Source organism: Oncorhynchus tshawytscha, linkage group LG06, assembly GCF_018296145.1.
Source record: "Oncorhynchus tshawytscha isolate Ot180627B linkage group LG06, Otsh_v2.0, whole genome shotgun sequence".
NCBI lineage: Eukaryota > Metazoa > Chordata > Actinopteri > Salmoniformes > Salmonidae > Oncorhynchus > Oncorhynchus tshawytscha.
In genome coordinates, this window is record NC_056434.1 from 11,820,491 (window position 1) to 11,939,409 (window position 118,919).

The following is a 118,919-nucleotide window of genomic DNA, read 5'->3' on the forward strand; positions in this document are numbered from 1 at the left end:
CCTATCCTAGCCTTGGACAGCTCCTATCCTAGCCACCTCCACTATGAACGCCAAAGAGGGATCCGGATGGGCCAGCACGGGAGCAGAGGTAAACAAAGCCCTCAGGTGACTGAAAGCCCTGTCCGCCTCAGCTGTCCACTGCAAGTGCACCGGACCCCCCTTCAGCAGTGAAGTAATGGGAGCCGCTACCAGACCAAAACCCCTGATGAACCTCCAGTAGTAGTTGGCAAACCCTAAGAATCGCTGCACCTCCTTTACCGTAGTGGGAGTCAGCCAATTACGCACGGCTGCAATGCGGTCACTCTCCATCTCCATCCCAGATGTGTAAATGCGATACCCTCGGAAGGAGACAGACTGTTGGAAAGGGATTTCTCAGCCTTGACGTACAGGTCATGCTCCAACAGGCGACCAAGCACTTTGCGCACCAGGGACACATGCTCGGTATATCAGTATATCAAAATGTCATCAATATACACCACTACACCCTGCCTGTGCAGGTCCCTGAAAATCTCAGCTACAAAAGCTTGGAAGACTAATGGCGCATTCATCTACCCATTTGGCAAGACGAGGCACTCTTAGTGCCCAGAGGTGGTACTGAAAGCCGTCTTCCACTCGTCTCCCTCTCAGATACGCACCAGATTGTACGCACTCCTGAGATCTAGTTTGGTGAAGAAGCGCGCCCTGTGCATTGACTCTATCGCTGTGGCTATGAGCAGTAAAGGGTAACTATACCTCACTGTGATCTGATTTAGACCCCGGTAGTCAATACACGCACGCAGACCTCCCTCCTCCTTCTTCACAAAAAAGAAACCCGAGGAGGCAGGTGAAGTGGAGGACCGAATGTACCCCTGATGCAGGGATTCGGAGACATATGTTTTCATAGCCTCCGTCTCCGCCTGTGAGAGAGGATACACGTGACTCCTAGGAAGTGCAGCGTCTACCAGGAGATCTATCGCACAATCGCCCCGTCGAGGAGTTGGTAATTGAGTCGCCTTCTTTTTAGAGAAATCGGCATATTCAGGGGGAATACGCACGGTGGAGACCTGGTCTGGACTCTCCACCGTAGTAGCACCAACGGAAACCCCTAAACACCTACCTGAGAACTCTCACGACCACCCTAACGCTCTATCAATGAAATTCCCAGCCCCGCCTGAATCTACAAGCGCCTTATGCTGGGAATGTGGGGAAAACTCAGGAAAAGTGACAGACACAAACATATGTGCAACAGAGTGCTCTGGGTGAGAATGGTGCCATCTCACCTGGGGTGACGCCAGAGCGCCCTGCCTGCTGCCTCGATTCCCAGAGGAACCAACCCGGCACCGACCAGCAGTCTGACCTCTGTGGCCCTCTGGTCTCCCGGCGCACCGCCCCTCCCAGCTCCATGGGTATCGGAGAGGGGGTGCGGGAGGATGGAACCACTAGACCCTGATCTGGACATCCGCGAGTAGCCAGCAGGTTGTCCAGCCGGATGGACAGGTCCACCAGCTGGTCGAACGTGAGGGTAGTGTCTCTGCAGGCCAGCTCCCGACGGACTTCCTCGCGCAGACTGCAGCGGTAGTGGTCGATCAGGGCCCTGTTGTTCCATCCCGTGCCGGCAGCCAGGGTCCTAAACTCCAGGGCATACTCCTGTGCGCTCCTCGTCTCCTGCCTCAGATGGTAGAGGCACACGGTGTTGGCCCACTCCAGGGCTTTCCCTGTGAGGCACAAGATGAGGGCGGACACCTTCTCACGGTCCGATGGAGCTGGGTGGACCATGGCCAGATAGAGGTTTAGTTGGAGGAGGAAACCCTGGCAGTAGGCAGCACTCCCATCGTACTCCTGGGGTAAGGAGAGACGGATCCCACTGGGTTCAGGTGGGAAAGGGGCGCTCAAGAGAGACTCCGGTTGTGCTGGTAGAGGCGCTGTAAGAACTTGCTGTCTCCCCCACCGGTCCATAGTCTGGACAACGCGATCAATGGTGGTGCTAAGTTGGTAAAGTATTGCTGCATGCTCCTGGACACGCTCCTCCACCTCAATGGCCGGGGTACCTTCTCCTGCTGACTCCATAATAGGTTGGAGATTCTGTAATAGCGTGTGTGTAGATGGCAGGGATGTCAGGCACAGGAGAATCAAACTTGGTATAAATGGAGTCGTTTAATAGACTTTAAAAAACTTCATAACCAAAATTACAAGATAAATAAAAGTGGGTACAAGAACCTGTCACTCACCAGTACATAATACACGAACATACAAACAAACAATCTCTGACAAGGACATGAGGGGAAACAGAGAGTTAAATACACAACATGTAATTGATGGGATTGGAACCAGGTGACGTCGACCGCCGAACACCGCCCGACCATTGCCCAAACACCGCCCGAACAAGGAGAGCGACCGACTTCGGCGGAAGTCGTGACATAATGTTGTGAAATGTACCAGGTCATGTTCCCGCACCTGGAAAATATCATCTAGGTATCGTCTATAAAACATGGGACGCAATGGACATTTAGCCAAGGCTGTCAACTCCCGTCTGCCATATAAATATTAGCATAGGCCGGGGCAAACTTTTTACCTATCGCCGTCCCATTAATCTATAGGTAGTGTTTATTATTAAATGTGAAGTCATTTTTTCTTAAGCCAAGTTCTAGAAGCTGAAGGAGGTGTGAGTCTGGTCTATATGGATCTGGATATCTCCGGAGTACAGATTCCACTGCTGCTAAACCTGACAGTATATCTATGTTGGTGTAGAGAGAATCTACTGTATATCTATAGTGAATAGGTATGCATGTGCATACCCATTCTGGGATGTTGTGAAGTGTGTCTATGAAATGGTATGTGTCCTTAAGGTAGGGTGCCTTTGTGAGTAGGGATTGAGGAAGTAGTCAATGAATTCGGCTGTGTTCGAGGACGCCCTCCCACAGTCTGAATTTAAATAAATTCATTAGGCCCTAATCTATGGATTTCACATGACTGCGAATACAGAACTCCTGCAGAATTAAGCATTTATTGCAGTAAAATGATAGGCTTCCACCAAATGTAGGCTAGACTTGGGAACAGGAGTGGAGAAATGCAATTAATTGATTTGAACATCTTCAGAGAATGTGAATGTGCAGTTAGATAACCTCTATCAAGGTGCTGCTTTTATCAGCATCATAAAGCTGATAGTAGCCTATTTCAACCACATAAAATATGCATCCAGGCCAAACTAAAATCTGATCAGAAACATGTTGGGTCATTTTCAAAGCTCTCTATTTCCTTACAACCGGTCAAACCGATGCAATTTGGACATTTTGCCCAGAAAACCTTTTTAAAAAACTGTTATTGCGTTTAGTCTTAAACGTCTTTGCTCCAGACAGAGAAAAGTTTACAGATCTCAACTAGATTGAAGCATTCATTCTATCAATATATAACATTCTGTTGAGCAAATATTTATTTATTCTAGGGTGACATATAATGACAGAAGAGAAGCTGCATGAATCTAATTTTAGACAAGCTCCCCTGTCAAAACAATGGTTCTGCACCCCCCTGTCAAAACAATGGTTCTGCACCCCCCTGTCAAAACAATGGTTCTGCACCCCCTGTCAAAACAATGGTTCTGCACCCCCTGTCAAAACAATGGTTCTACACCCCCTGTCAAAACAATGGTTCTGCACCCCCTGTCAAAACAATGGTTCTGCACCCCCTGTCAAAACAATGGTTCTGCACCCCCTGTCAAAACAATGGTTCTGCACCCCCTGTCAAAACAATGGTTCTGCACCCCGTGTCAAAACAATGGTTCTGCACCCCCTGTCAAAACAATGGTTCTGCACCCCCTGTCAAAACAATGGTTCTGCATCCCCTGTCAAAACAATGGTTCTGCACCCACCTGTCAAAACAATGGTTCTGCACCCCCTGTCAAAACAATGGTTCTGCACCCACCTGTCAAAACAATGGTTCTACACCCCCTGTCAAAACAATGGTTCTGCACCCCCTGTCAAAACAATGGTTCTACACCCCCTGTCAAAACAATGGTTCTGCACCCCCTGTCAAAACAATGGTTCTGCACCCCCTGTCAAAACAATGGTTCTGAATCCCCTGTCAAAACAATGGTTCTGCACCCCCTGTCAAAACAATGGTTCTGCACCCCCTGTCAAAACAATGGTTCTGCACCCCCTGTCAAAACAATGGTTCTGCACCCCCTTGTCAAAACAATGGTTCTGCACCCCCTTGTCAAAACAATGGTTCTGCACCCCCCTGTGAAAACAATGGTCAGAGCGTGACTACGGGGGTGTTCTAGTCATTGATTTTCTATGTGGTTGGGTTGAATGTTTCCCAATTAGAGGCAGCTGGTAATCGTTGCCTCTAATTGGGGATCATATTTAGGAAGCCCTTTCTCCCACCTGCTTTGTGGGATATTGTTTTTGAGTGAGTGCACGTCACACTACGTAAAAGCAACAACGTGTTTCCACACCTCACAAGCTACAGACAACATGGAAAGCGGCAATAGACAGCTAGGGATTATGTTCACAAATCTGATTGATCTTTAGCCATGTATTCATACATTTTGTGAAAGTGTGATAGGTGGTGCAGTTATGTGTGTCTGATGGCAGTGTATTCCAGACATGGGAAGCTCTCACAGAGAAAGCGGATTTACTAAAGGTGCTTTTCCTTAAGGGAACTATACAGTCACCTCTCATGGCAGACTTTGTGGATCTACTGCCATATGTTTGGGTTTTCTGCTTAACAAAAATACTGAGTGGAGGAGGAGCCAGGCCATTTAGGATCTTGAATATAAGACATGCGTGTATTGCACAAGATTTTCCCAACGCAGGAGCTCATGCTTTCTGCAGATGTAACAGTGATGATGGCTATTGGGCTTCCTATCAAATACTTTGAGAGCCTGTTTGTAGACAGACTGAATAGGTTTTAATGTTGTGCAGCAAGCTTGGGCCCAACTAGTCAAGCAGTATGTTCAGTGGGGGAGTGTCATAGATTTGAAGTACAGTTTTGCTACCTCTGTAGTCAAACAATTTCGAATAAATCGGAAATTAGCTAGGTTGAATTTGGTTATCTGAATGACCCTTTCTCATGCTTTTTAAAAGAAAGGTTGGAATCAAGTATGATAACAAGGTACTTAAAATCAGATACCACCTGGAGCTTCTCCTCTGACACATAGACATCTGGTTCAGTAGCATCTGTTGCCCTGTTTGTGAAGAACATTGCAAACAGTTTTTTTCACATTGAGATGCAAACACGAGTCACTGAGCCACTTTGTAACCTGGACCATTACAGTAGTGAGTTCTTGTGCAGCTTGTTGTTTGCTCTTTGCATGCACATATATCACTGTATCATCTGCATACATTTGAACTTCAGACCCAGTACAGACAGAAGGTAGATCATTAATGTACAGGCTGAACAGGAGGGGCCCCAGTATTGACCCTTGGGGCATGCCCACATCATAGCTAAGAGTGGGCGACAGCTCATTGCTCACTCTGACACACTGAGTTCTGCCTTCAAGGTATGATTTCATCCATCTCAAGGCATCGGGGGAAAAGTTGAACTTGGATAATTTTGTGATGAGAATTGTCCAAGTTCAACTTTTCCCCCGATGCCTTGAGATGGATGAAATCATACCTTGAAGGCAGAACTCAGTGTGTCAGAGTGAGAAATGAGCTGTCGCCCACTCTTAGCTATGATGTGGGCCTTGTTAAAAGTTAATTTGCGGAATTTGTGTTGTGAGAAGGTAGGGGTGGTGTACAGAAGATAGTCCTATTTGGTAAAATACCAAGTCCATATTATGGCAAGAACAGCTAAAATAAGCAAATAAAAATTATAGTCCATCATTACTTTATTAAGACATGAAGGTCAGTCAATCCGGAAAATGTAAAGAACTTTTAAAGTTTCTTCAAGTGCAGTCGCAAAAACCATCAAGTGCTATGATGAAAGTGGCTCTCATGATGACCGCCACAGGAAAGGAAGACCCAGAGTTCCCTCTGCTGCGGAGGATAAGTTCATTAGAGTTACCAGCCTCAGAAATTTCAGCCCAAATAAATGCTTCACAGAGTTCAAGTAACGTACACATCTCAACATCAGCTGTTCAGAGGAGACTGCATGAATCAGGCCTTCATGGTCGAATTGCTGCAAAGAAACCACTACTAAAAGGACATCAGTAAGAAGAAGAAACTTGCTTGTGCCAAGAAACACGAGCAATGGACATTAGACCAGTGGAAATCTCTTCTTTGGTCTGATGAGTCCAAATTTGAGATTTTTGGTTCCAACCGCCATGTCTATGTGAGACGCAGAGTAGGTGAATGGATGATCTCCGCATGTGTGGTTCCCACCGTGATGCATGGAGGAGGAGGTGGGATGGTGTGGGGGTGCTTTGCTAGGGACACTGTGATTTGTTTAGTGGGACTATTATTTGTTTTTCAACAGGACAATGACCCAACACATCTCCAGGCTGTATAAGAGTTATTTGACCAAGAAGGAGCGTGATGGAGTGCTGCATTAGATGACCTGGCCTCCACAATCACCCGACCTCAACCCAATTGAGATGGTTTAGGATGAGTTGGACCGCAGAGTGAAGGAAATGCTGTCAAAGTGGGAATTTCTTCAATACTGTTGCAAAAGTATTGTACAGTAGGTGAAACTGGTTGAGAGAATGCCAAAGCTGTCATCAAGACAAAGGGTGGCTACTTTGAAGAATCTCAAATATAAAATATATTTTGATTTGATTAACACTTTTTTTGGTTATGACATGATTGCATATGTGTTATTTCATAGTTTTGACATCTTCGCTATTATTCTACAATTTAGAATATAGTAATAATTAAGAAAAACCCATGAATGAGTAGGTGTGTCCAAACCTTTGACTGGTACTGTATATATGTATATTTAGTGTATAATGTGTATATTTGTGTTGTATTATACAGGGCACATTTGAAAAATAGATCTCTATGTCATATTCTTGTTCTCCACTGTCAATTTCCAGTTTTGTGTGATTTAATGTGTAAATTGTTTTTAAAAAATACTATAAGTGATCATTTTATTCAGTGTGATGGTAATGACGGGGAACAACTGTATTTCATCAAAAATCTATTTTGTGCTCATGCAGAGTAAAGAGCTTCTTTATATATCTTCCATTTTGGCCCTTTCTTTCTAACCAAGTCTATTAACTATTTTCAAATTATCAAAATGTTTCTTGTGGAAATATATTGCAGAAGATCAAAGGTCAGGGTGTGGGACAACTGCTTTGCCAATGCAAAACAGTGAAATCAGAAATAACATGCTTTAGAAAACGAACAAAAAAACATACTTGAAAAATGACATTTTTATTTTAGCCTCAACTTAAAAATCTAAATTAGAATTATTTCTTAAAAATCTACTCCTGGGACACAAAAAAGCCTGTGGTTGCAAAATCACCCTAAAATGCTATTCAATCATGCAAGCACTGCAACCTATTATTTACAGTGTAATGTGATAATAGAATGATAGATATGGTTTTAATCAAATATGGCACAGAGATAATACAGATTAAAACGTATACCTTTATCCTCCTTATTATTTGCATTGATAAATGTATAGGATCTTTAAGTGACAGTTAGGTCATGGGTGTAAATTACATGGCAATGGAAAGTCATCTGTAAACAAAGGAATATATTGCACTGACCTTAACCCCTAACAGTTAAGGTAGCCTAATGGGTAAGATGTTCACACCTGTGAGTTCATGCCCCCAAATATTTGGCTTTTTGCTCAATGATAGTTGATGAGAAGACAAGAACATGATTAGTCTCCTACAGTACATGGCTTGTATCTAAAGCAACTCACAGTACAGGGAGTGCATACATTAAAGTTTGTGACCCCAGCAGGAATCGAATCCATGACTCTGGCAGTGTTAGATCCATGCTTACCTACTGAGCCGCACAGGACCACCTTTAGTACCCCATGTTGTGTTGGGCCCCCAGCCTGTAGGAGTGTGGGCCCTGAACCGGGAGCAAGCCATAAAGATCATCCAGGTGTTGGAGGGCCAAGTTCATGAGGGAGATCCAGCGGGATGAGGAGAGGCAAAGGAGGACCAAGTTCATGAGGGAGATCCAGAGGGATGAGGAGAGGCAAAGGAGGGCCAAGGACAGTGACCTGTGGGGCAGTTGCCATCATAGGCTTATCACACTCGCTAGGTGAATGAGACTGCTTTGTCCAGACTATACATCACTGGCATAGCCTGGGGATGGTGTGGAGCATATTGGGAGCATACTCTTTCAAAACGTCCTTTTCACCCCTACTCCCTTTTAGCTATGTACCATTTCACTTTTACCCATGGAATGTACATGACAGGGGCGTTAGGATTTTAATCATCTGTAGATATGCACTACTTTTACCTCCAAATGAAGGTATATTTCCTAACCTCTCCTTTCATACCAATTTCAAATTAACTGTGTTAAATCATTTTGTTCACATTTTGTACAGACTGCCATTAATCATAAGTGCGGTTATGTATTGTAGACAAGAGACTGAGCTTGATAAGTGTGCAAATACTGCCCTCACCTGGCTAGTGCTTGGCAAAAATAATATAGGATAAACTAATAGAGGGTAGAGGGTCTCACTAAAAAGAGAACATCCCTGGTCATCCCTACTGCCTCTGATCTGGTGGACTCACTAAACAGAGAACATCCCTGGTCATCCCTACTGCCTCTGATCTGGTGGACTCACTAAACAGAGAACATCCCTGGTCATCCCTACTGCCTCTGATCTGGTGGACTCACTAAACAGAGAACATCCCTGGTCATCCCTACTGCCTCTGATCTGGTGGAGTCACTATAATGCAGGTGTAAGCATCCCTGTTCCTGGAGTGCCACAGGTACTATTCATTCCGCCAATTCTGTATAAAAATAAAAAACGTTTCATAAAAGGAAGCAAATTAAATGAAACGAGATAAACATACCTGAATTTGTACAATATAAACTCTAATTTGCAACTGTTGGGCTAATGATAACACCCTATATCAGTTAGATGCAGGCAAGAGTGTGCAATGTGTCACTGTCTGTCACTGTCGCGACCTGTGTGCACCTACGTTGTAAACTTTAATTCATAGGCTAGGTTGTAGCGACCTCATGATGGGTACAGGGGAAATGTTAGTATCATGTTGTAGCCTAAACCGATCACAGTTACATTGAATTGGGTGAATGGAATATGGAAAGAAAAGGGAAATGGGGAAAACGGGTCAGTTTTCCAAATGAATTTATTCAAATGAAATGTGTCTTCCGCATTGAACCTAATCCCTCTGAATCAGTGAGGTGCGGGGGAATGCCTTAATCGACATCCACTTCTTTGGCGCTTGGGATTCGATCCAGCAACCTTTCGGTTACTGGCCCAATGCTCTAATATGAATGACAGCCATCCAATATGCTGTAATAGAAATAAGACCATGCTCATAAAAATAATAATTGTCCTCCCTCATCTTAAATGACACCGACTGCCACTGCTTTGAAGGCTCCCTAAATGTGCCTTTAATTTACCACTAAGCCTTTCAATCTGATCAAATGTATGATTTAGGTCACCTGCTAAAATAATACTTCCTAATATAGCTTGAATTCTATCTTCTCCAAGGTTCTAAAGGTTCTAGCCAAGTTCTGAATGTCGCTTGTAGGTCCTCAGGTGGTCCGTGAGAAGGCTCCTATGATCAAGGCCATCCTGCTGGCAGGGCCCGCAGGCATGGGAAAGAAGATGTCGGTCCATGCCATCTGCCAGGAGACGGGCACCAACCTGTTTGACCTGTCACCTTTGAACCTGGCAGGGAAATACTCAGGTAAGAGCGGCCTGGCCATGATGCTCCACATGGTGTTCAAAGTAACGCACAGTTCAAGGAATGTGTGTTATGTTACATGTTTTCAATACAATAAGAAATTATTCTCAATGGTTAAATAAAGGATACATAAAAACACAATATTTTGAAATATTGTAATAACTATAGTGATTAGAGGCGTATGTGTCCTTCTATAAATAATGGGGCCAATGTGTGACATTGGAATCAATCTGAGGGCCAGATTGGGAATTTAGGTGTTTAACACCCTTACATTTACAATAAGTGCCATGGGATCTTTAGTGACCGCAAAGAATCAGGACACCCATTTAATGTCCCATCAGAAAGACTGCACCCTACACAGGGCAATGTGTCCCCAATCACTGCCCTGGGGAAATGGGATAAGTTTTTTTAGACCAGAGATGTAACACCACTTCCAGCAGCATCTGGTCTCCCATCCAGGGACCAACCCTTCTTAGCTTCTGATGCAAGCCAGCAGTGGGATGTAGGGTGGTATGCTGCTGGAATCCAGAATTTTCTAGTGTCCAGAAAAATGTATTTGCGTGGTATGCAAACATGTGCATATTTAATGAGATGTTGCCTTATTTGCATATTTTAATAAATGTTTCAGAATAATTGTAATGCAAAAAAGTGTTTTATTTGTGTCTACATTCAAGTCACTGATAATTATAAAGGAGTAGGATAACATAAATTGGCTACGATAATTACAAGGGCTTTTTAAGCACCAAATTGAGGAAGTATGATTTTCAAGGTAAACCTATTCCAGTACTTGAATTTCTGGGTTCCATATTCAAGTTCAAGTAGGCTACTTCAAGCCTGTTGTAATGTTTAACATTGCAGGTGTAACATGGAAACCAACATGTCACGGTTGAAGTCGGAAGTTTACATATACTTAGGTTGGAGTCATTAAAACTTGTTTTTCAACCACTCCACAAATTTCTTGTTTTAACAAACTACAGTTTTGGCAAGTCGGTTAGGACATCTACTTTGTGCATGACACAAGTAATTTTTCCCACAATTGTTTACAGATTATTTCACTTATAATTCACAGTATCACAATTCCAGTGGGTCAGACATTTACATACACTAAGTTGACTGTGCCTTTAAACAGCTAGGAAATGATGTCATGGCTTTAGAAGCTTCTGATAGGCAAATTGACATAATTTGAGTCAATTGGAGGTGTACCTGTAGATGTAGTTCAAGGCCTACCTTCAAACTCAGTGACTCTTTGCTTGACATCATGGACAAATCAAAAGAAATCAGCCAAGACCTCAGAAAAACATTGTAGACCTCCACAAGTCTGGTTCATTCTTGTTAGCAGTTTCCAAATGCCTGAAGGTACCACGTTCATCTTTACAAACAATAGTACACACGTATAAACACCATGGGACCACGCAGCCATCATACCGCTCATACCACGCAGCCATCATACCATCATACCGCATTCTGTCTCCTGGAGATTAACGTATTTTGGTGCAAAAGTGCAAATCAATCCCAGAACAACAGCAAAGGACTTTGTGAAGATGCTGGAGGAAACAGGTACAAAAGTATCTATATCCACAGTAAAATGAGTCCTATATCGACCTAACCCGAAAGGCCGCTCAGGAAGAAGGAAGAAGCAACTGCTCCAAAACCGCCATAAAAAAGCCAGACTACAGTTTGCAACTGCACATGGGGACAAAGATCATACTTTTTGGAGAAATTTCCACTGGTCTGATGAAACAAAATAGAACTGTTTGGCCATAATGACCATCGTTATGTTTGGAGGAAAAAGAGGGAGGCTTGCAAGCCGAAGAACACCATCCCAACCATGAAGCATGGGGGTGGCAGCATCATGTTGTGTGGGTGCTTTGCTGCAGGAGGGACTGGTGCACTTCACAAAATAGATGGCATGATGAGGCGGGAAAGTTATGTGGATATATTGAAGCAACATCTCAGGACATCTGTCAGGAAGTTAAAGCTTGGTCGCAAATGGGTCTTCCAAATGGACAATGACACCAAGCATACAAGATGGCGTAGCAGTGCAGACGTGGTTTGTCGTCCTCTCGTTTACTTTTTGTATCTTTCGTCATTTTTGTATATATTTCAATGTATTTATTTTTCTCTTTTCTATTTTTAAATTAAATATACCTTCCGGTAACCCGCCTCACTCAATGTGACACGGATCCGCTATTTTTTTTAGACCTGCCAGTGACTGGAATGAATTGCAAAAATCGCTGAAGCTGGGGACTTTATAACATCAACTATCTGAGCAGCAAACCGATCGCTGCAGCTGTACATAGTCCATCTGTAAGTAGCCCACCCAATCTACCTACCTCATCCCCATATTGTTTTTATGTACTTTTCTGCTCTTTTACACACCAGTATCTCTACTTGCACATCATCATCTGCTCATTTATCACTCCATTGTTAATCTGCTAAATTGTAATTATTTTGCTTCTATGGCCTCTCTATTGCCTTACCTTCTCACGCCATTTGCACACACTGTATATAAACATTCTATTTTTCTATCATGTTCTCTATGCCCCATTGCAAAATGTGTAACATTTTTATTATCTTTATTTAACTAGGCAAGTCAGTTAAGAACATATTCTTATTTTCAATGATGGCCTAGGAACAGTGCCTGTTCAGGGGCAGAATGACAGATTTGTACCTTGTCAGCTCAGGGGTTTGAACTTGCAACCTTCCAGTTACTAGTTCAACACTCTAACCACGAGGCTACCCTGCCATCCCTACAATGGCAGGAAGATAACTCTAAAACTTGCCCCTTTTAAGGCTTGGGCTGGCTCTGACTGCATGTGTGGGTATGGATGTGGGTATGCAGGCCCACGAGCCACTGCGGCCCCTCAGGATGAGTTCAGATTTTTGTGGCTCCCACCCCTATCAAAGTTGCCCATCCCTGCTTAAAGTTGTATTTTAAGAAAAAAAAATGCATAATTTATTTAATTTCCTCTTAATGCTCTGTCATTTCCTGTTCATTACTGTGTCACATGGAGGGTTGCTTAACCCATTGAAAGCCAGGGGTGTCCATCTGAATAGCAAAATTAAAGCTAACCTACACTGTTCCTAGGTCAGCTCCACCAGTACTAAGAGAATCCTGCTGTTGCTATGGCGAAAAAACACTGATATAATGACCTAAGCATGACAATTCCATAATTGAACTCCAGAAGCAGAGACAGCTTTCACACTCAAATTAGTCTTTGGGCAGTCTATAAGGAAAGGTGCTAACTCCTGTCTCTGGACGGTCCTATTCTCCCCCAGCATTGAAGTTCTAAAGATCACCGGTGTCCCTTTCTTGGGAATGTTCTTTGTACAGTATTTCTATATTATTTACAAAACCCAAGCGCATTACTTATCACACACATTGGATGATAAGCAAGTAAGTATGTGTTATAAATTTCCAGCAGCATCCTATCACCACGTTCCTGGTTACAAAGCTTTGTGTAGGGTGAACACCTAAAAACCCTTCTACATTACTGATGGCCGTAGGAACGATATGTTCAGTAGATACACCTATGTTGCCAATGTGGTTTGTGTTCTGACAGTGGAGACTACCATGTTCTCTCCCCTGCAGTGTGTCCAAAGATTGCCAGTAGTCTGAATGCCAACCAAAAGAGGCTTCAGTGGCCTAGCCTGCCAGGCAGCCCCCCTCCCCCCTCAGTGTGCAGTTGTCAGCCCCAGACCATACATAGAGGTGTGAAGACTGTGTGTTCCACTCATTCCAGTCAAGGGCATCTAATGCGAGGGGGGGATTTCAGAGGCAGCAAGTGCAGACTGCAGTTATTCCAGGAGAGCTGGGTCTGGTCTTAAACCGAAGCTCTGACGTCTTCAAGACTCCTTAGGGAAAAAACAAGTGGACAATATCTTGCTCTGGTCCAGGGCGTTAGTCAAATCAAATCACGTTTTATTGGTTGAGTACTCCTAGCTCCACCAGAACAGTAATAGCTATAATTATATAAAATATATGCAGCGATTTACCAGCTAAAGGTTTCTGTGCCCATGCACCACACACAACCAATAAGCAACACTGATTACCAACTTCGAGCGCATCATCATGTTTTGCGTTTTCAACACCACAATCAAATAGAGTACGTCAATCTGGACAAACAGAAAAGACATCTCTCCCTACTCGGTATCGAAGCCTTGGCTTGACAATCTCCGAATTTCATTAAATGTTTGTGTTTTGTAACGGATGTCTCTTTCCATTCATTGAAGGACCAGTGTGCAGTTTGGATGCTGGAATGAAATTAGTGTGGCTGAACGTGCGCAGAAACCCTACACAAGACTTTTGAAATAGCCGAATTTGAACTAGATTTAAACATTGTGACTGGTTGTGTTCATTCCACACATGAAAGGTAATACATTTCAAAAGTGAAATTAGAAATATTTATGCTAATGTATATAGCGTTAGGTTCTAGGTCAAGGAATAGCTGCTCGGATCAGAAAGGAGGCAGAGCACATTAAGCCTTCCTGAATAACTGGGTCTGCTGGGAGCATAGGCCTATGTGGCTACATAGGATGACTTGGGAGAACGATGATGACAGCGCAATCACGGTAACAGATGTAAAAATACAGCCAGACTGTCCTGTACTGTGCCTTTCTATACCTTAAATCTGTCGAGAGTAGACCCAGTGGTAGATCCAAATGGAATGAGTTATTTTGTTATTTAAATGACTCTTTCAGTGCAGTTTACAGCCTAGAGTAGAATGGTACACTTGAAAACAATAATGCAAATAATCATTGCATTGTGGTTGTCACGTTAGCTAGGAGTGGTGGGTGTGGAGTCAGGCGCAGAGAGCAGAGGTTCCAAAAAGGACAGATTTATTCAAGCCAAAAACAACAGGCACAATGACCACAAAACGGGACACCAAACAATCCGTAATGGAACAAAACACAAACCTCCACTGACAGAAAAGAAAAGAAGCCCGCATAAAAGCAGAAGGGCCTTGAAGGCTTAAAAAGCCCCGAATTAACCACAAACAAGGTACAGGTGAAAACAATAAAGACAATACCAACAGAAAAGGGAAAAGGAATCGGTGGCAGCTAGTAGACCGGTGACGACGAGCGCCAAGCGCTGCCCGAACAGGGAGAGGAGCCACCTTCGGTGGTAGTCGTGACAGTGGTGTTATAGGCTTGTCAAGGCAGGATCACTTTATTGTCCCTTAGACCATACATATTTAATTAACTGGATAAAATAGCAAATATATAATAATAATTGTACCTCTTGTGATAATACTAAACAACTGTACTACACCTAGCGACCACACCAAGAGTTTTGAGCCTTTTGGTATGCTAGCGAACGGTGGGGCAGCGAATACAACTCGGTGGTGTGAAAGACAAACACCCTACGAATCGTGTCAATAGGGTTAACCCACTTGCTGGGAATTGTAACGTGGCTCATATAGCGAGGTTTGCTACACTGCCCCCTCCGTACTTGAAGGCACGTCCCTGTGCTTTGACTACTCAGCCCCCTAGCACATCCAAGCCTTGCATTCCGATGGAAGTACAGCCGCCATCCCACCTCTGACAACAATGTAGCAAAAGGAAGGAAAAGGAAGTGAATCCGGGTCACTAGTGTGAAAGGTAAACACTCTTTGCATATCATGCCAGTAGAGTTAACCCACTCGATAGAAATAGTATCATTAGATTCTAGCAAACACTCATATCCAGAACAACTTACAGGATAAATTAGGGCCTTGCTCAAGGGCACATCAACATTTTTTCACCTAGTCAGCTTGGGGATTTGAACCAGTAACCTTTCAGTTAGTGGCCCAATGGGCTTAACTGCTAAGCTACCTGTCCTCATCATTGCTGATATAGCAAGTTTTGTGACAGTATAAAGGTTTTGGAAGGATGGGACCAGGGTTTGAGTCCAAGTCAGGGTACCCCTCTAATCCACTATATTGGTGACCGGTGTTGGAGAGCACCATTGAAAGCATGTCCCAGCCGAGTTTTAGTCACAGTACATTTGTGTTAGGCTAGTAGTGTTTCTGCCAGGTTTCTGTACTGCATAAGATGGAGCCATACTGGATAGGTACTGTTTTGTAAGCTCCGACCCAGCTTTGCTATCGTGATTCATTTGTAGTTTATTTTTACTTTATTTTCTCAAAATGTATCCTCTTTAATTTCTTACAAGAAAGATGTTACTTTGTTACTCTACCCAAAAGAAGGCATACAAGGCCCTCCCTCGTCCACCATTTGGCAAATCAGATCATTACCATTCTCCTGCTTCCTGTTTACACACAGAAGCTCAAACAGGAATTACCCGTGACTTCTGGTGACCATGAAGAAATGGTCACCAGAATCAGAGATTATGCTACAGGTCTGCTTTGCTAGCACTGATTTGAATATGTTTCGGGACTCAGCCTATAATGTTGACGAGCTAACCACCTCCGTCATTGGTTTCATTAGGAAATGCTTCAGCGACGTTGTCCAATCAAAAGCCCAGGATTAACACCGAGGTTGGCTATAAACTAAAGGATAGGGCTACGGCACACAGGGCTATCACAGACAACCCTGAGGCTGTTTCTGAAAACAGGAACAAGTACAAGAAGTCCCACTATGACCTCTGTAGAGTCATCAAACTAGCAAAAGGACAATATAGGAATAAGGTGGAATAATATTACACAGGCTCTGATGCCCGCCGCATGTGGCTGGGGCTACAGTCTATTATAGATGACAAAGGAAGACCGAGCCGTGATCTGCCCAATGATGCCTCTCTACCAGGCGAACTCTTAGCATTTTGTGGGCCCGCTCTCTGAGGCCAAAGTGAGTCTTTAATCAGGTCAACACCTGGCCGGATGGTATTCCAGGGCTCGCTCTCAGAACATGTGCTGAACAGCTAGCTGGCATATTCACTGTCATTTTTCAACCTCTCCTTGTCCCAGTCTGTAATCCCCGCATGTTTTAAGATCACCACCATCATTCCTGTTCCCAAGAAATCTAATGCTTCATGCCACACTGACTACCGTCCTGTAGCACTCACTTCTGTAATCTTGAAGTGCTTTGAAAGTTTGGATATGGTACACATCAACTCTATTATACCAGTCACCCTTGACACACTCCAATTTGCATACTGCCCCAACAGATCCATAGACAACGCAATCTCAATTGCACTGCACACTGCCCTCACCCACCTGGACAAGAGGAATACCTATGTAAGAATACTGTTCATTAACTACAGCTCAGTGTTCAACACTATTGTTCCCTCCAAGCTTGTCACCAAGCTAAGGACTCTGGGACTGAACACCTTCCTCTGAAACTGGATCCTGGATTTCCTGACAGGCCGAGCCCAGGTGTTGAGGGTAGGCAACATCCCCTCTGATACGTGGACCCTCAACACGGGAGCCCCACAGGGGTGTGTGCTTAGTACCTTCCTGTACTCTGTTCACCAACTCTGTTCACCACAACAGTTCACCACTGTGTGGCCTCTCACAACTCCAACATCATCATCAAGTTTACTTATGATAAGATGGTAGTATGCCTGATCACCGGCGACGATGAGACAGCCTATAGGGAGGAGGTCAGTGACATGGCACCACAACCTCACAACATCCACATCGATGGGGCTGCAGTGGAGCGGGTCGAGAGCTTCAAGTTCCTGGGTGTCCAAATCCCTCGGAACTTAAAATGGCCCACACACAAGCGCACAGTCGTGAAGAAGGTCCAACAGTTCCTCTTCCCCCTTAGGAGGTAGAAAAGGTTTGGCATGGGCCCTTAAATCCTCAAAAAGTTATACAGCTGTACCACTGGCTACATCTCTGCTTGGTATGGCAATAGCACTGCATGGCGCTACAGAGGGTGAGGTGCGCAGCCCAGTAAATCACGAAAATCGTTAAAGACTCCAGCTACCCAAGCCATAGACTGTTCTCTCTGCTTCCGCACGGCAAGCTGTACCAGAGCAACAAGTCTGACAACAACAGGCTCCTGAACAGCTTCTATGGCCATGACATAAGACTGCTACTGTAAATAGCTAACCAAATAGCTAACAAAATAGCTACACAGACTATCTGAGTTGACCCTTGTATTTTATTCTTATTTTTGTCTCTATTCACACTCACATGGCCCCTACACACTACACACACTGACACTCCAACACACATACATACAAATACTCACTCCATCAATTCCATCAACACACAATATCCAAATACATTTATACTGACTCTACACACACACACACTCACGTACAATGATCATATACGCTCCTGCTACTCTGTTTGTCATATATCCTGATGCCCAGTCACCTTACCCCTATACACATCTACCTCTATCACTCCAGTATCCCTGCACATTGTTAATAAGGTACTGACCCTGTATATAGTCACCTTACCCCTATACATATTTACCTCTATCACTCCAGTATCCCTGCACATTGTTAATATGGTACTGACCCTGTATATAGTCACCTTACCCCTATACATATTTACCTCTATCACTCCAGTATCCCTGCACATTGTTAATATGGTACTGACCCTGTATATAGTCACATTACCCCTATACATATTTACCTCTATCACTCCAGTATCCCTGCACATTGTTAATATGGTACTGACCCTGTATATAGTATGCTGACTTACTTTGTAGTTTTCTTCTTATTTCTTATTTTTATATCTTGTGTGTTTTTTTCTACCTTGTTATTTGTAGTGCTACATTGATATTGATTACTGCATTGTTGGGTTTAGAGCATAGCAAGAAAGGTATTTCACTGTACTTCTGCATGTGACATTAAAAACTGTAAACATGAAACATGCCAAACAAATGTGCACGCCATTGATCCAAATCATCATGATATCATTCTGCCAGATAGTCCTATTTGCAGTCAACGTTTAATTGCATGGTGGATTGTATCAATCCGATAGGCTATACATTATATTTAACCTTTAGGAGTATTTTCTTGTCAGTAGACTGAAAAGATTTGTCTTGGGCCCTCAGATCCTCAAAATGTTCTACAGCTGCACCATCAAGAGCATCTTGAATGGCTGCATCACCACTTGGTATGGTAACTGCTTGGCATCCAACCGCAAGGCACTACAGAGGGCAGTGTGTACGGCCCAGTACATCACTGGGGCCAAGCTTCCTGCCATCCAGGACATTTATACCAGGCAGTGTCAGAGGAAAGGCCCTAAAAAGTGTCAACCACTCCAGTCAACCAAGTCATAGACTGTTCTCTCTGCTACCACACGACAAGTGGTACCGGAACGCTAAGTCTAAGATCAAATGTCTCCTGAACAGATTCTACCTCCAAGTCATTAGACTGCTGAACAGCTTCCACCTCCAAGTCATTAGACTGCTGAAAAGCTTCCACCGCCAATTCATTAGACTGCTGAACAGCTTCTACCTCCAAGTCATTAGACTGCTGAACAGATTCTACCTCCAAGTCATTAGACTGCTGAACAGATTCTACCTCCAAGTCATTAGACTGCTGAACAGATTCTACCCCCAAGTCATTAGACTGCTGAACAGCCTCTACCCCCAAGTCATTAGACTGCTGAACAGTCTTATAATCGAATATCTACCTGTACTATTTGCATTGACCTGGACTCAACCCATACACTCACTCATACTACACCGACACTCCAATACACACATACACACACACACACACACATACACACACACTACATACACTCACACACACAAAACACATTCATGCATATTGACGCCACACACACACTCGCACAGACACACTTCCACACTCTGTTAATTATCTATCCTGATTGTTTTGACTTTTTCCCTTACCCTTACCTACATGTACATATTACCTCAATTACCTAAACTAGCTCGTTCCTCCGCACATTGACGCTCTTACCTGTACACCTTGTATAAAGTCTCGTTATTGTTATTTTATTGTGTTACTATTTCCTTTTGGATTTAACTAATTGTTCTTACTTTTTAACTCTACATTGTTGGGAAAGGGCTCGTGAGTAAGCATTTCACGGTAAAGTTTACACCTGTTCTATTCTGCACGTGACAAATAAAATTACATTTTGATTGTATTCAATTTGATCTGTTTACTTCAAGCTGACTACTAGCATCTATTGAGTTGCAATGTCCCATACATTTATTAATGTCAAAATCATCTTAAAGTTTCTACAAAATGAGTTTTGCAGTGACACAATTCGAAAGGAAGGCTACAGCTAAACCTTTCCCTTTTACTGTTAGCGATTCCCAAATTATTATTTTGGTTCCAGTGATTCGATTCAATGCGATTTAACCAAACCCCACCTACAACATCATTCAATTCGTCAAAAAGAATTGTTTAAAAATTATAGTTCATGTGAATTAAATGAATCGCTATTTATTAATTTATTATTTAATATTTTGAGAAATGTGTTATAGTGTTATATAATAAATATAATAAATTATACTTGTATGGCCTAAACAAGATTAATAGGGGAGGTTTTTGTGCTGCGTGTCCTAAATCTCCTTTCATGTGCAATGATGCACCTGGCCTCTCTGCCGCACCTGGCCTCTCTGCCGCACCTGGCCTCTCTGCCGCACCTGGCCTCTCTGCCGCACCTGGCCTCTGCCGCACCTGGCCTCTCTGCCGCACCTGGCCTCTGCCGCACCTGGCCTCTCTGCCGCACCTGGCCTCTGCCGCACCTGGCCTCTCTGCACCTGGCCCTCTGCCGCACCTGGCCTCTCTGCCGCACCTGGCCTCTCCTCTGCACCTGGCCTTGCCGCTGCACCTGGCCCTCCGCTGCACCTGGCCTCTCCGCTGCACCTGGCCTCTCCGCTGCACCTGGCCTCCGCTGCACCTGGCCTCTCCGCTGCACCTCCGCTGCACCTGGCCTCTCCGCCGCACCTGGCCCTCCGCCGCACCTGGCCTCTCTGCTGCACCTGGCCTCTCCGCCGCACCTGGCCTCTCTGCCGCACCTGGCCTCTCTGCTGCCCATCAGCTATTCCTCCATGTTCTTGTGGATTAATATAGAATATTGGTGCAGATTTTAATTATTTTATGTGTAAAATGATTGTTAGTTAACCTATGGCAGATTATCCACCGACCACTATTGTCACTATGGATAGAGGGCAGTTCACTGTATAGTAAACACGCAGAAAAGCATAGTGCAAAAACACCTTGATATGTGATGCGCATACAAGCAGACAAGGACATTTGGTTATATGGAAGAAATTATATAGTAAAATCTGCAAATTTGGCAATGTAAACCCCTGGAAAAAATGCACTACCCTCCCTCATAAAAAAACTCCCACCCCATAAAAAGTTAGACAACCCTCCCTCATTTTGGACCAGCCCCCCCCCCACCCCAGTACATTTCAAACTGTCCCTCAGATCCACTGAGCAGACAACCCTAATACTAGGCAGTGACATTTGAGAGTAGATTTATGGGGTCCAATATTCCCTGCTGTCAGGTGAGTGAGGAGAGTCTGGACCAAAGGAAATGTGAGCCACACAGAGTGGGTTCCAAATGAGGACTCAGAGGCTTAGGTGAAGTGTTCAGCTGTTTTGTCAAGTTCTACATTCACTCAACACATCCTCACATTGCATTGATTCCCCTTATTATCCGGCTATATTTAACTTCTTTGCAACCGTCAATATTATCCCCCGCAAGTGAAGTTACTTCAGGAGCCGTGTCTTGAAAATGATCTGTTCTAGATACAGCAAACACAGGTGGTTGTTGGCACCTTAATTGGGGAGGACGAGCTCTGATGCCATTCCATTAGTTCTGTTCCGGCCATTATTATGAGCTGTCCTCCCCCAGCAGCCTCCACTGACAGCAAGGCATTTTTATCTTTCATTTGATGTCTTTCTCACCTGCACATGCTGAACTGGGTGTCAATCCAATACTCCCTCTGTCTCTTAACCTCTCCCTCTCTCTCTAAACACTGTCGCACACTCTGAAATACTCTATACTCCCCCCCTCTCTCAACTTCTCTGTCTCATAACCTCTCCTTCTCTCTCTAAACACTGTCGCACTCTCTGAAATACTCTATACTCCCCCTCTCTCAACTTCTCTGTCTCTTAACCTCTCCTTCTCTCTCTAAACACTGTCGCACTCTCTGAAATACTCTATACTCCCCCTCTCTCAACTTCTCTGTCTCTTAACCTCTCCTTCTCTCTCTAAACACTGTCGCACTCTCTGAAATACTCTATACACCCCCCCCTCTCTCAACTTCTCTGTCTCTCTAACTGTCACTCTCTCTCAAACCCTCTGTACCTCTCTCTCTCTCTCTCTCTCATGTTTTCTGTCTCTTGAACTGTCAATTATTATTATTTGACCCCCTGCTCGTCATCTATGAACTTTGAACATCTTGAAGAACGATCTGGCCTTAATGGCCATGTACTGTTATAATCTCCACCCAGCACAGCCAGAAGAGGACTGGCCACCCCTCAGAGCCTGGTTCCTCTCTAAATCAAATCAAATCAAATCAAATTTATATATATTGCCCTTCGTACATCAGCTGATATCTCAAAGTGCTGTACAGAAACCCAGCCTAAAACCCCAAACAGCAAGCAATGCAGGTGTAGAAGCACGGTGGCTAGGAAAAACTCCCTAGAAAGGCCAAAACCTAGGAAGAAACCTAGAGAGGAACCAGGCTATGTGGGGTGGCCAGTCCTCTTCTGGCTGTGCCGGGTGGAGATTATAACAGAACATGGCCAAGATGTTCAAATGTTCATAAATGACCAGCATGGTCGAATAATAATAAGGCAGAACAGTTGAAACTGGAGCAGCAGCACAGTCAGGTGGAAGTTGAAACTGGAGCAGCAGCATGGCCAGGTGGACTGGGGACAGCAAGGAGTCATCATGTCAGGTAGTCCTGGGGCATGGTCCTAGGGCTCAGGTCAGTTGAAACTGGAACAGCAGCATGGCCAGGTGGACTGGGGACAGCAAGGAGTCATCATGTCAGGTAGTCCTGGAGCTCAGGTCCTAGGGCTCAGGTCCTCCGAGAGAGAGAAAGAAAGAGAGAAGGAGAGAATTAGAGAACGCACACTTAGATTCACACAGGACACCGAATAGGACAGGAGAAGTACTCCAGATATAACAAACTGACCCCAGCCCCCGACACATAAACTACTGCAGCATAAATACTGGAGGCTGAGACAGGAGGGGTCAGGAGACACTGTGGCCCCATCCGAGGTCACCCCGGACAGGGCCAAACAGGCAGAATATAACCCCACCCACTTTGCCAAAGCACAGCCCCCACACCACTAGAGGGATATCTTCAACCACCAACTCTCTAGGTTTCTTCCTAGTTTCAAATCAAATCAAATCAAATTTTATTTGTCACATACACATGGTTAGCAGATGTTAATGCGAGTGTAGCGAAATGCTTGTGCTTCTAGTTCCGACAATGCAGTAATAACGAGCAAGTAATCTAACTAACAATTCCAAAAAAAAAAAAAACTACTGTCTTATACACAGTGTAAGGGGATAAAGAATATGTACATAAGGATATATGAATGAGTGATGGTACAGAGCAGCATAGGCAAGATACAGTAGATGATATCGAGTACAGTATATACATATGAGATAAGTATGTAAACCAAGTGGCATAGTTAAAGTGGCTAGTGATACATGTGTTACATAAGGATGCAGTCGATGATATAGAGTACAGTATCAACGTATGCATATGAGATGAACAATGTAGGGTAAGTAACATTATATAAGGTAGCATTGTTTAAAGTGGCTAGTGATATATTTACATAATTTCCCATCAATTCCCATGATTAAAGTGGCTGGAGTAGAGTCAGTGTCATTGACAGTGTGTTGGCAGTAGCCACTCAATGTTAGTGGTGGCTGTTTAACAGTCTGATGGCCTTGAGATAGAAGCTGTTTTTCAGTCTCTCGGTCCCAGCTTTGATGCACCTGTACTGACCTCGCCTTCTGGATGACAGCGGGGTGAACAGGCAGTGGCTCGGGTGGTTGATGTCCTTGATGATCTTTATGGCCTTCCTGTAGCATCGGGTGGTGTAGGTGTCCTGGAGGGCAGGTAGTTTGCCCCCGGTGATGCGTTGTGCAGACCTCACTACCCTCTGGAGAGCCTTACGGTTGAGGGCGGTGCAGTTGCCATACCAGGCGGTGATACAGCCCGCCAGGATGCTCTCGATTGTGCATCTGTAGAAGTTTGTGAGTGCTTTTGGTGACAAGCCGAATTTCTTCAGCCTCCTGAGGTTGAAGAGGCGCTGCTGCGCCTTCCTCACGATGCTGTCTGTGTGAGTGGACCAATTCAGTTTGTCTGTGATGTGTATGCCGAGGAACTTAAAACTTGCTACCCTCTCCACTACTGTTCCATCGATGTGGATGGGGGTGTTCCCTCTGCTGTTTCCTGAAGTCCACAATCATCTCCTTAGTTTTGTTGACGTTGAGTGTGAGGTTATTTTCCTGACACCACACTCCGAACAGGCCGTCTCGTCGTTGTTGGTAATCAAGCCTACCACTGTTGTGTCGTCCCAAACTTGATGATTGAGTTGGAGGCGTGCATGGCACGCAGTCGTGGGTGAACAGGGAGTACAGGAGGGGGCTCAGAACGCACCCTTGTGGGGCCCCAGTGTTGAGGATCAGCGGGGAGGAGATGTTGTTGCCTACCCTCACCACCTGGGGGCGGCCCGTCAGGAAGTCCAGTACCCAGTTGCACAGGGCGGGGTCGAGACCCAGGGTCTCGAACTTGATGACGAGCTTGGAGGGTACTATGGTGTTGAATGCCGAGCTGTAGTCGATGAACAGCATTCTCACATAGGTATTCCTCTTGTCCAGATGGGTTAGGGCAGTGTGCAGTGTGGTTGAGATTGCATCGTCTGTGGACCTATTTGGGCGGTAAGCAAATTGGAGTGGGTCAAGGGTGTCAGGTAGGGTGGAGGTGATATGGTCCTTGACTAGTCTCTCAAAGCACTTCATGATGACGGATGTGAGTGCTACGGGCGGTAGTCGTTTAGCTCAGTTACCTTAGCTTTCTTGGGAACAGGAACAATGGTGGCCCTCTTGAAGCATGTGGGAACAGCAGACTGGTATAGGGATTGGTTGAATATGTCCGTAAACACACCGGCCAGCTGGTCTGCGCATGCTCTGAGGGCGCGGCTGGGGATGCCGTCTGGGCCTGCAGCCTTGCGAGGGTTAACACGTTTAAATGTCTTACTCACTTCGGCTGCAGTGAAGGAGAGACCGCATGATTCCGTTGCAGGCCGTGTCAGTGGCACTGTATTGTCCTCAAAGCGGGCAAAAAAGTTATTTAGTCTGCCTGGGAGCAAGACATCCTGGTCCGTGACTGGGCTGGGTTTCTTCCTGTAGTCCGTGATTGACTGTAGACCCTGCCACATACCTCTTGTGTCTGAGCCGTTGCATTGAGATTCTACTTTGTCTCTGTACTGGCGCTTAGCTTGTTTGATAGCCTTGCGGAGGGAATAGCTGCACTGTTTGTATTCAGTCATGTTACCAGACACCTTGCCCTGATTAAAAGCAGTGGTTCGTGCCTTCAGTTTCACACGAATGCTGCCATCAATCCACGGTTTCTGGTTAGGGAATGTTTTAATCGTTGCTATGGGAACGACATCTTCAACGCACGTTCTAATGAACTCGCACACCGTATCAGCGTATTCGTCAATGTTGTTGTCTGACGCAATAACGAAACATCTCCCAGTCCACGTGATGGAAGCAGTCTTGGAGTGTGGAGTCAGCTTGGTCGGACCAGCGTTGGACAGACCTCAGCGTGGGAGCTTCTTGTTTTAGTTTCTGTCTGTAGGCAGGGATCAACAAAATGGAGTCGTGGTCAGCTTTTCCGAAAGGGGGCGGGGCAGGGCCTTATATGCGTCGCGGAAGTTAGAGTAACAATGATCCAGGGTCTTTCCACCCCTGGTTGCGCAATCAATATGCTGATAAAATTTAGGGAGTCTTGTTTTCAGATTAGCCTTGTTCCTGTCTTTCTAGGGAGTTTTTCCTAGCCACTATGATTCTACGTCTGCATTGCTTGCTCTTTAGGGTTTTAAGGCTTTGTTTCTGTATAAGCACTTTGTGATATCGGTGTATGTAAACATGGTTTTGTAAATACATTTGATTGACTAAATAATCTGTAATTGTGGTGAGCAAGAAGTAATGTCAATGCCTGGAAAAGAATGTGGCCTTAAAAAACGTCCGTTCTACATACTTCATTTCTATGTTCAACACTTCATAGAGTCTACATATAAAATGTGTATGTACAACAATGCATTGGCAAAAGGTAGGGAAGGCATGGGCACTAAAGATTATGGCCAGGATTTAATCCAATCGAGCTATGTTGGCAAAGTGCTATTTTAACATTTTAAGGTCATTTAGTATGAATGCAGTCTCCATGATTAAACAACCTGGCCTCAGGACAATTTGTAGGATAGTATACATCCTCCCTTTAATATGATATGTTACGTTGCGTTATGAACGGAATTGCAGTCAGAGGACGTATGGCATCATGTTTTACCCAGTGGTACCATATCATACAAATTGAATGAAGTATTTTACATCCTGAGGACAGTTGTATTGCTTCTTTAATCAGCACAACAGTTTCCAGCTGTGCTAACATAATTGCAAAAGGGTTTTCTAATGATCAATTAGCCTTTTAAAATTATAAACTTGGATTAGCTAACACAACGTGCCATTGGAACACAGGAGTGATGGTTGCTGATAATGGGCCTCTATGACCCCAAACTTTTGAACAGTAGTGTATACCGTACCAATCAAAATTTTAGACCCACCTACTCATTCAAGTGTTTTTCTTTATTTGTACTATTTTCTAAGTTGTAGAATAATGTTGAAGACATCAAAACTATGAAATAACACATATGGAATTATGTAGTGACCCAAAAAATGTTAAACAAATATATTTTATATTTGAGATTCTTCAAAGTAGGGTAGCGACAGGGTAGCCTAGTGGTTAGAGCGTTGGACTAGTAACTGAAAGGTTGCAAGTTTGAATCCCCGAGCTGACAAGGTACAAATCTGTTGTTCTGCCCCTGAACAGGCAGTTAACCCACTGTTCCTTGGCCGTCATTGAAAATAAGAATTTGTTCTTAACTGACTTGCCTAGTAAAATAAAGGTTAAAAGAAAGTAGCCACCCTTTGTCTTGATGACAGCTTTGCACACTCTTGGCATAATCTCAACCAGCTTCATGAGGTAGTCACCTGGAATGCATTGCAATTAACAGGTGTGCCTTGTTAAAAGTTAATTTAACAAGGCACATTGTTTAACACTTTTTTGGTTACTACATGATTCCTATGTGTTGTTTCATAGTTTTGATGTCTTCACTATTATTCTACATTGTAGAAAATAGTACAAATAAGAAAAACACTTGAATGAGTGGGTAATGGCAGAGAGTTTAGAGTACTGTTTTGCTTTGACCAGCTGTCTCAATGCTTTCCTCTAATGTGACAATCCAGCCAACATGTCGAGGTTGGCCCACCTGGGTTTTATTTGGACTTCATGGGTTTTAACTGGGCACGGGCTCTAAATGGATATCGTAGCTGGTACCCAGTTGGGTTAATTTTGGGCCAGACATGGACAAACCCATGTGGGTTATAGTGTCAGTCCCGAAATGACCTGAATAATTTTTTCATGGGCTGTGAGTGGTGGTGTAAACTGGTGTAATCTCTTTCAGAAATAATGATTGGGACCAAATCGGGTTAACCATTTGGGTCACAAATAGGCAAACCCATGTGGGCTATAAACAAATCAGATGTATTTGGTTTGAATATGGTCATGGACTGTCTATGGGAATCAATTGGGCATAACAACTGGGTCATAAATGGGAAAACCCATGTGGGCTAAAACACGGGTCCTAATTGGGTCCTTTACCAATTTGTAATGGGCTGTAAGTGGGCTGCCTGGTGTGAATATGGTCCGGAACTGTCTTATGTAACCATGCCAAATGTAACATATTATACTAATTTGAATGTCCCGGATTTGAGTTTATTATGTTATGTCTAGTATATGAGACCAGGCTGTTCCACCCTCCACTGCATACAGGTAGGCTGTATGATTCTGCTTGCTCTGGAGTCCAGAGAAGTGAAATGTGTCTCCAGTTTCTAAGAGTAGCAAATAGATTTTAAGACGTATCTGCATTGAGCTCTGGTGAGAAAACTACAGTGGCGAATTTAAGTTCTGTGCAATCATACAACAAAACAGCACATTAGACAGATTAAACATTCTATGAGCAAGAAACAGTGTGCTAACAACAAAACAGGACCAAACCAGTTAAGGGTGTACACATCGTTTCTACCAGAAAACAGAAAGTAGACAAACTGCATTGCATTGATGAGCAGGGACAAGGTATAACTTGCTGTAAGTGAAACTAAAGTTGAGCATTAAGTTTTGTAACTGAGAGCCCTAGCTTCTCTGAAACCTCACTATAGAACCCTGTGGGATAATCTAAGAACAGAAAGAACATTCAGAAAACAAAGCATTGGGTAAGTAGAGAGTGATATGGGTCCAGTTTTTCAAAAGTTATCTGATCGGATTTCGGGCAATCAGATAGGATTAAATGTTGGAATTGGGTTTTTCCAAAACTGTAAAAAAAGAGACCTCTGGATAGGGATTCGACTTTGGGTATCCAAATCTGACCTTGAATCAGGATTAAATGTCATTTCAAAACTCAAATGTAGTGATACGGATAGTTTTGATGCCAAAAATCTGGATTATCTTGGTCCCACTGGAAGGGTGGATTCAGGGTGGATTTAGACAGGTGGATTTAGACAGGTGGATTTAGACAGGTGGAAGGCACAACAACCAAGAACTGTCATTGTAACTAAGGTTTAAAAAACGTTCTTACAATTAAAAACCAAAGGTTCATTATGTTACATTGACCGCAGTATAAGTATTAGTTGTTATATTGAGAAGCGTTAAAAAAAAAATGCATCTAATTGCTTATAAGTGATATGCAGGCTATATTTTGAATCTAGGAACCTTTATTCATGTAATTTACTCATCTCTGTTTCCCTATGACAGTGGAGAAGTAGTACCACCACCTGTCCAGTAGATGGCAAGGTGTAGGCCTGTTCAAAGCACTGACAATCCGGATACTGTAATCTTGATATTGTGGGATCTGGATCAGAATGATTCTCTGATTATTTTCTGAAAAAATGGCTCAAAAACAACCACATTGATCTGATCCTGCGTAGGAAAAGAGAGGATTACATTTTGAAAAACTGGCCCCTGAGAAAGACAAATGTAATCTCAGCCCTATTTCGGTTCATTCAGTTATGATAATTTCCTTGTTTGATACGAGGCATACTTTCTATATGTAATTGTAAAGTTATTCTGTGTATTACTATCAATTGTCTGAAGCGTACTACTACTGTATTTATGTCAAAGTGACTAAATTAAAGCTGATAATATTTGTGATCAAGATCAATCCAATGATAGGAAATCCATCACAATTGTAAAACTGCTAAAACCATGTTTTAAGATTGGTTAAACTTGTATTTGTCTCATAACTTGAAAGTTTAAAGTATCGATAATTGACTAAACGCATTAAATGTTTTATAGTTTCACCTTTGGTCTCTGTCTAGATATGGCCACCCCCAGCAGTCTCCTGTCTGAAGATCAGTTACAGTGCTTTATCTGTTTGGATGTCTTCACTGAGCCAGTCACCACTTCATGTGGACACAACTTCTGCAAGGCCTGTATCAGCAGGTACTGGGATAGCGCTGGCCTCTGCCAGTGTCCAATGTGTAACGAGAAATTCAACAGGAGACCTGAGCTTCACATCAACACAACATTGAGAGAAGTTGTAGAGAATTTAAAAATAAAGAACATAGTTCAAAATGAGTCCCTTGCCATACCGGGAGAAGTATCCTGTGAAGTCTGCACTGGGAGGAAGTTCAAGGCCCTGAAATCCTGCTTAGAGTGCCTAGTCTCTTACTGTGAGACTCACCTGGAGCCTCATCAGAGAGTCCCGGCGTTAAGGAAACACAAGTTGATTGACCCTGTTGAGAACCTGGAAGACAGCACGAGAGACCTCTGGAACTGTTCTGTAGGACTGACCAGACGTGTGTTTGTCAATTCTGCACTGAAACAGACCACAAGGCTCATAATACTGTCCCTCTAGAGGAAGAGTGTGGAGAGAGGAAGGTTAAACTGGGGAAAACTGAGGCAGACGTGCAGCAGATGATCCAGGAGAGACTGCAGAAGGTTCAGGAGATCAAACACTCAGTTGAGCTCAGCAAGAAAGACACAAGGAGAGAGATATCAGACAGTGTACAGGTCTTCACTGATCTGGTGCGCTCCATTGAGAGAAGCCAGACTGAGCTCATTGAAGTGATTGAGGAGAAGCAGAAAGCAACAGAGAGGCGGGCTGAATGGCTCATTAAAGAGCTGGAGCAGGAAATCACTGAGCTAAAGGGGAGAAGCACTGACCTGGAGCAGCTCTTACACACTGAGGACCACCTCCACCTCCTCCAGAGCTTCCCAACCCTGTGCACCCCTCCACACACCCAGGACTGGTCTGAGATAAGTGTTCACAGTAATCTGTGTGTGGGGACCTTGATGAGAGCTGTGTTTCAGCTGGACGAAACACTGAATAAAGAGATGGAGAAGCTACCTGAAGTCAAACTGAAGAGGATGAAGAGGATGCAGCAGTATGAAGTGAATATAACTCTGGATCCTGATACAGCACATCCTGAACTTATCCTCTCTGAAGATGGGAAACAAGTGAGACATGGAGAGACACAAAGAAATCTCCCTGACAACCCAGAAAGGTTTGAAAGAGTTGTTAATGTCCTAGGAAAGGATGGCTTCTCGTCAGGGAGATTTTATTATGAGGTGACGGTCAAGGGGAAGATTGAGTGGGATTTAGGAGTGGCCAATGAGTCCATCAACAGGAAGGGTCCGATCACACTGAGCCCTAAGAATGGATACTGGGCTGTGTGGCTGAGGAATGGAAACGAGTACAAGGCTCTTGGTGACCCCCGTGTCTTGCTATCCCTGAAAGAGAAGCCCCAGAAGGTGGGGGTGTTTGTGGATTTTGAGGAGGGTCAAGTCTCCTTCTATGATGTAGAGGCCAGGTCTCATATCTACTCTTTCACTGGCTGCACCTTCACTGAGAAACTCTATCCATACTTTAGCCCCTGTTTTAATGATGGTGTTAACTCTGCCCCTCTGATCATCTCTCCTGTCAATAACACAGACTGATGAACAAGTCTCAGATGTGTTGTTGGAATGGGAACAAATCAGTAAATTAAAGGGACATTTAAAAAATAAAAATCAACTTCATACTCATCATCTCCAGCACCACCCCAACATCAACATATGTGAAAATGGCGCATTTCTATGTTTTGTCATAAAAAAAGATTGTCAACCAATTAGTAGACAGTTAGTAGGCAATGACTACTCCTAATTGGTTAAAATCACGATGCACAACAATGATGATGAATATGAAGTTGAACATTTTTTAAATGTCCCTTTTAAGTCAAGTTTCATAATACATGTTTCATTTCCATTAAACTATATCCTTGAGATCTTAGAATCTGAAAATTTAGGTTATTCAATTATATTGTATTCTCTGTCTCTGTATTCCTATTAATAGCAAATGTTTGTATTTACTGAAGGAAAACCATGAAATTAAATTATCTTAAATAAAAAGCAATTACGTCTACTGTAGATCACTTCGATTATTCTTACCTACCCAAAAAGCTGACAATTGACACTAAAAGCTTACCGTTGTGTGACATTTTGGTTCGACATATCATGAGATCGGCTTAGCTGAAATGTATCAACCTGTTGTATTGTGTAGGCCTATCCACAAGCTTAGTTCGTATGTGTCCTGGGGGAGTCAGGTGATTTATTAATACACCTCTTTATACAATCAGTTGCGCCAGTGTCAATCAGCTCATCAGCTGTTAGCCAGGAACTAGATCCCGCTTCAATGGATCACTCTTTAAAGGGACAGGGTAGCCTTTTTCTCTACCACTCCACAGAAAGAGTGCCTTGTTCTGCCCCCGAACAAGGCAGTTAACCCACTGTTCCTAGGCCGTCGTTGAAAATAAGAATTTGTTCTTAACTGACTTGCCTAGTTAAATAAAGGTAAAATAAAATAAATAAATAACCTGTCATAATATGGTCATAATACTGTTGTGACATAGAAAGAGCTGAGTGTGATATATCAGAATACTCTCTGATGCAGACAGGTCAAATTGGGGGCTGTTTTCCTACAACGACTGGATGACTTGGAGATTATCCTGTCGGTAGAGTTTCACTGGACTGGGAGGGGCTCTGGGACACATGGCACTGTCCATCAACGTGAGGGAGAAAACAATGCTAAAGAGATAGGGCTTGCTTTGTCCAGACTTCTGGACTAGGGAACCCCACAGATAAACACCACATGGATTGTCAAACGTACAATGTTATTCAGACATGTTTGCCATACCGGGTAGGGGTGGGAGTAGTGGGAGGAGCTAGGTGTGTGATGGAGAAGTGTGGGCGGGACTCATCCAGCTCTTTGTCCTCTAAGTAGATTTTATATTTGCGATGCTTGATTCCACTGTTATATTTTAAGAATTTTATGTTTAGCACCCTGTATCACCCTGAGCCATCCATCCTGCTATTCAGAGGTCATTGGGAAGTTTTTACCTAATGTGGTGTACTGGGGGATACAATAATTACAGATTTCTCCTCTCAATGACTAGGCCACAGACACTCCAATGGCAGTGTTCTCAGTGACAACAATACACACCTCACAGGAGAATGGAAACCAGTTATGCAGGAGGAAAATTGAGCTAACGAGTGATAGCCCATTGAAATGGGAGCTTAATATAATTTAATCTCTCGTGACCTTTCAACTGTGGCTGCCGTGGCAACTTCCCATGGGTTTTCCAGGCTTGATCCCTCTAAACTATGCTTCTGGGAAGAATTACAGATATGGGTCAGCAATGCAAACACAGAGTATGAATGAACCACATCAGTCATGGAGTGAACCACATCAGTCATGGAGGGAACCACATCAGTCATGGAGGGAACCACATCAGTCATGGAGTGAACCACATCAGTCATGGAGTGAACCACATCAGTCATGGAGTGAACCACATCAGTCATGGAGTGGAGGGAACCACATCAGTCATGGAGGGAACCACATCAGTCATGGAGTGAACCACATCAGTCATGGAGTGAACCACATCAGTCATGGAGTGAACCACATCAGTCATGGAGTGAACCACATCAGTCATGGAGTGAACCACATCAGTCATGGAGGGAACCACATCAGTCATGGAGTGAACCACATCAGTCATGGAGGGAACCACATCAGTCATGGAGTGAACCACATCAGTCATGGAGTGAACCACATCAGTCATGGAGTGAACCACATCAGTCATGGAGGGAACCACATCAGTCATGGAGTGAACCACATCAGTCATGGAATGAACCACATCAGTCATGGAGTGAACCACATCAGTCATGGAGGGAACCACATCAGTCATGGAGTGAACCACATCAGTCATGGAGTGAACCACATCAGTCATGGAGTGAACCACATCAGTCATGGAGGAACCACATCAGTCATGGAGGGAACCACATCAGTCATGGAGTGAACCACATCAGTCATGGAGTGAACCACATCAGTCATGGAGTGACCACATCAGTCATGGAGTGAACCACATCAGTCATGGAGGGAACCACATCAGTCATGGAGGGAACCACATCAGTCATGGAGGGAACCACATCAGTCATGGAGGGAACCACATCAGTCATGGAGGAACCACATCAGTCATGGAGTGAACAACATCAGTCATGGAGTGAACCACATCAGTCATGGAGTGAACCACATCAGTCATGGAGTGAACCACATCAGTCATGGAGTGAACCACATCAGTCATGGAGTGAACCACATCAGTCATGGAGTGAACCACATCAGTCATGGAGGGAACCACATCAGTCATGGAGGGAACCACATCAGTCATGGAGTGGAGACACCGACAGGAAAAGGGTTTGGTGTGAGGGGTGGGTCAAATTAGAATGGTGATCCATGTCATTTAGGCTGCAGACTTAGGAAAGAGGGATTTTCTTTTGATGAGTGCAGATCATTTGACTTGTATTATACTAGAGGCATACCCATTTGCCTTTACCATGCCAAAGCCAGCTCTCCCTGGGTCTCTGCTTCCTGTGCCCCCGAAAGAGTCGCAAGAAACAGGTACAAAATCCAATGTATTTGTTGGTCAGAAGAGAGCTTCCATCCAATTTGACATAAGCACAAACGGGAAAACCATCCAGCATGTGTACCATATTTGAACCACACTAGTGATGCTGGAAAGAAGTTGCATCACAGCAGTAAAGCCAAGGCTATCGTGGCATGTATAATGACACTGGTCTATTTTGGAGGACAGTGTGAGAGGAGAGATATGTCAGCTGTTCAGCATTAGGCTTTACCATAGCAGAAAAAAAGAGAGAAGTCTGCTGGCTGACTGTCCTCTCCGGGGGGATCGACAGATAGGCTAGCCCTCCAACCTGGGAATTCTCTCTTCCTGCCAAACGCTTGTTGTTAATCTTGCGGAATTTGGGGGAAAAGAAGACAAGAGTCGGATATACCTTTCATGACGGACTGACATTTTTTGGTGGCATTTGTCTGCTTTTTTGTCCCACTGAAAGTGGTATTTCAGTTCGGATACTGAGAGGACGTGAGAAGAAATACATTTTCCCAGAATACAGCTAACCAGGTTTAAGGTGGGTACAACGCAGCAGGGGTTCTAGTTATCTTTGTGACATGAATATTTTTGATATGTCATTGCATCACAAGAGATCAATGCCCTACAGCTTTTTTTTCTGCCACTTACCTATTTGCATCAAGAAATTGTTAATGATTGGAGAACATAATGCTCATAGTTCTGACAATTGTGACGTAACAGGTGTTCACATTATTTTTTTGTGTGTACAATTTTAAAGCTGTTTAACATTGTAATCTATTGGCTGTTCTGCTCTCTGTTCCTGCAGTGACAGATTGTCAGTATGTCGTCCAGCATTTAGTACATTAGACTGAATAACGGCAGACAGTTGCCCATTTGATCAATGTGAATGTGATCTAATTGTTTAGATTTTTACATTAGGCTCACCTCCTATGGAAAATGACAGTCCCGGGTGGGATATGCATGATTAGATGCATGATTAATTAGATACTCTCTACAAAGCTGTTTGGATACCTACATTATGTGAAGTGACTTTGTCTGACCTCCTTTTGTTGATAACTTTATTGGGATTTGTTGACATAACATATGGTCTGTAAGACAGTGCTGTCTGAGATTGAGAATGTGTCTGTATTTCTGTATTAAACATACAGCACCATATGACGTGGCAGGGCATTTGATGTTCTGCCTTAGATGGAAGGTGCCCACCCCCCCCCCCTGGAATTACTTACTGCCTTATTTCCCCATTACAGTGCCTTGCAAAAGTATTCATCCCCTTGGCGTTTATTTGTTGCATTACAACCTGTAATTTAAATAGATTTTTATTTGTATTTCATGTAATGGACATACACAAATTAGTCCAAATTGGTGAAGTGAAATAAAAAAATGTGTATGTTACAAAACATTCTAAAAAATCTATATTTTTTAAATGGTATGCATATGTATTCACCCCCTTTGTTATAAAGCCCCTACATAAGATCTGGTGAAACCAATTACCTTCAGAAGTCACATAATTAGTTAAATAAAGTCCACCTGTGTGCAATCAAAGTGTCACATGATCTCAGTATATATACACCTGTTCTGAAAGGCCCCAGAGTCAGCAACACGACTAAGCAAGGGGCACCACCAAGCAAGGAACACCATGAAGACCAAGGAGCTCTCCAAAGAGGTCAGGGATAAAGTTGTGAAGAAGTACAGATCAGGGTTGGGTTATAAAAAAATATACAGAACTTTGAACATCCCACGGAGCACCATTAAATCCATTATTAAAAAACTGAAAGAATATGGCACCACAATAAACCTGCCAAGAGAGGACCGCCCACCAAAACTCACGCACCAGGCAAGGAGGGCATTAATCAGAAGCAACCAAAGATAACCCTGAAGGAGCTGCAAAGCTCAACAGCGGATTGGAGTAACTGTTCATACACTCCTGTCCGTAACTGTCCATACACTCCACAGAGCTGGGCTTTACGGAGGAGTGGTCAGAAAAAGCAATAGCTTTAAAAAAAAAAAGCTAACACATTTGGTGTTTGTCAAAAGGCATACGTGTGAGACTCCCCAAACATATGATAGACAGTTCTCAGGTCAGTTGAGACAAAAATTTTGCTTTTTGGCCATCAAGGAAAATGTTATGTCTGGCGCAAACCCAACACCTCTCATCACCCAGAGAACATCATCCCCACAGTGAAGCATGGTGGTGGCAGCATTATGCTGTGGGGATGTTTTTCATTGGCAGGGACTGGGAAACTGGTCAGAATTGAGGGAATGATGGATGGCGCTAAATACATGGAAATTCTTGAGGGAAACCTGTTTCAGTCTTCCAGAGATTTGATACTGGGACAAAGGTTCACCTTCCAGCACGACAATGATCCTAAGCATACTGCTAAAGCAACACTCGAGTGGTTTAAGGGAAAACATTTAAATGTCTTGGAATGGCCAAGTCAAAGCCCAGACCTCAATCCAATTGAGAATCTGTGGTATGACTTAAATATTTCTGTACACCAGCGGAACCCATCCAACTTGAAGGAGATGGAGCAGTTTTGCCTTGAAGAACGGCCAAAAATCCCAGTGGCTAGATGTGCCAAGCTTATAGAGACATACCCCAAGAGACTGGCAGCTGTAATTGCTGCAAAAGCTGGCTCTACAAAGTATTGACTTTGGGGGGGTGAATAGTTATGCACGCTCAAGTTTTCCATTTTTTTGTGGCTTATTTCTTGTTTGTTTCACAATAAAAAATATTTTGTATCTTCAAAGTGGTAGGCATGTTGTGATACCAACCCCCAAAAATCTATTTTAATTCCAGGTTGTAAGGCAACAAAATAGAACAAATGGGGGTGACTACTTTCGCAAGACGCTGTAAAGTAGATGTAAATTGTTGTGCCACATGCATTGCATGTGCTTGTGCACAAATACTTGTTTTGGTCTATGCATCACTCTGTCTTCTCCTTTCGGAGAAGTTGCAGATGCTGTTGAGAGGTACTGATACCTGTTATTTTCTACATCTACACGACTGTCTTTACTCTACACAACGCAGACTGAAACCCATTACAAAATAGGAAAAATGCCAAGGGGGGTGAATACCTTCACAAGCCACTGTAGTTGGTGGAGCCTCAATAACCCCTCGATTCCATTAATTTATATGCTATTGTGGTTTTCCTATTGGGTTGTGTCACTTAGCTCTATGACTGACAGCTCTTGTTTGTCAAACTCATTCCATGGAGGGCCTAGTGTCTGCTGTTTTTTTTCCTTTTTTCTTTCAATTAAGACCTAGACAACCGGGTGAGGGGAGTTCCTGACTAAGACCTAGACAACCAGGTGAGGGGAGTTCCTGACTAAGACCTAGACAACCAGGTGATGGGAGTTCCTTACTAAGACCTAGACAACCAGGTGAGGGGAGTTCCTTACTAAGACCTAGACGACCAGGTGAGGGAGTTCCATACTAAGATCTAGACAACCAGGTAGACAACCAGGTGAGGGAGTTCCTTACTAAGACCTAGACAACCAGGTAGACAACCAGGTGAGGGAGTTCCTTACTAAGACCAGGTGAGGGGAGTTTCTTACTAAGACCTAGACAACCAGGTGAGGGGAGTTCCATACTAAGATCTAGACAACCAGGTGAGGGAGTTCCTTACTAAGACCTACACAACCAGGTGAGGGAGTTTCTTACTAAGACCTAGACAACCAGGTGAGGGGAGTTCCTTACTAAGACCTAGACAACCAGGTGTGGGGAGTTCCTTACTAAGACCTAGACAACCAGGTGAGGGGAGTTCCTGACTAAGATCTAGACAACCAGGTGAGGGGAGTTCCTTACTAAGACCTAGACAACCAGGTGAGGGGAGTTCCTTACTAAGACCCAGACAACCAGGTGAGGGGAGTTCCTTACTAAGACCTAGACAACCAGGTGATGGGAGTTTCTTACTAAGACCTAGACAACCAGGTGAGGGGAGTTCCTTACTAAGACCTAGACAACCAGCTGAGGGGAGTTCCTTACTAAGACCTAGACAACCAGGTGAGGGGAGTTCCTTACTAAGACCTAGACAACCAGGTGATGGGAGTTCCTTACTGAGACCTAGACAACCAGGTGAGGGGAGTTCCATACTAAGATCTAGACAACCAGGTGAGGGGAGTTCCTTACTAAGACCTAGACAACCAGGTGAGGGAGTTCCTTACTAAGACCTAGACAACCAGGTGAGGGAGTTCCTTACTAAGACCTAGACAACCAGGTGAGGGGAGTTCCTTACTAAGACCTAGACAATCAGGTGAGGGAGTTCCTTACTAAGACCTAGACAACCAGGTGAGGGAGTTCCTTACTAAGACCTAGACAACCATGTGAGGGGAGTTCCTTACTAAGACCTAGACAACCAGGTGAGGGGAGTTCCTTACTAAGACCTAGACAACCAGGTGAGGGAGTTCTTACTAAGACCTAGACAACCAGGTGAGGGAGTTCCTTACTAAGACCTAGACAACCAGGTGAGGGAGTTCCTTACTAAGACCTAGACAACCAGGTGAGGGAGTTCCTGACTAAGACCTAGACAACCAGGTGAGGGGACTTACTAAGACCTAGACAACCATGTGAGGGGAGTTCCTTACTAAGACCTAGACAACCAGGTGAGGGGAGTTCCTTACTAAGACCTAGACAACCAGGTGAGGGGAGTTCCTGACTAAGACCTAGACAACTATGTGAGGGGAGTTCCTTACTAAGATCCAGACAACTAGGTGAGGGGAGTTCCATACTAAGACCTTGACAACCAGGTGAGGAGAGTTCCATACTAAGACCTTGACAACCAGGTGAGGGGAGTTCCTTACTAAGACCTAGACAACCAGGTGAGGGGAGTTCCTGACTAAGACCTTGACAACCAGGTGAGGGGAGTTCCATACTAAGACCTAGACAACCAGGTGTGTGGAGTTCCATACTAAGACCTAGACAACCAGGTGTGTGGAGTTCCATACTAAGACCTTGACAACTAGGTGAGGGGAGTTCCTTACTAAGACCTAGACAACCAGGTGAGGGGAGTTCCTGACTAAGACCTTGACAACTAGGTGAGGGGAGTTCCTTACTAATCAATTACCTTAATTCATCAATAAAGTACAAGGGAGGACCGAAAAACCGCATACACTCAGCCCTCAGAATGAGATTGACACGTGATCTAACCCATTGTGAGGTTAATGGATCCTATTTTCTCATCACTAGCAAACATACTTTACATGCAGACTGCTGAGTCTATATTAGTGAAGCTGAGCTCAGGCAAGTATTGAGGTGTCAGAGATTACTTCATTATACAGGCCCAGCCACGCCACATCCAAGTATAACCATATTAAAGTATTTCTCTTGGGTTCTGGCCACATTGGTCCTCCATTTTAACACATGTCAATGAGAATGACAGAGTGGAGAGGTTATTTACAAGTCAACATGACAATGTTCTTGACTTATAGCATGTTTTAAAAGATGTATCAAACTGTATAGTTTTAGCCCTAGGGACAACCTAGGAAGACGGACAAGGGGAAAGCCAATCAGAAGTGGCTGAGGCCACCCCTCCTGACAGACCATGGGAGATAGGTCTGGGAGAAAACTAGCTGCTGCAAGTAAGACCTCTACTCCATGGCACACATTCTATTCAGTTACTTTTCTTCACCTTTGTGTTTCCTTCTAATTTATTCAATATTCAAGGACCCGTTATATAAATATGAAAAGGTTTCAACAAGTGTGTGTGTTTTACTTTCTGACCGTCTGTCTGCAGAGAGACAGACCCAGCTACTGGTGGTGAAGGGTCTGGAGGATGTGGAGGTGTGTGAGAGCGAGGGTTGCTCCTTCGAGGTGACCCTCAACCTGTCCTACATAGATGGCATGTGGACCAAGGACGGGGTCAAGCTCAAGTCCAAGCCTGCCTGTCGCATCACTGCCCATCGGAATAAACACACTCTCACCTTCACCCGGGTCACCGTAGGAGACACTGGCCTGTTCTCCTTCCAGACTGATGGTGCCCAAAGCTGTATTCAAACCTCAGGTCAACTCATTGTCATAGGTAATATTATGACAGGACACAACAGAGGAGTAATGCAAAGTACAGGGACAATTGAATGACCCTCTTTCAGTCTAATGATTCTGTAATAGCTTGGATGTCAAGTTAGTGAGAAGATATCAAGCTAATAAGGCTAATGGCTTGGCCTAGAAACAACATCAATTTATAGATAAATCACAGTACAGATCACAGATACATCAGTACGTATTTAGATCAAACCCGATACTGGATTTCTAGGTAATGTTGGGCACTACTTACTGTCTGTCTGTCTGTCTGTCTGTCTGTCTGTCTGTCTGTCTGTCTGTCTGTCTGTCTGTCTGTCTGTCTGTCTGTCTGTCTGTCTGTCTGTCTGTCTGTCTGTCTGTCTGTCTGTCTGTCTGTCTGTCTGTCTGTCTGTCTGTCTGTCTGTCTGTCTGTCTGTCTGTCTGTCTGTCTGTCTGCCTGCCAGCCAGAGACATCCAGATTGTGAAGGAATTGGAGGACGAGGAAGTGACTGAGAGGCAGAGTGTGACCTTCCTATGCGAGGTCAACTATGAGAATGTGGACGGGCGCTGGTACAGAGACAACACCAGGGTCAAACACGGAGACAACGTCAAGATCAGCCATGAGGGTGAGCATGGGACACAACTGAGCCTAATCACGGACATGTGTCTACAGGTCAGGATTCTACTGATGAAACATTTATTTCTGTCTGAATACAGGTAAAACTCACACCATGTGCTTCAAGTCTGTAAGGCCAGCAAATGCTGGGGAGATCAAGTTCACTGCAGACAGGGTCTCGTCCTATGCAATTCTCACAGTAAAAGGTAAACAACAGCTATTTTTAGATTCAACAATATCAATGCTCCTCAGTGACTCAAAATGATTAATGTTCACTAAACAATCGTTCAATGTTACTGCTGTCTCCACAGAGCTGCCTGTGCAGATAGTGAAGCCTCTGAGAGTGAAGATTGCTATGTACAAACACAAAGGCCTGCTGGAGTGCCAAGTGTCGCGGGCCAATGCCCAGGTCAGGTGGTTCAAGAACAGGAATGAGATCCAGCCCAGCCAGAAGCACCAGATCGTCAGCGATGACATCTACAGGCAGCTCCACATCCACGACGTGGCCTCCTCTGATGAGGACACCTACACCTGTGATGCTGGTGATGACAAGACATCCTGTCAGCTGTTAGTGGAGGGTGAGACGCTCACACTCACTGTGATTAGTTCTGACTTATTATTAACAGTTCCAGTGTTACATATATTCATAATATTAAACGTTAATAAACAGTTTATAAGCCAATCTTCATACAAAGTGTGTGTGTGTCCCCCTTCTTACTTACAATCGATGAATCACCAAAACACCACATTCAACCAAATGTACTGTATCCACAATGAAGTAATCCAACTATCTATCTCACTCCCGTCCTAGAGTGTACCCTTTCTCTCTGCCGTTTACTCTGTTTCTCTGGACGTGAAGATACTGATGGAGTGTGTGCTCCCTATGCGTGCAGAGCAGTCTATCAGCATAGTGCGGGGACTGAGGTCCCTGGAGGTGACGGAGCCCAGGGAGGCCTTGTTCCAGGTGGAGATCAGCCTGCGGGCGGGGAGACCCCCCAAGTGGACCCTGGATGGAGAGGTCCTGATGGAGGGGCCTAAAGTGAGCATAGACCAGGAAGGGACCATGCACACCCTCTGCTTCAGCAGCACAGACAGCTCTATGACCGGCACCGTGCAGTTCAACGCCGGGAAGAGCCGCTCTGCCGCACAGCTCACTGTGAAGGGTAAGGTAGTTAATTGATTATCACTAAGTGAACGTTGGAACGAAACCCTGCTTACTGTTGACAGTGGCCTTCCAGGCTCTGGGCTAGATCACTGTATTGCTAGAGGTCTGTACAGGACAGTATTACGGTATATCATTATTCATCTCTGTATCTTCCCAGAGCGACCTCTAAAGGTGGTCCAGCCCATGCCAGACGTGGAGGCTAAAGAGAACAGCTCGGTCACACTGAGCTGTCAATTTGCCCCCTCCCCCAGGGTGGTACGCTGGTACAGGGGCCGCACCGCCCTGCAAACGTCCAGCAAGTACAGCATGAAGACGGAGAAGAGCCAGGCAGAGCTGACCATCCAGGGTCTCAAGGAGACCGACACCGGCCAGTACAGCTGCATGGCCGGAGGGTCAAAGAGCACGGCTAAGGTCACTGTGGAGGGTGAGGAAGATGTATAAAAGAGGAATACAAGTGTTTTTATTAGACAAAGCTTCAAAGCTTCAATGTTCAGATGCTTAATCATGGAAATTAATTGCAGCTTCATGCTTGATTTAGTCTTTATATACCTTCAAAGTACTGTATGCTGTGTTTAATCTACACCGTGTTGAACAGTAGATATTAGCACAAACCAACCCTGACACCATGGATATGAGCTATTTATATTTGTTTCAGTGCGAAGGCTTAAGATCATAAGGCACCTGGAGCATGTAGAAGTGGAGGAGGATAGCAACGCCACATTCACCTGTGAGCTCAACTATGTGGTCGCCAATGTGCAGTGGCTCCTGAACGACAACCGTCTTAACCCCAACTCCGTCACCAGGATCCAAAACATGGGCACCATCCACAGCCTCACCATCAAAATGCTCTGCCCCCAGGATAGCAGAGTCACGTTCCAAGCCGGCCTGCTCACCGAGTCCACCTCCCTCAAGGTCAAAGGTGAGCCTTGTACAGTTGTCAATTCTCACTTGTGAGCAGCCACTGCAAGAGAAATTGAGAAACTAGTGTAATGCTTGTGGTTGTATGTGTCCAGTCAGTACTGTCTTAGCCTTAAAGCACAGTGTCTGAAACTTACAGAGATCTAATTTGAAAATAAGGCAAATCTGCTAGACTTGATTTTGACTGAGACTTGAAGATGGTTGAATCTGATGTCCTTCAGTAAGGCTGTGGAGGTCATGACATTTTGTCAGCCGGTGATTGTCAAGCAAATTACTGCCAGTCTCACGGTAATTGACCGTTAATTAACATAAACACATTTAGTATCTCCTGGCTTCCACTCATAGCCTTCAAGCCACTGATGCAGACCTATAGAACATCTACATTTTAAAAAGTCTAATAAATCCATGTAATATAGCCTACACCAACACAATAAATCCATTATTTATTTTAGACAGGTCTAAAGAAGCATGATATGAAGAAAATGTAGTCTATTTCAGAAGAACAGAATAGCATACTCTGAGTTTTCCTTATATTAGACCCTGATCTGGCTATTCCATATGGCTGTGGGCTACACTAGTTCATTTAGCAGACAATATATGCTTAGAATTCCATGGCATTATTTTATATTATTTAATAGTATGAAGAATACAATTGACCATAGCTGAATAAAATAGAAATAATAATAATAAAATAGAAAGGATATTTTCTTCAAATGATTTGAGGGACTGCACACATGCATTCTGTGTTGAGAGGTTAAAACAAAGAGACGGGTCCTTCTATATGCTTCATTTAGATTGACTTATGTAATTTTAGTTGTGATACAAACATTGGGCTGTATGTTTTGATGTTTAATACATTCTAACGCTTCGAACACACCGCCAGCGTCATTGCATTTTTGGTGTTCCAGAATTACATTCATTTCCAAGGAAACGCTGGGTTTGCCTTGCAGCATTGCGTTGCAGAGGCAGTCGCTGTTCGTTCGGTGTGGTGAATACGATGCGTCAAACTGTATGCGTAGACGGCTTGACAGAAAGGGGAAGAAGGGGAATGTTGAACTTTTGTTGCATGCATATTCAGATGATGCTGTGTGTAATTTTGCGCAATGACGCTGTCGGGGGGGGGTTGAAGCGTGATGTGACTCTAATGATGATTGTATGAAGTTGTATGAAAGGCATGAGCTCTGCTTTGTTTTTTTGCACAGGCTGTGCACACTTCATCAGTCTCTCATTCATAATTTGACAAGCACTTGATAATGCCTAGAATTTCCCGGTGGTATCCCCTTTGTGTGGCCGTAATGCACCCTAAAATACATGCCTTTTGCAGCCAGTGACCTTTGTGCCCTTGGGCTGAATATAATAATTATAATCCCCTTCTCCCGGTTGCATGCGTCCTTATCCAATTCCGAGGCACATATTGAAGATATTGGAAGAACTGTCCACATTTACTTTTCATCAGCCAACAAGATGAGTCGGCCTAGCGAACAGCAGAAGCACTAGCCTATGTCAATCTACTCTGCCCTATAGTACAAAAGTTGACCTATTTTGTGCAATAAATAAATATTCCAAACATTGTCTGGGACAGTTGTGGGATGCGATAGATCCCAAAATAATACCACCACTAGCATTAAAAAAATTAAGCACTGAGGCTGACACAACAGATCATAAAGTTTAGCTGAAAATGTTGATAAACTATTGGGCTACTTCTTCACATAAGCGATGCAATGCGCACATGGCAGTAGGCTATACGCGCAAATGTTCTATTAGCAGGAAAACACCATTCAAAAGTGAGATGCTATTAAGCATGAAATGCTTTTAAAATAAAGGTGCATTTTTATGGTGAAAATGAACTTTCCCAAATTTGAAACCTGGTCCTGCATATGTATGCCAGTTAGGTTCTACACCTGTTGTAAAGCGGATTAATGTGCTTAATTTTTAGAAGTTATTTGGCCATTTTGATACAAACCTTATCAAAGACATGTTGGCCTATGGGCTAGGCTACATGAGGTGTGCGACTATGATATGAAAAAGTCGCAAAAAATAGTCATGCGTTTCTTCCCTTACTGCACACAAGCTGGGAATCATTCACAAGTGATAGGCTAATATTGTCCCCATTAGACTATTGTTGATTTAATCTTGTCTTTACCATATACTAAATAATAAATGTGTGACATTTTTTGATTTAGAATGGACCATTATCATGCATCTCCAGACAGGGGCAGCGGGAAAAAATGCACGTCATCTATGCACTTAAATAGCGAATGGGGGACACTTATCCCCTGGTTAATTTTCATGCCACCAGGTAGGCTATACTCCTGTTGTAAAGAGAAGCAATGTGCTTAATATTAGAAAAGTTGAGAAATAAATATAGTAGGCCTAACCTACTATAGTACGCTGATGGAATCCTCCTCTTTTTAATAGAGCCCGCAGCTGCATAGCCTATAGAAATGTTGCGCAACATGACCTCATGGACTCTCATGAAGTGTTTGATTAGATTTTCAATTGCATTTGCATTGATGTCAGAGTGATGAGAAGGACAATAGAGTGCTGAGTACCAGGCAGTTAGCAAGTTTGGGAGGCTACTAATGACCATCAGCAGCATCACAGCTTGGAGAAGCCTAATTACCGTAACTAAATGGTCACGTGGAATTTGACTGCCATCATGACTCGTAACCGCCAGTGTGGCGATAATGCGGTCACTGTAACAGGCCTATCCTTCAGTAACTTTAGACAAATCAAATCAAATCACATTTTATTTGTCACATACACATGGTTAGCAGATGTTAATGCGAGTGTAGCGAAATGCTTGTGCTTCTAGTTCCGACAATGCAGTAATAACCAACAAGTAATCCACAGGGTCCACTTGCGGGGTCACCCCGCCCGCAGGCTGATCTCCACCTGGAACAAGGCCTCCCTGGGCTCCGTCACCTCCAGGGACCTCAGTCCCCGCACTATGCTGATAGACTGCTCTGCACGCATAGGGAGCACACACTCCATCAGTATCTTCACGTCCAGAGAAACAGAGTAAACGGCAGAGAGAAAGGGTACACTCCAGGACGGGAGTGAGATAGACACAAGTGTAAGGGGATAAAGAATATGTACATAAAGATATATGAATGAGTGATGGTACAGAGCGGCATAGGCAAGAGATATAAGAGCCACTGATGCTTGGAAGAATGTGAACGATTAGATCGGGAACTAATGTGTTTGTACTGTTTAATTTATCCTCTAGAAAAGCCAGCGGTGTTCCTGAGGTCTCTAGAAGACATGTCAGGGGAGGAGGAGGGGAAGGTGTGTCTGCAGTGCGAGACCTCCAAGGAAATGGTCACCCCCATCTGGAGGAAGGATGGTACGGTCCTGGCCTGCAGTGACAAACATGAGCTGCTCAAGTTTGGGAAGTCCTTAGCGCTCATCATCCACAGTCTGAGTAAGGATGATGCAGGCCACTATAGCTGTGACCTGGGCACCAGCCAGACTAAGGCCAAGGTCACTGTACATGGTATGTATGGTCCAGATCATCAACAAGGTCTGGTCCAAACAATTATTGGAACAGAAATGCCCATCTTATCGACTATCAATTGTCCATCTGATCTCACTGACATTTCCCACCACAGACCTTCACATCACCATTGCCCAGCGTATGAAGACGGCCTCTGTTCTGGAGGGCGAGAGCTGCAGTTTCGAGTGCGTCCTCTCTCATGATGTCATCGACGAGTCCTCCTGGACCCTGAACGGTCAACTTGTGGTCAGCAACAGCCGCATCCAGAGCGTAAACAAGGGCCGCAAGTACAAGATGACAATCAGAGATGCAACCTTGACTGACGCCGGGGACGTTGTCTTCTTCATCAAAGACCTCAGCTGCAGGACCATGCTATTTGTCAAAGGTGAGTGACTGGCTCTTGTCTGAAGCGTGTTTGTCTGAAATGTGTACTAACCTGTGTGTCATCCTGGCCAGTCACACTATCTTTGATCTAACCTCTGTAAGAGCATGAACAGGATGGTACTTAGGCTATATGTATTACTATGTAGAGTCGTTTGTCCCTAAGGAGGGCCTATTGCAACATGTGGGTGTCCAGATTGAAGACCTGTAAACAGATTATACTGTGTGTCCCTAGAGAAAACCTGCTTAAATGTTATACTGTATGTGTCCCTAGAGAAAACCTGCTTAAATGTTATACTGTATGTGTCCCTAGAGAAAACCTGCTTTAATGTTATACTGTATGTGTCCCTAGAGAAAACCTGCTTAAATGTTATACTGTATGTGTCCCTAGAGAAAACCTGGTTTTAATGTTTTACTGTATGTGTCCCTAGAGAAAACCTGCTTTAATGTTATACTGTATGTGTCCCTAGAGAATACCTGCTTTAATGTTATGTGTCCCTAGCTTTAAGAATACCTGCTTTAATGTTATACTGTATGTGTCCCTAGAGAAAACCTGCTTAAATGTTATACTGTATGTGTCCCTAGAGAAAACCTGCTTAAATGTTATACTGTATGTGTCCCTAGAGAAAACCTGCTTTAATGTTATACTGTATGTGTCCCTAGAGAAAACCTGCTTTAATGTTATACTGTATGTGTCCCTAGAGAAAACCTGCTTAAATGTTATACTGTATGTGTCCCTAGAGAAAACCTGCTTTAATGTTATACTGTATGTGTCCCTAGAGAAAACCTGCTTAAATGTTATACTGTATGTGTCCCTAGAGAAAACCTGCTTAAATGTTATACTGTATGTGTCCCTAGAGAATACCTGCTTTAATGTTATACTGTATGTCCTTCCTCCTAAAGAGAAGCCAGTGCATGTGTTCAGGGACATGACGAACGTCAAAGCCACCCCAGGGGAGGATGCTGAGCTGAGCTGTGAGATCACCAAGCCTGAGGCCTTCATACGCTGGCTGAAGAACGGCCATCAGATCAGGCACAGCCCCCCCAAGTACGAGATCAGTGTGGAGGACCACCTGGTACGGCTGGTGATCACAAACACCTGCATCAGAGACTCTGGGGAGTACTGCTGTGAGGCAGATGGAATTGCCACCCGGGCCAAGCTGGAGGTCAGAGGCAAGTACTGGGTAGTACTGCAGTATTACTGTGTAACGGTATAGTGTTGTTTAGCAATGTTGTGTATTCGTGTCAAATGCAAATGAATTGCGACTCGATTTTGACTCAGAGCCTCAAGACTTTGACTTGAGACTAATTACTTGTTTTGAAATGTTCTGGCCAGTTTCTGCTTTTGTACCTAATCAGGTGTAGCCCACGTGAAGTGTATTTAACCCCTCCCACACCTGCTCAGGTGTAGCCCACGTGAAGTGTATTTAACCCCTCCCACACCTGCTCAGGTGTAGCCCACATGAAGTGTATTTAACCCCTCCCACACCTGCTCAGGTGTAGCCCACGTGAAGTGTATTTAACCCCTCCCACACCTGCTCAGGTGTAGCCCACGTGAAGTGTATTTAACCCCTCCCACACCTGCTCAGGTGTAGCCCACGTGAAGTGTATTTAACCCCTCCCACACCTGCTCAGGTGTAGCCCACGTGAAGTGTATTTAACCCCTCCCACACCTGCTCAGGTATAGCCCACGTGAAGTGTATTTAACCCTTCCCACACCTGCTCAGGTGTAGCACACAGGAAGTGTTTTTAACCCCTCCCACACCTGCTCAGGTGTAGCACACAGGAAGTGTTTTTAACCCCTCCCACACCTGCTCAGGTGTAGCACACAGGAAGTGTTTTTAACCCCTCCCACACCTGCTCAGGTGTAGCACACAGGAAGTGTATTTAACCCCTCCCACACCTGCTCAGGTGTAGCCCACGTGAAGTGTTTTTAACCCCTCCCACACCTGCTCAGGTGTAGCACACAGGAAGTGTTTTTAACCCCTCCCACACCTACAGAGCTGCAGCACATGTTTGCACGTGAGCTGCGTGAGGCACGGGCTGAGGAGAAGAGCAAGGTGACGCTGGAGTGCGAGACAAGGTTGCCGGCCAAGAGGGTGACCTGGTTGAAGGGCATGGCGGAGCTCCGGGCGGGCAAGAAGTATGTGATGAAGCAGAAGGGCGTGGCCCTCTCCCTCACAATCAGCTGCCTGGACAAGGGTGACACGGACGTGTACATCTGCGACGTTGGCACCATGCAGAGCCGGGCGCTACTGACCGTACATGGTAAGGCCATAGAAATAGAATGAATACAACAAACAAGTCAACGTTCTGTTATAGGTTGGATTTTGACAGCCATATTGAGTGTACCCCTTTCTATACAGCTTGTGTATGTTTAATGTTAAACCCTTGTGTGATCGGTGCAGGTCAGAAGGTGTTGATCATGGATGAGTTGGAGGACGTTGAGTGTCTGGAGAATGACACAGTGATGTTCAGGTGCCGTATCTGTCCCAGCGACTATGTTGGGGTCAAGTGGTACCTGGATGAGACCTTACTGTACATGAACAAGCTGAATGAGATCCAGGTGGTCCCGGGGGGATACCACAGTTTAACCTTCAAACAGTTGGCCCATAAAGACTCGGGGACCATCTCCTTCGAGGCAGGCGACAAGAGGTCCTACGCCTCATTGCTTGTTAGAGGTAACTTCAGCATGAAGTTGTTTTGTTTTACAAACATCTAAAAACACTGTACTATTACAACTATTCACAAAATGAAACTATGTCAATTATATGTGAATCCTTTTTGGCCAGCGTTTATGTATTTGACACGGTTGTCTATGTAATCTACCCTTCCTGTGGTAAAGAGAGACGTCCTACCATTACCAAAGCACTGGAGGACTGTGAGGCCATTGAGGGAGGCGGTTTGGTGCTGGTGTGTATCACCTCTAAGCCATGCCACATTCTGTGGTACAAAGATGGCTGCCTAATGTGGAGCTCCTCAAGGTACTACGTCAGTCGCTCAGGTAATGAGGCCAGGCTGACAATCAGGGAGGTCAGTAACAGCGATGCTGGGGTGTACGAGTGCAGCGCTGGATCGGTCAGCACCAAGGCCGTCGTCACTGTGAAAGGTAAGCAAAGGACCTCTGTTTAGAGATATTTTATTATGTTGTTGTTGTCCTTACTGTGCATTTGGCATCACATGTAAAGAAGTACCGTATATGAGATAGTGGAATATGATCAAAATGTCTTCAAAAGAGAAAGAACAGGTTGTACTTCTTTACCAGTTTACTTCAGCTATATCTTGCTTATTCTTGTCACACCACAATGTACATTAGGCTGTCATGAGTCCATCTTTTTGTTCCAGCCATCCCAGCTGAGTTCACCCAGCAGCTGCAGAGCATGGAGGTGAAGGAGGGGGAGGATGTAACCCTGTCCTGTCAGTTCTCCTTGCCAGGGGTTGCGTTCCACTGGAGGAGGGGCTTGGAGAACCTCAGGGCTGGAGAGAGGTACCTGATAAAGCAGAAGAAGTCCCTCATCTCTCTGACCATCACCGGCCCGAAACCAGAAGACTCAGGAGACTACACTTGTCAGTGTCGAGATCACAGAACCACAGCCACCCTCACAGTCCACGGTAAAAATACATTCCTGCTTTTTTATTTCAATTCTCACGATGCATCGTGTGGAGTAACATTAGTGCCAACACAAATGAAATGAATTCAATAAATACAATGTTGTATTATCACTAGTGCTATCAGAGTTAATCATATAACTCAAGTTAGCTTTTTATAATTTTAGTGCACAACTGTATTTCTATTGTGATAAACTACATTGTCTGAGAAGGTTCAAAATACACAATATATACAGCTAAAAACAAAGTGATTTTAAAACAAGTTGACATTGAGGTTTAACAAAGTGTGCATTATCAATTTACCTGATTTTGCGACCCGTTACTTTGGGCAAAATCAAGACATCAATGTTTGTGTAATGCTTTTTGTATTCAATTCTTAAATTACAGCAAAATTTGAACAAATTCTGAATTTGCTAGGAACTCAATTACATTTTATTTATCGCTTGACATCCCTAATTATCACACCAATAAATTAAAGATAATCTATCTGAACATGAATGGAAACATTTTCTATTTTCATTCAGTCGTCATGCCTGTTGGTGGTTAATTAAATGTAATGACAAAATGTAGATTTCGGCCTAAATAGACATACCCAAAATTAACTGCTATTCATGTGTAATTACATGATTCTGACATGCAAAAACGTGGTATATTTGGACAGAAGACATCTGGGAGATTATGAGGAAGTTATCAGAAGATGGATAGGAGTTACATAGTACAGAAAACACAAGATCAAGCACACACAAAATAACATTTTATTTTATTTTAAAAGTCATCTTTCATTGACAAGCTCTAAGTAAATTATTGATGAGTAGAGCTGGAAACAGATGGCTTCCAACATGTGAACGATATCAGAAATAAATGGAATTGATAGACCTAACAACTACAAATGGACAGATATTTTAGTAAGTGGTGTCAGGTGTGGTCACGGGACGTTTCCAAGTGTCCTCTTGGTCTGTAAATTAGATCATTCCAGTGAATAGTGCATATTTGCAATCCTAAATGCTATTTGTTCAGTATAAAAACACAATTGATTACCATATCAACCTCACTCAAACATTATGGTGGTGTTATGGGTTATCCAGTGTGTCCTTTCAACCTTTCCAAAATGTCAGAATGTGGTAATAAACTGGATGTTAAAAGGTTCTAGGCCTTGCTTTGTTCCATCAGGGTCAACTGCATATCCCTGGAAAGCTTATCTCATTGGCTACAAGACTGTCAAGATGCCATAGTAGCCAATCCCCTGTGTAATGGATGCCTAAGCAGGCAACATCATATTTTTGATGCACAAAGATAGTGTCACTCCGTGGACATTCAATGTTGACATGAAATACATCAGATAACATTGGCAATAGGTTAGATTTGTTCCTACCAACCTAAGGATTCATTTGATACCACCCCATGTAGCTATAGCTCGAACACAGACCAAATCGAAGCTTACCTTGTAAGATGTTTGGTGAAAACGTTGGGTAAAATAAACATTTTGAATCTCGGGGCTTGTGATCAATAACGGTAGGTCACAGGCAGACAAATAAGACATCCTCATGATCTGTGGAGTCCCAGCTTTCAGTGTGCATCAACGTGTTCCATGTCTATTTTGTTTATGTTTCACAACGCTAACCGGAATGTAGGTAGCAGCCATCTTGAAATGAGGTCATCGGCTTGCCCTGACCTTATAAATTCGTATGCCCATGTATGGTAGTATGTCACCAAATATTTGAAGGCATCAATCAATAGCCAATACACTTAGCTTTCCACAGACACCCTGCTTTTGCAGATAGGGGCTACCGTTCTCACACCAGACTGAACTGAATAAAACAAAATCTAATAGGGTCCCCAAATATGGGGACTTTACATTTAAGAGGTTTTAATACTAAAACATGTGTATTTACTCGTCAGCTATCCCCATATCCTTCAAACAACAGTTGAAGAATGTTCAGGCTGAGGAGGGCAACAGTTTCACATTGCGCTGTGAGCTCTCCAAATCAGGAGTCCCTGTAGAGTGGAAGAAAGGAGAGGAGCTGGTGAGGCATGGAAGGAAGTTTCAGATAAGGAAGAGGGAGACCATATCGGAGCTTCAGATATGGAAAGCTGTGCCAGAAGACAGTGGAGTCTACAGCTGCCAGTGTGCAGACCAAAAGACCATGGCCACCGTCAAAATCAGTGGTAGGAAGTTCCTCAGTCTTATTATGTTTTCCTGTACAGCTACAGCTAATTTTTGTGACATTTTATACATTTGCATTTTTGTCATTTACATGAAGGCCAAAATACATTACAATTTATACTATTCTCATTAAACTATTTTCCATGTTTCTTCAGCCCTGCCCATTACCTTCAAAAAAAAGCTGAGGAACGCACAGGTTGAGGAGGGGAACAGTTTGGTGTTACACTGTGAGCTCTCTAAACCAGGAGTCCCTGTAGAATGGATGATGGGAGGAGAGGAGCTGCTGAACAACGGAGAGAAGTTTCAGATAAAGCAGAGAGAGTTGGTGAATGAACTGAAGATTCTGGATGCGAAACCTGAAGACAGCAATATCTACACCTGCGTTTGTGGCAATGTGGAGACCACAGCCGGTGTTACTGTCACGGGTAAAGGATTGGAGATCATTTAAAAAATATGTAAATTCACATTGAATTTTATATCAAATGTGAAAAATGTTTTAAGCAGTATACATCAGCATCAAATTACAAAACTTTCTATAAGTGAATAGACGGCGTCCATGTTTCTCAGTTCTGTGGTTTCTTTCAGCAATTCCAATCACTTTCAAGCAAAAGCTGAGGAATCTGCAGACTGAGGAAGGGATCACCATCAGCCTGCACTGTGAGCTGTCTAAATCAGTGGTCCCTGTGGAGTGGAGGCTGGGAGGACAGATGATACTGCAAAATGGAGACAAGTATCAGATGAAGCAGAGAGGTTTGGCACTGGAGCTCATCATCAGAGAGGCTCTGCCTGAGGACAGTGGAGTCTATAGCTGTGTGTGTCGAGATCAGAAGACAAAGGCCACAGTCAAAGTCCTTGGTAGGGGCAATAACGCTTTGTGCTCTAATGAAACAATTGTCACTGGTGCTCATCGCACATAAACTTGGTTAAATGTTCCATGCCTGACTTAACTTGAGCCCTTAGCTCCAGTGTAGGTTTAATTCATTGTCCTTCATCTTATCTGGTGAAGGGTAAATGTTTATCAAGGCTGTTCTAGATTTCACTGTGTTCAGTTTTCATCCTTTGATGAAATATCCTATTTTCGCTGACTTCCTTTCTCTCTTGGTTCCCTCAGCTGTTCCCGCCACCTTCAGAGTTGGTCTGAAGAACCAGGATGCCCCAGAGAAGGGCAACGTGACCCTGCGCTGTGAGCTGTCTAAGTCTGGCGTCCTGGTGGAGTGGTGGAGGGGGGAGATAGAACTGTCCCAGGACCTGTCAGGGGGAAAGTACCAGATCAAACTGGAGGGGAGGATCGCTGAGATGACCATTACCAACGTGCAACCGGAGGACATAGGAAAATACAGCTGTGTCACTGGAGACCAGAAGACCACCGCTGTAGTTAAAGTGCAAGGTAAGCAACATTTGATCTATATCAACAAGAAAAATATGTATACAAATTAAAATCCTTGATGGATTTTTAAATTACGTTTTGACAGCGAGGATTTTTTTTTTTTAATCAGTGCGGCCTTCCAGACCTCATTGAAAACGGAATGCGGCCCTCTGGGGCAAAATGATTTTGACACCATCCTTAATACATTTACTTATTTAGAGGTGGACAGGTTGAGTGACTCCTGCTTTGAGACCATACACAGATAGTGAGTTTGATTTTATACTTCTTGCGGTCATACAATATGAACCAATGTTAATGTTTCCACAGCTCTCCCTGTGACGTTCAAGCGCCAGCTCCAGAACGCAATGATCAAAGAGGGGGACAGTGGGGAGTTCTGGTGTGAGCTCTCCAAGCCTGGAGCCCCAGTGGACTGGAGGAAGGGGAGAGTCCTCCTGAAGTCTGGAGACAAATATGAGATGAAGCAGGAGGGACGCATCACTAAACTGCTCATCCATAACGTGGAGGAGAGTGACGCTGGGAAATACACCTGCAAGACTAAAGACACCCAGTCAACTGCTGAGCTGACCGTGAAGGGTGAGTCAGACCAAAATGAACATGATTAGACTTTATATTGTAACTTATGATGAAAATGTATTTGTGATACTGTATATCCAGGTGCATCTCCAGTCCAGTGTGTATCAGGCAAGAAAGAGCACATCAGAGGAGGCTGGTGGGAGGAGCATTCGGAGGACGGGTTTATTGTAATGACTGGAATGGAATCAACGGAACCGAGTCAAACACGTTGTTTCCATGTGTTTGGTACCGTTATATTGATTCCATTCCAGCCATTACAATGAAACCGTCCTCCTTTAGCTCCTCCCACCAGCCTCCTTTGGATCACATACAGTACATGTTCCTGTGAAACTATGTGTGCTCAGCATATTCTTGAAAATATTCCATATTCTTTTGTATCTTGTTACCCTATTACTTGCTTATGGTTGGCATTACTCCAATCGAAAGGGTCTTGAAACCACTGTGCTCAGAATGAGTCCTCAGATCAGTTTTACTGCAAGTTTGTCGCTCGTTACTGTATGCATCTAAGCTTTGTTGCATGCAGAAAAGATGGATCACTGTGGCCTATATCGTCTTGCAGTTGCATCTGGGGCACAAAACCTACAATCAGAAGGTACGCTACATGACCAAAAGTATGTGGACACCTGCTCAAAGCAAATGTCATTGTAAAATCCTGGGCATTCATATGGAGTTGGTCCCCCCCTTTGCTGCTATAACAGCCTCCACTCTTCTGGGAAGGCTTTCCACTACATGTTAGAACATTGCTGCGGGGACTTGCTTCCATTCAGCCACAGGAGCATCAGTGAGGTCGGTGTTGGGCGATTAGGCCTGGCTTGCAGTTGAAGTTCCAATTCATCCCAAAGGTGTTCGATGGGGCTGAGGTCAGGGCTCTGCGCCTGTAGCAATGTGCCTGAGAACGAATATCATTGTTTCAAAGTGCTGTCTGACAGTAAAAGAACGATCTTGGCGCTGCATCAAAAAGCTGTGTTTTGTCATTGTTGAACGTTATGTCAGAGTTCACTGAACCCCAGGGACACACTCTGGATTATTGGATTCTCTCGGTGACAGAAGCACAAGCATAAAGCATGAAATGGACTAGCCCTTTCTCCTTTCCACATTTAGGGTTTACCACCACTAACTACTGTTCCTTGTTTTCCTCAGGCCTACCCCCCACTTTCAAAGAACAGCTGAGGAACATGGCAGTTGAGGAGGGTAAGACTGTGACACTACGCTGTGAGCTGTCTAAACCTGCAGCGTCAGTTGTGTGGAAGAGGGGAGCAGAGCTGTTGAAGAATGTAGACAAGTGCCAGATAAGGAAGAAAGATTTACTGGTGGAATTGAAGATTATCGATGCGAATCTGGAAGACAGTGGGGTTTACACCTGTATTTGTGGTGAACAAAAGACTACAGCCACTGTTACAATAAATGGTGGGTATATTTTGGTTATATTTTGGTTATAGTTTGGAAATGTTGGAGAAAGCTTGAATATTGCATTTGGCAAATAGGTTGTATGTTTCTATATTAAGACACAAATGTGTTTTCAACTCCAGTTGTTTTTAATAAATAAGGGAAATATAGGTTTCAGAAAGGTTTGACAGCCCTCTTACTACTGTGTCTTTCAGTTCGCCCCGTCACATTTATAGAAGAGCTGAGAAACGTTCAGGTTGAGGAGGGCAACAATGTGACGTTGCGTTGCGAGCTCTCTAAACCAGGGATGTTGGTAGAATGGATGAGAGGAACAGATCTGCTGCAGAACGGAGAGAAGTACCAGATGAAGCAGAAAAATGCTACGTTGGAGCTGATCATCAGGAACACCTTACCTGAAGACAGTGGAGTCTACAGCTGCTTGTTGGAAGACCAGAAAACGTTTGCCACCATCAGTATCACTGGTAGGGCTGTTGAATAATATGTGCATAGTCTTGACATTTTAAACTCGCTGTGTACCACACAATCCTAGAAGCTGTTGATCTCACAGTATGTGTTTCTATCATTGTTCAGCCGTCCCAGTCACTTTCAAGCAGAAACTAAAGAACCAAGAGGCTCCGGAGGAGGGTAACGTGACGTTGCGCTGCGAGCTGTCTAAATCAGGAGTCTCCGTGGAATGGCTGAAGGGAGAGGAGCTGCTGAGGGAAGGGAAGAGGTACCAGATGAAACAGGAGGGGAGGACTGCTGAGATGGTCATCAGGAACGTGGTGCTGCAGGACGCTGGGGAGTATAGCTGTGTCACCGCCTGCAATGTCAGGACAGCAGCTGACATCAAAGTTAGGGGTATGGTCTTTGCAAATTTTTACTACATGCTAATACATTGATATACTGTTTATTCTTCTAAGGTTGTTGGCAAGTGTGTTACTCTGAAAATGTAAATATCTTTGAATATAATTTCTGGATTGTGCGTTGGATGACACCAAGTACATTTTCCACAAGGGGGCATGGGGGATACACATGAGATGAATCTGTCAGAGGATGTGTAGAAATCAAAGCAGTTGAGGCAGATAACATCTCAGTCTTAAATACATATTCTTCTCAGCCCTCCCTGTAACATTCACACAAGAGGTCCAGAACGCGATGATCAAAGAGGGGGACAGTGGGGAGTTCTGGTGTGAGCTCTCCAAGCCTGGAGCCCCAGTGGACTGGAGGAAGGGGAGAGTCATCCTGAAGTCTGGAGTAAAATATGAGATGAAGCAGGAGGGACGCATCACTAAACTGCTCATCCATAACGTGGAGGAGAGTGACGCTGGGAAATACACCTGCAAGACTAAAGACACCCAGTCAACTGCTGAGCTGACCGTGAAGGGTGAGTCAGACTGAGGATAGTACTACACTTTGTATAACATTTGTTTCGTCCCAGTTGTTGTATTCAACAACAATAGTGTATAAATACCAGCAACGTGTTATAACATGCCTGATATTTCATGGATTCATGCAATCCCTCGTTTTATACTTTTCCACTATAGGGACTTTAATTTGTATATGTTTGTATATGAGTCGACAAGTTACTTGTTTGCTGTCCCCAGCGCCTCCCATCACGTTCAAGGTGAAGTTGAAGAACCAGGAAGTCGAGGAGGAGAACAGTGTGACGTTGTTCTGTGAGCTCTCTAAACCAGGACTGACGGCAGAGTGGAGGAAGGGGGAGGAGCTGCTGAAGAATGGAGTGAGGTACCAGATAAGGAAGAGAGAGGCAACGATGGAACTGACCATCAGGAAAGCAGTGCTCGAGGACACCGGATTCTACAGCTGTGTTTACGCAGAAGCCAAAACCTCGGCCACTGTCAACATCACTGGTAAGAGGAGATGCTATTGGTTTCTTAAGGGGGTTGTGTAGTTTATTATAGTAAACACAGCAATAAGTGAAGGTAATTTAGGAGGACGGGCATCCTCTGTTCAGCCTGGTTTCTGTTAAAGGGATATTTTACTCAAAAGCGATGTGCTTATTCTTGCTGCTCTGTACTGAAAGTGCTCTATCTCTTCAAATCAATTGCTGACATGCATACCTTTTTGTGATTGTATTAACAGTGGACTTATGAACAAGTCGTTTTACTAAAATGGTTGGTTTTGATTTCATGTCCTCAGCCATACCTGTCACCTTCAAAATGGGCCTTAAGAACCAGGAGGCCCCAGAGGGGGGAATCGTGAACCTGCGCTGTGAGCTGTCTAAGGCTGGAGTCCCGGTGGAGTGGTGGAAAGGCAAGGAGGAGGTGAGCCCTGGAGGAAGGTACCAGATGAAGCTGGAGGGAAAGGTAGCGGAGATGCACATCAAGAACATCCAACCGGAGGACGTGGGGGAGTACAGCTGTATATTCGGAGATCAGAAGACCACTGCTGAAGTCAACGTGAGAGGTACAGTATCTTACATGTTGTCTGGCTGTCATTTTTGTTGGATATGAAAGGCTCCTTCACCAGGAATTAAAGAGTTGAAGTATGGACCTCCCCAGCAACTGTACCAAAGTGGAATAGAATACACAATAAAGCAAGAGATCAATTCAACTGGTCTCTTTAGGAATAAAACAACATATCTATTCGAGAACAATGTTTTTTCATAACAAATTGTGACCTATACAGTATTGTACTCTGTAGGTAGTATAGGGCAATGGCCCCGAAGCACAAGACATTTTCAGATGATGTCCATCTCTGGTCCATACAGCTGCTGCATCAGTCTTCTTTGAGAAGGAGCTAGAGAGCAAGGTGGTGTTGGAGGGGACGTCAGCGGTCCTCTCCTGTGAGGTCTCCAGCGTTACGGTCCCCGTCACCTGGAGGAAGGACGCCTGCCTGGTCACAGACGGGGAGAGGTTCACTTTGAAGAAGAAAGGCCCTGTTCACACCCTGGAGATCCGGAAGTTGAGTCTGGAGGACGCCGGGGAGTACAGCTGCATCACCAGGGGAAAGAAGACCACAGCCATGCTAGTTGTGAAAGGTAGGCCAACCCCATCCTACACTCTTAGAAAAAAGTTCCAAAAGGTTTTTTTTCTGGCTGTCCCCATAGGAGAACCCTTTTTGGCTCCACGTAGACCCTTTTTTGGGTTCCACATAGAACCCTCTGTGGAAAAGGTTCTACATGGAACAAAAAAAGGTTCTACATGGAACAAAAAAAGGTTCTACATGGAACAAAAAAGGGTACTTCAAAGGGTTATCCTATGGGGACAGCCCGAAGAACCCTTTCAGATTGTAGATAGCAAAATCTAAGAGTGTACTGAAGTAAATGTAGAGTATATCCTCATTAAACTCACAAAATTGAAGGAACCCAATGAGTATGTTTGGCCCCTTTTGATATGTGATTATTGTGGGTAGAGGATAGGTTATACCTTGTTTACTTCTTTGCATTCTTTTGAATGGGTAATCCCCTCTGTATGGCTTGCTACATCATCCTATAAATTGTTATCCTGATTGTTACGGACCCCTTCGGCCCTGCAGTCTAGGGGGATGGGGGGTGGAAACGAGCCCCGTAACATATCTCATGCAAATCATCATAACAGTGAAAAGGAAAGGTGAGAACTAATAACCACAGACAACTTAAATTTACCTTCAAACACTGAGGGGGGCTGAGCTGGACCCAAGGAAAGAAATAATAAATATCCCGAAACCCCTAAGCTAGTCTTGCTTGCTACAATAACCGCTATCTAACTAACCAATAAAATACAGTGGGTGGTCCGCCCAGTCCTAACTAGGGTTCTTAGACAATGGTCTCCTACGGGTAGTGTATGCCCATGGGCTACTTGTCTTTGTACCCCCTTTTCCCACCAACAAACAAACAGTCATACACCATAACAATACATACGCACATAATAATGGACAAATGTGATATGTAGGTGCAAAAACAAAAGAGAGATCACTGCATACAAAGAGAGAGGGAGAGAGAGTGTTTGGGAAAACAACTGACTGGGTTTTTAAACCAAGGGAAAGGGGATGTGATTGGGTAAGGGAAAAGGAGAAGGTGTGTCTTCTGAATGGCGACAGATGAGTGACAGCTGTGACTAGGGCAGAAGGAAAGAAACCAAATACACACAGGATACTTGTATCTGTAACACTGATCCTAACCCTTTCTCTACAGAGCGTGTGATGATCTTGTCAGGACTGAAGGACATGAAGATCATGGCCGGGCAGGACGCAGTGTTTGTGTGCGAGCTGTCCCACAAGGAGGTAAGCGAGGGCGAGTGGTGGCTGGGCTCCAGCCTCCTGCAGAAGAATGAAATGAACCAGATGAGCTGCTTGGGCCACCAGCACCGCCTGGTCCTGACCATGACCACGCCGGAGGAGACCGGGACCGTGGCCTTCGTTGTCGGGGAGGAAAAGACCTCCGCCCAATTGTTGGTGCTCCCCAAACCCAAAGGTTTGCCACCTCTTTTGATTTTATTACAGTACAATGTGAATTATACACTTTAATCATTAAGGTGTATGCAATTAGAAGGTGTATATGTAGTTTACTCTGTTTCCTGTCTTTGTCAGTACTCATTGAGAAGAAGCCTGGGGACATCGTCATCATGGAAGGGGAGATGGCCACTTTATCCTGTACGACCTCTGACCTCTTTAGCTCTGTCACATGGAGAAGGAACAGGATGCCCCTCCTGAACGGAGATAAGTATGAGACTCGAAAGGAGGGCAAGCTCAACCTGCTGCTCATCCATGACACGGAACCAGGAGACTCTGGGATATACTCCTGTGACACTGGTGACATGCAGAGCAGTGCCAATCTGACTGTCAATGGTAAGGATTTTTAATCATTAAGAGCGAAGTAACATAACCAGGAACTCAGTTTTATCTCCGGGGGTTACAATATTCAGAATTTTCTCTTTGCATTACTCATCCTAACATTGGTCAAATGGAACGTAGATTTCCAATTCCCTGATTATCTTCCGTCTCTCCAGAGCTGCCTCCATACTTTGAGGAAGAGCTGCAGACTGTGGAGGCTGAGGAAGGGGGCACTGCCTTCCTATCCTGTGAGCTGTCTAAGCCTGCGGTCCCAGTCCAGTGGAGGAAGGGCCGGCTACCTCTCAGGCCCAACAGGAAGTACAAGATGAGGCAGGACGGCTGTGTGTTTCAGCTACACATCCTGGAGCTGAAGAAAGAAGACAGTGGCAGCTACACGTTCCAGGCAGGTGGTGTGGAGACCACTGCCTCTGTGACAGTAAAGCCTCCCTCAGACAAGACAGATCCTCCCAAGACAATTCCTCCCACAAAGGCTGCCTCTCCCACTACTCCACCAGAAAAGGCCCGACCTGGCCCTCCAGAGCCAAAGAAACGGGGCATGACCCGGTCATCCATTGTGGAGTCCGAGGAAGACCTGGAGCTTGAGGAAAAAGAGACAGTTGTAAACCCACATAAGAAACAGTCATTAAGGACTATGGGTAAGGAGACTAAGGTAGACCAGCAGGAGAAACAGAAAGTGAAACAGCCAGTAGGTATGGTGAAGGATACCATAGAAGAAAAGACCCAGAAACAGCTAGTACCACCACTGAGGTCTAAAGGGAAGGAGGCAACTATGGTGAAGGATTCACAGATGGACCAGAGGGAGAAAAAGCCAGTGAAACAGCCAGCCAGAGCTATAGTGATGGACACAGAGGAGAAAAAGACTGAAATCGACCCGAGGGAGAAAAAGATATTGAAAGAGATTGGGGTAGACCAGGTGGTGAAACAGCCAGTTCCACCAGCGAGACGAGCATCTATAGTGTCTGATGCTGGGGTAGAGCATGTAGGCAAAAAGCCAGTTCCACATGCGACACAAGCTTCTGTTTCAGTTTCGGATGCTGGGGTAGACGAGGTGAGGAAACTGCCAGTTCCACCAGCGAGACGAGCATCTATAGTGTCTGATGCTGGGGTAGAGCATGTAGGCAAAAAGCCCGTTCCACCTGCGAGACGAGCTTCTCTTGTTTCAGTTTCAGATGCTGGGGTAGACCAAATGGTGAAACAGAGAGTTCCACCAGCGAGACCAGCTTCTGTTGTTTCAGTGTCGGATGCTGGGGTAGACAAAGTGAGGAAACAGCCAGTTTCCCCAGTGAAACAAGCTTCTGTTGTTTCAGTGTCGGATGCTGGGGTAGAGCATGTTGGCAAAAAAAACGTTCCACAAGCGAGACAAGCTTCTGTTGTTTCAGTGTCGGATGCTGGGGTAGACGAGGTGAGGAAACAGCCAGTTCCACCAGCGAGACGAGCATCTGTTGTTTCAGTGTCGGAAGCTGGGGTAGACGAGGTGAGGAAACAGCCAGTTCCACCAGCGAGACGAGCATCTGTTGTTTCAGTGTCGGAAGCTGGGGTAGACCAAATGGTGAAACAGCCAGTTCCACCAGTGAAACATGCTTCTGTTGTTTCAGTTTTGGATGCTGGGGTAGACAAAGTGAGGAAACAGCCAGTTCCACCAGCGAGACAAGCATCTGTTGTTTCAGTTTCGGATGCTGGGGTAGACGAGGTGAGGAAACAGCCAGTTTCACCAGCGAGAAGAGCATCTATTGTTGCAGTTTCGGATGCTGGGGTAAAGCATGTAGGGAAACAGACAGTTCCACCAGCGAGACAAGCGTCAATAGTGTCGGACGCTGGGGTAGAGCAGATAGTTAGGTCTGTTAGATCTAAAAAGGAGATTGATATAGAAATAGACCATCAGGACAAACAGCCAGTGAAGTTTATGGTGAAGGAGATGGAAAAACACAAGATTGCGGTGGATGGTAACCAAGTCCATATCTCAGAGGATGAGTCCTCCACTGAGGCCCCCACCCAGGTAAGAGTCAACCAGAAGACCAACAAGCCTGTAGTTGCTGTAGCTGGGGTTCCCAAGGGGCTCCCGATGACTAAGCAAGTAGACAAGACTGAACCTGACATGGAAATCAGTGTAGAGGACGAACCTGAGATGCTGGATGCCGCCATCAAGATCCAGGCAGCTTTCAAGGGATACAAGACCCGCAAAGACATGCGGCCAATCTTCAAGCAGGTGTTCAAGAACCAGAACGTTGAGACCAACGGTACCATCCAGCTAGCGTGCGTGGTGGAAGGGAAGTCCAACGCAGTACGCTGGCTGAAGAACGGCCAGCAGATCATAGGAGACCAACGCCACCGCATGAACACCTCTGAGGATGGCGTCTGCACACTGGTGATCATCAACATGTCAGCCATAGACACTGGGGTCTATACATGTGAGGTGGTCAACAAGTTTGGTGTGACCTCATATAATGGCAACATTACTGTGGGTCAACCTCAAAACCCTCCACCCTCCACCCAGAGGCCTGCAGCCCCAGCACAGCCCTCCACCCCTTCTGTGCACCCAGTCCTGGCCTCTGTTGGCCCTCTCCAGCCAGCCCAGACCTCCACCTCTGGGAAGGAGACTATGGATTCTGTGGAGAGTGAGGAGATCTCCCTGTGGCAGGCCTACAACCTGACCGAGGAGGATCCCCGCAATACCCTGCAGGAGAGGAGGAGGGCCTCACTCATCTCCGCCAGCTCTAGTAAGTCACGTTAGAAACATGACAGATGTCCTTAGTATGTGAACTGGGTCATATGCAGTAATTGTGTCTGCCTTTGCAAGGGGTGAGTTGTGTGGTTTGGTTGATAGACTGAAAATCATATTTTGTTTTCTCTGTCTCTCCAGTGTCTAGTCCCTCAGAATACGACACAGCTCCAGATTTCATAGAGCCTGTTGACATCATCCCCAAAGATCCCTGCAGGTAAGACCTTCACAATCTTCATATAACATCCAAAGACTTTTAATCATATGTTAATAAGCAAAAATATTCCCCCAGGGAAAAGGAAGAGGACCAGTTACCCCATAAGGATAAAGAACAGAAAGTCACCCCTCAACCACCAAAGAGGCATTTGAAGGTCAAAGGTCAGCCATGTTTTGTAAATATTGAGTTGTTGCCTTTCGTGGTTATGGTATTTCACATTGTACTGAATCCATTTACTTTAACATTGATTGTTGTAAATGTTATAATAATTTGATATCATACACATGTAATGGGTTTCAGTCTGTGTTGTGTTGAGTAAAGACATTATTGTAGATGTAGAAAATAACAAGTACCTATCAACAGCATCTGTACCTTTTCCAATAGGAGAAGACACAGGGATGCATATACCTATACAAGTATTTGTGCACAAGCACATGCAATGCACATGCAATCCATTTTACAGTGGCTTTCGAAAGTATTCGCCCCCATTTTTCCTAATTTGTTGCCTTACAACCTCGAAATAAAATTGATGTTGTTCTCAGGGTGATGAGATGTGTTGGGTTTGCGCCAGACATAGGGTTTTCCTTGATGGCCAAAAAGCTCAATTTTTGTCTCATCTGACCGGAGTACCTTCTTCCATATGTTTGGGGAGTCTCCCACATGCATTTTGGCAAATACCAAATGTCTTTGCTTATTTCTTTCTTTAAGCAATGGCTTTTTTTCTGGCCACTCTTCTGTAAAGCCCAGCTCTGTGGAGTGTCCGGCTTAAAGGGGTCATATGGACAGATACTCCAATCGCCACTGTGGAGCTTTTCAGCCCCTTCAGGGTCTCTTTGTTGCCTCTCTGATTAATGCTTTCCTTGCCTGGTCCCTGAGTTTTGGTGGGTGGCCCTCTCTTGGCAGGTTTGTTGTGGTGCCATATTGTTTAATAATGGATTTAATGGTGCTCCGTGGGATGTTCAAAGTTTCAGATAGTTTTTTATACCCCAACCCTGATCTGTACCTCTCCACATCTTTGTCCGTGACCTCTTTGGAGAGCTCCTTGGTCTTCATGGTGTCGTTTGATTGGTGGTGCACCTTGCTTAGCGGTGTTGCAGACTCTGGGGCCTTTCAGAACAGGTGTATATATACTGAGATCATGTGACAGATCATGTGACACTTAGATTGCACACAGGTGGACTTTATTTAACTAATTATGTGACTTCTGAAGGTAATTGGTTGCACCAGATCTTATTTAGGGGCTTCATAGCAAAGGGGGTGAATACATATGTACTCACCACTTTTCCGTTTTTTATTTTTTAGAATTTTATGAAACAAGTTATTTTTCTCATTTCACTTCACCGATTTGGACTATTTTCTGTATGTCCATTACATGAAATCCAAATAAAAATCCATTTCAATTGCAGGTTGTAATGAAACAAAATAGTAAAAACGCCAAGGTGGGTGAATACTTTTGCAAGGCACTGTATAATACATTGTAATATAGAACTAAAAAGAATACAACCCCTTGTAATTCTCAAATAGAAAAGGGTAACATATCTGCAGTGAATTATAATATTAATCATTTTATAAATAAATAGTAAAATAAATAAATAAAATGTTATCTGCACCTGTTGGATGGTAAAGCAATATCATGTTCAGTCCCTGACCAATGAGAATGCAATGTACAGCTAGCATAGAATGCTAAGTATGACGATCATTAAGGCGAACATTCCATTAAGATTGTGTACAAAGATAACATTCTAAACAAACAGAATTCAGACTCTGTGCATGAATAAAGTTTACAGGGAACACATTCTGCTACTTGTTAGTATAAATATAGTGATATTTACACAAGTTTAATGTTAGAACTGTCAGAGCAGAAAAACATATACCTTCTCCAATGTGAGCAGAAGACAACAAACATTGAAATGGATGATGCAACACAGATTCAGGAGAGCTGGGCTAAACCATTCTACATGTCTTGATTGTCATAATTATACCACCTTTGTTAAACTCAAATGACAGATAAAGATTCATAATAATTGTATAAATAATACACCAACAGTCATGGTTATGGTTAAGGCAATACCACAGTATAAGTAAAATTCAGAAATAGAATAACCCATAAAGTGTCCTCATTGAACCAGTCCAATCTATGATCACGAAGTTGAATTTAAATAATAAGAGTGACAATAGTCTGGTATGAAAGCTGTCTTGTTCATAACCTAAGGGAACAACATTACCTTGCTTCATACAGTACAAATTACTCAATGACATTTGCACACTTCTGTTCACTTCTCTCACTTCCTCTGAATGTCCCAACAGCTACTGATGCCAAGCTGAGGACTCTGTCCCCGAAACACCACTGTGCCCACACAGGTTCTGGCTCAGAGTCAGATGGTGACGAGGACAGAAGAGAGGTACAGTATAGTCTACTTTGGAAAAACTTCCTCATAGCAGCCCCCCCATTGTAACAGCCCTACTATTCCAATAAGTGCCATGGGATCTTTAGTGACCACAAAGAGTCAAGACACCCATTCAACGTCCCATCTGAAAGACAGCACCCTACACAGGGCAATGTGGGCCATTGAGATATTTTTTTATAGACCAGAAGAAAGAGTGCCTCCTACTGACCCTCCAACACCACTTCCAGCAGCATCTGGTCTTCCATCCAGGACCAACCCTGCTTAGCTTCAGAGGCAAGCCAGCAGTGGGATGCAGGGTGGTAGACTGCTGGATTATACCATAAGCAGTCATTTATGATCAAAAGATACAAATGTGAAACATTTGTGGCTATAGCATTTTGGAACTAAACTTTTTACCAATTTTTTTCCACAGACATTTGATGTCTATGTGGCCAGAGCTAACTGCAACTCTCAACAAGGTGGCAACAAGGAGAGCTTTGTGTTGAAGGAGGGACAGTATGTGGAGGTCTTGGACTCTGTCCACCCTGAGAAGTGGCTGGTCCGTACCAAACCCTCCAAAAACAGCCCCTCACGCCAAGGATGGGTCTCCCCTGCATACCTGGAGAAGAAGAGAAAGGTATGACGTCATCAGTATGTTCTGGTAAAGGATGGGCATAAAATGGACAAAATGGACATATTTTGACCATTCAATCAACTACTTTTTATGTTTCTTCACCTAAACAGGATTCGTCAGAGGTAATGATAATTTTTGACTGTACATTTAATCAAACTGTTTTGCATTTTGTAAAGGAAACATTCCCACAAGTGAGGACACCACAACAGGAGATGGATGGATCAGGTTCTACAGAGGAAGAGTACAGAAGAACATTAAGGTGAGTGAATTAATATTGTTTGATCACAGAGTTCAGCATATTTGATTAGTATAGTCTCTTAAAGAATACTGTCAGCATTCCATGTGATATTTCTTCCGTCTTTAGCCAATTGATCCAGGGGCTGATTGATGGGGAGGAAGAGTTTGTGAAGGAGATGAAGGACTTTACATCCCACTACCTGCACCACTTAGACACTAGCCCTCATGTCCCCATCAACATCATCAACCAGAAAGAAACTATCTTCCGCAATATCAAGGACATCATGGCTTTACACGAGAGGTGATAACGTCACAACTGTTCTCTTTGTCGAGAGTGAGAGCTGGTTAATCAAATAAAATGTTGTTTAATATATATTTTTTAACTCATGTAATGAAAAACAAGGTAAATACTGTCCTTATTTTCCTATCCCCTACTCAGGTCTATTCTGCCCAGGCTGAGCGAGTGTTCTACTGATGATGACGTGGCCATGCACCTGGTCAAACACGCAGAGGACTTTCAGAAGTATCTGCAGTACATGATGGGCCAAACACAGGCAGAGGCCTGTGTCACTGACAAGACCATCCAGCAGTACTTCAAGGCATGCAATCAGATCATTTACCATAGTGCACAAATAATCGACCCGCACACCCAGAAGCTAAACACTTTGCTCTCACATGCTCCCAGTTTTCCACGCTGACATTCACGTACCTTTGTGTTCCAGCAGAACACGAGAACAGAGCCTGAGCACTCCGGAACTACAGCGCTGGATGTCATCACCTTCTTACAGAGACCAGCGGAGAGGATTCAGACCTACCAGGCCTTGCTCAAGGTCAGTGCTCATTATACGATTCTAAGTGTCCATTTTGAGACCTTTCCAAAGCATTAATCCATGGATTTCTCCCTGTGTGTGTGCGCGTGTGGGTGTGTGTGTGTGTGTGTGTGTTGACAGGAGCTGATCAAGAACAAGGCTAAGTGTGGGAAAAGCTGCTGTCTGCTGGAGGATGCATTCTCCATGGTGTCCTGTCTGCCCTGGCGTTCTGACAACCTGCACCAGGTGTCTCTGATTGAGAACTATCCTGCCCCACTCACTGCACTGGGAGAACCTGTCCGCCAGGTAACTCACCCATAACCCACAAAGAGTGGTTGAGCTCTACCTGCTGATGCTGTTAGCTCCAGAGAGAAGGGATAGATGAATACATCAAAGTGTCCAGACTAGCTGAGGTCCATGACGGTTGTTGCTTTAAATGTTGAGGGGGACACGGCATCATTGAAAGCTGAAATGTCAATTAACTGACTGGATAAAACTTGCAATGCACCATCTTGATTACGTGTCTGAGATGTGAATGACGTCCTTTCTTCATGGATAATGCAGTTCCATCTGAAGCTTTGATGCCACGTCTTTCCTCCTCACAGGGTCCCTTCACTGTGTGGGAGGAGTCTCCTGAGATCAAGACATCCTCCCGGGGGCACCAGAGGCAGGTGTTTCTCTTTAAGGACTGTGTCCTCCTTTGTAAGCTCAAGAGAGACCCCGGCATGAACTCTGACACCTACGCCTTCAAGAACAAGATGAAGGTAAAAACCTGGCCCTCCTCCTTTGCCTTAGTCAATGTAAATGTGTAGTCCAAATCCTCACAGCAAACATATTGTGTTACCGACTGGGGTTCGAACCTAGGTGTCAAATCAAATCAAATGTATTTATATAGCCCTTCGTACATCAGCTGATATCTCAAAGTGCTGTACAGAAACCCAGCCTAAAACCCCAAACAGCAAGCAATGCAGGTGTAGAAGCACGGTGGCTAGGAAAAACTCCCTAGAAAGGCCAAAACCTAGGAAGAAAACTAGAGAGGAACCAGGCTATGTGGGGTGGCCAGTCCTCTTCTGGCTGTGCCGGGTGGAGATTATAACAGAACATGGCCAAGATGTTCAAATGTTCATAAATGACCAGCATGGTCGAATAATAATAAGGCAGAACAGTTGAAACTGGAGCAGCAGCACGGCCAGGTGGACTGGGGACAGCAAGGAGTCATCATGTCAGGTAGTCCTGGGGCGTGGTCCTAGGGCTCAGGTCCTCTGAGAGAGAGAAAGAAAGAGAGAATTAGAGAAGAGATGAGTCTTCAGTAAAGACTTAAAGGTTGAGACAGAGTTTGCGTCTCTGACATGGGTAGGCAGACCGTTCCATAAAAATGGAGCTCTATAGGAGAAAGCCCTGCCTCCAGCTGTTTGCTTAGAAATTCTAGGGACAATTAGGAAGCCTGCGTCTTGTTACCGTAGTGTACGTGTAGGTATGTACGGCAGGACCAAATCAGAGAGATAGGTAGGAGCAAGCCCATGTAATGCTTTGTAGGTTAGCAGTAAAACCTTGAAATCAGCCCTTGCTTTGACAGGAAGCCAGTGTAGAGAGGCTAGCACTGGAGTAATATGATCAAATTGTTGGGTTCTAGTCAGGATTCTAGCAGCTGTATTTAGCACTAATTGAAGTTTATTTAGTGCTTTATCCGGGTAGCCGGAAAATAGAGCATTGCAGTAGTCTAACCTAGAAGTGACAAAAGCATGGATAAATTTTTCTGCATCATTTTTGGACAGAAAGTTTCTGATTTTTGCAATGTTACGCAGATGGAAAAAAGCTGTCCTTGAAATGGTCTTGATATGTTCTTCAAAAGAGAGATCAGGGTCCAGAGTAACGCCGAGGTCCTTCACAATTTTATTTGAGACGACTGTACAACCATTAAGATTAATTGTCAGATTCAACAGAAGATCTCTTTGTTTCTTGGGACCTAGAACAAGCATCTCTGTTTTGTCCAAGTTTAAAAGTAGAAAGTTTGCAGCCATCCACTTCCTTATGTCTGAAACACATGCTTCTAGCAAGGGCAATTTTGGGGCTTCACCATGTTTCATTGAAATGTACAGCTGTGTGTCATCCGCATAGCAGTGAAAGTTAACATTATGTTTTCGAATAACATCCCCAAGAGGTAAAATATATAGTGAAAACAATAGTGGTCCTAAAACGGAACCTTGAGGAACACCGAAATTTACAGTTGATTTGTCAGAGGACAAACCATTCACAGAGACAAACTGATATCTTTCCAACAGATAAGATCTAAACCAGGCCAGAACTTGTCCGTGTAGACCAATTTGGGAGCAACAGGACTATCCTATCCCTCTGAGCTTAAACCAATGCATTAGCTTGGGGAGATAAGTGTTCAGGCTTCAGGCAAGCCTATTCATCTTATGAGTGTGGCAAGGTTATAGTTTTATTTTAGTTTTGATTTTAATTTGAAATTCAGTTAAATTTTAGACCTGATTACATTGTTTTTTTAAAGTATTTATATTTAGTTATAGAAATTCGGATTATTATTCGTTTTAGCTTCAGAGTGGTTTACCGAACCATCTACATTGCATATAGAGTACCGTCCTTGTAATATGAGCGTCTCCCCCTCCACAGCTGAATGATGTGGAGGTGAAGGAGATGGTGGGGGGAGATGAGAAGTCCTGGGAGCTGTGGCATGAGCACCGCGGCTCAGTGAGGAGGTACACACTGCAGGGTCATTCCACCTTGCTCAAGCTGTCCTGGCTCAAAGACCTGAGAGAGCTGCAGCAACGCTCCAGCCTGACTACTTCTAGTGAGTTCCTCTGACTAGGTCTTTTGGTAATGTCCATTGTTGAGTCGTCTGCCTAGAAATATCACCGGTTCGGTCCCCTGTTAACTCTGTCCAGCATTAAATGTATCCAATGTTAGCTCTGGGGAGCAGTAGCTCTGTTGCTTGGTCTCTTCCCATTATTACAGTAGTCTTGTGGTTGTTTCTTTAGGTCCACCAGAGTTCAAAGTTCTCCTGGCTGACTGCACAACAAAGATCGGGCAGACAATCAAATTGGCATGCAAAGTCACAGGAACACCCAAACCAGTGGTCAGCTGGTTCAAAGGTAAGAGTCACAGGAACACGGGCAGACAATCAAATTGGCATGGAAAGTCACAGGAACACCCAAACCAGTGGTCAGCTGGTTCAAAGGTAAGAGTCACAGGAACACCCAAACCAGTGGTCAGCTGGTTCAAAGGTAAGAGTCACAGGAACACCCAAAGCAGTGGTCAGCTGGTTCAAAGGTAAGAGTCACAGGAACACCCAAACCAGTGGTCAGCTGGTTCAAAGGTAAGAGTCACAGGAACACCCAAACCAGTGGACAGCTGGTTCAAAGGTAAGAGTCACAGGAACACCCAAATCAGTGGTCAGCTGGTTCAAAGGTAAGAGTCACAGGAACACCCAAACCAGTGGTCAGCTGGTTCAAAGGTAAGAGTCACAGGAACACCCAAACCAGTGGTCAGCTGGTTCAAAGGTAAGAGTCACAGGAACACCCAAACCATTGGTCAGCTGGTTCAAAGGTAAAAGAGTGAGCAGCATAGTAAGCCTTTTAAAAAAACATTTTTATTTTTTGACATAAGACGTTTTTAAACAGCAGTGTACGGTCTCTGACATGACTTCCCCAGATGGCCTGGTCCTAGAGGACGGCCCTCACCACATCATCACTGCAGACCGGACAGGAACCCGCTGTCTCATCCTGGACGGTGTCACTCCCAAGGACTCTGGACAGTACGTGTGCTATGCCTCCAGCCCCGTGGGTCATGCTAGCACACTGGCCAAGATGGTGGTGGACGGTGAGTGTAATGATGGGGCGGTAAGTTGGAAACAGGTGTAACGTTTTAATAAAACAACAAAACCAAAAACACGACACTAATATAAAGCAGAATGCTGATACACAGGAACAATACCAACTGGTGAGTGAACCTGGGAGAGTGACATAAAGGGGAGGAAATGATGAAGGTAATGAGTCCAGGTGTGAATCATAATGATTAACAGGTGTGAATCATAATGATTAACAGGTGTGAATCATAATGATTAACAGGTGTGAATCACAATGATTAACAGGTGTGAATCACAACTATGATTCCCAGGATCGATGGTTAGTATTCCAGCGACGTCGTGGACTGGAGGGGAGGAGCAGACGGGACAGTACCACCCCTTCTGACTCCCGGCTCCTGCCACAGGACGACGACCCCGGGGACGAGGAGCGAGTCGATCCGGGCGGCGACTTTGGGATCCAGAATGTCCTCCGCCAGAACCTAACACCGCTCCTCAGGGCCATACCCCTCCCATTCCACCAAATACTGGATCCGACCCCCCCCCACACGATGCCGGGAGTCCAGCAGAGTTCTGACGGCATACGCTGGACTGCCCTCGATATCCGGGGGGGGGGGGAGGGGGTCGTAGGGGACAGCATCAGCTAGGGGACCAGGAACCTCCGGCTTGAGAAGGGAAACATGAAACGAGGGTGAGATACGGTAGTGACTAGGCAGTTGTAACCTATATGTCACCTCGTTGACCCTCCAGAGAACCATGAATGGCCCCACAAACCGGGGCCTCAGTTTCTTGCAGGGCAGGCGGAGTGGGAGGTTACTGGTAGAGAGCCAGACGCGATCCCCAGGGTGGAACACAGAGGTCTCACTGCAGTGGTGGTCTGCCTGTTGTTGTTTTTTACGATGGACGGTGCGCTTGAGTCTCACGTGAGCGTCGCTCCACACTTCTGCGCGCCGGAACCACTCATCAACCGCAGGAGCCTTGGTCTGGCCCAGAGTCCACGGAGCCAGGGCCGGTTGAAAACCCAGAACACACTGGAAGGAAGTCAACTCAGTGGAGGAGTGACGCAGCAAATTCTGGGCATACTCTGCCCATGGAAGAAATCGTGCCCACTCACCCTGCCGGTCCAGACAGTGACTCCTCAGGAACCTCCCCAGCTCCTGGATCATCCTCTCCACCTGCTCGTTGGACTGAGGCCGGTACCTGGAAGAGAAGCTGACCGTGACCCCGAGCTTCTCCATGAAGGCCCTCCATACTCGTGATATGAATTGGGGGCCACGGTCGGAGACGATGTTCTCCGGAAGGCTATGATATCGGAAGACCTGCTGGAAGAGTGCCTCAGCGACCTGGAGAACTGTGGGGAGACCAAGAAGGGGAATTAACCGACGTGACTTAGAAAATCTATCCACTACCACCAGAATGGTGGTGAAAACATCAGAGGGGAGATCGGTTACAAAGTCATTGGATAGATGAGACCAGGGTCACTGAGTCACGCGAAGTGGTTGGAGCTTCCCTGCTGGAGCATTCCGAGGAGACTTGGTTTGGGCACACACAGAACAGGAGTTGACATAACGAGTGACACCCTGCGCCAAGGTGGGCCACCAGTATTTCTCAGCAATCGAGTTGATGGTGCGAGAAATACCTGGATGTCCAGCGACAATCGCTGTGTGCGCCCAGGTTAGCAGCCGATCCCGTATCACTGTGGGAACGTAGATGTGCAAGGGAGGACAGTTCAGGGGTGCGGGCTCCATCTCCAGAGCCTGGCAGATCTCCATATCTATGTCCCAGACCATAGGAGCTACGACTTGTGAGGGTCTGAAGCAGGTCCTCCGGCATTCAGGTGACCAGTCTGATTCTCATCCTTCGACCATGAAATGGTGGGGTTATGGCGTTGAAGGGAGGCTGAGGATGTGCACTGGTGTGCACTGGTGATGAAGGTGATATTCTCCTGCTGATTGGACTCCACGGTGAGGGTGAGTGGTTGGGTGATGTGTGTGATGGTTCCGGATCCTAGAGGCCGACAGTCAAGACCTTGAACAGGAAAAGTAGAGGAGAGCAGGTAGGTACTCTTATTGAGAGTGGAGACAAGTGTCTGATCCATAAAGTTCCCCGCCGCGCCAGAATTCACAGGGCATGAGAGACAGTCAGACAGATTTATGGGTACTATAAAGAGAGTAACTGGAAGAGCAGTAGATGGAATACTCACTCGTGGTCCAGGGGATGTAACATCACATGACCACTCTAGTGGATCCTGGATTCTAAAGTAATGGACACCGCTGGCACTTCTGCCCTCCCTGGCCACAGTACAGACAGAGCCCCAGCTGTATCCGTGTGCGTCGTTCTGCTGCGGAAAGGCGTGTGACCCCTACCTCCATGGGTTCAGGCTCTGATCCCGAACACTTGCTGAAGGAGGAAAAGAAGTGATAAAGATGCCGACGCTCCCGGAGGAGGTTATCCAGACAGAGGGCCATCCCAATGAGGCCAGTTCCGTCTGGACCTCCTCGCGCAGACCTCTTCTAAATAACGTGCTGAGGGCAGGCTCATTCCATCCACCGGAAGCTTCTACTGTCCGGAAGGTAAGCCCATATTCAGCAGCAGTCTGATTCCCCTGCTGGAGCTGAAGCAGACACTCACCTCCCTCTCTGCTGTCCGTGGGATGATCAAAAATACATTGAAAAACAGAACCAAGAACTCCTCATAAGACTCGAGCTCCTCCTCTCCTCTCTCCCAGACGGCCATAGCCCATTCCAATGCCCGCCCAGTCAGCCGAAAAATAACTGTGGCAACCTTAGACCTCTCGGTGGTGGGGGCTTCCATCTGGTGTGCGAAATAGAGGGAGCACTGAAGGAGGAAGCCAGAGCATTTGGATGGTGTCCTGTCATATTTCTCCGGGAAAGAGAGACGGGCGTCGATGACCTGAGCGGGTTGCTGAATGGGCTGGTGTGCTGACTCGTTGGGTAGACTGGCTCTAGAATATCCTCCGCTGACTCGTTGGGTAGACTGGCTCTAGAATATCCTCCGCTGACTCGTTGGGTAGACTGGCTCTAGAATATCCTCCGCTGTTGAGACGTTGTAGACCGCGGAGAACATCTTCCATGGCCGTCCCCAGTTGAACATAGTGTTGACGAAGAAGATCACCTTGTTCATCAATCACCTGGGAGATGTCCGGTTGTCCTGCTGCTTCCGTATTTTGAGTTGGTATTCTGTAATGATGGGGCGGTAAGTCGGAAACAGGTGAACCATTTTAATAAAACAACAAAGCCAAGAACACAACACTAACATAAGGCAGTACACCGATACACAGGAACAATACCAAGAAGTGAGTGAACATGGGAGAGTGACATATAAAGGGGAGGAAATGATAAAGGTAATGGAGTCCAGGTGTGAATCATAATGATTAACAGGTGTGAATCATAATGATTAACAGGTGTGAATCATAATGGTTAACAGGTGTCAGTCATAATGATTAACAGGTGTGAATCATAATGATTAACAGGTGCACGTAAAGATGAGTGCTAGGTGTGCGCAAAGATGATTCCCAGGACCGGTGGTTACTATTCCTGCGACAACGTGTGCCGAAGGGGAGGGGAGGGGAGGGGAGGAGCAGGAGCAGGAGTAGACGTAGACGTAGACGTAGACGTGACAGTGAGTCAACGGTGCTGAACTCAGCACCCACAATCAGGACTGACAGAGCACTCGGTCCATAGAGATCCTACTAAATGACTATGTACTATTTATTATTAAATGTATTAGTGTATTCTAATTCCTAATTCTATGATTCAGCCTACCTCACGCACAAATTACATGCTGATGAAGATTAGAGCGTAAATACACTGAAATACACAAATCGTATACATGTGATTTTGCTATCCAACATGTTACGGTATACTCCATGTCCTATTGTGCAAAGATCATTTGTAGTGCATAGAGTTAATTAACTCATTTCCTCTTGTCCAACAGCACCCCCCAGGTTCATTACTAGGCTGCAGAGTGCATGTCTGATGGAGGGAGAGGAAGTCCAGTTTACCTGCTCCACGCACAGCACACCTCTACCCCGAGTCAGGTATGGTACAGTAAACTGCACTGGGTTTACAGATGCAGGATCTTAATTTGATCACCGTGTTGCAGGACAATTTTACAACTTTAAATGTATTTGAGGTTTAAAAAGGCTTCTGAAGTTTGTAATTTCCACTTTGAAATGTCCGACTCTATTTCCCCTCACAAAAATTTCCAGTAATTATAATCCATGAAATAATTCACATTTCCTGTTGCTGCAGGATTATTTTCCTGTTTAGCAAACTGGCTCAAATTAAGATCCTACATCTGTACTCAGTATTCCTATACTATGTCATGAGAACATGGGCTCCCAGGATTCAAAGTTTGAACCATACTTATTAAGATTCCCATTGAGATCCACCCACATGTTGTTATTTGGTTGTGTGCCCTGGCATGTTCTGGGGGCAGGTGGTTTAAGGATGCCAGAGAGCTGACAGACCAGAGGAAGTACAACATAGAGAGTGACGCCCGCAGTGGGATCCTCACTCTCACCATAATGAACCCTGGAGAGACAGACCTGGGACGGTATGAGTGTGAGGTATGCGTATTGTATGAAACCCCTTTATGTACATATGTAATGCTTCTTCCTAACATGTAGGTATAACATTAAGGTGCAATATACTGTTGTTTTCTTCATAGCAATGCACCCTAGGAGCTTTTGAACACTCTTATAAAGAAGTGAATTTAAAATGTGAAATCTTGTTATGTTTCAGCTGTGGAACCAGTTGGGTAGTGCCAAGAGTAAAGCAGAGCTGTGTGCCACCTTCACACAAGTGATTGACAGTGAGCCTGACCAACCACAGGTCCTCTTGACCAACGGTAGGAGAGTTCCACCCAATCAAGGTAAATGTCCACCTGGGAGTAAGGAAGCAGGTTTTGAGAAGAAGGCTGTCTACACTATAAGACATGGTTAATAGGATGACAGTAATATATTTAAGCAATAAGGCCCAAGGAGGTGTGATATATGGCAATAAACCACTGCTAAGGACTGTACATAGCCGTGGTATATTGGCCATATAGTGTACAAACCCCTGAGGTGCCTTATTGCTATTATAAACTGGTTACCAATGTAATTAGAGCAGTAAAAAGAAATGTTTTGTCATACCCGTGGTATACGGTCTGATATACCATGGTTGTCAGCCAATCAGCATTCAGAGCTAGAACCACCCTAGTTGATAATATAGGATAAAGATCCCCAAGGTCCAACTCTTACTGATTTTTCATGAGAGACAAGGATAAGTAATTGTGTTATCCCAGTTTTATTCTGTGGACAATATAAATGTAGTGTTAACTGACGAGTGATTAGGAAAGCACATGCCATGGTTATTCCTTAGTTTCACCTCACTTCAATTTACCTCAAACCACTTCACTTTATCTCTGTTTTCACACTGTCAGTCATCATTGCCATTCCTCATTTTCAATTTGGATTGTCTCATTACCTAGGTTACACTTTCTCTTCCATGTCCTTCCAAACACCCTTGAAACCACAAACACTTCCAGTCACCTACATTAGCAATCACCATAGATATCATATCATTCGTAGTTGTACATATTCATGAAAGACATTGATACACTTTAGTATTGGATGTTTTGGTTTGTGTTTTCATCATGTTTCCATCTTTCAGAAATGAATAGTATTGGAACGGACTGGGTCATTTGCCCCCATTTGACTGATCTTGGTGGATTTCCAAAAAGCTTTTCCAAACAGGAGAAAGAAGGGGCCATAGCTCATTTACATCTAGAAGTGTTTACCAGATACATGTTAAGCCTGGTCCAAGACTGAAATCCACTTTCAATGAAGATTCTCCATTGTTCTTGCTTTTTAGTCCATGACTAGGCTTAATCTGAGCCTGGGTAACCCCCCACCCCCCTTCAGAGTCCATATCAGGACCTACTTACATTTAATCCATATCAAACACCGTTAACACATTTAAGTCACCAAGTACATTCAATTAGTCCATTTATTTAAATACATATGATAGATCACTGGCATTGCAGTATGTATAAATTGATTTCCTACATGAGCTATGATTTCACCTCTAAGTAGTTTTCCTTTAGACTTTTGGACACCAATTGATCATGTGACTCCATCCATTCTCTGTAACCCTGCTCTCCATCCCACTTCCTCTGTATTCCCCTGAGCAGGAAGTACCTCACAGAGCCTTCATCATGTAAGTCTTATCATGTTCCCAGTATCATGGACCCAGTGCATGTGGATGGGTCCTCCTCTCTCTTCTCCAACGCATGCTCAGCTAACTCTCCACTCCTACCCATACAAGATGGTCATGTGCTGGGCATTAGGCGCTCCTTATGCCCCTCCCCCCCATGTGTCCATGTCTTCCTGTTCATGGACTGATTTACAAACTATTGGGTGTCCGTCAAGTCTGGAGGTAAGACGTGTACTGGTTATTATGCTTATGTGAGTCTGGAGGTAAGGGTACTGTATGTTCCTAATATTTGCTTTTATCATATTTTTCACATTCTATATTTTTAAATAGACAGTTGTTAATGCCTCGACACGCTTCGCCTCAGTCAGAAGTTGGCATGGCTTCAAAAAATATATTAAACTTAAAGGCCAACTAATATGAAGTAATGATTTTGGATTCTAAGACTCTAAGAGAACCTAAGGACATCAGTCTGTGAGTGATGCAATTGTGCTTCCTCCAGACTCAGATGGCTGGTCCACTGCCATGGTGAAGCAATGGCTTCAGACAGATTTCAGCCCCACATCTATCGTCAAAATGCTCTTCCAGCCTGGATATGCTAAGCCGTGAGTCTACCTGCCAGAACTGTGATACTGTACATTATCATACTACTGCACCGTCTCTCTCTCTATCCCAATATATGCAGTCTCTATATTTATCACAATATTTTCTCTACAGAGCTGAGGGTGGCCCAGAGGAAAGGGACCCCACCACCAGAGGCCACGTGGAGGTGCCCCAGTTCCCCAATGATCTTGAGGAAAGACCCGAGGTTGAGGAGGAACTTTATGTCCCTGAGACCATACAGGAAATGCCAACAGGTACTTGTACTGTGCACACTCACACTGTAGTTCATTGTTTTTGTTTTTGAAGTGGCCACCTAAAACTTGAATAATCTCACGGAATTACTTAACTTCCTGTTTCCTCAGCTCCTCCCTCCACTCAGGTGCCGGCAGAGGACCTGTGTGTGGAGTCTGGCCAATCAGCTACCTTCACCATCATCATCACAGGAAGGCCAACCCCCGAGATTCAGTGGTACAAGGTAGGGAAGCTTCAAACCGATGTGCCTTCTCAACCTAAGACCACCATCAACTGATTCACTGTTATAAATAACTTCATACTAACCTTTATTATGATATGACATGCGCCATATCATTTCCGCATATCTAACACTTATCAAATGAGCAGTAATCTATACTGAACAAAAATATAAACCCAACATGGAACAATTTCAACGATTTCACTGATTTACAGTTCATATAAGGTAATCAGTCAATTGAAATAAATTCATTCAGCACTAATCTATGGATTTCACATGACTTGTCAGGGGCACAGCCATGGTTGGGCTTGGGAGGGCATAGGCCCACCCATTTTGGAGCCAGGCCCACCCACTGGGGAGCCAGGCCCAGCCAATCAGAATGAGTTTTTCTAGACAAAAGGTCTTTATTACAGACATAAATACTTCTCAGTTTCATGAGCTGTCCAGGTGGCTGGTCTCAGACAATCTGATGGATGTGGAGGTCCTGGGCTGGTGTCGTTACACGTGGTCTGCGGTTGTGAGGCTGGTTGGACATACCGCCAATTTCTCTAAAACAACGCTGGAGGCTGCTTATGGTAGAGAAATGAACATTCAATTCCCTGGCAACAGCTCTGGTGAACATTTGTGCAGTCAGCATGCCAATTGCACGCTCCCTCAAAATTTCAGACATTGTGTTGTGTGACAGAACTTTACATTTTAGAGTGGCCTTTTGTTGTCCCCAGCACAAGGTGCATCTGTGTAATGATCATGCTGTTTAATCAGCTTCTTGATATGCCATATCAAGAATTATTTTGGCAAAGGAGAAATGTTCAATAACAGGGTTGTAAACAAATTTGTGTACAACATTTGAGAGAAATATGCTTTTTGTGCGAATGGATAATGTCTGGGTATCTTTTATTTCAGCTCATGAAACATGGGACCAACACTTTACATCAGGGCTGTCCAACCATGTTGCTGGAGGACTACCCTCCTGTAGATTTTCACTCCAACCCCAGTTGTAACCAACCTGATTCAGCTTTTCAAACAGCTAATTATTAGAATCAGGTGCGCTAGATGAGGGTTGGAGTGAAAACCTACAGGATGGTAGCTCTCCAGGAACAGGGTTGGACAGTCCTGCTTTACATGTTGTGTTTAGATTTTTGTTCAGTATATATGGATTCTGTTGCCTTTGTAATATTTGGTATCCTCCTCTACTGCCAGGAGTCTGAGACCCCCTGTGTTGTCTTAGAAGCTGTACCTTATTACTGTGTCACTCTTATATGATTGGAGGATGGAGAGGAGCTGTTGGCCAATGAGAATGTGGAGGTGGTCCAGAATGGTGCCCGCTGCTCTCTGACTGTGCTGTACCCGGAGAGCGAGGATGGTGGCATCTACACCTGCTGGGCCTATAACGACTCCGGACACACATCCTGTCAGGCTCAGCTCACAGTGGAGGAGGGTGAGGCCTCAGGACACACCTACGCAGTTTCTCAAATTATTCCCTTTTCCCTTCTACAGTAGTGCACAACTTTTTGCTCGAGCCATCCCACTGAGTACACACTGGTTGAATCAATGAAATTACGTTGAACCAACGTGGAATAGATGTTGAATTTATGTCTGTGCCCAGTGGGGTATGTCTTTCTGTTCACTGTCCTTATTGTTACATTCATTCAAGCTAGCTGATGCCAAACCTTCGGCAGTTTTACCACAACATGCTTGGAAGGTGTGCATCCTTATCTGAAACCAATGTAACACCACATATATGATATTCTCTGTCTGGACTATCTGTGACTGCATGGCCATGGTCCTCTTTTCTGCAGGTCCACTGGAGTCGCAGGAGAGGGAGGTGGAGCTTGGGAAGAGGAGGAAGCTGCTCTCTGTGTATGACGTCCATGAGGAGATAGGGAGGTAAATACTGACTTTTTTGGGGTATCCTATTTCCCAATTCTGCAGTCAATCTGCAACTGTGGAGACTTACGCTCCCTTTAGCTGTGTCCCAATTATCTAAAATGTCTTCCGTCCTTTGTCTTCTCCCTGTGTCTGTAGAGGCACATATGGGGTGGTGAAGCGGGTTACCCACAGGAGGACTGGCGAGGGCTTTGCCGCCAAGTTCCTGCCACTGAGGAGCAGTACGAGGACCAGGGCCTTCCAGGAGAGAGACCTGCTCTCCCGGTTGGCTCACCCCAGGGTGTCCTGTCTGCTGGACTTCTTCTCTACACGCAGGACCCTGGTCCTGGTCACTGAAGCGTATCCTTCACCATGGCTCTTTTAGCCACTTCCACTTACAGTCCTCTGATGAAGAGTGGAAATGTAAATAATAAAACATACTGTAGCTTGTGAGCTTGAACAACTTCACCTGCACACCGTGTTTGCGAGTTTTAATAAAATCTGTACTATTTTGTCTTTCACATCTTTTCTTTGGTGCGAATAAATAAAACGTCAAACCTGGAGTAGGAAATGGAACATGACGACAACAAAAAAAACATATGTGCTCAATTTGATCAATGTATAACACTGTATATTCTTCTTAATACCATCTATAGCTGCTCTTCTTATGGTCTTCTTGATCATCTGCTGTTGAAGGGATCGGTCAGTGAGAGAGAGGTAAAACATTACATCTCTATTCTGTGAAGGGCGGCAGGTAGCCTAGCGGTTAAGAGTGCTGGCTGGTAACCGAAAAGTAACAGGTTTGAATCCCTGAGCTGACTAGGTGAAAAATCTGCCGATGTGCCCTAGAGCAAGGCACTTAACCCTAATTGCTCTGGATAAGAGCGTCTGCTAAATTATGTAAAACACAACATTGTTGGACCTGTTTTGTCCGAATGCTTACAACCTGCCCGTATGATGTACCAGGTGCAGATGTACGTTCAGCAAATCCTGGAGGGAGTTGGTCACATCCACAGCATGAACATTCTTCATCTGGACATCAAAGTAAGCTCTTCCTACATCCATATTCATAAAGCAGTTGGTATATTTCATTTGATTCTTAATACATACATTTTGTTTTGTGTGCATTGAAACAATTCAGAATGGTCATTCACATGACATGATCAATTCCCTCACATAGAAATAGAATGAATAGAACAGGCTTTATTAATTCTACTACTATGTTCCCTCACCCACTGTCTGTAATTCACACAGCCGGACAATATCCTGATGGTGTTTCCACCCAGAGAGGAGATCAAGATCTGTGACTTTGGCTTCTGTCAAGAGATGGACACTTCCAGACACCAGTATAGCCAGTTTGGCACTCCAGAGTTTGTAGCACCTGAGATCATACATCAAGACCCTGTCACTATAGCAAGTGACATCTGGTAAGCTAAATGTACTCTCTGTTTCAGTACATCTATGCTACTGTTCGTGACATTCCACAAGCATTTCGCTACACTCGCATTAACATCTGCTAACCATGTGTATGTGACAAATAAATTTTGATTTGATTTGATGTGAAGGTACAATGTGATGATTTATCACTACAGAAATGTCTTATCTTTGTTAGGTCCATTGGTGTTGTGGCGTATTTATGGTAAGTACTGATTTGAGGTTTGATATTATATATTAGATTGTCATCATACATGTAATGCGAGTGAGCGTTGACCGGTGAAATCATGCTGTGTCCTGGCAGTCTGATGTGCCGCTGTCCGTTTGTGGGGGAGACGGACCGGGCCACTCTGCTGAGGGTGGGGGAGGGGACACTGAACTGGGACGCACCTGACCTCACCTACAGGAGCACAGAGGCCCAGGACTTCCTCCGCATGGTCCTGCAGCCAGACCCAGAGTAAGATACACAACCCTTGAAATTAATAAAGATCCCCCCCCCCACCTTCGCCGTAAAAATATATCATATGGAAAAAACTCTAAATTATTTGTTCTCTCTTCAGAAAGCGACCAACTGCATTTGAGTGTCTGGGGCATGAATGGTTCCAGGTAAGAATTATACAATTTGTTTACTGGTATGTCTCAGCCAGGGTTGACGGAGACGAGTGAAATAAATGGAGGAAAAACAATTACTCTTGCCTAACAAATTCTGTCATTTTGATTACACTGTCAGAGCGAGAATGAAACTGATGACATCAACACAAGGGCTCTGAAAGTCTTTATCTCAAGGACGAAATGGCAGGTACAGTAATGAGACCTGCAGACTGTCAACTCTGTCCAGTGCAGTCTTGTCTCTCTCTTTATGCAGTATATCCAGTGTTTTCTTAACTGTCTCTTGACAGCTTTGTATGACTGTGCTGTCTTCTCTTTCACCTGCGTTATCTCCCCCCGTAACCCAGCGTTCTCTGACCTGCCTGGGCTCGGTCCTCACCCTGAGGTCCATCCCAGAGCTGCTCGATGCGCCTCCTCGGGAGACCTCTGTCACAGCCCCGCGGGACCCCCACGAGCCCAGCAGCACCTCAATGAGCAGCGGCTCCTCCTCGGAGTACGACGAGGCCGACGCCTGGGACTTCTTCCACCACTGCACCACCACAGAGGAGGATGAAGATGAGGAGGAGGAAGACTTCAATCTCCTCATGAAGAGAGCCAGGATCCCTGAGCCCTTCGCCAAGCTTAAATTGGACGAAGAGGAGGAGGAGAGGATCATGGAGGAAGAGGAGATGGGAGGACAGAGGATCGTGCTAGAAAGGAGCATAAGCAGGCAGTCCGTAGGGTCCTCGGACACCTCCAGGCAGCCAACCCCCCAGAGGGAGAGGAGGGTCAGCCGAGACAGCAGCCCATCCTTGTACTTCTCCGAGGGTGATGACAGCTCTGTTTCCGGGAGTGAAGAAGGGCGCATCGCCAGGAGCAGCCTGATCCACAGCACCTTCTATGAAAGCTCCGCGCAGCTCTCGCCCATGTCCGCCCGCCACATGACCCTCAGGGACAAGTTCCAGGCCAAAAAACAGGAGAGGGGCCGCAAACCGCACCGCAGCAGCCTCTCGAGCCGCCTTAACGAGCCGCTCATTGAGTACATGGAGGACGAGGGAGATACCAATCACGGGCAAAGGCGAGGGTCTTTGCAGTCGTCCATGCTCAAGTCTTACTCCGTCGACAGCGGGGTCGGCCTCTCGCACAATGCACCCCCGCACAGGAGGAGCAGGTCGTTGGACGACTACTCACAACGCTCACCAGGATCCACCAAACGCAGAGAAGAGGAAGGTGCTTTGAGTCTTAAGGAGGATTTCACTGATGAAGAGGAGGATAAGAGCTTAGTCATTGCCCCTCCCCAGATCAAAGGTAGAAGAGGTTCAGTGGCAGTGGCTCCCGGACAGCTTATAGCCAAGCTTCAGAAACTGGGTGCAAAATTGCCCCATGCTGGTCAAGAAAGGAGCCCTATGCCAGAGCAGGGGAGACCAGGGGAGGAGGAAGTGGAGAACCTGGCTGGCTCGCAGGGCTCCCTGGCTGAGTCCTTCATCCTCGAGCATGGCTCTGAGGCCTCCAGCAGGCTGGGCTCCTGTGAGGATATGTCCCACGGCCGCCCTTTTGCCACACATAGAGGGAGAGCAGGGGATGAGTATGATGACCAGGAGGAGCCCCTGATCACCCCATCCCCCTGCTCCCTGCTCCAGGCATCTGAGGTTGAGGATGCTGAGCAGGAGCCCCAGCGCCGGCAAGGCCAACTTCAGATCCCACCGAGAAGGACAACCCACCCCAACCAGAACCCAACGGACAGAAATAAGGGTGCGATAGAGAGGAAGGTTCTGCCGGTGAAACCCTGTCCCAGTCTGTCCATCAAGGCCCCAGAGAGGCCCCCAAGGGCCAGAGACACAAAGGCACGACTCCAGAGGCATGCGTCCACACCGGCTCTCGAGGCCAAACCGCCCACGGGGAAGTCTCCTAGGATGTCACCCAAAGTTGGGTTAATGAATCTGTTCCGCAGACAGTCCTGGGCAGGGAATTCCTACTCCCAATTGGAGGGCGCGGAGCAGGGACCCACACTAGGGGAATTGGAGCCCCAAACCCCCACCATGTCACTAAAGAAAAAGATGAGGGCATCAGCCTCTAGCCTCACCAAGCTGTTCACTAAATCGTCCAGCAAGGAGGACTTAACGAAGGGAGGTGAGCTACCGTACAATTTTGTTTAGTACACTTTTTAAAATGAGATCTCACTCATGAGGTGGAAACCTTTTTTCAGTTAGTTCTGGTGAATCTGAATCTTTCTGTTTCTTGGTGTGATGCAGGGCCGATTGTAAAGGGTTCATATCCTGTTCCGCCTGAGCAAGAGGCAAGCCCTGGCTTGGAGAGCCCAAAAAAGAAATCCAAGTTCTTCTCCTTCAAAATACCCAAAATACCTGCATTCAAAAAGAACAAAGGTCAAGTATATATAGATTCAATTTACAATATATTCAGCAGGATACTGTCTCTCTGCAATTCTAAATGTGTCTTTCTGTTTTCTCTCCAGAAATGCCTATCCGCCCCACCAGGCCTGATGTGCACCAGTTGGAGGCAGGTGGATTTCTGCTGGTATGGAGACCAATGCAGTCCAGCCACCCAGTGGTTTACAGTGTTCAGTACAGCACAGATGGTAAAAAAAAACCACTGCTTACAGATCACACAGAATATTTCAATTTTGTACAAAAATGGATATGTCCAGGTGAAGTGAAGCTACGCTAAACTTAACAAGTTTATCTTGTTAACAACACTATCTACTGGAGTGGGCAACTGATGATGACGATCTCAACATGTTGCACGTTAAATATTTGAAACGTCTTTACTCTGTGCTGCCACAGGTGTGGAGTGGAAGCTCCTGTCGAAGGAGGTGACAGACAGTTGCTACGTGGTGAAGGACTTACCCAGAGGAGCAGGATACGTGTTCAGGGTTGGCTGCATCATCAAGACAGGCACAGGACCTTTTAGTGACCCTTCTCCACCTGTTGTTATGGCAACCCATCCGGAAGGCAAGAAAATTCTAAATATAGAATTTTGATTTCCTTACGTAAATGTATATGTTTATTGGTGAAAGTCTTTGATGTTCTGTTTTAGTGCTCCCTCTCCCTTGTTGAGTGTGTGGCCAGACATAATACTTCTCCTTTGAACTACAGAGACCCACATTCCCCTCATCCAGACAGAGTCCCCAGGTTCAAAGGGCAGTAGGTCAGGAGGTCAACCTAGCCACAAGACCTACAGCTTCCTCTCGGAGATCAACAGGTACTGAATATCTATACCGGGTTAGGAAAGTTGCAGTTTCTTATGGACAACGTAAATGTGTACAAATTTAGCATATCTAAATTAAAATGTAAACCCTTGCACAACAGCATACACATATTTTTCTAAAAGTTATGACACATCTTTACTCCATGCCTGAAAGTAGCCTAGACAGATGTGTGTGCAATGTCTCTCACCACTACTTGCAACATTTTGTCCGTATCAGGGGCCGTTTCAGCGTGGTGACCCAGTGTCAGGACAGCCAGAGCCAACAGCTGTTTGCTGCCAAGATCACCCCCTGCAGGCCAGAGAAGAGACAGCTGGTGCTCAGAGAGTACCAGCTGCTGAAGAGGCTCAACCACCCCAACCTGGTGCAGCTGCACACAGCGTACATAACCCCCTACTACCTGGTGCTCATCCAAGAGCTGTGTGCCGGCAGAGAGCTGCTCTACAACCTGGCTGAGAGGTCAGACAGACACACCATTGAATATGATCGCTGCCTGCTTTACATTACGACGTTACTTAGTAGTGTTTGGTGGTGGTGTGTGTGTTGGTTTGTAGTGTTAGCTGGCTAAGGGGACCTACATCTTACAGAGTATCAATGGTGGTTAGTGAAAACCACATGCAGAAGATGGGTTTTATATAAACAAAAAGGGACTATACTTCACCTCCCTCCCTCCGTCCCTCCCACCCTCCCTCCCCCAAACAGAGACCTGTATTCTGAGCTCCATGTAGCAGAGTTGCTTGCTCAGATCCTGAGTGCCGTGGACTACCTGCACGGCCGCCGCGTTGTCCACTTGGACCTCAAGTCAGACAACATGCTGGTGACGGACTGCAACATGCTGAAGATCGTAGACCTGGGCTCCGCTCAGTCCTTCACGCCCGGACAGACACTCAACATAGAGCATATTCAGGGACAAGAGAAAGGTACAGCAAGAGGATAACTTGGGACGATTACCAGGAAGGATGACTGGGAAGGATGACGTGTTGAACACAACTATATATTAACTGGCACTACAGATGGAAATGTTATGTAATGTAAAACTCTTATGAAGAATGTTCTCTCTATCATGTTTTGTCAGTTTACATTGTCCTTCCTAAAGCTCCGGAAATCCTTGACGGACAAGGAGTCGGACCTGAGACTGACATCTGGGCTATTGGGGTGTTAGCTTTTATAATGTAAGTATAGAAAGACACATGAGGATTAATTTATTTAGCAGTAATTACACTTCTCTGAATGTTTAGAGCCCCGATTGCCCAGGATGTGTCAGTTTGATCTTATATACAAAACACTGAGTAGACAAAACATTAAAAACACCTGTGCTTTCCATGACATAGACTGACCAGGTGAATCCAGGTGAAAGATATGATCTGTTATTGATGTCACTTGTTAAATCCACTTCAATCAGTGTAGATACATGGGAAGAGACAGGTTAATTAAATAAGGATTTTTAAGCCTTTAGATAATTGAGACATGTACTGTGTACAGTGGCTGGTGAAGTATTCACCCCCTTGGCATTTTCCCCATTTTTTTGCCTTACAACTTGGAATAAAAATAGAGGGGGGGGTTGTATCTTTTGATTGACACAACATGCCTACTGCTTTGAAAATGCAAAATATTTTTTTGTGAAACAAACAAGAAATAACACAAAAATACTAAACAAAAATACAAAACTTGAGTGTGCATAACTATTCACCCCCCCCAAACTCAATACTTTGTAGAGCCACCTTTTGCAGCAATTACAGCTGCAAGTCTCTTGGGGTATGTCTCTGTAAGCTTGGCACATCTAGCCACTGGGATTTTTGCCCATTCAAGGCAAAACTGCTCCAGCTCCTTCAAGTTGGATGGGTTCTGCTGGTGTACAGCAATTATTTTCTTTAAGCAATGGCTTTTTTTCTGCCCACTCTTCCGTAAAGCCCAGCTCTGTGGAGTGTACTGCTTAAAGTGGTTCTATGGACAGATACTCCAATCTCTGCTGTGGAGCTTTGCAGCTCCTTCAGGGTTATCTTTGGCCTCTTTGTTGCCTCTGATTAATGCCCTCATTGCCTGGTCTGTGAGTTTTGGTGGGCGGCCCTCTCTTGGCAGATTTGTTGTGGTGCCATATTCTTTCCATTTTTTTTATAATGGATTTAATGGTGCTCTGGGGGATGTTCCAAATTGTGTATATTCTTTTATAACCCAACCCTGATCTGTACTTCTCCACAACTTTGTCCCTGATCAGTTTGTAGAGCTCCTTGGTCTTCATGGTGCCGCTTACTTGGTGGTGCCTCTTGCTTACTGGTGTTGCTGACTCTGGGGCCTTTTCAGAACAGGTGTATATTAAATACTGAGATCATGGGACACTTAGATTGCACACAGGTGGACTTTATTTAACTAATTATGTGACTTCTGAAGGTAGTTGGTTTCACCAGATCTTATTTAGGGGTTTCATAGTAAAGGGGGTGAATACATATGCACGCACAATTATTATTATTATTATTTTTTTACATTTCACTTCACTAATTTGGACTATTTTGTGTATGTCCATTATGTGAAATCCAAATAAAAATCCATTTAAATTACAGGTTGTAATGCAACAAAATAGGAAGGCGGATGAATACTTTTGCAAGGTACTGTATGTGTGCCATTCAGATGGTGAAGGGGGTATGATAGTAGGTGCCAGAGCACTGGTTTGTGTCAATATTAGGAAGGTGTTCCTAATGTTTTGTATACTCAGTGTAGAGTAATACTGCCATGTAATTCCTCTTTTTGTCCTCTGATGTATCCTCCCTCTAACCATCTAGGTTGAGTGCAGATAGCCCGTTCCACTCAGACCTCAACTGGGAGAGGGACAGAAACATCCGGAAGGGGAAGATCCAGTTTGGCCGATGCTACCCTGGCCTGTCAGAGGCAGCAATCACCTTCATGAAGAACACACTGAGCAACAACGCCTGGTGAGTCCATTGGCCACATCTTAGCCAACCAGGTTCTATACTTATTATTTGAGATAGCCAAGGTACACCCAAAGTTGTTTCATTGAGGGGTAATTGATTGGTGGTGTTAACATTACAACAACCAGAACCAACCATTTCGGAATTTTTACGATGTGTTTCCTCAGGGCCAGACCCTCAGCGGCTGAGTGCCTCCAGATCCCGTGGGTACGGGGTGAGTGGGCCACCTCCAAACACAGAGACTCCATCTTGTGTTTCTCCACCGACAAGCTGCAGGCCTTCCTCAAGGAGAGACAGGTGAAACGAGACCAGGTCCGCACCAAGCTGCAAGGCCCGTTCTTCCATTGATCTGCTCTTCCAGTAGACTGTTATGAAATACATGAACTGGACTTGGATGCCTCTTCATAGCCCAGATCCTGGTTACAAATATGTGATGTCTTACAAATGTTAACCTAAAATGGAAACTGGTCAAATGTGTATGTATTAATGGCTGTCTAAAGTTAAGTGTTTGTCTGAATGAGTTTGGCTTTGGTTGAATTACAGCGTCATGATATCAGGGAAATGTTTAGTTAGGTGCTTTATGCAAATACAGTTGCACGAGTTTGAAAACGTGAAAACATTGTTCCTTTGAGTTTGCGGCATTGGACATGACAAAAGTTAATATTTCATGAGCTAGATTTGTAGATTTTGTGATTTATTAGCCAAAGTGACAGATAAGAGGGTTCATGTGCCCAAAGCATAGCAAGGGCCCCTACCAGCATAAAGCTTTGTCTCACAAAGAGAGGAACGTTGAAATCCCTATCGGTAGATACATATAGACAGATATTTAAATATACACTGTATAGATATTTAGGAGTGAAATATTTACACGATTGCAATGTTTTACATGTTTTCAATTGTCTTGTTATATTGTATAAATGGAGAATAAGATCATGAGTAAATCAAGCATTTTTGATGATCGTTTGATTTCATTGAGTATTCCTGTACCTTGTGACAGGTGATGTATGCACTGAAAGACAATTGAAACAGTATGAGTGGTACTTTTTATTTGTCTAGCTCCGTTGCATACAAAAGCATACACTACAAGACACACATTTTCTTTTCTGCAGATGGGTGGCTACAGTAATTGACCTGCGAGTTAAACTGACAACCTCAGGTCTGACCTTTGACCTATGAAAGCTGTGTGTTGAGTGCTTTGGTCCTTACCCAGTCATTTACATATTCATCCACAAATACTGTTCAATTAGTATAACACCCCACCATACACATCCTTACATTTGGTGTAACATCATTCAGACTACACTATCATTGCTTAAAACCAAGAGAGAAAAATGAGACTACAGAACACAGAATGGTGTTTTTACTATTTGACCAATAAGAATATAATTAGATTAAGATGAAGACATAGCAGTGTTTACCTCAAAGCTAGTCCGCTAATATGACATTTCACAGCTAAGACACCATTTTATGCACAACTTTTGTTTTACTACTTCTCAGGTTGTTTGTCCATCATACTGTATGCGGGATGGTCATCGCACAAGTCAAAGGCATTCATCACAAATGTCAAGTCAGGGGCATGTTAAGTATATTGTCAAACGTTTAGATTATAATGGCTTTGGCAGTGGTTTCTATTTGTCTACATGGCTCAAGCCCAGTTGGCAGTAAGGTATGAAGTAGACATTAACTTCTGACTGTATACTCTATACGTACCTTTCAAATGTCCCTTTGTCTTACTCAAAATTCCTCATAAATGACAGACTGAATGAATGTGGAAAACAACCTAAGAGTTTTAGACCATCTTCTTGAATCTTAGGTGCATACAGTAGTACGCGTTTCTGTGGATATCCCCACAGTCGTCATATGGCAACCTTCAGAACGTTCCCTTTTGTGGCTAAATCGAAATTAGCAGGTGTCAAATGTTGGTTTATGTATCTCCTGTAAGGTACCAGGCAAGAGGAAGACTGGGACGCTGTTACTGTAGTTCCTTACGACTTGATGCCCTCCTGAACTCTCATTATTTCCTGTTGAGGGGAGTAGAAAGTGCTCAACATTTGGGTTGGAGCTCTTAACATGATAATACAAATGTGAAATTACAAAGTATATTAGTTACATACTGGAACAAGGACTTGTAATATCATAAAGTAGATCATGAGTAATTAAACATGAGAATTAACTTTCAGCGAGGGGATCAGAGTCATATTTCAAATTGTGTAATAACCAATAAACTCTTAAACTGAAATGAAAATTGCAGGTTTTGCCTTGAACATGTCTGACATGTCCCATTGAGAAAGACATGATAATATATATAGTTATAGAACATACTATATACAAACACTTCTCCAACATGGAATGCATGTATCTAGTCAATACCTCCTGTATCTACTCTTTATACTGCCATCTTCATTTAAGACTCACCTCCTTAAGAACACTTTGCAACTTCTCATAGGACTCATCCAAGTCATCGTTGACAATGACAATGTCAAACAATCCAGGCTCATTGCCTATAACAGAAGAGTGAAGAAACAAAAATGAAAACTCATTGTCGACAGGCATGCAATGGACTGTCCTTAGTTCAAGTAATATCCCTCAAACATTTGTAGCTTTAAAACCAGTTTAAGTAGGACAGTAAAGAGGAACTACACTCCTTGTTAACATAGGACAGTATGGTGGACCTACACTCCTCCATGTTTACATAGGACAGTATGGTGGACCTACACTCCTCCATGTTTACATAGGACAGTATGGTGGACCTACACTCCTCCATGTTTACATAGGACAGTATGGTGAACCTACACTCCTCCATGTTTACATAGGACAGTATGGTGGACCTACACTCCTCCATGTTTACATAGGACAGTATGGTGAACCTACACTCCTCCATGTTTACATAGGACAGTATGGTGAACCTACACTCCTCCATGTTTACATAGGACAGCATGGTGGACCTACACTCCTCCATGTTTACATAGGACAGTATGGTGGACCTACACTCCTCCATGTTTACATAGGACAGTATGGTGGACCTACACTCCTCCATGTTTACATAGGACAGTATGGTGGACCTACACTCCTCCATGTTTACATAGGACAGTATGGTGGACCTACACTCCTCCATGTTTACATAGGACAGCATGGTGGACCTACACTCCTCCATGTTTACATAGGACAGTATGGTGGACCTACACTCCTCCATGTTTACATAGGACAGTATGGTGGACCTACACTCCTCCATGTTTACATAGGACAGTATGGTGGACCTACACTCCTCCATGTTTACATAGGACAGTATGGTGGACCTACACTCCTCCATGTTTACATAGGACAGTATGGTGGACCTACACTCCTCCATGTTTACATAGGACAGTATGGTGAACCTACACTCCTCCATGTTTACATAGGACAGTATGGTGGACCTACACTCCTCCATGTTTACATAGGACAGTATGGTGAACCTACACTCCTCCATGTTTACATAGGACAGTATGGTGAACCTACACTCCTCCATGTTTACATAGGACAGTATGGTGGACCTACACTCCTCCATGTTTACATAGGACAGTATGGTGGACCTACACTCCTCCATGTTTACATAGGACAGTATGGTGGACCTACACTCCTCCATGTCAATGCGTGCTGCCTCCAGGCGGCTCTGGATTTTTTCCTCCGTCTCCGTCGCTCTACCCCTCAGACGCTCTTCCTGTACACATTAATGTTCCCCAAGCATTTTCAGTTTATACATTTCATGAACAAACTTTTCATGTGGCCATCTGAGGTCTAGCAAGCATGCAAAAAGTTCAACTGCATAGTAGAAGAATGGTAGGCAACTAGATTCAGCCACAGGCTTTTTTCTGAGCAAATGGTTATTTATCCGGAACATACCAATAAATATACACCACTGTTCAAAAGTTTGAGGACACTTAGAAATGTCCTTGTTTTTGAAAGAAAATAACATGTTTTTTTCCCCATTAAAATAACAGCAAATTGATCAGAAATACAAGTGTAGACATTGTTAATGTTGTAAATGACTATTGTAGCTGGAAACAGCTGATTTATTTATGGAATATTTACATAGGTACAGAGGCCCATTATCCGCAACCATCACCCCTGTGTTCCAATGGCACGTTGTGTTAGCTAATCCAAGTTTATCATTTTAAAAGGCTAAATGATAATTAGAAAACCCTTTAGCAATTATGTTACCACAGCTGAAATCTGTTGTGCTCATCAAAGAAGCAGTAAAACTGGCCTTTTTTTTAGATTAGTTGAGTATCTGGAGCATCAGCATTTGTGGGTTCGAATTACAGGCTCAAAATGGCCAGAAACAAAGTACTTTCTTCTGAAACTCATCAGTCTATTCTTGTTCTGAGAAATTAAGGCTATTCCATGCGAGAAATTGCCAAGAAAGTGAAGATCTCGTACAATGTTGTGTACTACTCCCTTCTCAGAACAGCACAAACTGGCCCTAACCAGAATAGAAAGAGGAGTGGGAGGCCCAGGTGCACAACTGAGCAAGAGGACAAGTACATTAGAGTGTCTAGTTTGAGAAACAGATGCCTCAAGTCCTCAACTGGCAGCTTCATTAAATAGTACCCGCAAAACACCAGTCTCAACATCAACAGTGAAGAGGCGACCCCGGGATGCTGGCCTTCTAGGCAGAGTTCCAAAGTAAAAGCCATATCTCAGACTGGCCAATAAAAGGAAAAGATTAAGATGGGCAAAAGAACAGACACACCGGCCAGCATCCCGGAGTCGCCTCTTCACTGTTGATGTTGAGACTGGTCTTTATGGGTCCTCAGGGCAAATTTGTTCAACTTGAGGAAAGACACCCACATACAGTATACAGTTTCAGGTCAAACGGGGAGGCGGATATCAGGATTGAAGTAAGACTTCTTACAACAACAATACCTATAAGCCAATTGGTACCATTCTTTTTGACTAAGTTACTCATGGCCTCTAGTTTCTGTGTGGCAAATTATCAAAAAAGTGGCCAATCTATGCTGTGAACCCCTAATAATTTGTACACTACAAATGGGTCACAAATAATCTCAAATGTATTATGCATTTCACAATAACATAATTTAATACCTTAATTACATTGAGACACAATCACATATGTCTTTCAATTTATCCATGGGTATAGTTGGGAACAGATTTTATAAATTAAAATCATTAGCTGAATTTCTGGTGATTTTACAGTCTCCTTTGTCCAACAACAAATTTCTTCTATTTGTTTGCTTAAAACTTTGGGGGCCAAATAATAATACTTGCGAGCCAAATTTGTCACCTGTTGTGGAACCTTGCAGTAGAAGAACGCTGTGCAATGTATGGTTGTGGACTCTTACCAGGACCTCAATGGAGGGTGGCTGGATAGAAACATAGATGGGGTCCAGGTCAGTTTCCTTGATGTGTCTCACTCCCGCAATATCCACATCCAAAATACAAATGAGGCCCTTGGCCCTCACGTCCTGTACAGCACACTTACTGTGGAGAAAACAAACACAGCTTTGTTTAATTGCATCTACGATTCCGCTGAACAAACTATAAAATTACACCACTGATTATCACCGATTCATACATAGGGGCGGCAGGTAGCCGAGTGGTTAGTGCGTTGGTCCAGTAACTGAAAGGTTGCTAGATTGAATCCCCGAGCTGACAAGGTAAAAAAAAAAAAAGCTGTCGTTCTGCCCTTGAACAATGCAGTTAAACCACTGTTCCTAGGCTGTCATTGTAAATAAGAATTCGTTCTTAACTAACTTGCCTAGTGTAATAAAAGTTTTTTTTAAATACTCTAAGACATTTTGGTGTAAACCAAAAGTTCAGAAAATGTATTCTACCTTGTTCCATACAGGTTGCCAGAAAACTCATTAGTCTCAATGAATTCTCCCGTGTCAATATCCTCCTGCATAGCCTCCCTGTTTGTGAAGTGGTAATCTTGAAACAGACAGGAGAGAAGAAGAAACAGTTACTAATCAGTCATGCAGGATGGAGTTCTCTCAAATTAATGAAGGGTAAACTCACAGGGTACAATAGATGCATAATGATTAGTATTCAGGCACTAAAAAGGGTGATATAGAAAAAAATGCAAGGATAAGAATGGGTAGATAGACATTTTTATTCACATCATTACAAGCAATTAGGGAAATTGACATTCACATCACTAGAAGCAAATCACACAATGAATGACCCCCAAGTACGAGGTGATCACCCCCAAGGTGATTAGAAACGGGCAAAAAAGACACGCTGTCTGGATGCAAGAGGAACAGTATATATACACAGTATAGAACACAGTACAGTATAACAGTTCAGTAGGAGACAGGGTGTACAGGGCACATCAAACTAACACATTACTGTCCCCTACCATTGGGATTATTTTATTCCTCTACAACATCACAGTCACAGTGGATCTAACACATTGGGGGGAACCATGTAGGGAACACAGGACAACCTTGTCACAGTCACTTCAACAGGGACAACCATGCTCATAATGAACCTACATCTACTCATATCAACACATGCACATTAGCATTGCAACATAACAGGTGTGTTCAGATTGAGAAGGAATCCCAGCACATTCAAATACAGTATGTCCTGGTAAAATAGATGTCTCACTGGGAAAAGAGGACTGCGATAGATGTAAATAAAGGTGGAAATGCTCTCTATGAAGGTCCTAGTAATGCTTTCTAATGGCAAAATTATTATATATTTTAAAAAATCTAACTAATAGACAATCACATTAGGCTGAATCCAGCAAAGCTCATAGTTCTGGTAGTGCAGTTACTGCGTTATTTAAAAAAATCTAAATATATAAAACTAGAGCTCAACTGAAGACATCAAGCCTCAACTCTCTCCATTATCCATATTCTTGGGGGGAAATAGAATACATCAAACAGCTATCTTCCTCAAAAAACTGTTATTGCTTAGGTCGTAGGAAATCACATAGATGTATTGATCAAATTAATAGAATAGTCGTGAGGATATCTGCCTTGACAACAGGACCAGATTGTGCTAGCAGCTATGATCCATACTTTCAATTAATATTACTGAACTGGAGTATATGAAATATCAAACAAAAGGCTTTACTATGAAGCCTATCAATCTCAACAGAATGTTGTGATGCTAATGGTGGGTACATACAGTAACAGACATTTTATGGATGTGACAACTTTTTGGGGAGGGGTGGGGGGTCCACTGAGGAATCACAGGGGGCTATTTTCAAAAGCTTTTTACCACAAAGTGCAAACTGGCATAACTAGTATGCACTTGGTATTGTTTAGTTTGGTCACTCTATACTGTGAAGATGAAAGTAACCCCCATCAATCTCTCTTCACAATGTTTTTATGAATGGCATTTAGACTTGGTTGGATAGAACACAAAATTAAGAGGAGATAGCTACACCTGCAGATGAAACAGACGATAGGACGTCTGCTAGGGGCAGTAATGTAGCCCCCAGAAGCATAGGTAGACAGAACAGGCCTACGGAGAAAACAAAAAAAAGGCACAACAAATAATGTTTATTGCTGTATCTTATAGGGGGATCATTTGGAGAGCCACTGGTGCAGTTCACTTGAGCATGGGAGCTTCAGTCAGTCAGAATGGAGTAGGCTGGGTTATGTAGGTGAAGAGGTGGTGTGAAGGTTGTGTACAAAAGAGGGCAACAAGGTAGAGATGGAGTTCTGTAGGTACAGAAAAGCTGTAAATTATAGGTTTTATGTAGTTGAAGTCGGAAGTTTACATACACCGTAGCCAAATATGTTTAAACTCAGTTTTTCACAATTCCTGACACTTAATCCAAGTACAAATTCCCTGTCTTAGGTCAGTTAGGATCACCACTATTTTAAGAATGTTAAATGTGTTGGATCCTGTGTTTTACATTATAGCCATTAGTATATATATGATTAAATATCATCTGATGTTGGTTGTGTGAGGTGTCTGCATTTGTGCACTGGAGCATCATTATGAGATTAAACAACTGCTTGCTACTTGCCTGTTTGTGTGTGACAAGAACTGAGTAACATGGTGTGACCTGCATGTTGCAAAACTGTAGATAACAGCCCAGCAGATGCGTTGTCCTTGTGTTTGTATGTAACAATATTGAGCACATGGTGTGACTTGCTGTATCTTACAAAGTTGTGATAGGGAGGGGTGGTCAGGAGCCAGGTGCGAGATAACGGTATGGAGCATGAGAGCCTGGATGTTCTTCACAAGCAACAGTTACATCTATCAACAGAAGCGCCAAGAGGCGGGGACCCGCCTGAGCGCCTGCAATAGGCTGAGTAAGTTTAAACCACGCCCAGTCTCTTCTGTGATAGGCCAACAGACGGGTTGGAACTGTCTATCACAGTATAAAGAATACTGTTTTACATACGTCTTGTCAGTTCTCTGTTCTGCCCTGCGTGGTATTACAGTGAGCCCGTATATAAGAAAGTTGCATTTGCCATTTATTACTTAGCTAATAAAAAATACATAGTATAAAATCGGTGACTCATTGTTATATTTATCCTGATACCAGATTCGAATTTACGCAACTCTAACAAATGTCAGAATAATAGAACAGATAATAATTTATTTCAGCTTGTATTTCTTTCATCACATTCCCAGTGGGTCAGAAGTTTACATACACTCAATTAATATTTGGTAGCATGGTCTTTAAATTGTTTAACTTGGGTCAAGCTTCTAGGGTAGCCTTCCACAAGCTTCCCACAATAAGTTGGGTGAATTTTGGCCCATTCCTCCTGACAGAGCTAGTGTAACTGAGTCAGGTTTGTAGGCCTCCTTGCTCGCAAATGCTTTTTCAGTTCTGCCCACAAATTTTATATGGGATTGAGGTCAGGGCTTTGTGATGGCCACTCCAATACCTTGACTTTGTTGTCCTTAAGCCATTTTGACACAACTTTGGAAGTATGCTTGGGACCATTGTCCATTTGGAAGACCCATTTCCGACCAAGCTTTAACTTCCTGACTGATGTCTTGAGATATTGCTTCAATATATCCACATAATTTTCCATCCTCATGATGACATCTATTTTGTGAAGTGCACCAGTGCCTCCTGCAGCAAAGCACCCCCACAACATGATTCTGCCACCCCCGTGCTTCAAGGTTGGGATGTGTTCTTCGGCTTGCAAGCCTCCCCCTTTTTCCTCCAAACATAACGATGGTCATTATGGCCAAACAGTTCTATTTTTGTTTCAACAGACCAGAGGACATGTCTCTAAAAAGTATGATCTTTGTCCCCATGTGCAGTTGCAAAACGTAGTCTGGCTTTTTTATGGAGGTTTTGGAGCAGTGGCTTCTTCCTTGCTGAGCGGCATTTCAGGTTATGTCGATATAGGACTTGTTTCACTGTGGATATAGATACCTTTGTACCCGTTTCCTCCAGCATCTTCACAAGGTCCTTTGCTGTCGTTCTGGGATTGATTTGCACTTTTTCCACCAAACTACGTTCATCTCCAGGAGACAGAACGCGTCTCCTTCCTGAGCGGTATGATGGCTGCGTGGTCCCATGGTGTTTATACTTGCGTACTATTGTTTGTACAGATGAACGTGGTACCTTCAGGCATTTGGAAATTGCTCCCAAGGATGAACCAGACTTGTGGAGGTCTGAGGTTTTTCTGAGGTCTTGGCTGATTTTTTGATCTTTTGATTTCCCATGATGTCAAGCAAAGAGGCACTGAGTTTGAAGGTAGACCCTGAAATACATCCACAGGTGCACCTCCAATTGACTCAAATGATGTCAATTGCCTGTCAGAAGCTTCTAAAGCCATGACATCATTTTCTGGAATTTTCCAAGCTGTTTAAAGGCACAGTCAACTCAGTGTATGTAAACTTCTGACCCACTGGAATTGTGATACAGTGAATTATAAGTGAAATAATATGTTTGTAAACAATTGTTGGGAAAATAACTTGTGTCATGCACAAAGTAGATGTTCTAACCAACTTGCCAAACTATAGTTTGTTATTAACAAGAAATGTGTGTAATGGTTGAAAAACTAGTTTTAATGACTCCGACTTCAACTGTATATAGGGGGTCCCGTGGGGATCAGTTAGTAGATCGTTGTGCTTGCCAGGTTTGTGAATTTGATTCCCAAAAGCCATAAGAATCTAGTCAACACAAATGACTGGATACTGTAATGTAAAGTATCTCTGTAAAATGTCATGCAACTACATGCGTTATCTGTCCTGCATTTCCTGCAGGCAAATGACCTAGTGGCCTCATAGGTGAAACGTTATTAAAATTGTTCATAATTTCATAATTAATAAACATTAAATAAACATTTCTACAACTTGATTGGAGTCCACCTGTGGTAAATTAAATTAATTGGACATGATTTGGAAAGGCACACAACTGTCTATAAAAAGGTTCCACAGTTGACAGTGTATGTCACAGCAAAAACCAAGCCATGAGGTCAAAAGAATTGTCCGTAGAGCCCAGAGACAGGATTGTGTCCTCCATTATTCTTAAATGGATGAAGTTAGGAACCACCAAGTCTCTTCCTAGAGCTGGCTTCCTGGAAAAACTTGGCAATCGGGGGAGAAGGGCCTTGGTCAAGGGGGTGACCAAGAACCCGATGGTTACTCTGACAGAGCTCTAGAGTTCCTCTGTGGAGATGGGAGAACCTTCCAGAAGGACAACCATCTTTGCAGCACTCCACCAAACAGACCTTTATGGTAGTGTGGTCAGACAGAAACCACTCATCAGTAAAAGGCACATGACTGCCCGCTTGAAGTTTGCCAAAAGGTACCTAAACACTCTCAGACCATGAGAAACAAGATTTTCTGGTCTGATGAAACCAACATTGAACTCTTTGGCCTGAATGCCAAGAATCAAGTCTGGAGGAAACCTGGCATCATCTCTACGGTGAAGCATGGTGGAGGTAGCATGGGGATGTTTTTCAGTGGCAGGGACTGGGAGTCTAGTCAGGATCGAGGGAAAGATGGACGGAGCAAAGTACAAGTCTCTGAATGTCCTTGAGTGGCCCAGCCAGAGCCCAGACTTCAACCTGATTGAAAATCTCCCGAATGGTGCAGCAGTCTAAGGCACTGCATCTCAGTGCTAGAGGCATCACTACAGACCCTTGTTCGATTCCAGGCTGTATCACAACTAGGCATGATTGGTAGCCCCATAGGGCGGCGCACAATTGTCCGAGTGTCCTCTGGGTTAAGGTTTGGTTGGCCGTCATTATAAATATGAATTTGTTCTTAACTGACTTGCCTAGTTAAATATATACATTTTTTTAACATCTCTGTGGAGACGTGATAGTAGCTGTGCAGCAACGCTCCCCATCCAACCTGACAGAGCTTGAGGATCTGCAGAGAAGAATGGGAGAAACTCCCCAAATATAGGTGTGCCAAGCTTGTAGCGTCATACCCAAGAAAACTTGACGCTGTAGTCGCTGCCAAAGCTGCTTCAACAAAGTACTGAGTAAAGGGTTTTAGCTTTGTCATTATGGGGTATTGTTTGTAGATTGAGAGGGGAAATGATTTAATACATTTTAGAATAAGGCTGTAAATGTAACAAAATGTTGAAAAAGTCAAGGGGTCTGAATACTTTCCGAAGGCACTGTATGTCTGACATGGTACACTTAGAAAAAAGGGTTCTTCAGCTGTCCCCATAGGAGAACCCTTTTGCGTTCCATGTAGAACCCTCTACAAGGAACCCAAAGAGTTCTACCTGAGTATGACGAAACCAAAAGGGTTCTTCTTGGGTAGATCCAATCAAGCTCTGTCGGGTTGGACAGGGAGCATTGCTGCACAGCTATTATCAGGTCTCTCCAGAGATGTTTTTTTATTTTTTTTATTAAACTAGGCAAGTCAGTTAAGAACAAATTCTTATTTAGAACCCTCTACATGGAATGCAAAAGGGTTCTACCTGGAAAGAAAAGGAGTTCTTCAAAGGGGATTCCTTGGGGACAGATAGCATCTTTTTTATAAGAGCGTACAGGTGACTTTTTAAACCCATAACCATGTGTGTGAGGTGTGTACTTTTGTTTCAAAGTAGATTTGTTTAAGACCACCAAGAAATCACTGCAGTAAAAGGTTAATCATTGTCTCCAGTCTTTACTAGGACTTATTTACGATAGAAAACACAACTTTTGGCTCTTCAGTCAGCTGTCGCCTGAACAGTAGTCTATTCAGAAATACAGCAATTGTGAGCAGATAGCTTCCACCACACTCAACATGGCATGCCAGGTCTGAGCAAAACGTAAGAAAATGTACTAAATCCGGGCCATTCCATGTATGTTACTTTGTTATATTACATTACATTGGCCTACGTAAATCCGGGACACTTAAATTAGTATGATATGTTATGTTTGGTATGACAGTAGGTTACTTAAGGCAAAAATTAAAGGAGAGCAGCTGGTCATGGTGGTTGGGTGGCTGCATAGAGTGAAAGTTTAGCAACCGAAAGGTTGCATGCTCAACTCTCATCAAGGACAATTAGCTACTTAGCATGTTAGCTAAGCCCTCCCCTAACCTTAACCCTATAACCTAACCCTAACCTTAATCCTAATCTTAACCCCTAACCTAATGTAGTTTATCATACTAAATCAGTCAAAAGTAGCATATCATAATAAACTATCAATACATGGGACATACAGTATATACAATTCGTTACATTGTATGACTGCAATTACATTCTTAGGCCAATGTAATGTAAGTGAACTGGCAAAAGAGTTGAGTCCTCATTCAAAGGCAGTGTGAATACAATGTGAATACAATGTGAATACAAAGAGAACTGAATTCTTTTTTTCTTTTTTTTTGTACACCAGTTCTTTTAAAGAGGACTATATGTGAAAACACCCTTAAATAATCCCACAGCACCCCCATCACACCCACTCCTTACCGCCCCCCACCACCCCTAAAAAATATCCCCCCCCCAAAAAAATAAAAAAATAAAGTAATATCTTTCGTGAGGTAACACTCGCAGTTGACCCCCCTTACTAGCTCTGAATTTGCTGATACAGTAGCTACTTTATTGAGGAAAAATGTACTTACTATGACATGTGGTTGCTATCTCTGTATTGGAGTGCCTGCTAAATGACTCAAATGAATTCCAGTCTCTGCGTTAATACAGTAGGCATTTCTTACTAAAGATGGAAGCTTCATTCTGGGCCTGGAGAGCGCCACTGAAATCTTTCTGGGCTTACTGACATGATTCTGTGTTGTGACTGCAAACATTTTACTGTACCTTTGCCATCTACCTCTCCTGGACGTGGATCCCGGGTTGTATCTGCAAGGACACATTCAGTGAGCAACAATGCAACATCCATCCTATTCTGTGATCATATGATACAGAATGATATCAATAGCCTCAACCTGTCAATGTTATGCAAGACAACCCTGACTGTATATGGTTTCTTTAGTGTTCATTGGTCTTCCTCGTGGTCCAGTCGCACCCGCGGGGATAGATTCTGCAGCCCTGCTGCTGGAAACTACATCTGGTGATACAAAACGTACGCGACACGCTGAAGCCGAAGACTCCCTTGTAGTCCTTCAGCAGTTTCTTTAGCAGAGTGCTCTTCCCTGCCCCTGAGGGGCCGCTCAGAACGACCGGCCTGGGTCCTGACATAACACTGGAGGAGAGGGAGAGGGTTCAATAAAATGAAAAACATTAAGCATGTGAAAAGCTATACTTTACATTGAATAGTGAAAACTTGTTCTCAACTGAACTAACTAGTTTTCTATTGAAAATGTGTGGCTGTGATATGCATAATAACAAATTGCTTCTTACGAATTGCATCTTTCTTTCTTGGTCGACTGAACCTTCGTTATTTCCTGTTGAGACAATTATAAGAATGTCAAGTTTAGTTACAAAGCCATCGCATAAATATGACTCAACACTTACTACCGTCCACAGGAGATTGGTGGCACCTTAATTGTGGACCACAGGAGATTGGTGGCACCTTAATTGTGTACCACAGGAGATTGGTGGCACCTTAATTGTGGACCACAGGAGATTGGTGGCACCTTAATTGTGGACCACAGGAGATTGGTGGCACCTTAATTGTGGACCACAGGAGATTGGTGGCACCTTAATTGTGTACCACAGGAGATTGGTGGCACCTTAATTGTGGACCACAGGAGATTGGTGGCACCTTAATTATGGACCACAGGAGATTGGTGGCACCTTAATTGTGGACCACAGGAGATTGGTGGCACCTTAATTGTGGACCACAGGAGATTGGTGGCATCTTAATTGTGGACCACAGGAGATTGGTGGCACCTTAATTGTGGACCACAGGAGATTGGTGGCACCTTAATTATGGACCACAGGAGATTGGTGGCACCTTAATTGTGGACCACAGGAGATTGGTGGCACCTTAATTGTGGACCACAGGAGATTGGTGGCACCTTAATTGTGGACCACAGGAGATTGGTGGCAACTTAATTGTGGACAACGGGCTCGTGGTAACGGCTGGAGCGGAATATTTGGAATGATATAAAATACATGGTTTCAATATGTTTGATACCATTCAATTAATTCCATTCCAGCCATTATTATGAGCCGTCTTCCCCTCAGCAGCCTCCACTGCTACCGACTGACGGACAATTATACTTTGTCCCCATACTACATGCAGACAACCATCCTCTTCAGACTCACCTCAATAAGAACACTTTGCAACTTCTCATACGCCTCCTCTAAGTCTTCATTGACAATAAGCGCGTCAAACATTCCTGGCTCGTTGCCTGAAATAGGAGAGTGATAAATGAATTGTGAAAGCTCTTCTCAAATCATTGTTAAAGGCATAGCACAGATAATTCATTGTTCCATCCATATTCTTCAAACATTTGTAGTATGGCCATGTCTACATGGGACAGTAAGAGGGACCTACTGAGCTCCATGTCAACTCGTGCTGCCTCCAGACGCTTCTGCAGACTCTCCTCTGTCTCAGTATTTCTGTCCCTCAGACGCTTTTCCTGTAAACATCAACGGTCCCCAAATGTATTACAATTTGTACATTTCAAGGGTCTCATATCACGAGCTCAAGGATGACCAGTCCAGTCTTATAGACTAGACGTAACATAGTCAACGGAAATCCAGGACACTGAAATTAGCATGCTATGTTACGTTTGGTATGGTTACATGAGACCTATGGTTACCTAAGTCAAAAACAAAAGTATGTTGATTGATCGCAGTGGATAGGTGGGTGTATAACGTGACTGTCTAGAGATCCAAAGGTTTTAATCTCATCATTGACATCTTTAGCATTTTAGTAACTTTTACAACTACTTAATACTTTTTAGCTACTTAGCATGTTAGCTAACCCTTCCCATAACCCTAACTTCAACTCTTTTAGCTAGCCCTTCACCTAACCCTAACTTCAACCCTTTTAGCTAGCCCTTCACCAAACCCTAACTTCAACCCTTTTAGCTAGCCCTTCCCCTAACCCTAACTTCAACCCTTTTAGCTAGCCCTTCACCTAACCCTAACTTCAACCCTTTTAGCTAGCCCTTCACCTAACCCTATCTTCAACCCTTTTAGCTAGCCCTTCACCTAACCCTAACTTCAACCCTTTTAGCTAGCCCTTTACCTAACCCTAACTTCAACCTTTTTGGCTAGCCCTTCACCTAACCCTAACTTCAACCCTTTTAGCTAGCCCTTTACCTAACCCTAACTTCAACCCTTTTAGCTAGCCCTTCCCCTAACCCTAACTTCAACCCTTTTAGCTAGCCCTTCCCCTAACCCTAACTTCAACCCTTTTAGCTAGCCCTTCCCCAAACCCTAACTTCAACCCTTTTAGCTAACCTTTTACCTAACCCTAACTTCAACCCTTTTAGCTAACCTTTTACCTAACCCTAACTTCAACCCTTTTAGCTAGCCCTCTCCCTAACCCTAACTTCAACCCTTTTAGCTAGCCCTTCCCTAACCCTAAGTTCAACCCTTTTAGCTAGCCCTTCCCCTAACCCTAACTTCAACCCTTTTAGCTAGCCCTTCCCCTAACCCTAACTTCAACCCTTTTAGCTAGCCCTTTACCTAACCCTAACTTCAACCCTTTTAGCTAGCCCTTTACCTAACCCTAACTTCAACCCTTTTAGCTAGCCCTTCCCCTAACCCTAACTTCAACCCTTTTAGCTAACCATAACTTCAACCCTTTTAGCTAACCCTAACTTCAACCCTTTTAGCTAACCCTAACTTCAAGCCTTTTACCTATAACCCTAACTTCAACCCTTTTACCTAACCCTAACTTCAACCCTTTTAGCTAGCCCTTCCCCTAACCCTAAGCGTAACCCTTTAACCTAACTCCTAAACTTAACCCTAACCCCTAGCCTAGCTAACATTAGTCAGCCACACACCTATTTAGAATTCGTAGCATATCATACATTTTGCAAAATCATAACATATTGTAAATTTTTCTAATTCATAACATATTGTATGTTACACAAATTCATAACATATAATACAAATTGTAATTCGTAACATATAAGAAATTGGTGATGGACATCAACAAACGAATACATAACATACGAAACATAACATATCATACTAAATTGAGTGTCTCGGATTTACTAAATGCTCTGAGACCAGGTTGGCTTGACATGTCTAAGGATTATTATCATATAGAGAAAATAATAGGGGTCCAAACTCAAAACCTTAAGAAACGCCAAAATACAGTAAAACTCTCTGCGTTGTATGATTGTTGACTAGTTACAGAGTTTACAGACGCAGATCCACGATAGTCTGTATTCCATTGTGACATATATCTGCACCTCAGTAAGAGCATATCAAATGAGTTCGTAAATGTTTTCTATTGGACCATGCGGACTATGGCAGCTCTGAACTCTGAATTGGACTTTACCAGGATCTCAATAGAGGGGGGCTGGATAGAAACATAGATGGGGTCCAGATCAGTCTCCTTGATGTTCTTCACTCCCTGGATCTCCACATCTAAGATGCAGATGAGGCCCTTGGCCCTCACGTCATCTACAGAAGACTTGCTGTGTAGAAAATAGACAACATAAATGATGCTCATTAATTGTTTAAGGATCCCATTGAACAGCACAAGAACGCACCTTTCCACCTAGGTATGTACAATAGGCTTATAACGGGGGATGGGGAGTGACATTAGACCAGTGACTATTCCTCACATGCTACAGAATAGCTAGGGTAAGAGGATAGTAACATTAATCATAACACCAAAAGCTAATATCAGGGTTCAGTTGTTCAGATTCAGAGTGACACTGCAGGTGCTGAGTTTTGTGTGCTATCAAGTGCTATTCTGATATGTACAGTGCATTCAGAAAGTATTCAGACCCCTTGAATTCTTCCACATTTTTTTGCGTTACAGGCTTATTCTAAAATGGATTAAATAGTGTTTTTTTCACTCACCAATCTACACGCAATACCCCATAATGACGAAGCAAAAACAGGTTCATAGAAATGTTTCTAAATTCATTTTAAAAAATGTATTCAGGCCCTTTACTCAGTAATTTGTTGAAGCACTCAAGTCTTCTTGGGTATGATGCAATAACATCTGCTAAACATGTGTATGTGGCAAATAAAATTAGATTTTTAAGCTTGGCATACCTGTATTTGGGGAGTTTCTCCCATTCTTCTCTGCAGATACTCTCAAGCTCTGTCAGGTTGGATGTGGAGCGTTGCTGCACGTCTCTCCAGAGATGCTCGATTGGGTTCAAGTATGGGGTCTGGCTGGGACACTCAAGGACATTCTGAGTCTTGTCCCGTAGCCATTTCTGTGTTGTCTTAGCTGTGTGCTTAGGGTCATTGTCCTGTTGGAAGGTGAACCTTTGCTCCAGTCTGAGGTCCTGAGCGCTCTGGAGCAGGTTTTCATCAATGATCTCTCTGTACTTAATCGTTGTTCATCTTTCCCTCAATACTGACTAGTCTCCCGTCCATGCCACTAAAAAACAATCCCACAGCATGATGCTGCCACCACCATGCTTCCCCATAGGGATGGTGCCAGGTTTCCTCCAGATGTGACACTTGCTATTCAGGCCAAAGTGTTCGATATTGGTTTCATCAGACCAGAGAAACTTGTTTCGCATGGTCTGAGAGTCTTTAGGTGCCTTTTGGCAAACACCAATCGGGCTGACATTTTACTGAGGAGTGGCTTCCGTCTGGCCACTCTACCATAAAGGCCTGATTGGTGGAGTGCTGCAGAGATGGTTGTCCTTCTGGAAGGTTCTCTCATCTCCACATAGGTACTCTGGAACACTGTCATAGTAACCATCAGGTTCTTGGTCAGTTCCCTGACCAAGGCCATTCTCCCCCGATTGCTCAATTCGGCTGGGTGGCCAGCTCTAGGAAGAGTCTTGGTAGTTCAAAACGTCTTCCATTTAAGAATGATGTAGGCCATTGTGTTCTTGAGGACCTTCAATGCTGCAGAAATGTTTGGTACCCTTCCCCAGATCTGTGCCTCGACAGAATCCTTTCTCTGAGCTCTACAGACATTTCCTTTGATCTCATGGCTTGGTTGTTGCTCTTACATGCACTGTCAACTGTGGGGCCTTATATAGACAGGTGTGTGACTTTCAAAATCATATTCAATCAATTGAATTTACCTCAGGTGGACTCCAGTCAAGTTGGAGAAACATCTCAAGGATGATCAGTGGAGACAGGGTGGACCTAAGCTCATAGCAAAGGGTCTTAATACTTATGTAAATATGGTATTTTAATTGATGTATTTATTTTTTGCAACCATTTCTAAAAACCTGTTTTCACTTTGTCATCATGGGATATTGTGTGCAGATTGACGAGGAACATTTTCTATTTCATCCATTTTAGAGTAAGGCTGTAACATAACAAAATGTGGACAAAAAGGAAAACTTTCTGAACGCAGTGTATAATGGAGGATAAAGCTCATTCTGTCCCCGGCCTGTCTCTTTGCTAATCCAGCTGGAACTGCATTTAAAGATATCTTTACAAAACCATGACAGGAGAAACCCCTACTGGATTCTAGTCACCAGTGGAGCAAGTACTCTGCTTGTTCATTTTGATGTATCAATATCACCGGTAGGGCAACATAAAAGCAAATTAACTAGCATACTGTTCCAAAACTCCAGTAATGTTCCCAAAATTATCAGGTTTTCCAGAAATCCAGGTTAGAGAGTTCTTGTATTTCCTGGTTATTCCCTCTTGATTCCAGGAATCCTCCAGCTGGGATTTCTAGAAAGCCTGAGAATTGTGGGAAAGTCATCAGAAATTCACAACCCTACATGTAACTGTAAGATATGTTGGTGTCAACAGAAGGTTATCAACATGTACTCTACCTTGTTCCATACAGGTTGCCAGAAAACTCAGCATTCTCAATGTATTTCCCATCATCAATATCCTCCTGCATAGCCTCCCTGTTTGAGAAGTGGTAATCTTCAAATGGACATGAGAGGAGAATGATCAATTAATTGTCAATCAGGCTTGAAAGCAGATTTGAAGTTACAAAACCAGCTTGATTCAAATCCAGGAGAGCGTCACTGATATCCTTCTTGGTTTACTGACATGATCTGTGTGCAAGGATCGACGCTCTTAGACGAGAAGCAGGGACAGGGAGTGAACATTTCATTTAGCAACAGACATGGAACAGGACAAGACATGAACACATAACGACATTAATGCTGACACAGGGAACAAACCGGGGAGCAGACAGAAATAAGGAAGGCAATCAAAATAGGGAAGGAGTCCAGGTGAGTCCAGTGAACGCTAATACGCGTAATGATGGTGACAGGTGTGCGAAATGAAGGGAAGCCTGGCAGCCCTCGAGCACCAGAGATGGACAGCGGGAGCAGGCGTGACACTGTGTTTATGAGTCAGAGAATGTTACTGTACCTTTGCCATCTACCTCTCCTGGACGTGGGCCCCGTGTTGTATCTGTAAGGACACATTCAGTGAGCATCAACATCCATCATCAACATCCATCATCAACACCATTCATGAACCTCCATCATCAACATCCATCATCAACACCATTCATCAACACCATTCATCAACCTCCAACATCAACATCCATCATCAACATCCATCATCAACACCATTCATCAAGCTCCATCATCAACACCAATCATCAACATCCATCATCAACACCATTCATCAAGCTCCATAATCAACATCCATCATCAACATCCATCATCAACACCATTCATCAACCTCCATCATCAACATCCATCATCAACATCCATCATCAACCTCCATCAACAACCTCCATAATCAACATCCATAATCAACATCCATCATCAACATCCATAATCAACACCATTCATCAACCTCCATTCATCAACCTCCATCATCAACATCCATCAGCAACATCCATCATCGACATCCATCATCGACATCCATCATCAACACCCATCATCAACATCCATCATCAACTCCTGGTCATAAGGAAGGCTATCAATAACCTCAACGATGTGCATTCAAAGACATGCCAGCCGACCCTAAAGGTGTGCCGTTTCTGTGGTGTTCAGTGGTCTCCATTGCAACCAACAAGAAGAAGAATGGAGATAGAGGACATCCCTCTCTCGTACCAGTCAGCACAACCATAACTAGTTATAATTGTGCTTGGATATGGATTGGATACAGACCTATCCCACATCAAAATCCTTTGACAAACTTGATAGATACTGATAGATAGGGCTTAATGCTGTCCCACTTCCTCCCTGACAGGATATTGGGGTAGGAGCCAGAAACACAAACGTACGTGACACGCTGAAGCCGAAGACTCCAACATAATCCCTCAGTAACATCTTCATAAGAGTGCTCTTCCCTGCCCCTGAGGGGCCGCTCAGAACAACCGGCCTGGGTCCTTCCATAACACTGGAGGAGAGAGGGAGAGAGGAAGTACAATGAAAGATACAGTGAAAAACCTTTCATACTGTCACATAGTGTTCCTTTAGCTATACATCTGCTACACATTTTGGGGTCATTTTGGCATTAAATTAAAACATGCTAACTTTTGGACAAAAATGCTAAAGTTAGTATTTGTGCCAGCGGCCAGGTAAACAGAAAAAAAGACATTACTCTCTCTCTTTGTCCAAAGACTTTTTATACGGTAACCAATATGTCATTTTGTAATTTGGGTGAACAATGCCTTTATACAGTTTTTTAGGTATGTATGTAAACCAATTTTTCCACTACTGATTTCTGAGAAAGCTATGTACTAGATACTTTTGGGGTGGCAGTGTAGCCTAGTGGTAGAGCGTTGGACTAGTAACCGCAAGGTTGCAAGTTCAAACCCCCGAACTGACAAGGTACAAATCTGTTGTTCTGCCCCTGAACAGGCAGTTAACCCAGTTAACCCTAGGCCGTCATTGAAAATAAGAATTTGTTCTTAACTGACTTGCCTAGTCAAATATAAAAAATAAATACTTATACGTAAACAGTGCATTTTAGTTTTGACCTCTACATGGACCTTGTGCTTTGGTCTTCGTGGAGTACCTAGGAGATCTGTATTGGCTGCACCAGTCCACTCATGAACTCCAATGCCTTTCAGTAGCCTACTGCTGTCTGGCCGGACACTACCACAACAGATATACCAAACAAAAGGGAATCTAGCACTACCAGGTCTTCTTCTGTAACCTTCAAAATAACCCTCTCTTGCCCAGATTAAGTCTGGCTAACTCAGGAGCCAATCTGTTTAGAGTGCTTGGAGGGTAAACAGCTAGCGAACCTAAAGCTGAGCAGCTCTTCCTTTGGTCCCAGGCTCAGACGCTAGAGATAATCCACTGATCCAGGGAATAAACTCATCTGATGGAATGGCTACGGCACAATGATATATGGGGGGACAGCCATTGGGACTGCACTTCAGGACCACACAGGGACCACACATCAAGAGTGTCCAGACGTTAAAGGGTTAAACACAAAACCCACAGAAACCTGAAGAAAAATTCCAGCAAATTGCCCTGACTGTTTAATCTAGCAGGTGGTTATAATCACTTCTATAATGTAGCTCATCCATGTGCTGCCATTCTAGTAACACTCTGTTAGCACTATGGGAATTATGTAGCTCTTCCATGAAACCAACATTGGGGACATAGACAATTCCTCACTTTAGCAAAAACCCAACTCAACATTAGGCAAATAAGTAGGAATGCACTAATGAAGCAGATTGGATGATAGGACTTTGTAAAGGGGATTAGGAATAGATTTCACGGTCCAGTACAGACAAGTACCATGCACGCCTTTTACTTAAGTCAATCTGGGCCAATGAGGTTGATTAATAGAAAGTGGGCCAAATGGAACACCCGGCACTGAGCTGCGTCAACACTGTATGTCTGCATCATCACCATATATCTGCCTGCAGAAAGTCATATTGGTTGTTCTATTGTGACTCTGAAAATAAGGACATTCCCAGATATAAACCATGATCAAATAGGCGAATTTCAAGTCAATCAGCAGTGGCAAAACATTCGAGGTAAGAGGCGGATCGCTCTTCATACTGTTGGTGAAATGAAGTTGTTGCTGACAGAGTCAATGGCTAATCAGGCAGTCTGACTTATTTCGTGTCCTGGTTGACTCTCTATATTAATGTGGTCCTTAACATTCAATGATGTTGCATGGGTATAGCACACTAAAGACTATCAAACAGATAATTGGAGGCGATACCAGAATCCACTCTAAGATACTCATAGACCGATAAACCATCACAACCCAGATTCCTGTCTGCTGACCTTAGTTGGGCTTTTTGGTGAAAAGCGCTATGGGATTATTGGTCATAATTGAATAATTAAGTAAAGGGTCTATTGCCTACCCCTTAAAAGGACACAACTTTCCAAAGACAACAAAACTGGTACTGCATGTAGGTACCTGAAATTATACCAAATCATTGTATAACCTTTGTCAATATTTAGGTGCATCTTACTTACGCACAAAACGTATATTTCCAAGCACAGCAACAAAAGAACACTGAAGGACAGTACCATAACATACAAACTGTTTACAAGTTGTTACTCCAAATACTATATATTAACTGCACCTGTTTCTGACTTCATAACATCTATATGGAGTCCATAAACACTAGTATAGTAAGTCATTTCCTGTTTAAATTGATTACTGAAGACAGACCGCTTGATGGGCATGTCCCTGCTACCCGGCACTCTTAGAAAAAAAGGTGCTACCTAGAACCTGGCTATCCCCATAGGAGAACCCTTTCCCATAGGAAAACCCTTTGAATAACTGTTTTTGGTTGCAGATAGAACCCTTTTAGTTCAATGTAGAAACCTTTCTACACGGAACCCAAAAGGGTTGTAGCTGGAACCAAAAAAGGTTATCCTATGGGGATAGCCAAAGAACCCTTTTGGAACCCTTTTCTCAAAGAGTGTACAGTATATTAGCTATGTCTGTCCTACAGTATATTAGCTATGTCTGTCCCACAGTATATTAGCTATGCCTGTCCTACAGTATATTAGCTATGTCTGTCCTACAGTATATTAGCTATGTCTGTCCTACAGTATATTAGCTATGTCTGTCCCACAGTATATTAGCTATGCCTGTCCTACAGTATATTAGCTATGTCTGTCCTACAGTATATTAGCTGTGTCTGTCCTACAGTATATTAGCTATGCCTGTCCTAAAGTATATTAGCTGTGTCTGTCCTACAGTATATTAGCTATGTCTGTCCTACAGTATATTAGCTATGCCTGTCCTAAAGTATATTAGCTATGCCTGTCCTAAAGTATATTAGCTGTGTCTGTCCTACAGTATATTACCTATGTCTGTCCTACAGTATATTAGCTATGTCTGTCCTACAGTATATTAGCTATGCCTGTCCTAAAGTATATTAGCTGTGTCTGTCCTACAGTATATTAGCTATGTCTGTCCTACAGTATATTAGCTATGTCTGTCCCACAGTATATTAGCTATGCCTGTCCTACAGTATATTAGCTATGCCTGTCCTACAGTATATTAGCTATGTCTGTCCTACAGTATATTAGCTATGCCTGTCCTAAAGTATATTAGCTGTGTCTGTCCTACAGTATATTAGCTATGCCTGTCCTAAAGTACATTAGCTGTGTCTGTCCTACAGTATATTAGCTATGTCTGTCCTACAGTATATTAGCTATGCCTGTCCTAAAGTATATTAGCTATGTCTGTCCTACAGTATATTAGCTATGTCTGTCCCACAGTATATTAGCTATGCCTGTCCTACAGTATATTAGCTGTGTCTGTCCTACAGTATATTAGCTATGCCTGTCCTAAAGTACATTAGCTGTGTCTGTCCTACAGTATATTAGCTATGTCTGTCCTACAGTATATTAGCTATGTCTGTCCTACAGTATATTAGCTATGCCTGTCCTAAAGTATATTAGCTATGCCTGTCCTAAAGTATATTAGCTGTGTCTGTCCTACAGTATATTAGCTATGTCTGTCCTACAGTATATTAGCTATGCCTGTCCTAAAGTATATTAGCTGTGTCTGTCCTACAGTATATTAGCTATGTCTGTCCTACAGTATATTAGCTAAGCCTGTCCTAAAGTATATTAGTTGTGTCTGTCCTACAGTATATTAGCTATGCCTGTCCTAAAGTATATTAGCTGTGTCTGTCCTACAGTATATTAGCTATGCCTGTCCTACAGTATATTAGCTATGCCTGTGCTACAGTATATTAGCTATGCCTGTCCTAAAGTATATTAGCTGTGTCTGTCCTACAGTATATTAGCTATGTCTGTCCTACAGTATATTAGCTATGCCTGTCCTAAAGTATATTAGCTGTGTCTGTCCTACAGTATATTAGCTATGTCTGTCCTACAGTATATTAGCTAAGCCTGTCCTAAAGTATATTAGTTGTGTCTGTCCTACAGTATATTAGCTATGCCTGTCCTAAAGTATATTAGCTATGCCTGTCCTACAGTATATTAGCTATGTCTGTCCTACAGTATATTAGCTATGCCTGTCCTAAAGTATATTAGCTGTGTCTGTCCTACAGTATATTAGCTATGTCTGTCCTACAGTATATTAGCTAAGCCTGTCCTAAAGTATATTAGTTGTGTCTGTCCTACAGTATATTAGCTATGCCTGTCCTAAAGTATATTAGCTATGCCTGTCCTACAGTATATTAGCTATGCCTGTCCTAAAGTATATTAGTTGTGTCTGTCCTACAGTATATTAGCTATGCCTGTCCTAAAGTATATTAGCTGTGTCTGTCCTACAGTATATTAGCTATGCCTGTCCTACAGTATATTAGCTATGCCTGTGCTACAGTATATTAGCTATGTCTGTCTTACAGTATATTAGCTATGTCTGTCCCACAGTATATTAGCTATGCCTGTCCTACAGTATATTAGCTGTGTCTGTCCTACAGTATATTAGCTATGTCTGTCCTACAGTATATTAGCTATGCCTGTCCTAAAGTATATTAGTTGTGTCTGTCCTACAGTATATTAGCTATGCCTGTCCTAAAGTATATTAGCTATGCCTGTCCTACAGTATATTAGCTATGCCTGTCCTAAAGTATATTAGCTATGCCTGTCCTACAGTATATTAGCTATGCCTGTCCTAAAGTATATTAGTTGTGTCTGTCCTACAGTATATTAGCTATGCCTGTCCTAAAGTATATTAGCTGTGTCTGTCCTACAGTATATTAGCTATGCCTGTCCTACAGTATATTAGCTATGCCTGTGCTACAGTATATTAGCTATGTCTGTCTTACAGTATATTAGCTATGTCTGTCCCACAGTATATTAGCTATGCCTGTCCTACAGTATATTAGCTGTGTCTGTCCTACAGTATATTAGCTATGTCTGTCCTACAGTATATTAGCTATGCCTGTCCTACAGTATATTAGCTATGCCTGTCCTAAAGTATATTAGCTGTGTCTGTCCTACAGTATATTAGCTATGCCTGTCCTACAGTATATTAGCTATGCCTGTGCTACAGTATATTAGCTATGTCTGTCCTACAGTATATTAGCTATGTCTGTCCCACAGTATATTAGCTATGCCTGTCCTACAGTATATTAGCTGTGTCTGTCCTACAGTATATTAGCTATGTCTGTCCTACAGTATATTAGCTGTGTCTGTCCTACAGTATATTAGCTGTCTGTCCTACAGTATATTAGCTATGCCTGTCCTAAAGTATATTAGCTGTGTCTGTCCTACAGTATATTAGCTATGCCTGTCCTACAGTATATTAGCTGTGTCTGTCCTGCAGTATATTAGCTATGTCTGTCCTGCATCGTTAAAGTTGTATATTTGTCTTACCTTCTCTCAGTGGCAGTACTGTGTGGCTGTAGAGGAGGTGTCTTAGAGTGATTGGGATGGAGGAGAGAGCTTGTACGGGTGTTTGAGGTGTGTGTGAGAGGTGTGTCTTGGTTGAGTGTGTGTGTGTGTGTGTGTGTGTGTGTGTGTGGGTGTGTGCGTGTGTGTGCGTTTGTGTGACCTCTGGCTAGGTGTGTGTTTGTCACACTGATTGACAGAGACAGCTTACTGTCCGCATTAATTACCACCTCCTCCCATCAGCTCATCAGCCATTTGCACACCAGCATGCTGGCCTTGTTTACCTGCGGTGTCTAAACAGGTAGCAGCTTAATTACTTCAGGTCATCATGGCTGGCTCCGTTGGCTGCATCTTCCCCACCCTTAAGGCCTCACAGCTCTGTCAAAACAGTGTAGCCAGTACCTCTCTTAATCCGTTGGTTGACCAATGTAGCCTCAGGCCATCATTGTAAATAAGAATTTGTTCTTAACTGACTTGCCTAGTTAAATGAAGGTTAAATGTATATATATATTTTTTAAATCACTGGTCAAGAACGTTGTCCTCAGCTCTTCGCTACCAAACACTGTTTAATGATAAACCTTAATGAAGGAGGAAATGTGATTAAGGGTAACAACAGGCATCCCGTCATCTACTTTAAGTACCACAGACACAGTCAGAGGTATAAAAACTGTTGTTTTTGTGTTTTTTTTGTTTGTGGGTAGATCAGCTTTAATATTGCAGATAGATTGTGGCTTCTATCAATGTAATTGTCTGCATTATTTCCGATCCCCATATATTTTTGGAGTAAATGTATATATTATTTTAAATACGTATTTTTTAAATATATTTTCCTTCTAAATTACTTCCCCCTAACCCTACCACCCCTCCCCTAATTGGGGTAAATTAATGGACAACAATACTTAGGATTCCACTTCCAGCTACATATATTTCAGAGACAGTATATTTTCCAAAAGTGATCTTTAGTTTGTTTTTAGTCCCATCCTTCAGCTATCCTCAACCCCTCCCTCTCTGAAGACCATCCAATTTCTAGCTGACACATACACTACGGTTAGAAATGTCACTTAGAAATGTCCTTGTTTTTGAAAGAAAAGCACCTTTTTTTGGTCCATTAAAATAACATCAAATTGATCATAAATACAGTGTAGACATTTGTTAATGTTGTAAATGACTATTGTAGCTGGAATATGGAATATCTACATTGGTGTCAGAGGCCCATTATCAGCAACCATCACTCCTGTGTTCCAATGGCACGTTGTGTTAGTTAATCCAAGGTTATCATTTTAAAAGGCTAATTGATCATTAGAAAACCCTTTTGCAATTATGTTAGCACAGCTGAAAACTGTTGTCCTGATTAAAGAAGCAATACAACTGGCCTTCTTTAGACTAGTTGAGTATCTGGAGTATCAGCATTTGTGGGTTTGAATTACAGGCTCAAAATGGCCAGAAACAATTTACTTTTTTCTGAAACTCATCAGTTTATTCTTGTTCTGAGAAATGAAGTCTATTCCATGTGAGAAATTGCCCAAAAACTGAAGATCTCATACAATGCTGTGTAGTACTCCCTTCACAGAATAGCGCAAACTGGCTCTAACCAGAATAGAAAGAGGAGTGGGAGGCCCCGGTGCACACCTGAGCAAGAGAACATGTACATTAGAGTGTCTAGATTGAGATACAGACCCCTCACAAGTCCTCAACTGGCACCTTCATTAAATAGTACCTACAAAACACCAGTCAACATCAACAGTGAAGAGGCGACTCCGGGATGCTAGCCTTCTAGGCAGAGTTGCAAAGAAAAATCCACATCTCTGACTGGCCAATAAAAATAAAATATAGGCTAAAGAACACAGACACTGGACAGAGGAACTCTGCCTAGAAGGCCAGCATCCTGCAGTCGCCTCTTCACTGTTTACATTGAGACTGGTCTTTTGTAGGTACTATTTAATGAAGCTGATGTTTCCAGCTACAACAGTCATTTACAACATTAACAATATCTACACTGTATTTCTGATCAATTTGATGTTATTTTGATGGACAACAAATGTGCTTTTCTTTCAAAAACAAGGACATTTCTAAGTGACCCCAAACTTTAGAAAAATAGTGTATATTTCCACTGTGCTGTGGTTTCACAAAAGTTCTGAACCTTTCTATTCTCAAAGTTTTTACAGATTGTGAATTAAAGTTAAACACTTTTGCTAAGACTTTATTATATTATTGATTAATTTGACTCTGACCAGCAGTGCTATTTCTTCTGTCTTTTCTGGTTGATGAAACTGAAATTGCAACCACATTTCTATTGCTTAATAAAATAGCGATAAAATAGCGATATTTTGGAGATAGGCCGTATAGACCAAGAGGTGGCTGTCGTGTTGTTTGCAGTTACGTGTGACATTGGTGTCACATAGAGGATTCTTCCAGATGCTCCACCCACTCTCTCAGGTGATTCTACAGTATTACATGTGTTGTCACGTGACACTGGTGTTACAAACTCAAATCATAGAGGGCCGAGTGTCTGGAGGTTTTCCCTCCTCCCTTGTACCTGATTGACGAATTAAGGTCATTGATTAGTTAGTAACTCCCCTTACCTGGTTATCTAGGTCTGAATTGAGAAGAAAAAACAAACACTAGCAGACAGACGGCCCTCCGGGTTTGACACCCCTGATAGAGATAGATGGGTCCTGATGCTACTTGTGCCTTATTGTGAATACTTTTACTTTAGCTCAGCCCATGAAAATAGTTCCCAGCTATGTCTTCCTTCTCCCTCTCCATCCCTCCTTCCTGCCCTAGAGGGTCAGACTCTTAGCTCATATATCCTTTGTCTTGGCAAGAACAGTGGATGGGCATAACCTTAGGAAAGCTCAGAATAGCAGGATTGAATGGGCTAGTCTTGACCTGACCAGGGCTGGACTAATCCTTAAGTGGTCCAATTGTTTCTTAAAGGACAATCACAAACACATATAACAAGGCTCCGGATTGGCCAAATCAACATGCAAGGGCTGCTTGGCTTTTAATGATGAGACATTTCATAACATAGAGAAGGGCAACAGGTCAGGACTTATTCTTAGACAATATTCTTGCCTACAGGGCTTTGAACATCATTTAGATAAAGATAATTTAGTAAAACGTCATAATAACTTTCAGAATCAGCATGAACTATTTATTAACTAAATAAGTAATACATTTTTTGTTAAAAAATGTAAATGTATACAAACATAACATCAATAATCATTTACAAAGCATTTACAAACATTTATAAGCAGTGGTGGAACAACCACTCAGTTTTCATACTTGACTAAAAGTAAAGATACCTTAAAAGAAAATGTAAGTAAAAGTGTAAGTCACCGAGAAAAAAATACTTGAGTAAAAGTATTTGGTTTTAAATGTACTTAAGTATCAAAAGTTAAAGTATAAATCATTTAAAATGTCTTATGTTAAGCAAACCAGACGACACTATTTTATTTTTCCATTTTTATTTACGGATAGCAAGGGGCACAGTTCAACACTCAGACACAATTTACAACAAAGCATTTTTGTTTAGTGAGTCTGCCAGATCAGAGGCAGTAGGGATGACCAAGGTTCTCTTGAGAAGTGCGTGAATTGGACAATTTTCCCATCCTGCTAAGTATTCAAACTGTAACAAGTACTTTTGGGTGTCAGGGAAAATGTAACTTGTAAAAAGTACATTGTTTTCTTTTGGAATGTAGTGGAGTAAAAGTAAAAGTTGACAAAAATATAAATAGTCAAATAAAGTACAGATACCCCCCAAAAATAGTACTTAAAAGTATTTTTACATAAGTACTTTACACCACTGTGTATAAGCATTTATAACGGCTAACCAGTGTTCATCAAAGTTATAATAAAGACAGATTGTGGTGGTGATCTTTAACATTGTACACACATTGCATCTTCAATGATATCTACAGTGCATGTACCTGTATGTTTTTATGTATTAATGCAATAACCAACATCATTAAAAGCCTGATTTTATTTTTGTAACATTTACTAATTACACTTTGTACGCCAGTACAAAGAAACACAACCTCAATGACAAACACAAAATCATTCATCTCAAATTATTACAATTGTTATGTTCACACTTACTAACTAACTTCCTAACTAACTAACTAACTAAAACCATGACTTCATAAAAACATGACTGTAAACACAATGGCAGTGTTAATCTATTTCACATACAGCACCAGTCAAAAGTTTGGACACACCTACTCAATCAATGGTTTTCTTTATGTT

General features: G+C 43.7%; 2 protein-coding genes and 1 pseudogene across 8 annotated transcripts; 2 read left to right on the forward strand and 1 right to left on the reverse strand.

Moving 5' to 3' along the window:
- Nucleotides 1-29,270: 29,270 nt before the first annotated feature.
- Nucleotides 29,271-31,206, forward strand: LOC112246714 (annotated as a pseudogene).
- Nucleotides 31,207-34,079: 2,873 nt separating this feature from the next.
- Nucleotides 34,080-89,472, forward strand: LOC112246684 (obscurin-like). 4 transcript variants are annotated; one of them, XM_042322971.1, is made up of 70 exons: nt 34,096-34,411; nt 39,332-39,450; nt 39,606-39,890; nt 40,336-40,497; nt 40,589-40,693; nt 40,799-41,065; nt 41,381-41,650; nt 41,810-42,076; nt 42,308-42,571; nt 45,800-46,066; nt 46,182-46,451; nt 47,351-47,620; nt 48,449-48,715; nt 48,856-49,128; nt 49,293-49,556; nt 49,793-50,059; nt 51,956-52,222; nt 52,376-52,645; nt 52,806-53,075; nt 53,332-53,607; nt 53,914-54,180; nt 55,321-55,587; nt 55,782-56,048; nt 56,158-56,427; nt 56,687-56,953; nt 57,174-57,440; nt 57,730-57,996; nt 58,301-58,570; nt 59,705-59,983; nt 60,100-60,357; nt 60,519-63,080; nt 63,224-63,299; nt 63,375-63,460; nt 65,607-65,701; nt 66,120-66,323; nt 66,497-66,579; nt 66,685-66,858; nt 66,997-67,156; nt 67,280-67,387; nt 67,508-67,672; nt 67,972-68,130; nt 70,001-70,178; nt 70,366-70,479; nt 71,039-71,206; nt 75,147-75,249; nt 75,651-75,780; nt 75,956-76,085; nt 77,910-78,012; nt 78,125-78,264; nt 78,373-78,485; nt 79,752-79,920; nt 80,282-80,369; nt 80,508-80,708; nt 81,005-81,065; nt 81,315-81,392; nt 81,603-81,775; nt 81,961-81,987; nt 82,087-82,239; nt 82,343-82,388; nt 82,513-82,581; nt 82,739-84,500; nt 84,623-84,754; nt 84,844-84,966; nt 85,172-85,339; nt 85,484-85,589; nt 85,813-86,052; nt 86,296-86,513; nt 86,690-86,765; nt 88,371-88,520; nt 88,685-89,472. In XM_042322971.1, exons 2-70 carry the CDS (start codon nt 39,414-39,416, stop codon nt 88,863-88,865), a joined length of 16,569 nt encoding a protein of 5,522 aa, XP_042178905.1. In that variant the 5' UTR covers nt 34,096-34,411; nt 39,332-39,413; the 3' UTR covers nt 88,866-89,472. The 4 variants fall into 4 exon arrangements, with proteins under 4 accessions (XP_042178906.1, XP_042178905.1, XP_042178903.1 ...); XM_042322969.1 differs by having other exon boundaries at nt 34,097-34,411; nt 86,669-86,765; XM_042322970.1 differs by having other exon boundaries at nt 34,097-34,411; nt 67,283-67,387; nt 86,669-86,765.
- Nucleotides 89,473-89,547: 75 nt separating this feature from the next.
- Nucleotides 89,548-114,753, reverse strand: LOC112246725 (guanylate kinase-like). Of its 4 annotated transcripts, XM_024415232.2 has the most exons (16): nt 114,660-114,753; nt 109,163-109,278; nt 108,295-108,336; nt 107,742-107,838; nt 105,311-105,449; nt 103,346-103,430; nt 103,114-103,199; nt 102,244-102,287; nt 101,970-102,085; nt 101,701-101,742; nt 95,910-95,987; nt 94,349-94,445; nt 93,857-93,995; nt 92,130-92,214; nt 90,933-91,018; nt 89,548-90,538 (listed from the first exon to the last, which is right to left on the reverse strand). In XM_024415232.2, the coding sequence occupies exons 2-16, from the start codon at nt 109,272-109,274 to the stop codon at nt 90,503-90,505; spliced, it is 1,284 nt and encodes a 427-aa protein (XP_024271000.1). In that variant the 5' UTR covers nt 109,275-109,278; nt 114,660-114,753; the 3' UTR covers nt 89,548-90,502. The 4 variants fall into 4 exon arrangements, with proteins under 4 accessions (XP_024271000.1, XP_024271001.1, XP_042178907.1 ...); XM_024415233.2 differs by lacking the exon at nt 95,910-95,987; XM_042322973.1 differs by lacking the exons at nt 89,548-90,538; nt 90,933-91,018 and having other exon boundaries at nt 91,026-92,214.
- Between the last annotated feature and the right edge of the window lie 4,166 nt (nt 114,754-118,919).

What these genes read in the sequence shown, in the direction of transcription:
- LOC112246684 (XM_042322969.1), top strand. Translation starts at nt 39,414, where the DNA reads ATGGGAGATAGGTCTGGGAGAAAACTAGCTGCTGCAA. An exon ending in ACCTGGAGAAGAAGAGAAAG is followed by an intron (nt 66,324 to 66,496) that starts GTATGACGTCAT and finishes CATTTTGTAAAG; the next exon opens with GAAACATTCCCACAAGTGAG. An exon ending in GAGTACAGAAGAACATTAAG is followed by an intron (nt 66,580 to 66,684) that starts GTGAGTGAATTA and finishes TTCCGTCTTTAG; the next exon opens with CCAATTGATCCAGGGGCTGA.
- LOC112246725 (XM_042322973.1), bottom strand. Translation starts at nt 109,274, where the DNA reads ATGGAAGGACCCAGGCCGGTTGTTCTGAGCGGCCCCTCAGGGGCAGGG. An exon ending in TGCAAAGTGTTCTTATTGAG is followed by an intron (nt 102,288 to 103,113) that starts GTGAGTCTGAAG and finishes TTGTCTCAACAG; the next exon opens with GAAATAACGAAGGTTCAGTC. An exon ending in CACCCTCCATTGAGGTCCTG is followed by an intron (nt 92,215 to 93,856) that starts GTAAGAGTCCAC and finishes TAATGTGTACAG; the next exon opens with GAAGAGCGTCTGAGGGGTAG.